Source organism: Crinia signifera, chromosome 7 (genome assembly GCF_055691185.1).
Source record: "Crinia signifera chromosome 7, ASM5569118v1, whole genome shotgun sequence".
NCBI classification, from domain to species: Eukaryota; Metazoa; Chordata; class Amphibia; order Anura; family Myobatrachidae; genus Crinia; species Crinia signifera.
The window spans coordinates 193,186,830-193,315,548 of NC_139223.1; the positions used below are offsets into that span (position 1 = coordinate 193,186,830).

The 128,719-nt window shown below is 44.3% G+C and overlaps 3 protein-coding genes across 6 annotated transcripts; 2 read left to right on the forward strand and 1 right to left on the reverse strand.

Moving 5' to 3' along the window:
• Positions 1-2,197: 2,197 nt before the first annotated feature.
• On the forward strand, positions 2,198-54,588 carry GPR155 (G protein-coupled receptor 155). Of its 3 annotated transcripts, XM_083154769.1 has the most exons (17): positions 2,198-2,446; positions 2,712-2,783; positions 18,233-18,743; positions 20,636-21,035; positions 24,525-24,690; positions 27,508-27,663; positions 29,514-29,597; positions 33,990-34,110; positions 36,067-36,151; positions 37,708-37,798; positions 40,354-40,552; positions 41,473-41,568; positions 41,910-42,043; positions 42,594-42,689; positions 43,889-43,953; positions 44,357-44,497; positions 50,364-54,588. In XM_083154769.1, exons 3-17 carry the CDS (start codon positions 18,293-18,295, stop codon positions 50,575-50,577), a joined length of 2,499 nt encoding a protein of 832 aa, XP_083010895.1. In that variant the 5' UTR covers positions 2,198-2,446; positions 2,712-2,783; positions 18,233-18,292; the 3' UTR covers positions 50,578-54,588. The 3 variants fall into 3 exon arrangements, with proteins under 3 accessions (XP_083010895.1, XP_083010894.1, XP_083010896.1); XM_083154768.1 differs by lacking the exon at positions 2,712-2,783 and having other exon boundaries at positions 2,199-2,446; XM_083154770.1 differs by lacking the exon at positions 2,712-2,783 and having other exon boundaries at positions 2,199-2,446; positions 50,311-50,503.
• SCRN3 (secernin 3) lies at positions 54,464-73,949 on the reverse strand. Of its 2 annotated transcripts, none has more exons than XM_083154774.1 (8): positions 73,794-73,949; positions 67,675-67,844; positions 66,260-66,441; positions 65,978-66,177; positions 64,429-64,641; positions 57,697-57,859; positions 56,698-56,887; positions 54,464-55,993 (listed from the first exon to the last, which is right to left on the reverse strand). In XM_083154774.1, the coding sequence occupies exons 1-8, from the start codon at positions 73,795-73,797 to the stop codon at positions 55,844-55,846; spliced, it is 1,272 nt and encodes a 423-aa protein (XP_083010900.1). In that variant the 5' UTR covers positions 73,798-73,949; the 3' UTR covers positions 54,464-55,843. The 2 variants fall into 2 exon arrangements, with proteins under 2 accessions (XP_083010900.1, XP_083010901.1); XM_083154775.1 differs by having other exon boundaries at positions 73,806-73,939.
• Positions 73,950-74,210: 261 nt separating this feature from the next.
• CIRSR (corepressor of RBPJ and splicing regulator) lies at positions 74,211-112,927 on the forward strand. The gene is made up of 10 exons (XM_083154773.1): positions 74,211-74,452; positions 78,349-78,443; positions 80,207-80,280; positions 85,458-85,468; positions 86,263-86,321; positions 87,753-87,801; positions 94,227-94,344; positions 104,317-104,423; positions 107,546-107,640; positions 112,208-112,927. The coding sequence occupies exons 1-10, from the start codon at positions 74,381-74,383 to the stop codon at positions 112,824-112,826; spliced, it is 1,299 nt and encodes a 432-aa protein (XP_083010899.1). The 5' UTR covers positions 74,211-74,380; the 3' UTR covers positions 112,827-112,927.
• Positions 112,928-128,719: the final 15,792 nt, after the last annotated feature.

Here is a 128,719-nt window from a genome sequence, read left to right on the forward strand (position 1 = left end):
ATAGAATAGTGTGGCGAGCGCAGCGAGCCACCGAGCCCGAAGCGTGGCGAGCGGACGCGGATACCTTCACAGGTAAACGTGTCCCTTCGCGGGCTTCACAGGTATCCGCGTGCGCTCGCCACGCTTCGGGCTCGGTGGCTCGCTGCGCTCGCCACACTATTCTATTCTCGACTCCACGCCGACGTGGATAGTGGGGGTATGAAAAGGTCGTAGGACTCGTACCGCCGCCCCTCGCGGGCTCGCTGCGCTCGCCACGCTTCGGGTTCACGTTTATAGTGGGGGGGGGGGGTGGCGTGGGGGTGCATTTAACATTGTAAGCACCCATTTGGGTGGAGAATAGAATAGTGCACAAGTTTCCCAGTTTGTGCACAAACTGAGGAAGCCGCTGATGACTGCTAAGAGGCGGAGAAACACGTTTTTTGGAGCTGTGTTTGATGCCAGGATATCGCAAAGTGACCCCTGTATACTGCTGCTAAAAATTGTCTGCAAAGTGGGTACACTGCTTTGGCTGCAGCTGCATCCCTCCTCAGCAATTGAGAATATCCAGCTGAGTAGAGGAAGGACTGAGCCCTGACCACACACATAGGGCCTTATTTTGGTTCATTCTTTCTGATAAAATCCTTCTTAGATGGACAAAACCATGTGCACTGCAGGGGGGACAGATGTAACATGTGCAGAGAGAATTAGATTTGGGTGAGTAATTTTGTTTCTGTGCAGGGAAAATACTGACTGCTTTATTTTTACACTGCAATATAGATCTCACTTTGAAGTAAAACCCCACCCAAATCTAATTCTCTCTGCACATGTTACATCTGCCCCACCTGCAGTGCACATGGTTTTGCCCATCTAAGAAGGATTTTGTCAGAAAGAATGAATCAAAATAAGGCCCATAGAGTGGGGACATTTCTGTGCAGCTTGAAGCTCTATCTAAAAAGCAGGACTGGTAACTATGCACACAAATCTGCCTTGTCAGTGTTGTATTGAGAAATAAGCATATTAGTTACCATATATGCCAAGCATCCGTTTGTCTTATGTTGTTTGTCCTGTCTGTCTGATCTATGTTTGAAGTGCACTTCTAATGAATTTTTATTCTATGTATAAATTGTTATATATTGTTTTTTAATAAATAATTCCATTAAGGAAAATTATTATTGTTATTTTTTTCTGAGTACAACTGCGCTCCTTGGGTATGCATGCAGCCTAGGCAGCGTGCAATTTCCTTGAATTGCTAGTGTGTACATGGCTTTAGAGAGGATGGAAGATTGGCCAGGTGTGTACACAGCTTTAAAAGCTGATTGGTTGGTACTTTGGCATATACTAAAGTAAAAAGGTGGTAAAAACCCTGTTATTAGGGGTTTTACAGCATTTTTGTATGAACTAAAACCCGATCACCGAATTACCGCAATGGGAGTGCTGGCGATACCCCATAGAAGTCTATGGACTCCTTATTGCAGCCGCCGCAATGCACCAATGTGTGCCTCCCTCTCCACATCACCTGTGCCCCATACTTTAACTTCCTGTTGCAGGGAGCAGGAGCCAGCGGAGTCCCTGGCCCTGCAGCAGCAGCAGGGCAGGAGGAGGGAGAAAAGCCGCCGTGGAACCGCAAGAGCTGTCCTTTGTGATAATAATTGCATGTTAGTGCATATGCGATTATTATTGATGCGGTAACTGGCAGATGTGCGGCGGAGAGAGGCTGCGGATGTTAGTGCATCCCGCCTTATATCTCTCTTCACTTTATCACTCTCCATGGCTTAGTACATTTATCCCTGTGAGTTACAGTGATAATGTCACTGATCCAGCAATTGTTGTAGGTTCAGTACATAATCCTTCTCTCTATATCACCTATATCACCCAGCTCAGCTGGCATTTGATTTACAATGGTTATAATGTTTTGGTGACCACACGTCATAAAAGACACATATATGTAATTAAAGGTAGCATGTGAACAGCATAACAACAACACGCCGAGGCGCTTATCAGGGCCATCTCAGAGCCCACGAACGTAAACAATCCGCAATACATTTTGACAAACAGCTGCTAAACAAATCATTACGTTCTGCTCTCGTCCATTGGTTACCACTGACGTCAATCACCCGCCTCAGCCTGTCATTGGTAAGATGTGTCCATTTTCCCAGGCAAGATCCTCCCCTTTCTGAGTCTCTTCAGATCATGTGACTGATTTACTCTCTTCTCATTGGCTACCCCCGCCGGAGTGTCGCAGGCACGAGTGACTGCATGTGAGCTGTTCTACTATTCGCTGCTGTGCCGTTTGATCCGCTGTGACGTCACGTATGGGTTCTCCCGTTGTATAATGGAATATTGCTTCGCAGTAGAAGTTACGCAACTGTAAAGGACATTGGGGAAGCTGTGCATGGACGGGACCGGCGGCATCGCGGCGCAGGAGGACCACGTGATGCCGGGGCTGACTGAGCTGCCGGGCAGACAGGTTGGTGCATGCAATGCAATTCTTACTAGACACTGCAATGTCATTGGGCAGCCGGTCTAGCCGCATATATGGCCATCATAACAGTGTGCACTTGTGTCTGTCATGGCAATGCATGCTGGTGACCATAAACTGTGTCCAAGCAGCATGCATACGACCATACAGTGATACATAATTCAGCTGAACTATACTCTAAGCCCAGATCAGCCCAACATTTACACATTTCATCTGATAATTACTGTAACATTCATTGGGCTTTTCATTGTAGGTTTGCTTGAACCCATTTTAGAAGAATTGGCACCAGTGCCTCACACAGCTCTCAGACAATGGGGAGAAAAAGGTACTAATGGCAAAGCTCAGCGTGTCAGTTATGCTTTCTGTGAAATTTTGCCATGGTCTATGCACATCCGTAAATCTTCAGTGGACTAATGCACAGTCCCACAGATGCTCTGGCATTCTATGTTTCTCTGCCATGCTTTCTGGTTTACATCTGTTATTGGCCAGTGCTCTGCTGGTTTGGGGACCTATTGCTGTCCCCTCCCCGCTTTCTTTACTCGCATGCTTCACTTATTATGATTACACAAGCTGGCAATGCAGCTGCAAGCTCTGACGCATGGAAACGCTGCCATAGAACTGAATACATTTGCAGTGTATTATATAGAATATTTAGCTGGCATTATATAGTGACAGACTGGGAAATATAGGGGGAGAATAAAGGGGAACAGCAGCTAAGCGCCCATTCACCTCCCATCCCCAAATCTATGCCTGAATTATCTTTACATGTTAATATTTTGGACTCCATATTTTGGACTCCCAACATCTTCCATTTCTGTACCCCACAACACCCGCCTCCATTCTCAGCATCTGTTTTCTCCTTTCACTGGGTCTCATCCCTTGGGCACTTTCCCCCTTCCACCGATTTACCTCTATTCCAACCCCAAAACCCTGCTATCCCCGTCCATCTCACTCCCCCTCCTTATCCATTTCTCTCATCTCTGTTAGCAATCTGTGGTAGGTGGGATTGGATGCGATGGTTGCTGGTGTTATATAAATGTAATATTTTTGGAAATGTGCAGGAAAAAATCTATTGGCATCAAAAGTTATGGGATTTCAAATGGATGTCTTTTATCATACACAGGTGTGTGTTTATATAGTTGGCTGGGAAAGTAATTATCCCACCTGCTTCAACAGAGATATTTTGAAAACATGACATGTTGAGATGGGCACACACTAGTAGATATATCTGCTGTTCAATTGATTTGCAGATATATCTGTAGATGGATCGGGAAGCGTGTTTTACATACACACTGCCCGATCCGTCGGGACTGACATCACAACTGGGCAGGTGCATTTAAATGCGCCCGCCCATTAAGCCATCAATCACTGGCAGCTCCCAAAAGCGGGTATACAGGCGGTTAGTGGATCGCCTGTACACACAGAACGGTGGGCCAGTATAATCTATAGATCTATTGGCCATCGGCTGTGTTGCACAGCCAACGCAATATATCTGTGAATGACACCGTTCACAGATATATCGCTCACACTGGCCGATGGTGCATTGAAATATCGACCGTTCAATCGGTCGAGATATCGGCCAGTTCTTATGAACCTTAAGAACCAGTGGTGCAAACTAAAGCCTTATATACACTAGATCAGACCTGGCCAACCTGTGGCTCTCCAGCTGTTGTGAAACTACACATCTCAGCATGCATTGCAACAGTTTTAGTGTTCTCTATTAGCAAAACTGTGGCAAGGCATGCTGGGACTTCTAGTTTCACAATGGCTGGAGAGCCACAGTTTGGCCAGGCCTGCACTAGATGATATCGTTTACGATTTCTCTTGAACTCCCAGGTGAACAATATAGTGCATACACACTGAACAATCTCTTTAACAATATTGTTCTGTGAGAAGCGCACATCGTTAATGGTATTGAGCATACACGCTGAGCATTCAAACAATCGCATAAATAAGCCAAAATGAGCGATATCATTTGTAATATCACTTAGTCTGACCTGTCGGAAACAGCAAAATTGTTTAAAATGTCATCCAGTGTGTACCCAGCTTCAGAGAGCCAACCAAAACAATTGGAATCTTTTTGGACAAACAAGTTATATAAATATTTTTTTATTATTATTATTACTTTGTAAAAGACGTAATGTGAGAAAATAAATATCTATGATGTACTAGTCAATACCGTCCACTAATCGTTTAATGAAATAGTTTATCTCCTTTTGTTACTAGCCATATGAGTACTGATAGAATAATAGTTATAAAACTTGACATTTGTTGGTCACGTTCCGTGTGGCAGTGTGCTTATATAAGCTTAGAGATGTCACGGGAGGATTCTAGTTACACAACTACATCAGACAAAGACTGAGGTTCCTGTACCACAGCATACTGACTATTGTATAACATCTTACCATACATAATGCTAAAGTTACTCCTTTGTTTGATGGTATACGGTCATTAGGTCGACACATGTCGACACAAGCATTAGGTTGACAATGGCTAAATTGACAGTCAAGGTCGACAGGAGTTTTTCACAGTTTTTTTTATTTTTTAGCCGAAATTTCTCGACAGGCGATATTTCATGCCCCGCCATCCACTAGGGCGTGGAGGGAGAATAGAATACTGCCCGAAGCATGGTGATGGCAGCGGTACACTTTAACAGTGTCGACATTTGGGTAAAAAAAAGTGAAAAACTCATGTCGATCTCTTGACTGTCAACCTAAGCCATGTTGACCTTCTGTGGTCGACCATCTATGAGTCCACATGCCTTTTGACCATGTTCAAAACGTAGAGTTAAGGACCGCTAAAGGATGTTTTGCAATGGTTTAGATGGGGTGATTAACCCTTCTTTGCATGATTTTTTTTTAATTTAATTTTTTTTATATTTTCATGTTTCTTGTGTACTGAACTGAAAAGGGGAAATGATGAAAAAAAATCACACTTGTGTAAAGGTACTTGTGTAATATCTGGGCGCCCGATTTTTTCATTGTATTGTATTGCATAGCATTACTTAAGGCATGCAATGCAATGTGATTTTTTCATTGTAAAGACCATATTTTTAATTGTATAGTCACCCATGGGTGATTTCATACCCCCACTATCCAACTACGCATGGAGTTGATGTTATATAGTGTGGCGAGTCCGAAGCGTGGTGAGTGGACGCAGAATACATGTAACGTAATCCGCGTCCTCTCGCGGGGCTCGGTGGCTCGCTGCGCTCCCCACGCTTCGGGCTCGGTGGCTCGCTGCCCTCGCCACACTATATAAAATCAACTCGATGCGTATTTGGATAGTGGGGGTATGAAATCACCCAAGGGTGAATATACAATTAAAAATATGGTCTTTACAATGAAAAATCGCATGCCTTAAGTAGTGGCATGCAATGAAAAGATCGGGCGCCCAGATAATATACAAGTAGAAAAAAAAATTATTTTGGGAAAAAAAAAATGCTCTATCAAATTTATTACACCATGTAATGGTATACCTATATTACCCTATGTCAGTGGTCAGGGAACTCGGTCCTCATTACCCCACGCAGTGCATGTTTTGCAGGTCTCCTCACAGAATCACAAGTGAAGTAATTAACTCCACCTTCGGACCTTATAAAATGTGTCTGAGTAATTATTACACCTGTGCACCTGCCGGGTTACCAGCAAAACATGCACTGTGTGGGGTCATGAGGACCGAGTTCCCTGACCACTGATCTATGTATGTGGGTATGTAGCAAATTTGCAACAGTATTCATTTATTAACAGTTTCTTATATAGCGCAGCATATTCCGTTGCAATTTACCAAAGGAGACTGTGATACAACGAACAGGGTATGTATAGACAGTCAAAAGGTAGGAAGGCCCTGCTAGCAAGCTTACAGTATGCAGCGAAGGGTTAAGGGGACTTGGATGAGATGTACTAAGCCTTGATAAAATGGAGAATGGTAAACCACCAACCAATCAGCTCCTAGCTGTCATTTTTCAAAGACAGCCTGTGACATGGCAGGTAGGAGCTGATTGGCTGATGGTTTATCACTCTCCATCTTATCACTTTTCAAGCTTAGTACATCGGCCCACTGTGAGATGCTAGAATGGCTAAAAAATACTGGGTTGGCAAGAAAGAGTAAATTAATTTGTGAGAGCTGACATGGGCCTGTGTACTGGAGTGGGACATGGTCATATCAGGGATGTATGGCCATGCCCCCGCAAAAAAATATATACATACACATACATACATACATACATTACGTGAGCTGCAAAACACTCATAGTCCCCTTTATTTGCCTCAATATAATTACTTATTTCTAAAAAGTTGGCAACTGCTACTGGTTGTGTAAGACTACTTTGTACCATCCGGCACAGTTGCAGAGCACTTGTGACCTTATTTCAGGTGTGTAAGGGGTTATTACATTACTGTTTGGAATCCAGGAATCAATACATTTACAGGCTTTGTTGATTCATTGTTTGCCTAATTTCAACACCTTTGTGTTCCAGATGTAACTGTTGTGTAAGTGTCAGAGTACTACATAGGAAATACAGGTATTGGGAAAACTCTATGCTGGCCACACATCAGACCAACCATCCAACTAGTTCCTTGGATGGAATAAAAATATGGCACTGTATGGGAGTAATTGTAATATTTACTTCAGAAATTTGCTCCCAGAATCTGGAAAAGGACAAAAAACTGTCGCTCAGACACGGTACTGTAGTTTAAACTGTTTGATTTAAATAATTGAACGGAATGTTTTTTGTCCATTTTCCTGGGTTTGTGAGCACATTTCTGATTGTCCTTTGCTACCATCCAGTACCATATTTTTATTCCATCCAATCAACTAGTTGGATGGTTGGAGGAAAGTTGGTCTGATGTGTGGCCAGCAGGCTATATACACACTGGTTTTAGATATTCATTTGACATACAGAATTTTAACACATGCCAAGTGCATGTTACCTGATAAAACAGGGCTCGACAAATACCGGGCGCCCTGACAACCAGATATTTTGCAAGGAGGTAGGAAGCAGAATCTGGTCGTCGGCCCAACCACCCATCTCCCCCATCCTGTCAGGCCAGTGGCAGCTCGGTCCCTGAGCCCCACCCCCTCTCCCGGTGTTCGCGGCAGCAGAACACATTTTTAAAATACATTTGGTCCTGACTCCTGCAGCAGCCTATAGAAGTCCCCAGCGCCGCTTCTGCCCCATCCAATCACTGCAGGGCGGCCTGAGGCTGAGACCTCTGACCTTCCTTCCCTGCAGTGCGTCATCCTGACGGATGCCGGGCACCGAGTCCCCACAGAGCTGCTGCGACAGCGGCTACTACCCACTAACAGGGGTCTTTCCCCCGGCCCCGCAGCCGCACCTCTACTGGCAGCCGCACCTCTGCTCTCCGGGGCACCGTGCGCTGAGCCCCCACCGCTTCTTGCTGTTGGACAAGCCCGGATTTCCTACATGCAACCCCAGGCAAAAGGGCATTTTACCCCTGGGCAAAAGGGCATGTTACCCGTAGCAATGAACGGGACTTATGTGACATAATATGTACTAAGCATTACAGCGTGTGGTATTATATGTAATGGGCATGCCGGTGTTTTGCAGAATGTGTAATTGGCATTACGGTGTGTGGCATAACGTGTCATGGGCATTATGGCATGTGGAATAATATGTAATGGGAGTGTGACATGTGTAATAGGCATTGCATTGTAAAAAATGCATTGTCTTTCACTGAGCCTTCCTGACACACATCACCCTCTATTTGCTCCTATGTTTCCCCCATTGACACCCCACCCACTCCAGCTTGTCCTAGTAATTTTCTTTCTCTTCTCTCAGTTCTTTCAGTGTCTCTTTGGGCCAGATGCACTAAGCTTCAGAAGCATACCCTCCAACATGTGAGGGTCAGAAATCGGTACCAAAAAAAATAAATAAAAACAAACAAACCGGGAGGGGCGTGGCTTCGGGGAAAGGGGCGTGGTCTTTCCGATAGTTTCAATACCCACCGTGTGTGAGTTGAACATAATAATTTACCTGCCCTGGTCCTCTCCTGCTGCGCTGCGCATCGATCAGGTCTCTGACAAACAGCATGCATAAGTGAAGTTCTTCTCCCGTCTATCCCCGAGCAGGAGGAAGCCGTGTCCTCCCTTGGTGCACCTTGGGAGTTGTAGTCTTGTTCGGCGGCTCCCCTTCAAGCTCCCTGGGGAATAGCCGGCAGTCTGAAACTACAACTCCAAGAGTCCCCCCGGCCTCCTCGGCTGAGACAGAGAAGTGCAGGAACTGGAAGGAGGCGACACGCTGCGGCTGAAGCCTGAAGGCTAGAAAACCGGTACAATCGGTACAGGGTAATTTAACCGGTACAGGCCGTTAGAAAACTGTACTGTACCGGGTAAATCGGTACAGTTGGAGGGTATGCAGAAGTGATAAAATAGAGAGCGATAAACAACCAAACAATCAGCTCCTGCCTGATCCTTTTTCAAACACAGTCTGTGACATGACAGGTAGGAGCTGATTGGCTGGCTGTTTATCACTCTCCATTTTATCACTTTTGAAGCTTAGTGCATCTGGCCCCTAGTGAGCAGAGATCCCCCTTTCTCTGTTCTCCCTCTGATTGCAGTCATGTGATCTTACTGTATCCAGCTCACACAGCCGACGCCTCAGACCAATGAATTAAATTAAAACTTCTGTAGGGCACTAAAAACTGTAAGGGCTCTTCTTTCCCCCCTTTTTAAATGTTTTACATCCCTGGCAGCCATTCACTGCTTGGACGTGTTCGTGCTGAAGTTTATAGGTTTATAGGTCAGCCATGACGTATTTTATTTGAGATAAACACTGTTTGAAAGTCCATCATTACACTGTCAGGCATCTAAATGTGTAGCTGGTTGTCTGTCTTCTGTCTTAAATAGGTATATAAATGGCAAAGACTCGCTCCTTGAGGGGCTGCAGTATAAATTAATGAAAGATTTCAATATGTCAACAGCTTCTATGGTAGTTTTTCCCTGGTCCAGCAAATGGGACATTTACAAGTTTCCATGGTGCATCTGATGGTAGTGTCTAAAGAGAGCAGTGGCAAACGCAGGATTTTCAGAAGGGGTTTCCAGAGAGGGGCGGAGCAAAGCACGGAGATGGACACTTAGGTGACCCAGTATATGCCGGGTCAGTTAAAGTATTATAGATAGACCAAATGTGTGTGTGTGTGTATATGTATATATATATATATATATATATATATATATATATATATATATATATATATATATAACAGCAGTGTAGACCCCTGGACATAGCAATGTATTGGGGCCCCTACCGATCTTCCAGCGGTAGGGGGTGCTATGAGCGGAAGGTTTGATGTCCCACAGGTGGTAGGGCAGTGATTTTCAACCTTATTACCTTGTGGCACACTAAATAAGATTTTAAAATTGCTAAGGCACACCATGAGATTCCCACAGGGCAAAACACACTTGCCCCCCACAGGAAAAATACAAACCTATTGGCTCCAATATAAAAAACACACTTGTCTTCACAGGTAACAAAAATAAAATACATTGGCCCTTTACATGAAAAGAAGAGACCAGTAAAAAACAGTTGAACTGGTGGTGGCTGTAAACTGGTTTGGGCATCGCTAGATCTGGGGACACACTTGAGACCAGCTCAAGGCACACTAGTGTGACAAGGCACAGTGGTTGAAAAACACTGTGGTAGGGGGGTATTATATCAACTGCTCAGCATGTAGGGCCTGGATCAATAATTTCCACTAATTACCCCTTTATTGCACAGATGGTGGGAGATGGGGTGGGAGAAGAGGGCATTGGGCTGAATGAAGGGGCCCTGATACATAACTTCCAGGGTGGTAGAGGATGTTTAATATGCAGAGGAGGGGTGTATAGTGGAGTGAGCATATTATTCAGAATTTTCTGGTGGGAGGACAGCTTGACTGCAGATATCTCCAGTTCCCGGAACTAGAATCCCACCTACCAAATGGTGTTGGGGACTAGGCGATCAGAGTTCAGGAGGCAGAGCAATCACAGTAACCAGCTGCTGGAAGGCTGATATCTCTGGTTCTGGGTACAGTAGAGACAAGATGCTAGTGTCCCTCAAAGGGGGAGAGTCCTAGCTTTTGGAATATACCCTCAGAAAAACTCTAAGTCAGAAAGAACCTGAAATATCTGACTGGGAAGAGCAATTAACAGGCTTGGATGAGGACCACTGCTTTGAATTTTTTTAAATTCTTGTATCCGTGGAAAGAGGGGACCCCCAGCTTTCAGATTTTAGATTCCTTGGGGGGGTTCTGGGTACTCAGAAACCCCCCCTGCATGCGCTACTGGAGAGACATATAATCCATCCCCTGTACTTGTACATTCTGCATGCTTGTACACCAGGGAGAGGGCTGACACCAGCATTTGCACCAAGTCATAGATTTTAAAAGACTCTAAAGCAGCCGCAGCAGCACATGACTCCGAATCAGCCCCATCAGCTCTGATTATTGCTAAATGTAAAATCGCTTAGGGGGTGACATTTATTATGGCAAAGATGTTCTAATGTATTCTGTTTTCTATAATAGAATCTGGAGGAACTAATCAGACTCGCCCACATGTGACCATGTAATTGCGTAGTTTTATTGATGTTCTTATTGAATTCTGCAGATAACGGTGTGAGTCAGGCGATAATAAGGAAAGTGAGTGGGACATGTTATCAGGAGCTTCCAGGTACCCTGTGCTGTGTTCTAACAGTCACGGCTGTAGAGAGACCGAGCCACATGGCGGGTTTCAGGGGTAGATGTATGATGCAGTGATAAGGGAGGAGAAGTGATAACGTGCCTGGTACTTTATCACCGGCCAATCAGCTCCTAACTGTCCATTTTTTAAACCCAGCTTGTAACGGAACAGTCAGGAGCCGATAGGCCGGTCATAAAGAACCAGGCACTTTATCACTCCCCCCTTAGCACTGCTTCATACATCTACCCCTCAGTTCCAAGGAGCTATTTTTGTGAACGTAAGCACATGGACGCAGGACCCTAACTAGCAATTGATATTAATAGTCACAAATGTCAATGGTCTTGTGCTCACGCCACTGTGGGTAGAACTGAACGTAAAGTTTCTCCGTGTGGAACACTTGCACAGGGCACAAGGATTCAGCCGGCTGCTCTCTGCACATATACTCTGTTTAGCATTAGGGGGAATTATGCCTCTTTGAAGATGACTTAGTAAATAGAGCACGGTCACATGGGTACCGGATCTTAGAGCAGCAGAGTTTTGCTTGCGACACAGAAGTAAAGTCATTAGGTAGAGAATGGTCCCATTATGCCCATCTGTTACCCCGTCTGAAGAATCCACAGCACCAAGAACCTTCTCTTGTTAGGTAAGCTTAGAATCTATCCTCTAACTAAGGAGATACCATTCAGCCGCAATAACCCTGCTCCCAGAGTGCTGACTTCTTCAACTCTGGACCCCGGCATCCTATTAAAATGTGGCAATCAGAACGGCTACCGGTACGCGAGCTCTGATTGGCTCACCAGCCGGTGCTGCATTTTAATTGGCCGCCGCATCCAGAGCTGAAGGAGTCTACGCTATGGGAGCAGGGCTTCGTTCAGCGCAGGCAGCACAGCGGAAGGGGGAATGGTGGAGCAAGAGCTTCACTAAGGGCTTTATTCTGATCTGAGCTCACTACAAATTTGTTCGGAAAATGGGCAAAACCATGTGCACTGCAGGTGGGGTAGATGTAACGTGTACAGAGAGAGTTAGATTTGGAGTTATTTTATTTCTGTGCAGGGTAAATACTGGCTGCATTATTTTTACACTGCAATTTAGATTTCAGTTTCACCACAACCCACAGCAGCATCGTTTGACCCATCTGACTACTGAATAGCTGTATGGTTACTGAGAATGTCCATCACAACTGAGACGCCAAGGCCAGAATCTGTGGCAGTGGATGCGGTTGCTTGCTGCCCCCCCCCCCCCCCTTAAATAAAATAGCCACTCCACATTAACTCCTGCAAACTGCCATTCACTGTCAATCAAACCGCACCTGGACCCACCCTGTGACTGCTACACCATGTGGCTCAGACACCTGCAACACAACATCTGTGTCGACATGCTGATTATCAACACAAAATGTGTAATGTTATATATCAGACCCATATTTATCAGTCAGGAACATTCGTCAGCTGAGCCAATTTTCAGATTGGTCATATATATCGGTGACCGGTGATATCATTAATGGGTGGGGTTTAGTTAATATTTTCAACATATTCCATTTGTTTCAAATTATTTGGGCAAAATAACCAGTGGCCAAAAAATATCAATCGTAAACTCTTAAACACATTTCCGATAGTAAGCGATTTAATAAACTGCTGTAAAGTGGATTGCTGCCAGAATCTGCATATTAAATTAGTTCCTTGGGGCATCTGTCAGTATTAAGATCTTCATCCTGATATACAGATGCACTTACACTCCAGAACCACTGTCTGTAATGGCCCCCACACACAGCACAATTTTCAGGCACTTTCTGAGCGATTTTACTAAATCGCTCAGAAAATGCCTGAAAATGCATGTAAATCGCTGTGTATATAGCCCACACAGCGATTTACATGCGCGCCCCCGCCGTTCTGAATCTGCACAAGATTCAGAATGGCCCGGTCAGTCAATTCATAACAGTCGCTCAGAAGCTCCTGCTCATCTCCCGCATGTGTGGCGCGGGGATGAGCAGGGCCATCTGAGCGACTGTCATGCCGGTGACTGTGACTGTCAAGCCCCGCTGCCACCGACCTGGAAGCCCCGCCGCCGCCGCCTGGAAGCCCCGCCGCCGCCTGGAAGCCCCGCCGCCGCCGCCGCCTGGAAGCCCCGCCGCCGCCGCCGCCTGGAAGCCCCGCCGCTGCCGCCGCCTGGAAGCCCCGCCGCCTGGAAGCCTCGCCGCCGGAGCCCAGCAGAGACGCTTCCTGGACCTGCCGGGTGCCGCGCCCGCCCTCTGCAGTCAGATGGAAGCTGCAGTGAGAGGACGCGACGCTGGAAGACAACGGAGTTGGTAAGTATATTCTTTTTTTTTTTTTTTACACTGTGCCACCAACGGTTGAGGGGAGAGGGGGATGCCACACTATACCACCAACGATTAAACTTTTTATATGGGGGACTAAAACTATTAAACTGTGAATGCATATATATATATACTGTGTGTATATATATATATATATATGTATATGTATATGTATGTATATGTATATATGTATATATATATATATATATATATATATATATATACACTATGTATATGTATGTATGTATATATATATATATATATATATATATATATGTATATGTATATATATGTATATGTATATATATATATATATATATATATATATATATACACTATGTATATGTATGTATGTATATATATATATATATATATATATATATATATATATATATATATATATATATACTGTGTGTGTGTGTATATATATATATATATATATATATATATATATATATATATATATATATATATATATATATATATATATATATATATATATATATATATATATATATATATATATATATATATATATATATATATATATATATATATATATATATATATATATATATATATATATATATATATATATATATATATATATATATATATATATATATATAGCGCAGTCTGGGCAGGCACATCCAGAGTAGCCAGCTGCACAATGTCCAGTCGTGACAGATTTGAGATCTCCCGTGCTGAATCTCCCAATTTGAATCTCTGACACAAATCTCTCTGTATGTGGCTCATTGTCTGAAATGAGCCAATTAGTGAAATCTCTTGTGCTGAATCTCCCGTTATGTATCTCTGGCACACATCTCTGCGTATGTAGGGCCCTTAAGCAGCTTGTTCCTGTTAGTAATTATATAGATTCAGCCAACTCTTGCCGGACCAGTTACATCTCACATGGGACATGTCGTGGCTAAACTTAATTATGCACCAAAATGCCTAAAAGCATACTATATTTTTTTAAATGGAGATTTAGTTTAATTATATTAGTTAAAACTGATTAGCTGCAACCGAGAAGACACAATTAGCCAGAGAACTGCAAACAGTTTGTATGGACGGGATGTCCCCGCCCATTAACCCATTGAGTGTTGGGTTTTGCTTGGGCAGGATAAACCTACCAGGGCAGGTTTGTCCTGCCCCAGCAAAACCCACCACAGGAATTTGGAAACCCCCCTCCCTCACCTCTGCTTCGGCGTTAGTACGCCGGAGCTTCCCTGCCGCCGCTGCCTTAGCCGGCCGCCTGTCACATTCAGCAGTGACGTCGGCGGCAGGCTGGGGGATGTTCGGGTGGCTCGGGAGGACTCTGGTGCCTGAGCGCTCCCGAGCCCCCCCGCGCCGACCATACCCGAGCCTGCCGCCGACGTCACTGTAAAATGAGTGACGGCGGGCGGGTCAGGGGAGCTCCGGCGTACCGATCGCCGGAGCAAAGGGGATGGGGGGACTGGAGGTTTGTGATGGGGGGTGGGCTCTAGAGGTGCTGCACCAGTGGTGCACCCCTGGACACCACTGGCATGCACCTATTGTATATTAGTGGTATGCCCGGAGATTTTCCGGGACAGCCCGCTGCGGCAGGACAGCTGAGCCCGGAAAATCTCCGGGCATACCACTCAAAGTTAATAATTGAAATGGTTAGAATGTATCTATATTAAGGTACACTGGCTAGCAGGGCTGGATTAAGCCTTCGGGGGGCCCGGGTCACTTTAGACAGGAGGGTCCCCTCCCATTTGTTATTACTGACCACAAAGTGCACGGGAGAATATTAGGTACTTGTGGAGTATCACGGCTCCCATCGTATGGCATCGTATGCCATATGTAGTGGCATACGATGGTATACAATGCGATTTTTACTGATTTTTGAGCATTTTTGGTCAAAAATCGTATGCGATCGCATCGGATGCCATACGATGCGATGGCATACGTTTTTAATCTTAAATGCATCCAAATGCATTCAAATTAGTATGAAACATGTTAATTGGCCCCCAAATGTCATTTTTCACTGTGTACCACCCCCAATATCAACGCCAACCCGAAGCGTGGCGAGCGCAGCGGTACGCGTCCTACGACCTTTTCATACCCCCACTATCCACGTCCACGTGGAGTTGAGAATAGAAAGTGTGGCGAGCGCAGCGAGCCACCGAGCCAGAAGCGTGGCGAGCGCAGCGGATACCTGTGAAGCCCGCGAGGGGACGCGTATAGCTGTGACGGTATCCGCATCCCCTCGCGGGGCTCGCTACGCTCGCCACGCTTCGGGCTCGCTGCACTCGCCACACTTTCTATTCTCAACTCCACGCCGACGTGGATAGTGGGGGTATGAAAAGGTCGTAGGACGCGTACCACCGCCCCTCGCCACGCTTCGGGTTGACGTTGATAGTGGGGGTGGTACACTATGAAAAATGGCATTTGGGGGCATTTCACACGTTTACTACACATTTCAATGCATTTTGATGCATTTCAGTGCAAAATCAGGTGCGATCGCATCACATGCGATTTGATCGTATGCGATGCAATTTTTTTAGCATACGATCAAGGTCGTGGGAGCCGTGATACTCCACAAGTACCGAATATTAACCTGTCAAAACAGAGTATAGGCATATATAATAGCAAAAAAAGACCGCACTCCATCCAACGAATAACTGCTAGTGTGACATCCAGAACTTGTGAGAGTCCATGTATAAAGAACAAAAAGGACGCACTCTCCAGTTTTATAAATGCAATTAAAATCAGCTGTGTATTTTGTACTTCAGACGCATCAAAGAATAAATGGTAATATACTCAACGTTTCCGTCCAATAAAGGACCGTCATCAGGAGACTATCAACAATTCCAACATTCCAAGATAAGGCGCAGCATAAACCACACAGCTGTAGGAGTTGCTGTATATATATAATGGCGGCCTGGTACTCTCCCTTGCGCGTCACTGAAAAAACTCACGGCACTCCAGGGAAACTTTTCAAAACAATGTAATCAAAGGAAAAACACACCAACGTTTCGGAGCACTGACGCTCCTTTGTCAATGGGAAATTGTTTTGAAAAGTTTCCCTGGAGTGCCGTGAGTTTTTTTTTTTTTTTTCGATCATGATCGTGGGCATCGTGAGGAAAAATCGGGGGCCATCGCATGCACTAAAAAATCGGGTACGATGGTACCGACGTGATGCCCCCGATTTCCCATAGGAAACAATGTTAAAAGGCTCAATTTACCCAAATCCTCATAGGGAACAATGGTAAATGGGCCAGAAACCCCCAAAAACACCCCTGAACAGTGAAATGTCCCCCCAAAAGTAGTTTACGCCACCCCACGATCAACGTGAACCCGAAGCGTGGCGAGCGCCGGCGGTACGCGTCCTCCGACCTTTTCATACCACCACTATACACGTCGGCGTGGAGTTGAGAATAGAATAGTGTGGCGAGCGCAGCAAGCGGACGCGGATACCTGTGAAGCCCGTGAAGGGACGCGTTTACCTGTGAAGGTATCCGCGTCCCCTCGCGGGGCTCACTGCGCTCGCCACACTATTCTATTCTCAACTCCACGCCGACGTGGATAGTGGGGGTATGAAAAGGTCGGAGGACGCGTACCGCCGCCCCTCGCGGGCTCGCCACGCTTCGGGTTTGCGTTGATCGTGGGGTGGCGTAAACTACTTTTGGGGGGACATTTCACTGTTCAGGGGTGTTTTTGGGGGTTTCTGGCCCATTTACCATTGTTTCCTATGATGATTTGGTGAAATTGAGGCATTTAACATTGTTTCCTATGGGAAATCGGGGGCATCGCGGGTAAATTGAGGCATTTAACATTGTTTCCTATGGGAAATCGGGGGCATCGCGTCTGGACTATTTAAGCCTTTTTTAGCCGCATACGACGCGACCGAGCAGCATTTCAATGGGAAAATCGGGGGCATCGCGTCGGTCGCGTCGCAGACCACTAAAAATTACACCCGATGCCCGCGATTGTGGCCGTGCTAGGAAACAAGTACCATATATATATATCTCTATCCACCTGAAAAGCCTGTGTTTTTTTTCTCTGTGCCTTACTCTGTAGGAGATTTCACAGGCTCAGCGCTGCGTCTGATTAAAAACCCTCCCATGATGAGGCTGCTGCTGTCCTTCATGGGCCTGAGAAGCATGTGATGAGCTCCACCAATCGGAGCTCAGCACTAGCCTCTCAGGCTCTGACCTCTTGTGCAAAGTCCCATGGAACTTGGTCAACTCCCAGTAACGCACTGAACACTTGTGCATTCAGTGTACCTTGGCTCCCGATACTTCATTAATCATTGTCACGTTGGCAGATAGATGAAGCTGCCAATGTGACAGGGGGCCCTAGCTAGAGGGGGGCCCGGGTTACTGACACCCCTGAGCGCCCCCCCCCCCCTTTCCCCCTTAATCTGGCCCTGCTGGCTAGTCTGCTTGCCCGATTAACGTTATTACTGCACTATAAGGAATACAATGTTGGAGATTGGTACATTGTATCAGATTGGTAATAGAAAAATGAGTTAGCTGTAAACCAAGTACATTTTTGTTTTCTTTGTGAAACTGGAGAATACTGAAATTATCTGTAGTGTATAGTTCGAAGCATTTTTAAGTACTTTTTTTTTTAAAGACCTTATTTCAACAAATATTTTGTGTGTTTTTTATCTAGCATTAATAACAATTTAAATGGTTGAAATTAAAATTTACGAAGTGAAAAAATACAACTTCTTGCTTTTAGGTGTTTGGGAATCTCATCAGCAACAAGTTGTTGCTCGGACACTTCTCAACTTTTTCTTTTCTATTTGTCAGGTCATCATGAATCTGCATTTTGGAAACTGACACAACTGAGGATACGAAAAAAGAGAAAAGATGGGTACCATCTCGGAGCTGATGTGGAAGAACATGTCTTCTGTCAATATGACTGACGCACTGGGCGAGCAAACCAACTCCACCAATGGGAGTCCCACCATGTCCATAAACCGGCTCTTCCCGTCCCTTTTGGAATGTTTTGGGATCATCCTATGTGGCTATATTGCCGGGAGAGCCAACGTGATTACTGCCACTCAGGCCAAAGGACTAGGCAACTACGTTTCCCGTTTTGCACTTCCTGCGCTGCTGTTCAAAAACATGGTGGTCCTGGATTTGTCTGACGTTAATTGGTCCTTCCTGTATAGCATCATGATTGCCAAAGCCTCCGTGTTCCTAATAGTATGCGTGTTAACTTTGTTAGTGGCAAGTCCGCAAACTAGATACAGCAAAGCCGGCCTTTTCCCTATATTTGCAACTCAGAGCAATGATTTTGCACTTGGCTATCCCATAGGTAAGCTATTTGGTGGCTTTATTAAGTTTAGCGAGAACGACCATTCATCTCCGGAGTCGTTGGAGAGGAGGACATGTGTCAGAGATGGGACCGATCTTCTGTAGATGCTTGTGCTGTGCTTTGCATTTGCTATTTTTGTCTAACATTTATTTTTTTATTTTATTTTTTCCTTATCTGAGCAGTTTGCTTTGCTTTGTATGTCTGTGGTTTCAGTAATGTTTCATGGGTACTTATGTAGTAACTGGGCTGCCGATTTTGAAATCGGGTCCATCGCATCGCATCGCACCCGACCAAATCGCATGCGATGCGATGCGATGCGATGGACCCGATTTTTCCATAGGATTCAATGTTAAAATGGACTGAGTCCATTTTAACATGGAATTCAATGGGAAAAAGGGGTCCTTTTCATACCCCTACTATCCAAGTGGGCATGGAGTTGGATATAAACCTGTGGCGAGCGTAGCGAGCCACCGAGCCCGAAGCGTGGCGAGCGGACACAGAATACCGTCCCCTCGCGGGGCTCGCTTCGCTCGCCACGCTTCGGGCTCGGTGGCTCGCTACGCTCGCCACAGGTTTATATCCAACTCCATGCCCACTTGGATAGTAGGGGTATGAAAAGGACCCCTTTTTCCCATTGAATTCCATGTTAAAATGGACTCAGTCCATTTTAACATTAAATCCTATGGAAAAATCGGGTCATCGCATCGTATGCGATGCGATATCGCATCGCATCTGATTGTATGCCTTAACTTAAGGCATACAATCAAAAAATCGGCAGCCCAGATACTACATAAGTACCGTTTCATGTAATAAGTCTTCATTGATTTTAGTTCCTTATTTAAAAAAACTGTTAAAAATCTGTTTAAAACACATTACGAACGAAGGGGTCAATCCCATTGTTTGCGAAGTGTTCCGGTCTCCTTTGCTACAGTGTTAAACCCTGACAATGACACCTGAACTTGCACCCCTCTTGAGCAGAAATCGGCCTCAATTAGCAAAAAATTGCTTGGCCCTTGAGCCCTATGGGTCACCATAAAGTGCAGCTGCTGCGGCGATAACTCGCATGTGAGTTCATCACATACAATTGGATTGACCCTGAAGTGCGAGCAGTAATCCTTTCTGTAAACCGCCTCACTGTATTTTACTTTGGGGAAAGAGTTTGTGGAGTATTCAGTTAAGTGCGCTAGTTTTTCAGTCATGAAATTGGCCTGTTTTCATGCGATAACATGGAGTCCAGGATAAGTATCTGGACACAGGTGTTATCGCGGCTTTGAGGGGTGGTTATTGGGGATTATGCTTTGTGCACCTGAGGTACTAGAAGCATAATTTCCAATAAATTTCAGTTATCAAATCTGTGATAGAAGCACTGGGAAAGTCCCAAGTTTCTGTCCTAAAACCCCCAGGATGATGTTTGTTGTTGGTCTGCTGAGAGCTTTTGGACTTTTTGTAAAAGCTGTATAAGGGGTTCCCGGGTTGTGGATGTGAGAGAAGGTCGGGCTCCGTCCAGAAGATCCATGTTTTTAGCCTACAGTCTTAAAACAGGCTTGGTCAGAGCTTGGCTCAGGGTCTCATTACCTGAGGAAACAGGCAACAGGTCTACTATGAGACGCTGTGGTCTACTGAGTGCAAGCCTGTGTTTGTGGTAGGGGCATTAGCTCCTATAATCCTGAAAGAGGGAATCTGTTCTGTTAGGCCTAGGATCCATTTTAGTTTAGTAAGTATTTATTAACCATATAACGTCAGAAATGTGATCTTCTTCGTACCCATAGACAGGAATATGGCCATTTATAGAATGACAACATTAATAACGCATTTGATAGTAGAATGTCCTTTTTTTTTATCTTGGGTTCCTACAGTCTGTGACTAATGTGCCTACCTGTGTTTTCTTCTAGTTGATGCCTTGTACCAGAGCACATATCCGAAATACCTCCAATACATATACTTGGTGGCACCTGTGTCTCTCATGATGTTGAACCCCTTAGGTTTCGTTTTCTGCGAGATCCAAAAATGGAGAGACAACCCGAACACGTCACAGGGCAAATTCAAGATCCTGGGATTTGCGCTCCTTCGTGTCTTCCAAAACCCCATTGTATTCATGGTATTCATTGGCATCGCCTTTAATTTTGCACTTGGCCAGAAGATTCCCATCTACTTGGAGAATTTTCTGGATGGTCTCGCCAGTTCCTTCTCTGGCTCGGCTTTATTTTATCTGGGTCTTACCATGGTTGGACAGACCAGGAAACTCGAGAAGTTTTCTTTTGTGGCGCTGCTGTTACTTATCACTGCAAAGCTGTGAGTATGATTTATGGGACTTCTGTTTGACAAAGGAAATGTGGCAGCTGGTTTTATTATTATTACTGTATTGTAAAGTGTTCCAACTGTGGGCCAAGGTAATCAGCCGTGTGGAATCGTGTTCGAGATAACGTCTGCAGATATTGAGTAACTGGGAAGGAATGTGCTGAATTGACTATCTTGATCCTGTAACGTTTAAGCCGTGTACACACGGGGCAATTCTTCCAGTCAATTTTGACTACATCATCAAAATCGCCCCCTGTGTACACAGCAGGCTATAGTGATGCGCATCTCCGCAGCACCGCTATCGCCCGGCTAAATAAACCGTGCAGGCTCTGTGTATTTGGCCACGGCTGGGGAAGGCAGGATGTAGTTAGCTGTCTAATCTCTGGCGGCTAACTACATCTTGGTTACACACAGGGTTCAGCTCAAATTGCCAGGACTGAGTCCTGTGTGTGCACCCTTTTAGTCTCACATGGGCCGGGATTCTCTAAACTAAAAATGTGGTTAAAAACCCCCGTTATCAGGTTTTTACCACATTTTGATACACAGGAAAACCCGCTCCGCAGGTTTTTCACTGCGGGGGGTATTCCCATGGGCTTCTTAACGCCGCCCCCCACTGACCCCCCCCCCCCCCCCTCACCTGTGTCTCACAGTGCTGTGCTGCCCGGACCAGTGACCTCCTCCTCCCTGCGCTGTAAATTCTCTTCCGAGTGCAGAGAGGAGGAAGAGAGCCCGCCCCGCAGCAGCATCACCCGTCCGGGTAAGGGAGGGAGGGAGGAGCCGCCAGGACCCGCTGCACATCGCCGGCCAGATCGCAAAGGTCTGCGGTAGCCAGCGATGTGCGGCCGTGGATGTTACAGAATCCCGCCCTTAAAGCGCTATCTCAGTTATCTAGTTTCTCACTTCAAGAAGTGTTTATCTTGTGTTAAAGTGAAACGGTACTTGTTTCACTTTTAGTGGTGCCTACATGCTAAATACATTTATGTACGTTATATACATGCTTAGTTTCCTTGTCCCTTCTGACGGATTAATAAACTGCACTAATCTCACTTAAAGAGGTCACAGCAGCAATTGCCTGTTATACAGGTGATTATTCCTAAATATCATTCCCGATTAAAGAGGTATTTTGGTGAAAGAATGCCAGGACCAAGAAAGGTGAGAAGGCTCCATGAATTGGTGTTTCTGCCGAAGGATTGGTTTATAAATTCCAATCTGGTCCCCTGTTACCTTTTTGATCTGAGGCATTTTGCACATTCCAACTGAACCTCTTCTGGGAAGCCGCATTTGTAGGCAAACTTGGGTTAATTTATTTATTATTTATTTACAGTTTCTTATATAGCGCAGCAGATTCCGTTGCAAGCTTACAATCTATAGGATTATAGGTTAATGACACTTCAGTCTAATTATTTTTTAAATACTAAAGATGGTGATCCGTTTGATATGTTTTTATTGTTTATGGGACAATAATTGTTTTAGAGAACCTGCCGACCTATAAAGCTACTGTATGTTTATATTGCTTTTATAGTGTTCCTAAAGGCCATTAAATTTCCACGTGCTTGGCGGACAGCTAGGTGCCCCTGTGCAGGCAGATAAGCATGGCAGGCCTATTGTTCTGGCGGTTTGTACATGCTCCTTACTCTGCGTTTCTGCGGTATTTTTATTTGGATATTTCAATGCCTGCTTCTCACGCACACACAAAAATAGTTTGTAGACTTTTTGCTTTTGTCCTGTTCTGCAGATTTTCTTCTATAGTCTGTTCTTTTTGTACATGTTGTTCCTGTTTTTTCTTGTTTAGCTTGTTGCAACCCCTGGCCTATATTATTGCCTTGCTGTAGTGCTCTAGTATTGCGATGAGACTTTGTAACAAACTCTAGTAAATTCTATATTCATGTTATGAAGCTTTCTGTCATTGTCAGCAGGGGTACCTACTTATAGAAGGCACAGTGGAAGGGAATGTTACATGGTTTGTAGGTGAGGGCTTTCAAGGACCATTGAAGTACTTTACAATCTTGACCTTAAACCTGGGGTAGCCAACCCTAGTGCTCGAGAGCTACCAACAGTGCATGTTTTGCAGGTCATAGAATTTACATAGAATTTGACGGCAGATAAGAACCATTTGGCCCATAGGCAAATGCAGGGGGGGGGGGGGGGGGGCGGGGGTTCTTGTTGCCCGAAAACCCCCCTCCTCTTGGCAAGTGCCACTGGTATATAATGTGATCAATAGAGCTGCCACCACATCATGCAGTGTAAGGGACAGAGGGGAGCTGCTGCACATGCCCAGTGTACCAGCTTCTACCACATTTACTGTATGTGTGGATCTGAGCCTTCAAACATCGCAATGGACCAGAGAGCAGCTGCCAGGAAGAAGAGACAGGAGCCTTAACATGACGTGGTGTGAGCTTAGAAAGTGCAGTACTGGTCCTGTTATGTTTGTGTATTTTAGTATAGTATATTGAAACCGCCTATACTATAGACCACATGTACTGTTAAATATTAATACTGTATTACATACAGTATCCAGTATATAAAAAGACCACTTTTCGGGACTGTTGCCACTCCCCCAGACTCCCGTACTTACTCCAATGCGCTGCAGAGGGAGAGTTTGGATTACATTTGGAAACCCACCTCTAAAAGTACTGCGTTTGCCACTGTACCTATCCTCATTTATAACTTAGAAGCAATGTAGCATTCACACAATGGATAAGTAATGATGGATGGGTGGTGGTTCTGTAGTAACTTTCTTGTCTGCCTTTGGGTTGCACCAGCCAGCTCGACACTGCGAAGGTTTTTTTTTGGTATGTGATGGTAGCCTGTAGGGGATTTTCTCGCTCTTCTGGGGGACTGGCAACACCAACTGATTTGCAGGAGCCTCCTGGACCATACAGGAGAGTAGTGAAGCAATCTTCCAGGTCCTGGACTTAATAACCCCCCCCAAAAAAAATACAACCTACTGCTAATACTACTAGTCACAACTACATAAATGTTCTGCCATCACCATTCAAATGCCTGACTTATTATGCAGCAGACCTGGTGAAGGACACTGCAAATTATATCAGATCTGTCAAGGTGGGGAACTTTTTACCTCGGTATTTGATGACATCCGTAGCTTTTTTTGATTATTTACTGAAGAATTATGCTGTGATCCATTCTTCGGAAGTTTGTTTTAATCCGCTTTTTCCATATGTATGCCCAAACCCTGTGCCACTTTTAGGCACATTTTGGAAACACACACAGAAGGCAGCAATTGTCTGGGCTGAACTATTTACTGTATTATGCTGGTGTCGCGTTCCTAGCACAGTGATATGCACGGAGTACTTGTGTAGACTTGTTCAGCTCATAAAGTGCATGTCTGCAGTATTTAGGTGACAGATGGGCTTTAAACCCATGGCTACCAATCAGCTGCTCTGGTTGCATTGGACAACTGGCTCCTTTTTCCTCCCTGCCTCATATTGTCTCATGACTATCTCCAACTGCTTCTTGTTGCAGGCTGGTACTACCGCTTATCTGCAGGGAGATGGTGGAACTGCTGGACAGGAGTGACTCTACGGTCAACCACACCAGCTTATCGAACTATGCATTTCTGTACGGTGTCTTCCCCGTGGCACCCGGAGTCGCTCTTTTCGCAAACCAGTTCAACATGGAAGTGGAGATTGTACGTGTTCCAAATGTAACCTTGTTTTGATTTTCATTCTGATTGCCTGGAAATTATTGCTGGGACAGGTATATATTATACTGGTGGTAATTTTCCCTGTGCCGCAATTGTTCTGCAGTTATCTAAACTAAAAATGCGGTAAAAACCCCTCTTAACGCAAGAGCTGTCCTTTGCCATAATTATCGCATATGTTAGAGCAATTGCAATAATTATTTATTTTATAATTTATTAACGGTTTCTTATATAGTGCATATATATTCCGCAGTGCTTTACAGAGTATAATTGAACATTCACATCAGTCCCTGCCCCAGTGGAGCTTACAATCTATAGAATGAATTACTTTTATTTTAAAAAATAATTATTTCAAATTTGATGACACTTTTTACATGCAAGAAGTCGGTACAGCAATGGGGACCAGGTTTGCACCCAGCTATGCCAATACATTCATGGCCAGGTGGGAGGATGACCATGTTTGGCAGGGGCATAGCTGGGGTGCAAACCTGGTCCGTTGGTGGAGGTATATCAACGATATACTGTTCGTATGGCAAGGGGAAGTGGAGGTATTACAGGACTTTTGCAACTACCTCAATAACAATGATCTAAACATTCATCTAACATTCAACATCAGCAAAACAGAAGTAAATTTTCTGGACTTAAAAATATACATTGAAAACTGCAAAATTGAGACTACTACATACAATAAACCATCTGATTCCAATACTTACATCGACCCAAAAAGCAACCATCTGAACAGCTGGTTAAGCAATGTCCCCAAAGGCCAATATATTCGGCTAAAAAGAAATTGCTCAAATGAGACCAATTTCAACACCAGTGCAGCACTAATGACATCCAAATTTATCAATAAAGGTTATCCATCAAAAACCTTAGACAAAGCTCTAAACGACACTAGAGAAATACCCAGAAACAGATTACTGGAAAAAAAGGAACGACATGATATGTCGACAAAACCATATCAAGTAACTTTTAACACTCGATATTCCAGTTATCACAAATCAATAGAGGGAGTATTCAAACGTAACTGGGATCTTTTGCTAAAAGACCCTGTTTTAGTCGATCTAATCCCAGACAGACCCAAATTTATTTACAGGCGTGCGCCCAATATCAAGGATAAATTGGTGTCAAGTGCATACATAGAGAAACCATTAGGGGGCACTATCCGCAATAAAGGATTTTATAGGTGCGGAGACTGCTTGATGTGCAGGGCATGCCCCTCAACCTGCAATAAATTTACAGATATCACATTAAATGGAAATAAAATCAAATTCAAACAATTCATAACCTGCAACTCCAGCTATGTAATCTATGTTCTCCGTTGTTCCTGAAACAAACTTTATGTGGGTAAGACCACGAGGAACCTGAAAGTGAGACTTGGAGAGCATACCAGAAATATTAAAAAAGGATTTGCAGACCACCCATTATCCCTACACTTCAAAACGACACACAATAGTTCTTGTGATGCCCTCACGGGATTTTGGGGAGTAGAGTGGATAAAAACCAATTGGAGACATAGGAACAGAGATACATTATTAGCAAAAACAGAAATGAGATGGATATACAACCTCCAATTCTCTAACTCCAAATGGTCTTAACCACGATTTTGAATTAAAATGGTTTTTAAACAAATTTAAGACAGTCCAATATAAATTCACGGTGACATAGGGGTCAAAATCTTCTTTTATTTAGGAATACCTATTTTATAGCAGAAAGTTCATAACTCCATGATATTAAAAACTGGCACTGCCACTTTAAGATAAGCCCCACAACAATTCACCAACACTAGACGATGCGCTTCAAAATCTCTAACTTCCTGTGAGTTCCACAGAGAGTGAGAATGGAACCCAGCTTCCGGGCATCGCGTCATCTGACGTCACTTCCGTGCGTTCCACATACAGGAAGTGGACGCACGGAAATATCTCTAAATACATTTAGAGATTATTTACATATTATTAGAGCCCCAGATGCACATCTATAGATAGCGCTTACCTATCCGGACTATACAAATGCTATAAGATAACGCCGGATTATATACAAAAACGGAGTATATTGCCAATCAGGAAGTTGACCCCTATGACCCGGAAATACTTACCTATGAAGGTATAAAGCCAGCTACAGGACCAGTCACTCTGTAGCCTTGATAAAGACAGCAGCTTGCTGTAGAAACGCGTTGGCAGAGGAGTAACTGTTCTTATTTCAACCTGGGTTGTGGCATTTCGCACTCCCAGCCACCACCCAGGTACTTTACTTGTTTTTAAAACTTTCCTGTTGTTTTTAAAAATTCACTGCATTCAATTAAATATTTTGTGTGACCCTAAAAACGGTCTTCACTTTATTTCTCTAAAAAACAATGCAAAATGTCATGAGAGAAACCTCGGAGCAAAATTGATGATTATCCCCATAAAAAAAGATACCTTGATGTGCTTTCTAACACCTGATTGGCTTTCTCACACGATCCATATCCACAAGCACAAGTGTAAATTTGATGTGATGGGACCAAAAGAAACCGTTATAAACGTATAAAGTTTATTATTCGAGTGAGTACGGTACGCAGTTCCCACCCTTCAAATCTCTATACCATACACATTGGGAGATCTTATAAAGAAACCTTTATACACGGGATCTCGCAAAAATCTTTGTGAGTTCGGTACGTGTAATGTGCTGAGTGAGAAGAAAATAATTATCACGTTGCAAAAAAAAAAGTTGCAAAAAATCCAATTCTGCAGGACTTTTATGTTGTCCGTCTTGTTGTAGTGTTGACTTTCAACTTTTTCATTAATTTATTTTTTTTTTTTCGCGCAGATCACTTCAGGTATGGTGATCAGCACCTTTGTATCTGCTCCGATCATGTACGTCTCAGCCTGGCTGCTGACTATCCCCATGATGGACCCAAAGCCCCTGATGTCGGCTCTGCAGAACGTCAGCTTCGATATCAGTATTGTGAGTCTGGTGGCCTTGGTGAGTTTATGAAAATGATAATGCTTATTACAAATACTGGCTAGGTAAAATGTATAGTCTTTTGTTTAATGCAGGGGTTCTTAAATAGCAAGCTCGCTGGCCCTGTACTCTGCATGGGTCATAAGTAAGCTAGCCCATTGACCACACTGCTCTCCCACGCTATAGTGTTCTGCAGGTGATGTCAGCTGTCAATGGAGAGAGCAGCTGTTTACTGTAGCTCTGAATGCGGCAGCGTGATGCCCTGGAGTGATCATAGAGGTAAAGATGGGATTAGTGTTGTTGCTATGTTTTTATGTGGTGCTGCAGTTCATAAAGGGGTTATCAATATAGTTCTACATCAGTACTTAGGATAACTATTAAGGCAATGTTACATCCAAATGCAGGGCAGAGGATATGAGGGAAGTAAAGGGTAAGTATATTGAGTCACTTACTTAAAATAAGTAATGATGATTCACAAGAGAGGAGGCGGAAATGTATAGGAAGTAAATCCACACTCACTCATCCTTTGGCCAACACGTGGGCTAGGTTGTTGGCACATACTGTATATGGTAATAGAGTATTTAGTTGTGGGTTTTTCTTTATGGCCTAGTGGCGCAGTGATATTCATCTTGTGACTGACAAGTCTCCCCCCATTTAGCCATTCATCTATGCCAGGGGTGGCCAAACCTGTCCTCGAGATCTACCAACGGTCCACGTTTTCCAAATCACCTAGCTGGTGCACAGCTGTAGTCATTACTAAGGGTCACAATTCCCAGACTCCCTAGCTGGTGCACAGCTGTAGTCATTACTAACTGTCACATTTCCCAGACTCCCTAACTGGTGCACAGCTGTAGTCATTACTAACTGTCACATTTCCCAGACTCCCTAGCTGGTGCACAGCTGTAGTCATTACTAACTGTCACATTTCCCAGACTCCCTAGCTGGTGCACAGCTGTAATCATTACTAACTCACATTTCCCAGACTCCCTAGCTGGAGCACAGCTGTAGTCATTACTAACTGTCACATTTCCCAGACTCCCTAGCTGGTGCACAGCTGTAGTCATTACTAACTGTCACATTTCCCAGACTCCCTAGCTGGTGCACAGCTGTAATCATTACTAACTCACATTTCCCAGACTCCCTAGCTGGTGAACAGCTGTAGTCATTACTAACAGTCACATTTCCCAGACTCCCTAGCTGGTGCACAGCTGTAGTCATTACTAACAGTCACATTTCCCAGACTCCCTAACTGGTGCACAGCTGTAATCATTACTAACTCACATTTCCCAGACTCCCTAGCGGGTGCACAGCTGTAGTCATTACTAACTGTCACCTTCCCCAAACTCCCTAGCTGGTGCACAGCTGTAGTCATTACTAACTGTCACATTTCCCAGACTCCCTAGCTGGTGCACAGCTGTAGTCATTACTAACTGTCACATTTCCCAGACTCCCTAGCTGGTGCACAGCTGTAGTCATTACTAACTGTCACATTTCCCAGACTCCCTAGCTGGTGCACAGCTGTAGTCATTACTAACTGTCACATTTCCCAGACTCCCTAGCTGGTGCACAGCTGTAGTCATTACTAACTCACATTTCCCAGACTCCCTAGCTGGTGCACAGCTGTAGTCATTACTAACTGTCACATTTTCACACCTGCTGTATTAATTCCTACTATAGATCCACAGGTTACCTGAGACACATAACCTTGGTGGTAGATCTTGAGGACAGGTTTGGTCAGCCCTGCTCTATGCACTTTGCACAGGGTGGTCCAGCAAATTTGGGCATATATGAGTTTGTACTTCTCTATGGCTTGGTTTATCATGTATTTTATATCTATGTTGTTTTTTGTTTTTATTTTGTTTATTTTACAGATCTGGTCTCTTACTGTTTTACTTCTGAGCAAAAAATACAAAAGACTTCCTCATGTACTTACTGCAAATCTACTTCTTGCTCAGGTCTGTATCGATTAGGTACAATCCCTCTATTATAGAGCGTACTAGTGGTCACACAGAATTGTACTAATCCCGCTGTTACAGAGCGTACTAGTAATCACACAGAATTGTACTAATCCCTCTGTTACAGAGTGTACAAGTGATCACACAGCAGTGTTCTAATCCCTCTGTTACAGAGTGTAATAGTGATCACACAGAATTGTACTAATCCCGCTGTTACAGAGCGTACTAGTGGTCACACAGAATTGTACTAATCCCGCTGTTACAGAGCGTACTAGTGGTCACACAGCAGTGTTCTAATCCCGCTGTTACAGAGCGTACTAGTAATCACACAGCAGTGTTCTAATCCCTCTGTTACAGAGTGTACTAGTGGTCACACAGAATTGTGCTAATCCCGCTGTTACAGAGCGTACTAGTGGTCACACAGAATTGTACTAATCCCGCTGTTACAGAGCGTACTAGTGGTCACACAGCAGTGTGCTAATCCCTCTGTTACAGAGCGTACTAGTGATCACACAGCAGTGTTCTAATCCCTCTGTTACAGAGCGTACTAGTGATCACACAGCAGTGTTCTAATCCCTCTGTTACAGAGCGTACTAGTGATCACACAGCAGTGTGTTAATCCCGCTGTTACAGAGCGTACTAGTGGTCACACAGCAGTGTGCTAATCCCGCTGTTACAGAGTGTACTAGTAATCAAACAGCAGTGTTCTAATCCCTCTGTTACAGAGCGTACTAGTGATCACACAGCAGTGTTCTAATCCCGCTGTTACAGAGCGTACTATTGATCACACAGCAGTGTGCTAATCCCGCTGTTACAGAGCGTACTAGTAATCAAACAGCAGTGTTCTAATCCCTCTGTTACAGAGCGTACTATTAATCACACAGCAGTGTTCTAATCCCGCTGTTACAGAGTGTACTAGTGGTCACACAGCAGTGTGCTAATCCCGCTGTTAGAGCATACTAGTAATCACACAGCAGTGTTCTAATCCCTCTGTTACAGAGCGTACTATTGATCACACAGCAGTGTGCTAATCCTGCTGTTACAGAGTGTACTAGTGATCACACAGCATTGTACTAATCCCTCTGTTACAGAGCGTACTAGTGATCACACAGCAGTGTGCTAATCCCGCTGTTACAGAGCGTACTAGTGATCACACAGCAGTGTTCTAATCCCGCTGTTACAGAGCGTACTATTGATCACACAGCAGTGTGCTAATCCTGCTGTTACAGAGTGTACTAGTGATCACACAGCATTGTACTAATCCCTCTGTTACAGAGCGTACTAGTGATCACACAGCAGTGTGCTAATCCCGCTGTTACAGAGCGTACTAGTGATCACACAGCAGTGTTCTAATCCCGCTGTTACAGAGCGTACTATTGATCACACAGCAGTGTGCTAATCCTGCTGTTACAGAGTGTACTAGTGATCACACAGCATTGTACTAATCCCTTTGTTACAGAGCGTACTAGTGATCACACAGCAGTGTTCTAATCCCGCTGTTACAGAGCGTACTATTGATCACACAGCAGTGTGCTAATCCTGCTGTTACAGAGTGTACTAGTAATCACACAGCAGTGTTCTAATCCCGCTGTTACAGAGCGTACTATTGATCACACAGCAGTGTGCTAATCCTGCTGTTACAGAGCGTACTATTGATCACACAGCAGTGTGCTAATCTCGTGGTTACAGAGTGTACTAGTAATCACACAGCAGTGTGCTAATCCCTCTGTTACAGAGCGTACTAGTGATCACACAGCAGTGTTCTAATCCCTCTGTTACAGAGCGTACTAGTGATCACCCAGCAGTGTGCTAATCCCGCTGTTACAGAGCGTACTAGTAATCACACAGAAGTGTTCTAATCCCGCTGTTACAGAGTGTACTAGTAATCACACAGCATTGTACTAATCCCTCTGTTACAGAGCGTACTAGTGATCACACAGCAGTGTGCTAATCCCGCTGTTACAGAGCGTACTATTGATCACACAGCAGTGTGCTAATCCTGCTGTTACAGAGTGTACTAGTAATCACACAGCAGTGTTCTAATCCCGCTGTTACAGAGCGTACTATTGATCACACAGCAGTGTGCTAATCCTGCTGTTACAGAGTGTACTAGTAATCACACAGCAGTGTGCTAATCTCGTGGTTACAGAGTGTACTAGTAATCACACAGCAGTGTGCTAATCCCGCTGTTACAGAGCGTACTAGTGATCACACAGCAGTGTTCTAATCCCGCTGTTACAGAGCGTACTATTGATCACACAGCAGTGTGCTAATCCTGCTGTTACAGAGCGTACTATTGATCACACAGCAGTGTGCTAATCTCGTGGTTACAGAGTGTACTAGTAATCACACAGCAGTGTGCTAATCCCTCTGTTACAGAGCGTACTAGTGATCACACAGCAGTGTTCTAATCCCTCTGTTACAGAGCGTACTAGTGATCACCCAGCAGTGTGCTAATCCCGCTGTTACAGAGCGTACTAGTAATCACACAGAAGTGTTCTAATCCCGCTGTTAGAGTGTACTAGTAATCACACAGCATTGTACTAATCCCTCTGTTACAGAGCGTACTAGTGATCACACAGCAGTGTGCTAATCCCGCTGTTACAGAGCGTACTATTGATCACACAGCAGTGTGCTAATCCTGCTGTTACAGAGTGTACTAGTAATCACACAGCAGTGTTCTAATCCCGCTGTTACAGAGCGTACTATTGATCACACAGCAGTGTGCTAATCCTGCTGTTACAGAGTGTACTAGTAATCACACAGCAGTGTGCTAATCTCGTGGTTACAGAGTGTACTAGTAATCACACAGCAGTGTGCTAATCCCGCTGTTACAGAGCGTACTAGTGATCACACAGCAGTGTTCTAATCCCTCTGTTACAGAGCGTACTAGTGATCAGCAGTGTGCTAATCCCTCTGTTACAGAGCGTACTAGTGATCACACAGCAGTGTGCTAATCCCGCTGTTACAGAGCATACTAGTGATCAAACAGCAGTGTGTGCTAATCCCGCTGTTACAGAGCCTACTATTGATCAAACAGCAGTGTTCTAATCCTGCTGTTACAGAGCGTACTAGTGATCAAACAGCAGTGTGTGCTAATCCCGCTGTTACAGAGCCTACTATTGATCAAACAGCAGTGTGCTAATCCCTCTGTTACAGAGCATACTAGTGATCAAGCAGCAGTGTGCTAATCCCGCTGTTACAGAGCGTACTAGTGATCAAACAGCAGTGTGTGCTAATCCCTCTGTTACAGAGCGTACTAGTGATCACACAGCAGTGTGCTAATCCCTCTGTTACAGAGCCTACTATTGATCACACAGCAGTGTGCTAATCCCGCTGTTACAGAGCGTACTAGTGATCAAACAGTAGTGTGTGCTAATCCCTCTGTTACAGAGCGTACTAGTGATCACACAGCAGTGTGCTAATCCCGCTGTTACAGAGCGTACTAGTGATCACACAGCAGTGTGTTAATCCCGCTGTTACAGAGCCTACTATTGATCACACAGCAGTGTGCTAATCCCGCTGTTACAGAGCGTACTAGTGATCAAACAGCAGTGTGTGCTAATCCCTCTGTTACAGAGCGTACTAGTGATCACACAGCAGTGTGCTAATCCCGCTGTTACAGAGCGTACTAGTGATCAAACAGCAGTGTGTGCTAATCCCGCTGTTACAGAGCCTACTATTGATCAAACAGCAGTGTTCTAATCCCGCTGTTACAGAGCGTGCTAGTGATCACACAGCAGTGTGCTAATCCCGCTGTTACAGAGCGTACTATGAATCACACAGCAGTGTTCTAATCCCGCTGTTACAGAGCGTACTAGTGATCAAACAGCAGTGTGCTAATCCCGCTGTTACAGAGCGTACTAGTGGTCACACAGCAGTGTTCTAATCCCTCTATTATAGAGCGTACTAGTAATCACACAGCAGTGTGCTAATCCCTCTGTTACAGAGCGTACTAGTGATCACACAGCAGTGTGCTAATCCCTCTGTTACAGAGCGTACTAGTGATCACACAGCAGTGTACTAATCCCGCTGTTACAGAGCGTACTAGTGATCACACAGCAGTGTGCTAATCCCTCTGTTACAGAGCGTACTAGTGATCACACAGCAGTGTACTAATCCCGCTGTTACAGAGCGTACTAGTGATCACACAGCAGTGTACTAATCCCGCTGTTACAGAGCGTACTAGTGATCACACAGCAGTGTGCTAATCCCGCTGTTACAGAGCGTACTAGGTTTTACATCCATATACTGCTGGTAACTCCTGGGTAGCTATTGTGACATGTCCTGTCTATATCAGGAGTCCTATAGCAGTGTTATGGTCCTCAGAAGTATACATTAGCCTCTTGGCAGTATGTTCTGAATGTGTTTGGTTTTTCCCCTTTTTTTCAGCTGATTGTCTGCATTGGCATGGTGCTGTGGAACTTCATAATACAAGAGAGGAACGTGGTGGGGCAGATCCTTGTGTTTGTCATCTTGTACAGTGCCCTCTACAGCACTTACATGTGGACAGGTAATCTCTAGAACAGTGGCAGCCTCTACACTTTGTACATTTTATGCTCGTTTAAACACTAGTAAGCCTGCTCAAAGCAAATGCTTCGAAGGCTAGTAAGGCAGCTAATTATACACGCTTGCCTCTATGTGAGAGAGAGAGATGACAATTCACTTGCTGCCAACAGATGGCATTGTTTTGGTGACACACAGACACTAGACATATATATAGATGATTGTTTCAAAATATATTAAATTAGTTGTTTTCTATCTAAATGTTTGCTTCAGTGTTTATCCTTTTGTAGGAAACTCTTCACATTTTTAGTAACCATTTTTGAGGAACCTGCCCACCATGGAATTGGTGCATCTGACAGAATTAGTTTCTGATGACTGAATAACTTGTCATCCCCTTAACCCCTTCATTTGCAGTTTTGCTATGTGTTGGTTAGATAGAGAATATTTGAACTGTTTTGTGTATAGTACTATTTATAAATTGTCTTTTATACTGGTAGCATTTTTTTTTTTTTAAATATCTTTGTTTTTTAAGTGGTGCAGTATATTGAAGAATAGAGTACGAATAAAGTGCAGATATACTTCTACTCAATTAGTACCACCTTAGATACTTGCCATAAAAATTAATGCTCTAGTAGTCCTTGCTATAGGGCAAGGGTGGGGAACCTTTAGGGGGCCAAGGGCCGTTTCCATTGGTTAAAAATGGCTCGGAGGCCATTTAAAAAAAAAAACTTACATATTGCCCTGTGGCAGCTGTCCCACGCTCCGGCGGCTGCCGCAGTTTGAGAGTCGCCGGGCTGTGTGGTCCGGCGGCTGTGCATGGAGTCTGATACAGGAGAAATCTCGCGAGAGGTCGGTAACTCTTGTGAGATTTCCCCTGTTCTTGACATCCCTTCACAGCCGCCGGGAGGGTGGGACGGCCACAAACACCGGCTGCAGGGGCCGTATACGGCCCGCGGGCCGGAGGTTCCCCACCGCTGCTATAGGGATACCAAATATTTATTTATTATTACCAGTTATTTATATAGCGCACACATATTCCGCAGCGCTCTACAGAGAATATTTGAACACTCACATCAGTCCCTGCCCCAGTGGAGCTTACAATCTGTATTCCCTACCACATGTACACATACACACTAGTATTTCTCCCTCCCCAGTTCATGGTCAGTGGTCTCCCTAACCTGTTGTGTGTTGTTGAAATGAAGTGTACAACACAAAATCCCTCTGACTGTATAGTGAGGTGTGGTGTTCTTGAATGGGAGACCTGCTGAAATTTATCAGCCATTAAAGCTGGTGTATGGTGATGTGATATAGTGGTGTGAAATGTTCAGTCTTGGACGGACAAACGTCAATCACCCACCCTATTGTCCGGACCTTGCTCCAAGTGATTTTCCCCTTTTCCCTAAGCTGAAAAAGTAACTGGGTGGGCAGCATTGTTGAAGTGATGAGTTGAAGCTTGCAGTCATCCACTGGTTAAATGGACTGAATGGAACCCAGGTCTACAATCCCTCCCTCTGCTCTGTCCACCGCCGCGCACTATGCGTGAATAGCAGCTCAGCCAAGTAGCATATGAAGGAGAGGATCCTGCCGCTGTAGCAGCCCCTCTAAAAGCCTGATGTGCTGCACTGCTATACAGGAAACACCAGCAAAGTGGACATAGTGGAAAGTGTCCCCAGGTGCCAACCCCCTGTGCTGTGCACTTGGAAAATAGTAATTTACACCTGCCCAGTATTGGCCATGCACCCCTCCCCCATGAGATACTCTCAATTTAAACACCTGTACACTGTCTGTGAACTTTCTGTTTCGCTACATTTGCAACCTAAAGTCAGGGATATTGGGTTTTACATAAATGCATAATAGTATGTGCAGTGAATATACGCTGTAAGTTTAAACATGTTGTGCAGACATGAATATTAGTATTTTTCCATTTCTGACTCCTTGCTCCCCCTCCCACTTGTCCTCACAGGCCTGATCTCATTATCCTTGCTTTTACTAAAGAGGAGAGAAGTTGGAAATATCCCTGTGATTATAATATCCTTAGTCGGTTGGGGGTAAGTACCGCATGCAATTACACACAAGGCCTCATTTACAGTGACTGCAGCTGGATGGTGCCGATTTGGACCTTAGTAAAACCACGTTGTGCTGTAAGAGATGCAAACGCCCGTTGTGTGCACAGATTTGGAGTTGGCAGAAGAATACTCTGTAGCTGGAATCTAAATGGCAGCATACAAATAAACTGTTCAGTGTGTTCCGCATGCAAAATGTCGTAGTATTTTCCCTGCATCCAAAAAGAGATTCCATTTTTAACGGTTTATATTGTAGTTTGCAAATGTACATATTTTATAGTTTGATTTGTTGCTAAATGATCACATAATGTATTTATTTTAATATTCTAAGCGCTGTGCGTAAAAGTAACTAACAATCTGTTAATGTGGAATTGAAATTTTTAGTTTATTTTTTTCCCTCTGGGAAGAAATGCACCTGCTACGCTGCAAATCTAAATCTGTGTGTTGCATAAATCACACACAGGATGGTGACAGAATGGGAAGTGTTATGGCGGAAGTGTTTGCTTCCATGCAATAGATGACTACAAAATTGAAAATCAGGAACCATTAAATACTTTCTCCAATTTAGAGTTGAGTAAGAGCTTTGAATGCTGAGCCTACAACAGGCGACTTCCTAGGGGTGTGGATCAGTTGGTCACCAGCAAATTGTTAGACAGTCATTAGGTCGACATGTGCCTAGGTCGATATGAGTCTAGGTCGACATGGGTTAGGTTGACAGGGTCATTAGGTCGACAGGGATTAGGTCAACATGGGGAAGGTCGACGGTGAAAAAGTTGACCTTTTTTTTAATTTATTTTTTTACCCTTATGTCAACACAGTCAACAAACACTAAAACGTACCGCCGCTTCCCCTCGCATGGCTCGTTACGCTCGGCCCACTATCCTGTTCTCCCACCATGCCCTAGTGGATGGTAGGGCATGAAATACCGACCTGTCGGCACATGTCATGTCGACATGGACACCGAAACGTACCACCACGTCCCCTCACATGGCTTGCTGCACTCGCCATTCTTGGGGCACGGTGCCTCACTATGCTCGCCACACTATTTTATTCTCCCACCACGCCCTAGTGGATGGTATCGCATGAAATACCGCCTGTCGGCACATGTCGGCTCAAAACACAGTCCCTTTCGACCTTACTGCATGTTGACCTAAACTCATGTCGACCTATCTGCATGTCGACCTAATGCTTGTCGACCTACTTGATGGTGAACCAATGACCGGATCCCCTTCCTAGTCGTATAGCTGGTATTTTATAGGTGGCGCAAAAATACAATTGAAGAAATATGTCCTGGAAAGTGGTTTGTGTGCGCTTTCATCTTCTGTACCCACTAATCTGTGATCTGGAAACAACCCATCCCGCTAACATACCCACCTGCGTGACAGAATTGCAGTGTGATCCTGTAATTTCACCTCAGGACCGCTCTGCGTGACTGTCCTACAGTATATTAGGCTGAGACACGGGAGCCAAAATGAATCCTATGCAATCTTTTCTGATGTCACACTGCAATTCAGATCGTTCTGTTTGTTTTCTCCATCCAGCGTTCCTGTATTAGTCGTGTGTGTTCTCCTGAGTGTCGGCGAACGTTGTGCGGACAACATTGACTCCGCTTTCTTTTACGGGAAGGCTCAGGTAAGGGTCTACCATTTCCCAAAGTTTTTTAGATTGTAAACTTCTAATACTGATTTTGTGAAGCTGCTATTTTTGCACAACCTCTGGTTCCATTTGTAGCACTCATTAATGAAACCTAAGAGCATATAAAATAAGTACAGATTATTAAAACCTTTTTTATACTTTGTTCTCTATTTTTGAGAGCATTAGAAGTATGTTTATTAATTCACACCAATGCTTCCCTGTTGCATAGTGCTTTAGTCAGGTTTTAATCATGGAACCCGTTGTATCCTTACAGCATGGGCGGCCAAAAACGGTCCTCGAGAGCTACCAACGGTCCACGTTTTTCCAAATCATTACTAACTGTCACAATTCCCAGACTCCCTAGCTAGTGCACAGCTGTAGTCATTACTAACGGTCACATTTCCCAGATCACCTAGCTGGTGCACAGCGGTAGTCATTACTAACTGTCACATTTCCCAGATCACCTAGCTGATGCACAGCTGTAGTCATTACTAACTGTCACATTTCCCAGATCACCTAGCTGGTGCACAGCGGTAGTCATTACTAACTGTCACATTTCCCAGATCACCTAGCTGATGCACAGCTGTAGTCATTACTAACTGTCACATTTCCCAGATCACCTAGCTGATGCACAGCTGTAGTCATTACTAACTGTCACATTTCCCAGATCACCTAGCTGGTGCACAGCTGTAGTCATTACTAACGGTCACATTTCCCAGACTCCCTAGCTGGTGCACAGCTGTAGTCATTACTAACTGTCACATTTCCCAGATCACCTAGCTGGTGCACAGGTGTAGTCATTACTAACTGTCACATTTCCCAGATCCACCTAGCTGGTGCACAGCTGTAGTCATTACTAACTGTCACATTTCCCAGATCACCTAGCTGGTGCACCGCTGTAGTCATTACTAACTGTCACATTTCCCAGATCAACTAGCTGCTGCACAGCTGTAGTCATTACTAACTGTCACATTTCCCAGACTCCCTAGCTGGTGCACAGCTGTAGTCATTACCAACAGTCACATTTTCAAACCTGCTGCATTCATTCCTACTATAGAGCCACGGGCTGCCTGAGACACGAGGGGCCAGATGCACTAAGCTTCAAAAGTGATAAAATCAAGAGTGATAAACCATCAGCCAATCAGTTCCTACCTGCCATGTAACAAACTATGTTTGAAAAATGTCAGGCAGGAGCTGATTGGTTGGTTGTTTATCACTGTCCTTTTTATCACTTTTGAAGCTTAGTGCATCTGGCCCATGGACTGTTGGTAGATCTTGGGGACAGGTTTGGCCACCCATGCTGTACAGTGCAGGGAAAAGAACAGTCAGGGTAAAGTGGTTGCTTGTAAGATGGGTGCAGCAGTCCATTCATTTGCCTTCATGTTGGAACTATCATCCTATTTAATAGCTGGATCTGAGCTGTATGCAACTTATGTGCGTCTCCACTAACAGCTGATTGGAGAATCAGGTTGGTCATGGTGCATTATTATGTAGACACATTTTAAGGAGGACATGTCTGCGGGATTACTGCTGGTAATGCAGAGTCGAGCATATGTGACTATTGGCCTTGTTCTAGTTCACTCTTTCTGACAAAATCCTTCTTAGCTGGACAAAACCATGTGCACTGCAGGTGGGGCAGATGTAACATGTGCAGAGAGAATTAGATTTGGGTGGGGTTTTACTTCAAAGTGAGATCTATATTGCAGTGTAAAAATAAAGCAGCCAGTATTTACTCTGCACAGAAACAAAATAACTCACGCAAATCTAATCCTCTCTGCACATGTTACATCTGCCCCCCTGCAGTGCACATGGTTTTGTCCATCTAAGAAGGTTTTTGTCAGAAAGAGTGAACTAGAATAAGGCCCTATATGCCCGTGTGTTAGATGGTTAAACTGCTAGCACAAGTGCACACTGATCGTGACAAACGGCTATGAATCAGATTGCATGGTTAGTGGCAATGTAGTAGTATAATGTGTGCACCACTGCAGCCTGGAGATTATCTGCATGCAATGCGTGCACCACTGCAGCCTGGAGATTATCTGCATGCAATGCGTGCACCACTGCAGCCTGGAGATTATCTGCATGCAATGCGTGCTTAATTATAGCCTACAATACTTGTATTCAGCTTTGCACGAGCCTCCATATGACTGCAGTTAATTATGTGTGAGGCCTTAATGGTTGTATAGTCTTGAACAAGTTGGGTATAATCCTGTATGTCAGCAATAATCATGTAGACATTGATGAAATGTGGTCATTTAATGTCTGGTGGCCCGGTGGCATCTTCTGGGTCCCGGTGGTCATGTGACCATCACTTTCAGTACAGACTCCTCTGGTCTCGTCTCGTTTCGTTAAGTATTTCTCTGCTATCCCCTAACCCTCTCTCGGATGCCTATCCCTCCCCCAGCAGCCTAATCCTAATTCTGACAATGTCGACATTTCTTCAACATTGTTCTGGTCAACCTTTTCACTACATTCTGATTGAACACTGAAGGGATGCGGGTGGGGGAACACTAGTGATTCTCTATTTCCATATTGCCTCTTGTTTAATGCAGATCATCAGCTCAGCAGTGATCCTGTCGGCCAATATTATGTTATCTGGCATTTCTCTTATGTGCATGAGTCGAACGGGGCAAGATGACACCTATCAGGTACTGAACCAGTCCTCCCAAAGCAGTATTAGCAGGACAGAAGACACTTTGGCAGAGGCCAAGCCAGAAAGTCCTGTGGGCACTCCATCCAATGCTAGAAGAGGTAAGCGCAGAGTTTCCTGGCTATACCGAGACGTTGTTGCCGTGGTCATGACGACAGTTGTGAAACCAAAAAAAGAAGTGCCTGTAATTACCACAGCATTGCGGAGTTAGGTTACAAAGCGCTGCAGCCGTGATACTGAAGGGTCGTAGTTCATGTGTAATTAGCCAGATTATTATTATTTTTATTCATCTTGCCTGTTTGGCTGTTTATTTTATTGTGAATATCTATTTATTGATTTTTTTGACCTTCCGTTTGCTTTTGGTGTCCTTTTCATAGTCTTTAACTCTTTATAACTTTTTTTAAGCCACATTTTGGCCTCTGTACTCCCAGATCTCTCCTCCAAAATACTTCCAAATGCCACTCAGATTCCTCACCTGCTCCAAAATTCCCCCAAGTCCTCACACCCTCACTTACTACACAATGACGCACCCCATGTGTCAGCAGATGATAGACTGACCTCGCCAAATGCCTCCACCCACCAGCTAATCTAGTAATCAAATTGGTCCAAAATTCCTAATTAAATGATTTATTTTGGATTATTTTATTAGTTTCCTTACAAAATTTGCTTAATATTCATAGACGGAAGGGAGGGCACTTGGTGCAGATTACAATACCCCCTTCCCCTAATTAGATGTGCTGCATGACCTTCCTGCTTTGTGCAGAAACCAAATGATGCAGAATCTGGAGCAGACCCTATAGCATACTTTTGGGGTTTTAAAGTGGGCATAATTCAAGAGACTGGATGCATTAATCTGACACCCGCTAGAGAGCGTCTGGCCACAAGTAAGATGATGACACTGCCAAGAAGAAGTAAATGAAATATCTGCTCTATAACCTTGTAGTGCATAAGGTGAAAGGACTGTGTCTGGCTAATGCTTTGGCTACTTGGCAGGAATAACACTGTGGTGTCTTCTGTGCAGAGATCTGTGCCTGTGGTCAGGAAAACGGTGACGCGTGTCAGCCTGTCAGGTCGCCAAGTGTCCTGAGTATAAACGAGGCTCCCAGCATTGAAGATGGTACAGTATACAGATTGTTCAGATCATACAGTGTGCTCTGTCATTATACAAATACCCAGTAAATACCTTACATTAGAGCTGCATAATCTTTGTATTTACTGTAGTGTAGCTACGAGAGGGACCACCAGGTATAAATGTCAGCACTGTGTGTGTGGATGAGTCACAATGGGGTCCATGCGGGTGGGCCGGGTGAATGTGACAGATGCTTGGTACTTCTGGCAGAGCACTAAGGGGGGAAACTAAGACCGTCTTGTGCAAGCTTAATGTAATGCTTGATTTGGGGGCTGGGAATTGGTGTATTTTATGCTGAGTGTCCTAATTCTGAATTTCCCCACAAACAGCCCATGAATGTTTAAGTCGATGCGATTCCCAGAGATGTCGCCTGTCCCAAGAAGAACAGCAGATGCACAGCGGAGACCGGCAAATAGCAAGGCATGTCCTGCTGTGCTTACTTCTCATTGTGGGGCTCTTTGCTGTAAGTAGCTTGGACAATATGCACTCTCCCTTTCTGCCCCCCCCCCTCTCTCTTCTTCTCCTCCCATCTCTCTCTCCCCCCCTATCTCTCTCTTCCCCCCCCCCCATCTCTCTCTCTTCCCCCCCCCCTATCTCTCTCTTCCCCCCCCCCCCCTATCTCTCTCTTCCCCCCCCCCCCTATCTCTCTTCCCCCCCCCCCTCTCTCTTCTCCCCCCTCTCTTCCCCCTCTCTTCCCCCTCTCTCTCTTCCCCCCCTCTCTCTTCCCCCCCCCTCTCTCTTCCCCCCCCTCTCTCTCTCTCTCTCCCCCCCCATCTCTCTCCCCCCCATCCCTCTCTCTCTCCCCCCCATCCCTCTCTCTCTCCCCCCCATCCCTCCCTCTCTCTCTCTCTCTCTCTCTCTCTCTCTCTCTCTCTCTCTCTCTCTCTCTCTCTCTCTCTCTCTCTCTCTCTCTCTCTCTCTCTCTCTCTCTCTCTCTCTCTCTATTTGTCTCTTTAATTCACTCAAAATAAAAACCACTAACCTAACTCTTGTGTGTCTTTTTATTTTATCAGAATGTATCCAGCTGCTTCTGGTGGTTGTTTAATATGGAACCAGGGAGACTTTATGTTGAACTTCAGTTCTTTTGTGCAGTATTTAACTTTGGTCAGGTACGTAGGGTTTCTAACTTGTTATTTTAGAACACCTACATGTGGCATGATGTCTTCAGTTTGCGCCACACAGCCAAGCCCTTATTGCACTTCTCTGATGGGTCTATGCGGTCTACCCTTGCTGGACCATTTCGTCTGCCTTTTGGCTTTTGCTTATTATAATCTGCATATGAAATTTCCGGTTACATTGTTTTCTAATAAAGCACGGTAATGTAGCATTGCGTATGCAGGTCCAGCTGCGGTCACACACAGAATATAGGCATGCTGCATATTAATTTGTAGGTATTATTGTATCGCTCTCTGGGCCAGATGCATGTGATGTGAGAGTGATAAACAGACAGCCAACCAGCACATACCTGCCATGTCAAAGGCTGGGTTTGAAAAATGTCAGGCAGGAGCTGATTGGCTGGCTGTTTATCACTCTCAATTTTATCACTTTTGAAGCTTAGTGCATCTGGCTCTAAACGTCCTGATACCTGACAAACTCCCGCAGCCTAACTCTACCACATGGACTGAGCCCTGGCACGTGATGTGTCTGGATTAAATCGGTGGTGTACCTGCAACATTAGAACCTGCCTTAATTACAGGTCCCAATTCATATTTGTAGGCAAAACATGGTTTGAGTACAAATACAATGGTTTTACGCAGGCACAGGACATGTACTGCGTATGTGCGGAATAGGTCTTACAATTTTGCTTGCAGCCCCGTCAGCCGCAGCATGATTGACACCCGGCACCATTCTTCAAATCAAGGCTGTGTAGCCACTGTTTTAAGGGCATAATGAGACCAATGTTGAATTCCTGGACCCCGGTGTCCGGATCTCAGTCGTCCTGCGTAAGCATCAGATTACTCAGGATGGCTGGTGCCTGTAACCATCGCAACACTCGGATCCTCACTAATGCTAACAGTAGGCCTCTATCTCCTACAGACGCCTCCTCCTGCATCCCAATTTAAATAGACAATTACACAGCCGCTTATTTGCATACAAATATGAATGGGGCCCACAGTCCAGATGAGTTTATTTTTATAACACTCTGAGGTTTATTACGAAATATGTTTTCATTGTGCTACTTAGGCCTGAGTATTTTATGGTTTGTTTCTTGCACCACAATGCACCTGTCATTCGTTGTACCGTAGTTCATCACATTCTGAACAGACTCTGTATAGTACATGTAATACCTGACACCTGTCATTTCCAGGGTTTCATCTCATTCGGCATATTTGGATTGGACAAACATTTGATCATTCTTCCGTGCAAGAAAAGGTATTGTGTTTCCATATTGATTGTATGAGCCCAGTATGAATTATTCTGATCAGGACACTCCGTAGAGTAAAGGTGGCCACACACACGCAGATTTATCTTCAGATCTGGCTGGTGGAACAAAAACATGTATGGATGAGAGCAAATGACAGTTGACCATTTGCTTGGAATTGCCGGAAAACTGACAAACTGTCACTCATCCATAACCATGTTTTTGTTCCAACCAGCCAGATCTGAAGATAAATCTTACTAGTGTATGGGCACCTTTACTGTTAGAGCCCTGTCCCGTTATAATGTAACTGAGGTTATATTTCTGCCAGTGCTGGTCTCCACCATCTTTTCCGTACTTCGTTGTGAGTACCGCCACAATATTCATACATCTGACCGAATGCTGTTTGTACCTCAGACTTGAATTTCTCTGGAATGGCCGGGAACCTAATGTGAGCACTGAGGAGACCAGGCTGCCAGAGGAAATCCGGATGACCTGTCACCAGTTCGTACACTACCACAAAGACCAGTGCGTCAGGAGCATAGTCAAGGAAAGAAGGTATCCTCATTGTACATTATAAAATGAAGCTAGAATATATCCATACAGATTATTATGTTATATAGGTCCTAGAAATAGAACTAGAGAAGTATGCGGTAATTATAGTTGTACTGGAGGTGTCCATGGCTGCAGTAGGTTAGGGAGAGATGACCACTTGGTGTCTTCAGTTAGAGGAGACTATTCCAAGCAACTGTTACAAGGAACATATGGCATGGTGCAGGCAACAACATACAGCACACCTCTACACACCTACAGCTATTATCTCCATTGTAACAACCAATAATGGGGTCATTTTAGTTAGGTGCAGTGGGGTGAGGCAAAGAAATGCTGGCAAGCTGCATTCACACTGGCCGATATATCGCCTAACCATCGGCCAGTGTGTATCAGTGAACTGCATTGTTCAATGACATATCGATATGGCAGTGCAACACAGCCAATTCCCAATATATCTAAAGATATATGGGCACATCATGCTCTGTGTACGGGCGATACCCCAAATGCCCATAAATTCGCACCAGAGCTGGCGATGATTGTGACAGTTGTGACGTCAATGCCGATAGATTGGGCAACGTGTATGGATAATATTGAAATTGACCAACGGATTGGGCAGTGTGTATGGAGAAACACATTAAAGTTGCCTGAAGGTATGGCCCATAAAAAAAACGTAAATGTGTTTCCATCAGTTGTGTGTAACCTGCATTGATACTGTACTGTGCACACGCTAAGCAGTGATGTCACTTGACCATTGTCCCCAGCGATGTCCGTTGTCACATGTCCACATTTATGTGCCAAGATTATGTCTTCATGTTTTGCTGATGTATTTGTGCATCTGTCCTCTGCTGTCATTCTCTTCCTTCTGACTTCTTCGCTCTCTGTACTCGCTTTGGTTTTCCCCCGCTCTAACATGCGTGTTGTCACCTGCGTTGTGTTCAGAAACCAGCTTTTGTCCTGTTTGACCCGCCAGCCATGCGAACCAAGGGACTATAAGTTATATATATATAAAAGATCCAGAAGAAGCTGCTGGCCACTAACGAGCAAACGCGGTCGCCTCTGTTTAGCTTTTACAACTTGTTAATATGATAATGGAAAAATATCTATTTGTGTTATTGGTCCTGGTGTATCTTTCTGCCTGTGAGGCGCACATGGTAGAAAGCCGTTGGCTAGCAGTATCGTCCTGAATCAGCCAGGGCGGGGCTGGCCAAACCGGTCCTCGAGATTTACCAAAGGTCCATGTTCTCCAAATCACCTAGCTGGTGCACAGCTGTAGTCATTACTAACTGTCACATTTCCCAGACTCCCTAGCTGGTGCACAGCTGTAGTCATTACGGTCACCTTCCCCAGATTCCCTAGCTGGTGCACAGCTGTAGTCATTACTCTCACCTTCCCCAGACTCCCTAGCTGGTGCACAGCTGTAGTCATTACTCTCACCTTCCCCAGACTCCCTAGCTGGTGCACAGCTGTAGTCATTACTAACTGTCACATTTCCCAGACTCCCTAGCTGGTGCACAGCTGTAGTCATTACGGTCACCTTCCCCAGATTCCCTAGCTGGTGCACAGCTGTAGTCATTACTCTCACCTTCCCCAGACTCCCTAGCTGGTGCACAGCTGTAGTCATTACTAACTGTCACATTTCCCAGACTCCCTAGCTGGTGCACAGCTGTAGTCATTACTCTCACCTTCCCCAGACTCCCTAGCTGGTGCACAGCTGTAGTCATTACTAACTGTCACATTTCCCAGACTCCCTAGCTGGTGCACAGCTGTAGTCATTACGGTCACCTTCCCCAGATTCCCTAGCTGGTGCACAGCTGTAGTCATTACTCTCACCTTCCCCAGACTCCCTAGCTGGTGCACAGCTGTAGTCATTACTCTCACCTTCCCCAGACTCCCTAGCTGGTGCACAGCTGTAGTCATTACTAACTGTCACATTTCCCAGACTCCCTAGCTGGTGCACAGCTGTAGTCATTACGGTCACCTTCCCCAGATTCCCTAGCTGGTGCACAGCTGTAGTCATTACTCTCACCTTCCCCAGACTCCCTAGCTGGTGCACAGCTGTAGTCATTACTCTCACCTTCCCCAGACTCCCTGGTGCACAGCTGTAGTCATTACTCTCACCTTCCCCAGACTCCACTAGCTGGTGCACAGCTGTAGTCATTACTAGCTGTCACATTTTCACACCTGCTGCAGTCATTCCTACTATAGAGCCGCAGGTTGCCGGAGCCACATGAACGGTTGGTAGATCTTGAGGACAGGTTTGGACACCCCTGAGCCAGGGACTATATTTGTTTTCCATCCGCTGGTGATCGGTGGCTTTACCAATGGGTACAAAGTGGCAAAAGAATTAAAAGCTAAACTGACAGATAGTAACTATATCATTGGGTATTTATGCTTTAGTAATAGCGTCAGGTATAAGGAGGAACAATTAATAATGACTGCTCTCCCAACGTTCCCCGGTGGCTTCCTGACTAGTAGAAGTGTAGGCCGTGTTCTTTCCCATAAGCATTGAGAGGAGGATCTGCAATAATGTTAATCGCATCCTTGGAATTAGTAAATTCCAAGTTGTCAGGGACCACACTGATGCAGTCCAATAGAGTAATGCTACTACTATTATTGCTTCTACTGGAAGCAATATATGAAAACTTATCAAGTATGTACTAAATCCCTTTTTTGAAGGTGTCTACCTCCTGGGATTTGTCCAGCCCTGTTACTAGGTAACCGACACACCTACAAACCCACCACTGAACGTGTAAGCTTAAAATGCTTACCCTCCTGGTGACAGTGGAGCTTCCCCTATTCTTTTAGATCTACAGTGTCTATGTCTACAATAAAAAGAATGTCCGGTCAAGAGGCCGACATTGAAACAGTCAACATGAGTTTTTCATGTGTTTTTTATTTTTTATTTCCAACATAAGTTTTTCATGTACCGCGTCCCCTCGGATGGCTCGCTATGCTCACCATGCTTCGGGCGTGGTGCCTCACTGTGCTCAGCACACTATTGTACTCTATGCCCACGTGGATGGACAAGTCTGCTTTTACCCCAAAACAATTATAAAAAACTCATGTTGACCTTTTTGACCATTTCAACCTTTTGACTGTCGACCAATAGTCTTTTTGATTGTCTCTCTAGACCCTTTAGCCCTAAAGCCGGGATACCTTCATAACCACACTAAACGGCAAAATAATTTTACATTTTTGATTCAATCGGCTTCCCTGTATAGTATAGTGTTTGTTTTATAGGACTGATGAGTTCTGTTTATTCAGCAGCTGGAGGAAGCAACAAGAACCATTTTTACAGACTATTACTCAGTGGTTCCCAACCCTGGTCCCAAAGGAATCACAAGTGACATAGTTAGCTCCACCTGTGATCTTGTAAAATGTGTCTGAATAATGAGTGCACCTGTGCACCTGCCGGGTGACCTGGAAAATGTGCACTGTTTAGGGTACTTGAGGACCAAGGTTGGGAACCATTGATCTAATGTGATTTGTGTGACTGATAAAAGTCCACCCACAATTTTTATCAGGTAGTTATTCTGAGTACAGCAATAATTTATTTTATTTTTTTTCCCTTAAAGCTTAACATTGTTATAGAGCCCAAGAACATAAATAGCTTTTAATTTCAAAGATATGTTTAGTTTGTTTTTGTGCTCCTAGTTATGTTCCCGCTATGTACCTGTGTGCTGTAGTGGTAGATAGGGCCACGAAACCTTCTAAATCTGAGGTATTTTTTTGCATTACAGGACTATACAGGGGCCCACATATGCAATGGCTGCCACCCTGGTCCTTAGTTAATGTGTAAGTTCTGTCCTTGTGGAGATCTTAATGGGGTTTCTCCTGTCATGAAATGACTGGGCCTGGAACCAGGGTATATCTGATTCCAGGTTTAGATTGGACATACAGTGGCCATTTCTCTATATTTAACCAAGCAGTGTCTGGACAAAGCACCACCTCACATTATGTAGAATGTTGGCTAGGAGAATGGAAGCTACTTCCTGTGAAATGGCATTGATGATATCAATTAGTGCTACAGGCATGTCGAAACTACGGCTCTCCAGCTGTTATGAAACTACACATCCCAACATGCTTTGCCAGAGTTTAAGCATTCCCCAATAGCAAAACTGTGGCAGTGCATGATGGGACTTGTAGTTTCACAACAGCTGGAGGGCCATAGTTTGGACATGCATGGCTTAAGAGAATTCGGGGGAAATTTACTAAAGGAAATTTGGGTACTTGTTTCCTAGCACGGCCACAACGATCATGATCGTGGGCATCGTGAGGAAAAATCGGGGGCATCGCGGCCATCGCAAGCACTAAAAAAAAATCGGGTGCGATGCCCGCGATTTCCCCATAGGGAACAATGTTAAATGCCTCAATTTAGCCGCGATGCCCCTGATTTCCCATAGGAAACAATGTTAAATGGGTCAATTTGCCCAAATCATCATAGGGAACAATGTTAAATGGGCCATAAACCCCCCAAAACACCCCTGAACAGTGAAATGTCCCCCCAAAAGTATTTTGCGCCACCCCACGATCAACGCAAACCCGAAGCGTGGCGAGCGGCGGCGGTACGCGTCCTCCGACCTTTTCATACCCCCACTATCCACGTCGGCGTAGAGTTGAGAATATAATAGTGTGGCGAGCGCAGCTCGCCACCGAGCCCGAAGCGTGGCGAGCGCAGCGGATACCTGTGAAGCCCACGAAGGGACGCGTTTACCTGTGAAGGTATCCGCGTCCCCTCGCTGCGCTCGCCACGCTTCGGGCTCGGTGGCTCGCTACGCTCGCCACACTATTCTATTCTCAACTCCACGCCGACATGGATAGTGGGGGTATGAAAAGGTCGGAGGACGCGTACCGCTGCGCTCGCCACGCTTCGGGTTCACGTTGATCGTGGGGTGGCGGAAAGTACTTTTGGGGGGACATTTCACTGTTCTGGGGTGTTTTGGGGGCTTTCTGGCCCATTTACCATTGTTCTCTATGATGATTTGGTGAAATTGAGGTATTTAACATTGTTCCCTATGAGAAATCGGGGGCATCGCGGGTACATTGAGCCATTTAACATTGTTTCCTATGGGGAAATCGTGGGCATCGCGTCTGGACCATTTAAGGGTTTTTTAGCCGCATACGACGCGACCGACGCGATTTTTACTATTTTCAATGCATTTCAATGGGAAAATCGGGGGCATCGCGTCGGTCGCGTCGTATACCACTAAAAATGACACACGATGCCCGCGATTGTGGCCGTGCTAGGAAACAAGTACCGAAATTTGTAAAAAAAAAATAGGTGTATTTTGTATTTAGAAATACACTTATTTTTTACATTTACTATCCCGAAAATACGGCAATTCGTATTCATATTGATAGCACATCAATACAAATACGAATTGCTGTAATTTTGGGATAGTAAATGTCAAAAATAAGTGTATTTCTAAATACAAAATACACCTATTTTTTTTTACAAATTTCCTTTAGTAAATTTCCCCCAATTCATCTCAAAGTTGCATATAACTATTTGTACCTAAAATAATGAAGTGTCATATACGCAGGAGAATCGGGCCTAGTCAGGTAATACAGGTGGTAAATATCTGCTGAATTCTTCTTCCCTGCCGTAGTAATCTCAGTCCAGTAACGCAGCCCCATTTATTTTCAGTCTATACAGAACCTATTATTTTAGGAAAAGGCTTCTGTCGCTTGGGTGGGGGAGGACCGAATCCATCACTCCACCAACTTATTATATTCCGTAACACTGTAATAGACTCTCCTAACCTATCACGCTGTCCTGTTTTTCTTCTGTTTTTCTTTACCTGCTGCCAAATACACAGCGCTGGTACAAGACTTACTGAACATAGCGGTGAATCCTTCCTTTGACATACAGGTGTGGTGCCAGGACTTCCGCAGGAATTTTCTGGGGCTCCGACTTGGTGAGCTGGCTTGTACAGGTGGGGCTGGCGCCAGAGCGTGGGGAAGCTGTAAATTATGGCGAGAGACTGCTGAAAGGAGGAGTCATCCAGCACATCACAGATGAATTCGAATTTCGCGATGAGAAGCTCTACTACCGTATGCTGAAAACGCCGAGCGACAACCCCTAGCGCAGATGAGATACTTGGAATCTTGCGTGGTGCTTCCCAGCAGTCAGATGATAAGATTCCCTCTTTCTTGCATGTATGGCGCCATCGTGGACACGGTGGTTCCCGAGGGTTGTGTATCTGCCTATGCAAAACCATTACATGGAAGATTCTTTTTTTTTTTTTTTTATGACTTTACAGGATGTTGTTTAATCTGATCACTGAGCTCCTAATATGGGACTTATTCTAACGTGTCAAATTATTATCCAGAAACCCATTTACTTACTGTTGCCTGTAGTAAGCCATATAAGCAATCTGTGCCATGCAGTAGAATTTACTTTTTTTACGTTTACTTTTTTTTTAGTTTTTCTTTGAGTATAAAATAACCACTCAGGCCTCGTGTTTTGTTGCTGTAGTCAAACACTGACAAAATGCCGCACGCTCGTTACCAGACTCCACGTTGTTTGCACTTTATGCATAATTTATGTTGGCTAGCATATATTTCTAGATGTGTTTTGGAGCTTACTGATTGACGTTGCGTGGAGTTTTACAGTAATCCAATGTGAATCGGACAGAAGGTTTTTGTAGATGCGCTGCCACGAGCAACTTTTTAAATGACGCAAATCATTTGTAGACCGAAGGCTGATCTCAAAGTTAGGTTTTGATGAAGCTTTTATCCGTATAATGTAATATATAAATGGTTTCCCGGCTGAAGCGCCCGCGTGTGTGTGTGACCGTACGTTCATTACACAGCAGAAATTTCTGAAGAATCCTTTATTAGTATTTTGTAGTACTTGTAGGAGGGGGTTCTGCCGCATTACTTGAATTTCTTTATGAATTTGCCCCTAAATAGATTTTTCTTTCTAGCTTCCTGCTTTAATTAACACTAATTACCAGCATGTAACTAACAGAGCTGCTGGGAGCACACCCGAGCAGGACTCAGGGGCAGAGTTATTAAGCTCGGTGAAGTGATAAAGTGTCTGGTTTTTATCACCGGCCATTATCACCGGCCAATCAGCTCCTAACTGTGAAGTTACAGGCTTGGTTTGAAAAATGACAGGTAGCAGCTGATTGGCCGGTGATAAAAACCAGACACAGTATCACTTCACCAAGCTTAATAAATCTACCCCTCAGTCGGCTGCCAACTAGTGACATATAGAGGTGAGGAGCAGTGTTTGGTTTTTATTACATATCATAATTTGGACAGAGTTGTTCTATATGTCTTGCCCTGGCTCTGAACACTGTCCTACTGTGTTCTCTCCATTGGTCATAGTTCAATAGACATTATGGAGTATATTCAATGGACGCATGATCCATTCCGAAATTCTTTTGACTGATTGGATCCGGCATCTATTATTCAGTGCAGTGGCCAAAGCCGGATGTCTGATCTGGCCGCTGATTCATGCTCTCACATGGCCAAGTTCGGAACATTGTTTTGCCGGGAAAAAAAACAAACTACCATTGAATAGATCGTAACTCATTTCAACCTATTCATGGTAAAGGCTGCTGTCTTTTCGGCAGTTTCGACATTAATTAAATATAATCCTATATCTCCTATCCTATCCCAAGACAGTGAACAAAAAAACCCGTCCTGTCTCATGAGATAAAGACATAGCGAAAAAACAGCATAACAAGCTAGAAAGTTAAAACCGTATCTCTGTAAAATTAAATGATAGGGTTCATGTCTTGTACAAGATGGCGTGTACAAGGTAATACAGCACACTGGTTCTGTATAGAATTCACCATTTCAGATACCCATGTCTGTTTTAAAGTTTTTTTTATTTTGGCACGTTGTGCCATACAGAGGAGAGTTGCCTCCCCGGATATATTTTGTGGTTTAATCAGCTATTTAGGCTTCGCCATTGTGCAGGTCCATTAGATGGATTCAGGTTAGTAATCCCATACTAGAAACCCGCTCTTCACCACAGAACACGTGCATAGGTTTGGATGCACCTAGAACTCAGCATGTTCTATCCTTGTATTCATTTCTTGTGAGTATGTATAACATTTACGGTCTCTGTGATAACGGGTAATCTAGCTAACCTTAGTATTGTACTGCAAATAAGCCTCTAGACTAGGTCTGACCAACCTGTGGCTCTCTAGTATGAGATCACCCTCTCACCGATCAGCTGGTAAAGCATGATAAGACAGCTGGAGAGCCGTTGGTTGGCCAGGACTGCTCTAGAGAACATCCCTAACACCTGCCAAATAGTAAGCAATAACCAGTTTCTCTTCACTCCTCCATATCCCTGCTGCTTCATTATGTTACCCCTCATACTACACCGTTGAATGGGCACACTTATTATTTTAGAATCACGAATAGTGCTGCTATACAAGCTTTTAGAAAGTATTCTTAAATGTCATGCTTGTGCAAAGCCAGTGATTCTAAAATGATGTTTTGAGCGAGCAATTAACTTGACTGTTTATTTAATTGTATAATATTTATTATGTTTTACCTTGAATTCTGGCTGTTAATGGCTGAAGTTGCACAGTATTTACATTTTCTTAATCTTATGTGGAAAACTACTTAATTGACATTTGGTAGAGCTACAGTTTTACAATGTTTCTCAGTGTAGATTGTTAACCATGGCTCGCTTAGCTGACGGAATAAGACGCGTGGCTCGCTTAGCTCACGGAATAAGACGCGTGGCCCGCTTAGCTCACGGAATAAGACGCGTGGCTCGCTTAGCTCACGGAATAAGACGCGTGGCCCGCTTAGCTGGTATTCTGTTAGCTGACGGCATAAGAAGCGTGGCCCACTTAGCTGGTATTCTGTAAGCTGACTGAATAAGACGCGTGGCCCGCTTAGCTGGTATTCTGTAAGCTGACTGAATAAGACGCGTGGCCCGCTTAGCTGGTATTCTGTAAGCTGACGGAATAAGACGCGTGGCCCGCTTAGCTGGTATTCTGTAAGCTGACGGAATAAGACGCGTGGCCCGCTTAGCTGGTATTCTGTAAGCTGACGGAATAAGACGTGTGGCTCGCTTAGCTGGCGTTCTGCTAGCTGAAGGAATAAGATGCGCGCTTAGCTGACGTATGGTTCATTGAGCAGACGTTCTACTAGCAGGAAATACAGGACCTGTGGTTCGCTTAGCTGGCGTATTGCTAGCTGAAGGGCTAAGACCCGCGCTTAGCTGACGCATAGTTCACTGAGCTGACTATCTGCTAGCAGGGTGAATAAGACACATGGCTTGCTCAGCTGACGCATGTCTCACTTAGGTGATGCTTAGCTGACGTTTTCCTACCAGAAGGAATAAGCATGGCTCGCTGATCTGACGTTCTGCCAGCATGACATGTGGCTCGCTTAGATGACTCTGCTAGCAGGAGGAATAAGACGAGTGGTTCGCTTAGATGACTCTGCTAGCAGGAGGAATAAGACGAGTGGTTCGCTTAGATGACTCTGCTAGCAGGAGGAATAAGACGAGTGGCTCGCTTAGTTGACTCTGCTAGCAGGAGGATTAAGACGAGTGGCTCGCTTAGATGACTGCTAGCAGGAGGAATAAGACGAGTGGCTCGCTTAGATGACTCTGCTAGCAGGAGGAATAAGACGAGTGGCTCGCTTAGATAACTCTGCTAGCAGGAGGATTAAGACGAGTGGCTCACTTAGATGACTGCTAGCAGGAGGAATAAGACGAGTGGCTCGCTTAGATGACTCTGCTAGCAGGAGGAATAAGACGAGTGGCTTGCTTAGATAACTTGCTTAGATAACTCTGCTAGCAGGAGGAATAAGACGAGTGGTTCGCTTAGTTGACGCATGGTTCGCTTAGCTGAATCTCTGCTGAAGGAATCATCTATTCAGAGATGATGAATGAAAATATTATCCCAATAATTTGATAAGAGCGCAGCATCTATTTCTTTGTATGGAAGATAGTTCAACTGGGGGGAAAAAAAACAACAACTGACAAGACAATTACAATGTTCACATTTATTATATGACACAAAATGACATTTAGCTTGTGGGTCCGTCTTTCTTACATTGATGTACAATTGGATTTTATTTGCATTTTCTTTGAAATAAATTAGCAGATAATTTAATTACTGCCTCACCATTTTTATTCATTTATTTTCAATTTGTGTAATTGAGGTCTTATGGTCAAATGATATATTTGGTAAATTGCAATCATATACACCAGAACTGCCAAATAATTGGCAGGATAAAGAACTAGGTTTTACAGAGTAATGATATTAGCAGGGACACACAGTAGCCAATTGGAGCAGTGAGCTGGAACAAGACTAGAACAACCTGTAACCACTTGGTGCAGTGTTCTAGAGCAATACTAGAACACACTGTAACCACTTGGAGCAGTGATCTAGAGCAAGACTAGAACAGACTGTAACCACTTGGAGCAGTGTTCTAGAGCAAGACTAGAACAGACTGTAACCACTTGGAGCAGTGTTCTAGAGCAAGACTAGAACAGACTGTAACCACTTGGAGCAGTGATCTAGAGCAAGACTAGAACAGACTAACCACTTGGAGCAGTGATCTAGAGCAAGACTAGAACAGACTGTAACCACTTGGAGCAGTGTTCTAGAGCAAGACTAGAACAGACTGTAACCACTTGGAGCAGTGATCTAGAGCAAGACTAGAACAGACTGTAACCACTTGGAGCAGTGATCTAGATCAAGACTAGAACAGACTGTAACCACTTGGAGCAGTGTTCTAGAGCAAGACTAGAACAACCTGTAACCACTTGGAGCAGTGATCTAGAGCAAGACTAGAACACACTGTAACCACTTGGAGCAGTGATCTAGAGCAAGACTAGAACAGACTGTAACCACTTGGAGCAGTGATCTAGAGCAAGACTAGAACAGACTGTAACCACTTGGAGCAGTGAGCTGGAAACAGTTAGGAGTTTCCCGCTTCAGGTAATGGTCATAGGAGAACCTATTTGTTGTACAACGCTGCACTAGCTGAGAACTACTTTAAACAGCAACATTTAACCTGAAGTAATACCCGCATGGCCGTGGTAGAAGCCAAACTGTACTCATCCTAAACATTAACCACAGTAATCACGTAAGGCTGCTATTAAACTGGGGATGGAGGATTGTGGGCAGTGTATCTCTATATGAAACTAAAACCATACTCTCCTATGTAGGCAAGAATTAAATATCCCACTGCTACCTCCCTTAGATTCTGTTCCACTGGGTGGCAGGTGATGATGAAATGTCCTAAGGGGGGATTGCTGATAGCACTTAATGCAGTTATAGTCTGCAAAAGCCAGTTTCATGCCATCCTAGGAACATGTTTCACGGCAAACCAAGGCTGGTAATGTAACACGTGGCGACTAAGTTACTCGTACAGTGTTAGTTCTTCTTCCACACAATTTGGGAACAGTGCGGTCAGTGCAGAGCTGTCATTATTTCCAGCCTTTAAGATGGATTCCATCTCTTCAAGCTTCCGCTTTTCCAAATTCTTCATCTGCTTCAGCAGCTCAGTGCCCTGTAATAAAGTGCATATGTCTAAGTGTAGATCAGTAATTCCCAAACCTGGTCCTCAAGTACCCCCAACAGTTCATGTTTTCTGGGTCACCCGGCAGGTACACTCATTACTCGCTGACACATTTTAAAACACATTTTAAAACCCTGTATATAATTACATTTTAAAACAGGCATGTCCAAACTGTGGCCCTCCAGCTGTTGTGAAACTACAAGTCCCATCATGCTTTGCCACAGTTTTGCCATCTGTCTCTAAAGTCCCATACACATGGGGTGATTTTAGCCTATATCGCCTGGGATATGGTTGCTGAGCAACCATATCCTTCAGTAACTATTTTCATCAGCGACCATTGCTGGTCGTTGACGGAAAGGGAACACTCAGTGATTTGGTCGCTGAGCGTTATTCAGTCAAAATCACTCAGCGATCAAATTGATCTGTGTGTATGGAGCTTAAGGTTCAGTGAAAAAATACCCATAAGTGGCTCCCATTGGTCAGGTTACAGAAAGGGTTTGAAAGAAGTTAGTAGCTGATTGGTTGGTCGTTAATCTCTCCACTTGATCTCCAAGCTTTGATTAAAAAAAAAAAAACCTTAGTTATTTTCTCTTCTCCATAAAAGGGTAAGAACAAATTTTTTCAGATCAAACAATTCAAATTATTTTATTTTTTTCGCAGCAAAGCCTCAGACACATTCTAGTAGTTATTTTTACCTGTGATGATGATGAGGATTCTATGACCCTCAGAGCCTTTTCATGTTTGGTGTACAGCTCGTGCCTCCTGTCAGGCTTTGTTTGAAATCTTGGCTGGAGTTTGACAGGATCATCGGAGCCAAACGAGGGGGAGGCGGTTCTTACAAACGGCTGAATCTGGGGCATAAAGACGAACGGCTTAAACACAGATCTAGGAAGAAAACAATATTGTAAAGAAAAGACACTTTTTTTTTTTTTTTAAAGAGCTTTAACATAGTTTGCATTAAAAGAATGGGATATCCCCCCCACTTAAATAACCAAATGCATCAAACCCCTATCACCTGATGTCCTATGCTGGTTATGAATAAGGGAACACTAATCCATAATGTTGCTAAGTACTAGAATAGGCTTTTATAGAACAAACCAACAGCCACGTCATACAGTATAATCATGGTGTTCTATGGGGTTATGTGCAGTATGACTGGCAAGCTGGTATTGTGTAAATGATCCTAGTATATATGAGTACCAATCAGGGCCACCAATAGGGGGTGCTGTGGGTACATCTGTCCTGGGCAGCTCATTTTGCCCACCGCCAACCCCCCCGACTGGCTCCACTCAGCGCGCTGAACAAAGCAAATCCCGGAGTGCAGGCTTATTCAACCCAGGACACCGGTGGCCAATTAAAATGCTGCACCGGCTTTTGAGCCAATCAGAGCTTGTGTACCGGCAGTCAATCAGAGCAGCTGCCGGTACGTGAGCTTTGATTGGCTCACCAGCCAGTGCTGCATTTTATCTGGCCGCCGGCATCCTGAGTTAAAGAATCCTGCATTCCGGGACCTCCGGGCTGCAGCTCAGCGGAAGGGGAGGTGGGGGGGAGCAGGAGGTTACGGTAAGTCAAGTGAGGGAGGGGCCTGGGGCCCGGACTGTAAATGAGTCCAGACCCCAAAATTCCTGATGGCAGCCCTGGGACGATAGTAGTTTCCCAAAGGCTAAGTTCCAGTCCATGTCCTGCAGGCCTACCTGGAGGGGTCAGGTGTTCCAGTGAAGAAGTGGCAGCGTGGCAGGTTAGGATCCTGTGGCAGAATGGACACCATGCTTCCAGTCGTCATAAACCCTCCTTCCATGTTAATCCCACTTTTCTTGTCGGAGAGGATTTCCATCATACTTTCAGCTGTTAAGTCTCCTAAAACAAATGTTAATATAGATCAGGGCTCGACAAAACCCGGTCGCCATGGCGACCAGAATTTGCATCCTGGCGACCAGTTTTGCAGTACTTTCAGGGCAGAGGGACTTGAATTAATGACAGTAGCGGGCCCCATGGAGGATTATATACTGTTAGCTATAACATCCGGCGCAGCAGCAGCCGGCAGAGCGGTGCACAACTCACCCCGCTGCTGCTGTATCAGAGCAGGTCTGCAGCGCGGCTATTTAAAACTTGAGCATGGAGCTACAGTGGTAGTTTCTGATTGGCTCGGGAGCCGTCTTGACTTTTCAAATATTCGTGCTGCGGACCGGCTGTGTGTGTGCTCTCTCTGATACAGCAGCAGCCGGGTGAGTTGTGCGCGGCTCTGCTGGCTAGTGGCTACTGCGGCGCTGGATGTTATAGCTAACAGTATAACCACGGGGCCGCTGCTTACATGTCCGATGACAGGGGCACCAGAGGCTGCTGCAAATTCTCCTGGAGTGCTGATATGATAACCCCCACCACGGGGACCCGATGCTTACGTGTCTGATAGCAAAGACACCAGAGGCTGCTGCCAGCGCTCATGACAGAATAAACTCTGCCAGGACTCTCCTCCTCCTGTCACACAGACCAGTGCCTGACCCCTGTCTCCCCCCTCCCCCCTCCTGTTATACCAGCCGGTCTGACCGCAGTGTCTGACCCCCGCCTTCCCCTCCCGTTCAGCGCAGCGGCAGCGCGGTGCTCGACCCCCGCCTCCCCCTGCTGTCACACCAGCGGCAGCATGGCCAGGTAGTCTCCCTCTTCAGTTACACCTGATCCCCGACTCCTCCTGCGCAGCGCAGTGGCAGCGCGGTGCCCGACCCCCACCTCCCCCGCCTTTCACACCAGCGGTAGCGTGGCCGGGCACAGTGTCGCCCTCCTGTCACACCAGCCGCCCGCAGCACCTGACCCCCGCCTCCCCCTCCTATCAGAGGAGCGGCAGCGTGGACGGTCAAAGCCTCCCCCTCCTATAAAACCAGCCGCCCGCAGTTCCTGACCCGCTCCTCCCTCTATTGTCAGAGCAGCGGCAGCGCGGTGCCTGACCCCTGCCTCCCCCTCCTGTCAGACCAGTGACTACCTACTTCAAGTTCTCATGCAGGGGCTCCACCAACTACCAAAAGTCCCCCATCGGCATGCAGGTCTTTCCTTGCTTCTTGCCGAAGCAACCCCTTGATGCAACCACTGGCATCAAGGATCAAACCCCATAGCAATGAGCATGTAGGGTAAGTTCCACTTATGTGGGATAATATGTAATAACCAACCATGACTGCGTGTGGTATTATATGTAATTGTCAGTCCAGTGTTTGGTAGAACGTGTAAAGGCATTATTGCACATGCAAATTGTGTGTGCACCTTCACCGCTCACTGTCCCTCTTATTAGTTTATCTGGCTCCTAAATTTTCCTTATGGCTCCTGGATTTTAACCCCTTCCCGACATTGGACGTACATTTACGTCATGGTCGGGAAGTACTTCCCGACACATGGCATAAATGTACGTCATGGGTTAAAACTGTCACCGCGTCTATAGACGCGGTGACAGTTTGGAGATGTCTGCTGTCCCTGACAGCAGACATCCCCCCTCGCCGCCCGGGGGGGGCAGGGATGCCCCCGCCGGTCGGCGATCGCTGTGATTGGCTGTTCAAATGTGAACAGCCAATCACAGCTATTTCTGTGTTACCGGCGGCTATGCCGCTCGGTAACATAGAAAACGGTGGTGATCGGTACAGCACCGATCACCACCGATCCGCGGACACCCCCTCCCTCCCACCCGGCAGCACTATGTGCTTACCCGGCACCCGGCAGCCGCTCTCCTCCCTCTGCTATGCGCCGCAGCGCTGCCTCCCCCCTCCCTCCCTCCCCCCGCCAGCAGCAGCAGCACTAGGGACTGTAAAAATGTAAAAAAATGAAATGATTATATATATATATATATATATATATATATATATATATATATATATATATATATATATATGTGTGTATATACACACACACACATATATATATATATATATATATATATATATATATGTGTGTGTGTATATACACACACACATATATATATATATATGTGTGTATATACACATATATATACACACATATATATATATATATATACACAGATAGATATTCCCGCCCGAAGACGTATATATACGTCATGGTCGGGAGGTACTTCCCGACCGAAGACGTATATATACGTCATGGTTTTAAACTGTCACCGCGTCCATAGACGCGGTGACAGTTTGGAGATGTCTGCTGTCCCTGAGCCCCGGTCGGCGATCGCTGCGATTGGCTGTTCAAATGTGAACAGCCAATTGCAGCGTTTTCTGTGTTACCGGCGGCTAAGCCGCTCGGTAACACAGTGATCGGTGGTGATCGGTGCTGTTAAGTACAGCACCGATCACCACCGATCGCCAGCCCCCCCATCCCACCCGGCAGCCCCCCCTCCCTCCCACCCACCCGGCTGCCGCAGCGCCAGCACCCCTCCCAACCCCCCACCAGCCGCAGCGCCAGCCCCCCTCCCAAAGCTGTGGACCAAAATGGGGTCACTTGTGGGGGGGGTTCCACTGTATTGGTGCTTCGGGGGTCTTGCTAATGCGACATAGCACCCACCATTCATTCCACCACCAAAAATCACTCCTTCCCTTCTGAGTCCTGCCATGCACCCAACTGGTATTTTTTGGTCACATGTGAGGCATTGCCGTACTCGGGAGAAATTGGGGCACAGATTTTGGGGTGCTTTGTATCCTTCATTCCTTGTGAAAATGAAAAATTTTGAGCCAGAACTGCATTTTTCTGTAAAAAATTACATTTTTTTACACAAAAATGCAGATCTGGCTCAAAATTTTTCATTTTCACAAGGAATGAAGGATACAAAGCACCCCAAAATCTGTGCCCCAATTTCTCCCGAGTACGGCAATGCCTCACATGTGACCAAAAAATACCAGTTGGGTGCATGGCAGGACTCAGAAGGGAAGGAGTGATTTTTGGATTTTGCAGCACAGATTCTGGTTGAATGACCCCTGAAGCACCTATACAGTGGAACCCCCCCACAAGAGACCCCATTTTGCAAACTACACCCTTCAGGGAATTCATCAGGGGGTAAAGTGTACATTTCAAACCCCCAGGGGTTTCACCAACTTTGATACAACTGGGCAGTGAAAATGAAAAATTACATTTTTTTACACAAAAATGCAGTTCTGGCTCCAAATTTTTCATTTTCATAAGGTACGAAGGAGAAAAAGCACCCCAAAATCTGTGCCCCAATTTCTCCCGAGTACGGCAATGCTTCATGTGTGACCAAAAAATGGCAGGACTCAGAAGGGAAGAAGTGATATTTGGATTTTGCAGCTCGGATTCTGGTGGAATTTTGGTGGGTGCTATGTCGCTTTAGCAAGACCCCCGAAGCACCAATACAGTGGAACCCCCCCACAAGTGACCCCATTTTGCAAACTACACCCCTCAGGGAATTCATCTAGGGGTATAGCGTACATTTAAAACCCCCAGGGGTTTCACCAATTGTGGTACAACTGGGCTGTGAAAATGAAAAATTACATTTTTTTACACAAAAATGCAGTTCTGGCTCAAAATTTTTCATTTTCACAAGGAATGAAGGAGACAAAGCACCCCAAAATCTGTGCCCCAATTTCTCCCGAGTACGGCAATGCCTCACATGTGACCAAAAAATACCATTTGGGTGCATGGCAGGACTCAGCAGGGAAGGAGCGATATTTGGATTTTGCAGCACAGATTCTGGTGGAATGAATGGTGGGTGCTATGTCGCATTAGCAAGACCCCCGAAGCACCAATACAGTGGAACCCCCCCACAAGTCACCCCATTTTGCAAACTACACCCCTCAGGGAATTCATCTAGGGGTATAGCGTACATTTAAAACCCCCAGGGGTTTCACCAATTTTGATACAACTGGGCTGTGCAAATGAAAAATTACATTTTTTACACAAAAATGCAGATCTGGCTCAAAATTTTTCATTTTCACAAGGAATGAAGGAGACAAAGCACCCCAAAATCTGTGCCACAATTTCTCCCGAGTACGGCAATGCCTCACATGTGACCAAAAAATACCAGTTGGGTGCATGGCAGGACTCAGAAGGGAAGGAGTGATTTTTGGATTTTGCAGCACAGATTCTGGTTGAATGACCCCTGAAGCACCTATACAGTGGAACCCCCCCCACAAGTGACCCCATTTTGCAAACTACACCCTTCAGGGAATTCATCAGGGGGTATAGTGTACATTTCAAACCCCCAGGGGTTTAACCAATTTTGATACAACTGAGCTGTGAAAATGAAAAATAAATTTTTTTCATTTTCACAGCCCAGTTGTATCAAAATTGGTGAAACCCCTGGGGGTTTGAAATGTACACTATACCCCTAGATGAATTCCCTGAGGGGTGTAGTTTGCAAAATGGGGTCACTTGTGGGGGGGTTCCTAACTTTTAGCATCTTATGGTGCCTAGAAACCTACATGGTGCCTAAAAAATAATCTCATAAAAAGGAGGCTCCAAAATCAAGTAGGTGCTCCTTCTATTATGAAGCCTGTGGTTTGGTCACCGTGCACACTAGGGCCACATATAGGATATTTATGAAAACAAAAGAATTGGGGGAATCAATTTTTAGTCACATTTCTCTAGTAAAATCTACTGTATTCGTTAGAAAAATGTATTAAAATTGAAACTCTGCAAAAAAAAAGAAATTTTGAAATTTCACCTACACTTTGTTTTAATTCCTGTGAAACAGCTAAAGGGTTAACAAACTTCCAAAATGCTGTTTTGAATACTGTGAGGGGTGCAGTTTTTGAAATGGCATCATTTATGGGGGTGTCTCACATACAAGTCCCTCAAAGTCACATCAGAACTGAACTGGTCCCTAAAAAAATCAGTGTTTGAAATTTTCTTGAAAATTTGAGAATTTGCTATTCATATTGTAAGCCTCCTAGTGTCCCAAAAAATTAAAAGGAAGTTGAAATAATGATGTCAACATAAAGTAGACATATGGTCTATGTTAGTTATTCACTATTTTGAGTGGTAAGATTATTTGTCTCACAAGCAGAAAATTTAACATTTTGCAAATCGCAAAATTTTCCATTTTTTTCCGACATTTTGGTATTTTTCACAAAAAACCACAGACTGTATCGACGAAAATTTACCACTAACTTGAAGTACAACGTGTCACGAGAAAACAATCTCAAAATCACTGGGATAAGTAAAAGCAAAAAAAAGTTATCCCCACTTAAGTGAGACATGTCAGATTTGAAAAAAAGGGCTCTGTCAGGAACGCAAAAACTGGCTCTGTCAGGAAGGGGTTAAATAAATTTGTCGAGCCCTGATATAGATGCCTCGGCTACTTCATTTACACACTTTACAAATGTGATGCTAATGTGTAAGAGTCATTAAAGAAAAACACATGACCCTGTGGATATACCTTAAAAACAAAGTGCACGTTAGAGTGTGCAGGAGATGTTTTCCAAGCAGTTTTTGACCTAAAAATTTAAGTTTACATTAATAAGGAGATGCAAAGTCAGGTACGTTTTGCAATTATTATTGGTGCAGCTATACATTTTAAGGTCCAAGCTACTGCTTTGTAAATATATCTTAAAAAAAACAGTTTAAAGTAGGGATGACTATCAATGATTTGAAATCAGTTTCCCTCCTTCGATTTAAAGCATAAACAAATAGTTATATTTTTCTTTTTTTTTCTAAGGACCAGCATAGCTCCACCCGTCAAGCCCCATCCCTGTGTTTTGATTGGCCCAGAGGCCAATCAGTCAAAGAAAATGGATGACCATCAATAGGTAAAAACATTGATGGTCATCCATTGCATAGTATGCCACCATCAATGGCCGGTTGCATTATTGCCATCGATGACAATGACCATCCCTCATTTACAGTCCAAACTACTGTACTTCTACATTAAGACTACACTATTCATTAATTGTTCCTCCTAAAGCTGGGTTCACATTGAACAACATTTTAAACGATTTTGCCAACTCCGACAGGTCACAACAACCAAATCTAACTGTCGGCCAGAGACCATGTTGCTGATGATGCACACTCCAGCTCCAGCATTAGCACGTGCCAATGACTGCCAGGTCCCACCATGCAAGATATACACGTGTGTGCTACAGATGTGCCAGTAAGGGGACAAAGAGAGGGAACAGCAGGGTCCCTCTCCCAAAAACAAAAATCTTAAATACAGTAGCCCATAGGCTAATACATTTCTCTAATCACTTATCTGAAGGAGAACTTTGGTTGTGGATCACATGGACAAGCAAACTAAAGACTTTTTCATGGTAATTGGAAGAAAGTCCCTATATTGCACAGGACAACTGGGATAAGCTCATGATAAGGGATATATATGTCTAGTGTCTGTGTGTAAACGAAACACTGCCATCTGCAGGCAGTGTGTGAAACTACAAATGTCTCTCACACAAACACAGAGGTAGGTAGCAGACTAGATTTCAAAGCTATATATTAAAATAAAACTAAAGAATGTTAAAAATTAATACAAAACCCACCTTTACGTTTGCTGAGCAGTTTATATCCTTCACAAAACCTGTCTCCAGAAGATGAAGATCTAGAAGGGTTGAAATAGGAATATGCAGCCGCAAAATTAAATTCTTTTTTGCCATCCCACCAGCCTTTAGTTTCAGCATAGTCCCTCATTCCTGGGTGTTCTCGGTCAATCCTGGTGGTGACAGACAGGTTGTTGGATATGTTCTTTATGCCTTCTGTTAGGAGAGACATCCAGTTACTATTTCAGCTCACGGTTTTCCGGATGTTGCTACACCTCTATGCTTTAGTGACATTTCAAATTGTACACATCAGTTTACATGAGAGGCAGTGTTACCACCATACAGCAGTGGCGGCCATTTTGTGGATATGGAATGATTATGGCAATGCCGCCTACTCTATTACTTGTAACCAGCGACAGCGGTAAGATACTGTTGGTAGCTCCCGAGGACTGGAGTTGGCCACCCCTGGTCTACACTTATGACTGGGGAAGTGGAATGGTCGTCCTCAAATAGGCAAATCTCAGGAGGGGTACGTACATGCGAATAGGTCTTATTCCGATCAGCACACTGTATTCACCTGACGTGAGGCATATCTTTAGCACTTTGGCCCTTATTCAGATCTGATCGCAGTACAAATGCTCATAATGGGCAAAAACCATGTGCACTGCAGGTGGGGCAGATGTAACATCTGCAGAGAGAGTTAAATTTGGGTGAAGTGTGTTGAAACTGAAATCTAAATTGCAGTGTAAAAATAATGCAGCCAGTATTTACTTTGCACAGAAACAAAATGACTCACCCAAATCTAACTCTTTCTATACATGTTACATCTGCCCCACCTGCAGTGCGCATGGTTTTGCCCAATTAGAGAACAAATTTGTACTGCGATCAGATCTGAATAAGGGCCAGTGTGTAGGGATGCTGCAAATACCCACTCAAGTTGATGGCTGGTACAGGTCTGAATATGTGGGAACATACTTTCTAGGCTGGTTTCTCTTCAGTAACACGCTCACAATGGGCCTCATTCAGACCTGTCCGCCAGGCTGCAAATGTGCGAACAGGAAAGCACCCCATTGCACAAATCCCTGCATTTGCATGTGAGGGGATGCATACGTCTACACATCCTCTTGCATGCAGCTGCACAGGTCAAAAAGCATTTGATGGTCGCTGACCATTGAATTATCTTTTTTTTTCTTTTAGAAAAAAAAAAAAAAATCAGTCTATATTGACTTTCATTTCTGACAGAAAACGGGGCGGGTACTGAAGTCACATGACGTCAGCCGTCCAACCCAACCAGACAGGAGAACGCCCATAAAACACTGGGCGTGTCTCCGCTGCCACCCCCAGACCTCCCTGTCCAGATCGAATGGCTCGGCATGCGCAAACCACCCACCATCGGTCATGAGGTGGAATTCAGACCTGAACTAACAGGTCTGAATCGGACCCAAAATATTTTCAACTGCGTCAGGCCCACTGCCTCCTGGTAAAAGAACGGAAGAGCTACAAAGCCCTGAGGTAACCCTACAGTCGTTAAGGGTCGATGGGGTAAAATTACCATCGACTTTCTCAGCAGCCCAGTACTGGCCCGCCGTCTCCAGTATCCACGCTTCCTTCCTGTCTGCTATGAGGAAACTGTTGTGGTACGTAAATGACATCGGGCTCTCCATGCAGTTTCCCCCCTGTCCATATTGTTCTAGCAAGCTCACAATGACGTCCACCGCTCCCTCAGCTGTCTCTGCTCTCTCCAAACCGAGCCTACAGGAAACACGCATGAAATCACCAGGATCCAACATTTATTGCTTGGGGTTTATAGATCAAACCATACCAGCTTCACAACCTTACAAGGTCCATTCCCAGGAGGGCTTCATCCTCGTCTATGTCCTCCTTTCCCCACACGGCTTCGTTCCCAATGCACACACCCGAGTCATTGGCTCCCATCTCAGCGCCCCATAACCAGGAGGGGCGACTTAGGATCACTGGGTGTGTCTTCTCGGCCTGGTCAATCTCAATGTAGGTGCACTACACAGAAAGTGACATAAATGTCAGCCAGCGAGGCTTACTGAGGTAACAGAAGAAAGCGGTGATCGCGTTAACGTGGTGTTTCTGGAATTATTCATTTATAACGTACAGGACCTGATTCAGAGCTTTACGTGAAATGGGCAAAATTACATCAACGGTGAAAAATGGGGGCCGATTCATACTTGTACGCTGAACAGATATACTTATAGTTTGCAGATACAGGACCTGAATCAGTTTTGTAAGTAAAGCAAAAAAAAACAAAAACATGTAGCTTTATACTTATTACCACAGCCTATCCATGCAGACTTGTGATTGGCTGTCCTAGTTATAACTCCTCCCCACAGCAGAGAAGCAAGGACAAATTGAAACTGGACCGGGATATCTCGGCTGCACATGGTACAAGTCAGAATTTATTTGAAATGTTTTTATAGGAGGTGTTCAATCCCTCCCGATATTTCCGACGGGAAATAGCAGCAGTTAAGGTATTCAGGGGTAGATGTATGAAGCAGTGATAAGGGCGGAGAAGTGATAAAGTGCCTGATAATTTATCACCGGCCAATCAGCTCCTGACTGGCGAGTCACAGGCTGGGTTTAAAAAGGGACAGTTAGAAAATGATTGGCCGGTGATCAGCCACTTTATCACTTCTCCTCCCTTATCACTGCTTCGTACATCTACCCCTCAATCCCGGCCCGGACTCATCTGCCCTAGACCTGTCTCCCTGTGGAGGCGAGCCTGTATTGTCAGAAACGGCCGTGGATTGTCGTATCGTTTTCGCCAATCCTCCGACGCTTGACAGCCGGAACATTGAATTTCAGCTGTCGATTTACAGTCTGAAGACACGAAGACGGCCCGGGATTCCAACAGTCGGGACGTTCCGTCAGTTGGAACACCGGATGAATGCACTCCATAGTGAGTGGCAGTTATACATTCCTTTGAGTATATTGTTTAAAGAGAATAACCCAGGTGTATATTATGTAAGTATAAGCAAGTATGGGATATTGTACAAACTAGTAGGGGTGATTTATGTAACTGCTGCATTATACATCATCTCGGATCTGGCTAAAAGACGCTTACCTCTATAGAGGACTGCCATCCAATACACAAGTTAAAGGGAACAACAGAAGCAAAATGTGCAGAGAATCATATTTAAATGAGAGTTTGTCATTTTTAACCATAAAACTTCCCCTGGCCAGATCAGTTTAATGCTTGTGTATGATGCTTTACACGTCTACCTGAAGTTTGGATCCTGGCTGATAAGTCTGTCCTGGGAAGTACACAATCTCCTGCACTTCATCACTGGGCCGGTCGGAGTTCTTCCCGAATATAACTCTGTTACCAACTGTTGCAGGAGGTAGAGCAACGAAGGTGTCACACGAGCAGGGTTCCATACTGACACCGCAACCTGCAAATAAGATTACGTCAGTAGCGGTTTCATGTATAGGTAGAAAACAAGCAAGTTTCTATAAGAAGTGTCATCCTATTGTACATGACTGAAGACTTATACACAATAAAATAGGTAATTTCACTAATGAAGCACTAATATAAAGTGAGATATCACCTACTGTATAAATATTTTTAAAGGGGTTAAAATTGCTAAATAATCATAGATTTTGCAAATGTATCCTGTATACTATCTGTAACCATTTGCAGCATATCTGTAGTGCATAGCTGCCTACCCTCCTGCATTCTGCAGGAGACTCCCTGTCATAGCAGCAATTTCCTCTCTCCCTCATTAGTCTAGCAATCTCCCTCATGTCACCTAGCCCACATTACACTGTCACATCATAGTTACCTACCCTCCTGCATTCTGCAGGAGACTCCCTGACATAGCAGCAATCTCCCTCATGTCACCTAGCCCACATTACACTGTTACATCATAGTTACCTCCCCTCCTGCATTCTGCAGGAGACTCCCTGACATAGCAGCAATCTCCCTCTCTCCCTCATTAGTCTACCAATCCCCCCCATGTCACCTAGCCCACATTACACTGTTACATCATAGTTACCTACCCTCCTGCATTCTGCAGGAGACTCCCTGACATAGCAGCAATCTCCCTCATTAGTCTAGCAATCTCCCTCATTTCACCTAGCCCACATTACACTGTTACATCATAGTTACCTCCCCTCCGGCATTCTGCAGGAGACTCCCTGACATAGCAGCAATCTCCCTCTCTCCCTCATTTCCCTCATTAGTCTAGTAATCTCCCTCATGTCACCTAGCCCACATTACACTGTTACATCATAGTTACCTCCCCTCCTGCATTCTGCAGGAGACTCCCTGACATAGCAGCAATCTCCCTCTCACCCTCATTAGTCTAGTAATCTCCCTCATGTCACCTAGCCCACATTACACTGTTACATCATAGTTACCTCCCCTCCTGCATTCTGCAGGAGACTCCCTGACATAGCAGCAATCTCTCTCTCTCCCTCATTAGTCTAGCAATCTCCCTCATGTCACCTAGCCCACATTACACTGTTACATCATAGTTACCTCCCCTCCTGCATTCTGCATGAGACTCCCTGACATAGCAGCAATCTCCCTCTCTCCCACATTAGTCTAGCAATCTCCCTCATGTCACCTAGCGCACATTACACTGTTACATCATAGTTATCTCCCCTCCTGCATTCTGCAGGAGACTCCCTGACATAGCAGCAATCTCTCTCTCTCCCTCATTAGTCTAGCAATCTCCCTCATGTCACCTAGCCCACATTACACTGTTACATCATAGTTACCTCCCCTCCTGCATTCTGCAGGAGACTCCCTGACATAGCAGCAATCTCCCTCTCACCCTCATTAGTCTAGTAATCTCCCTCCTGTCACCTAGCCCACATTACACTGTTACATCATAGTTACCTCCCCTCCTGCATTCTGCAGGAGACTCCCTGACATAGCAGCAATCTCTCTCTCTCCCTCATTAGTCTAGAAATCTCCCTCATGTCACCTAGCCCACATTACACTGTCACATCATAGTTACCTCCCCTCCTGCATTCTGCAGGAGACTCCCTGACATAGCAGCAATTTCCCTCATGTCACCTAGCCCATATTACACTGTTACATCATAGTTACCTCCCCTCCTGCATTCTGCAGGAGACTCCCTGACATAGCAGCAATCTCCCTCTCTCCCTCATTACTCTAGCAATCTCCCTCATGTCACCTAGCACACATTACACTGTTACATCATAGTTACCTCCCCTCCTGCATTCTGCAGGAGACTCCCTGACATAGCAGCAATCTCCCTCTCTCCCTCATTACTCTAGCAATCTCCCTCATGTCACCTAGCCCACATTACACTGTTACATCATAGTTACCTCTCTTCCTGCATTCTGCATGAGACTCCCTGACATACCAGCAATCTCCCTCTCTCCCTCATTAGTCTAGCAATATCCCTCATGTCACCTAGCACACATTACACTGTTATATTTTTGGGAAAAAAGGAATAAGAGATAGATACATTTACATTGAATCATCAGCACCATTTCCCAGCACTGTAGCAAGTGCTTTGGGGCTCATCTACATTTGGATAGAAGTCATTTTAAAAGATTCCTCTCAGATGTAGAAGTACCAGGGCTGCCAATAGGGGGGTGCTGTGGATACAGCTGTCCCGGGCCCTGGCAGCTCATTTTGCCCCCCGAAATCCCCGACTGCCTTCACTGGTTTGCGCTCAGTGTGCTGAACAAAGCAGGTCCCATAGCACAGGCTCATTCAACCCAGGACACCGGCAGCCAATTAAAAGGCTACACTGGCTTTTGAGCCAATCAGAGCTTGTGTACCAGCAGACAATCAGAGCGGCTGCTGGTATGCTGATTGGCTCACCAGCTGTTGCTGCATTTTAATTGGCTGCCAGCATCCTTAATTGAAGAAGCATGCGCTCCGGGACCTCCGGGCTACAGCTCAGCTGAAGAGGAGATGGGGAGCAGGAGCCGGGTTGCGGTAATTCAAGTGAGGAGGGGGCTCGGATTGGAAATTAGTTCCGGGACCCAAAATTCCTGCCCTGAGCAATACACACCCATGATTCTAGGGGCCCCGTTCACAATCTCTTGATATTTGGAACTAGCCACACCCTTTGGGAGGAGCATTGCACGCCCCGTCAATGGGGTGCATTGCAAAATTCTAATACCAACTATAATCTCCCTGAAACTAATTTTCAAAAGAAGGCAAATATGCTGTAGTGCAGTTACAGTACCGTAGCTGTACCATCTGCCCCATCTCCCACACTCCTGTCTGTGGCCGGCTCCTGTTACTGCACCAACTTCACTGGTTTGATAACTGTCCTATCAAATCCAATGATGTTGGGAATTTGGACTGGAGTACAAAATGTAAAAGGAATTCTGATTATTTCTTTGGTTACACTACTTTTTATATGGTTACAGTACCCTTTTATACAGTCCTGTATATCGGTTTAGAGAAATGTACCCCAATATTTTTTTCAATTCAGTGCAGCTCTAAGCTCAGGACTTCCCAACAAGCCACCCACATCAATAGATGCCAGTCTACTGTGCTGTCCCATTCAGCTGTATAAATGTAATGTCAGCAATTCCTTAGACTTATGTCACTGTATAAAAAAAGGACTAGGCTTAGCAAAGAAGCTTTTCATAAACCCATCTTCACCCACCCATTCTTCAGCCAATTTACAGGTCAGATTTCTGGGTTACATCGTGTGGAAGATATTTTTTCATCAGAATTGTCACATACTTTAGACAATGTAACACACTGTGCACCTGAATCACAGTCAGTCAATAAGAACTACAGCAGTATTGGAAACTCACATGAAATTTGTGTTCTCTGCCACCTGGTGGCGAAGTATGGCACTGCATAACAATAGAGGCTGTATCTAATCAAAATCAATTGAATTGTAATCAGTGCGCCAATATTTATTTATTTAGTTTCTTATATAGTGCAGCAGATTCTGTTGCGCTTTACAATAGCATAATATTACTATGTATCAAAGGGACAACTAATGTGTTTAGGTGTTTAATACATCGAAAATAGAGTGTAATTGTGAAATAAATTTTAGACAAAAGCAAATTGATGAGCGTCAGTAAACATCTATTTAAATCTGAAGTGTTCCGTAATATCAGATGTCCGTATACTACACAGGTTTGTATTGTTCTATCTGCGCCTTGTAACAAATGGATATTCACTATTATGTTTAATGAGACCACCTGGATGGTATAACTAGACACAGTGCCCACAATTGTTGCATTAACCCCTTCCCGACATTTGACGTACATTTACGTCATGGTCGGGATGTACTTCCCGACACATGGCATAAATGTACGTCATGACTTGTAACTGTCACCGCGTCTAGAGACGCGGTGACAGAGGGACGATGTCTGCTGCCCCTGACAGCAGACATCTTCCCTCATTGCCCAGGGGGGGGGCAGCGATGCCCCCCGCCATGGGCGATCGCTGCGATTGGCTGTTCAAACGTGAACAGCCAAAAGCAGCGTTTACTGTGTTGTGTAAAATTTAGACTCTGCTGCCCCCTAGCGTCCAAAAAAAATAAAAGAAAGTTGAAATAATGATGTAATAATAAAGTTTAGATATGGTCTTTGTTAGTTATTAACTATTTTGAGTGGTATGATTATTTGTCTCACAAGCAGAAAATGTAACATTTTGCAAATTGCAAAATGTTCATTTTTTTTACGACATTTTGGTATTTTTCACGCAAAAAAAAAAAACTGTATCGACCAAAATTTATCACTAACTTAAAGTACAATGTGTCACGGGAAAACAATCTCAAAATCACTGGGATAAGTAAAAGCAAAAAAAAGTTATCCCCACTTAAGTGATACCTGTCAGATTTGAAAAAAAGGCCTCTGTCAGGAAGGCAAAAACATGCTGCGTCGGTAAGGGGTTAATGAAAACACAATGGGAACATTTATACCCCTTTCACATTGCAGCTTTAACATGGTATATTGCCAGGTTTTTTTTACCGTTTTAAAACCGGGACAGCTGCAATGTGAAAGCTCCATTGTCAATTTACCGGTTACAGAATACCGGTATTTTGAAATGTGTTAAAAGCCGAATCCTACACGTTTAAAAAAAGTGATGGTAAAAAACGGCAATGAAACGGTAATACCCCTTTCAGACGCACTTAAACGGGTAATATACAGTTTAAGCTATGCGGTGTGAAAGGGGTTAAGGCTGTCTGACCCATTTTTTAAAAAAGTTTCAAATTACCGGGTCAATGCCGTTTATGCAGCTTTATTAAAAGCTGAAAAGTAAATAAATATTGGTACTTGGAATTGCTATATTATTCTAAATAAATGAGCAGAATATCTAATAAAAGCCAATGGCTTGTTAGCTCAAACTTTAACAAGTGGCCACTTAAATGTGCTCACCACTCCTTTTGTATGTGGGAATACGGTCATTAAGTCGACATGACGACACGACCATTACACCATTGAAGGTCGACATGGCTTAGATTGCCACATGAAATAAGCAAACAGGGCTGGAGATTCGACACAAGCATTAGGTTGACAATGGCAAGGTCGACAGTAAAAAGGTCTCCAATTGGTTGCTATGGGCTATCTTCAACAGAACTCACATCTTGGTAAATTCACCCCCTAGAATCTAGTGCTGGGGTAGCCAACCCTAGTCCTCGAGAGCTACCAACAGTGCATGTTTTGAAGGTCTCCTCACAGAATCACAAGTGAGCTAATTAGCTCCATCTGTGTATCTTTTAAAATGTGTCAGTGATTAATGAGTGCAGCAGCTAGGTTGTCTGGAAAATGTGAACTGTTGGTAGCTCTCGAGGGCTAGGGTTGGCTACCACTGATCTAGTGCTATGGACAACTCCACCTGTAATCCTTTAGAATGTTTGATACATCTCTAAGGTACTGGACAGATAGTCTCACCGATGTCACTGGTTGTTGTGGGGGGGAGATATAGCAAATCTTGGAGAAAGTGGGAGAATTCCTAAGAGCAACCGCTGGAAGCTCTATCTGTATACATTTCCAGCACAGCCTGTAAAATGACAGAAGCTGATTGGTTGGTTCAGGAAACTTCTCCACGTCATACATTAGGTCTCCAAAACTTGACACATCAATTTATTAGCATTCACAGCATACAGTAATACTGTCCACTGCGCAACAGTATGTCTGCCAAGGTTTAAAATTAATTTCAATAGACACTTTGCTGATTATCCAATGCGTTTAAACTTGGGAACTTCCCTGGATATTTGATATAGCAACTACGCAGGTGATGCACACACACACATATATATATATATATATATATATATATATATATATATATATATATATATATATCACCACGACCTGAACAACCTTCAATTCCCTAAAATATTAAGCTTTCAATTGAACATGAACAATACAGAGATTCTCACTCATTGGAAGACCTGCACAGAAGAGCCTGCGTCACTGACTGACTGGAGTTATCCTCCTTTCCAAGTTCCAACTAGGTATTGGGAGCAGAACAGAACTCTGGGTAATAGACGCTTATGTCAGTATCACCATATTGTGACTGTCAGAAGAACAGCTGCCAACCAGTAGCGTCTTATTGACTGCTATGCAACACGTATAAACCAGTCGCGTTTGTTAAACTGGGCTTCTGCAATTAAAAAAATTAAAAGGTCTCCGAAATTCCTCCCTCAGGAAGTGCAGTAGCGCCATGTTTCTGGAGCATACGTTTCACTGAGAATGACGGAAAGACCGCACATAAAATGGCAGCCGCACCGGAGACATATTGCGAAGTTTGCACCTCTAGTGAAGGTAGAGTGGCGATTGCTTAGTAAAATGACTGACGCTCCTCCGACGCGTTTCCGGGGAAGCAGCAACAGGAAGTGTCTGTGTTGTCAAGAAGAGATTGATGGGCTGTTATTGCTGGTGATATATCCCCCTCTTTCCCGGTACCTGTCCGGGGACCGGGCGTGTTGTATATATTACTACTCTATAGGGACCAGCCGCCGCCGCCATGGGGAAGTCGTTCGCTAATTTCATGTGCAAGAAGGACTTCCACCCCGCCTCCAAATCCAACATCAAGAAGGTGAGAGAGAGGCACCTGAGGGCTATATGCCATGCAGGTTACTGGGCAGTAAAGCCAGGGACTTGGTGATCCTGATGGTGCTACACTGTATTTACACAACTAGTGATCTCTGATTTCCAAATTCTAGAATGCTGATGGTTCCAGGAATGCTGTAGAACTGCATAAACATAACTATTATATAGGGTTTTAATGCACCGAGATTTGACACCATGCTGTACGTTGATGAAATCATAAGACACAAATGTTATGTGTCTGCCCCAAATTATCCTACAACCTATGGCCCTAATTCTGGTTGACTCGCTTAGGCGCGAATCTGTACCCTTGCGAGTTAACCAAAACCCGCCCTGAATGGTGGTACGCCCGCCCCCCTTCGCATGCCGGGTTGCGAATGGATGTCTTACATAAATATCTATTTGCAATGGTTGCCGACCATCAAATGATGCTGAAAGCGCACGCATGTTTAAGGGTGGTCCAGACCACTCATACATTTGCATGTAGATTTCCAGGGAATTGGGCGGGCAGCTGACGTCCGGTTATGCGTCCCAAATGCATTAGCATGCGTACGCTCAGCGTTTCCATGGGAACGCCCATGAGACGCTGGGTGTTCACATATGCTAATGGCACTGCCCACCCGTCCCCCCTTCCCCGCTCGAAAGGCTGGAAACGTGCACCCAGTGAGCCAAGTTCACACGCACCCAGCGTATACACATGCACAGAAATTCTGCTGCGCAAAACATTGGTCCCCTGAGCGAATTTCTGCCCGAGCGAGTCAACCAGAACAAGGGCCTATGTGTAATCCGCTATGTTAATGCGTGCCCAATTGTTGCAGCTGCTATTGAGAGTTTGTGAGGCTACTCAATACCAACTTCTTCAGCCTCTTATCCACGCTCCCTGTCTATCCCTTCTCTCATTTTCTGACTTTTAGTACACAGTATTGTTTTAATACTGCATTTGGGTCCTGATTCAGACCCGCTCGCTTAGCGAGCGGGTAAACGCGACCTGCTGAGGGAGTGAGCACCAACTCCACTGTGCGGATGTCCCGCAGTTTTATGGGCAGACCATAAAACAATGGACATTCCTCTGCCCGCCCCGTACCTGTACCCACACCGCTCTGTGCAAACGCACTGGCGATCGTGGCACTGCAGAAGGCGTTTGCACAGCGGGTCTGCACATGCATATATTCACCCAATGCGCAGACCCACAACACCGGTCACCCGGACCCAATTCTCTATATACAGAATGAAGCTGAATCACCCCCTTGGTTCCAAGTGTAAAGCACCACAAATAATGATGGTGCTATATAACCTAATGTTCAGGATAATGAAACCCACCTTATAGAACACGTTATGAAGAAGACCTGTCATAATTGGTTTGACAATTGCTGGTAAAAGCTAAATTCATGTGCAACTCCTACTGTTGGGCAGTTTAGCTGGCAGCCTCACAGGGCTGAGCAGGATAATGGACAATGTTAGGCTGCCACCTGTTTAGGAGATATACACACTGCATGTCACCCATACCTTTCACTGGAAAATGCAGTGTTCCATTAAACTAAACTGATCCCTTATTGTCATCTGTTCCCTTACCTATAGTTTTTACATTTTTCAGCGTAATGTCCAGTTTAGTCCATTCTAGCACCATGCACGTGTCATTACCCAAACCGTTCCTATTTCCTGCCTGGGGTGTCACACTCTGCTCGGGGTGCTTCTAGCACACTCCAGTCTGTTTTTCAGCACTGGGATGCAGTCTAGAGCAATGGTTCTCAAACTCGACCCTCAGGATCCCACACAGTTCACGTTTTCTAGGTCACCCGACAGGTGCACTCATTACTCACTGATACATTTTTAAAGATCCACGGGTAGAGCTAATTATTTCACTTGATTCTGTGAGGAGACCTGCAAATATGCACTGTGTGGGGTCCTGAGCACCGACTTTGTGAACCTGTGGTCTAGACTTTAGAGCAGTGGTAGCCAACTCCAGTCCTTGGGAGCTCCCAACAGTTCACCTTTTCCAGACAACTGCACAGGTGCACTCATTACTCACTGACACATTTTGAAAGATCCACAGGTGGAGCTAATTACTTCACTTGATTCTGGGGCAGATTTATTAAGCTCGGTGAAGTGATAAGGTGTCACCGGCCAATCAGCTCCTAACTGTGAAGTTACAGGCTTGGTTTGAAAAATGACAGGTGGGAGCTGATTGGCCGGTGATAAAAACCAGACACTTTATCACTTCACCGAGCTTAATAAATTTACCCCTCTGTGAGGAGATCTGGAAAACATTAACTGTTGGTAGCTCTTGGGGACTGGAGTTGGCTACCCCAGGTCTAGAGTGTACTAGAAGCAGCAAAAAGGAGCTGCACAGGCTGTTACAGGTGCAGGGTGCTAGATTAAACACTATGGGCCTGATTCAGACTTGCTCGCTAGGCTGCAAATATTGGCGAGCAGGTTAACACTGCCCTGGCGAATGCACGCCACTCCCCCCACCCACCCTGCCACCTGAATCCCCCCGCTACCCTGCGAGCAGATGTGTACGCTTACACACCAGCTCAGAAGGACCCACATAGAGGAACAATCCTTTGATGGTTAATTTCCTCTGCTCACAGACAAAAGGAAGCCCAGGACTTACTTTTTTGGCAGCACGGTTTTCTGCGAATTGGGGTCAGACCCTGATGTCATGTGACGTCAGCCGCCTGCCCCAAGCAGGCAGGGGAACACCAGCGTGTCTATGGGCGCGCCCACTGTTTTTGTGGGCACACCAAAGTAACACCGGGTGTCCCCACCGGAATGCACCCTGCCTGTCAATCAGACAGTGAGCTCCCCGGCGGATTAATATTTTGCTGATTGGCTCGCTGCGGGGGGGTATGCAAATGAGCATAAGCAGACCCTCCCCCCCCCCCACCACCACCATTCAGACAGAGGGTCCGAATTCACAGCTCAACACCATTAGATAGTGATCAAGTGGTCTTGAAAAAGTTTCTAGTTACCTTGGAAACGAAACTCGTTGACTCCGTCACTTCCGGTTTATGACATCACGTCCACGATCTCCGTGATCCCAGCTGCCGCTCAATCAGCCTGTGAGACGCAGTCGTCTGCCCGTCCCCGCTATTACATCCAACAAGCCTGGCTGTCCACCAGCTCTGCAATCACGCCAGCAGACAGACAAACCGAGCGTGCCACCAAGCCTCCGGCCGCAGTGACTAATTACTTTGGTAATGGCTCAAATGAACCTCTCAAATGGCTCGTTTTGAGCCATTGCCAAAGTAACTGGTGGACATTTCTATGGACATACTGCACTGATCCAAAAGAAAAACACCTCTTTATTGGGAATACAAATCTATCTCCTTTAATACAAGTGTATCCGGAGGCTGATCCGAGGCGACCTAAGAACGGCTTGTTTATCCAGGTTTACCACCAAACAAACATCTTAAGTTGGGAACGTGGACAATACCATCTACCACTTCTCCACTGACAACCCATCTGAAAACTGTTGGCTACCTGGTCAATCATCTGTTGCTTTACATCTAAAGGAGACATATCCCAAATATCCCAAAAAGCACCTTAAGTGGTAATATGCTCTATAACCTGATTTTAATATAATATACTTGTAACAATGGAATTCCATATGTATTTTTGGATTAAATTGATATTATATATTTTTTATACTGAGTTTATTCATTCACTATTAACAGCCGGCGCTGGTACACTTGCATTTTCTTTTAGTATTTGTATCAGGGCTGACAACCCCTGTACCAGCTGCCAGTTAGAGGCGCGCTCCTCCCAACCCTCTTTCCAGGTTCTTTATTATTTTGGTATAGGCCGATTGGTTTATTGATCTACTGTTTGTGTATATCATATTCTCTATATAAAACGGAATTGATGTGCGTATTGTAATTCCAGGTATGGATGGCAGAGCAGAAAATATCATATGATAAGAAAAAACAAGAAGACTTAATGCAACAGTACGTAAAAGAACAAGATTCTTACAACAACCGGTGAGTTCATATATAAGGGAGCGTGAAATATCTATGTATCCCATTTCCGCCACACTGATTGGCCTTCCTCTACGCTACTTATTTTTTATTTTTTTTTAATGAATTTTTCATGTCCTACAATGTACACTGCTGTAGTTTGTGAAAGTACTTTGTCTTGTAACCTGAATAAAAGGTATACGGTTATTCGGAACGCACTTCAGGTCAACATGCATTGTGTCGACATGGCTTAGGTCGACAAAAGGTCGGCAAGATTTTTTTTCACTTTTTTTTCTTTTTAGAGCCGACATGTGCCGGCAGGCTTGAGCTGTTCTCAAGTGTGCCCCCCAGATCTAGAGATACCCAAACCAGTTTACAGCCACCATCAGTTCAACTGTTATTTACTGGTCTCTACTTTTCATGTAAATGGTCAATGTATCTTGTTTTTGTTACCTGTGGGGACCAGTGTGATTATTTATTTATTTTTTTCCCTGTGGGGGCCAACGTGTTTTGCCCTGTGGGGATCTCATGGTGTGCCTTGGCAATTTTAAAGTCTAATGGTGTGTACACACGGTCAGATGTGCCTTCAGATACTATCCACGATCATATCGGATCGTGGATAGTATCTGAAGGCACATCTGATTTGCATACAGTCTTGACTATATAGTGCAGATCTGCACTATATAGTCAAGGCAGACAAGACTTTCTGCCTTGCGATACGTGAACGCGCATCGGAATCGGATCGGGATCTGAAGGGTTAAAACCCTTGCGATCTGCATCCGATTCCAATCCGATGTTGACTATATCGTCAACATCGGAAGGCAAAAAGTACAGTGTGTACACACTATTAGTGTGAAGCAAGGTAAAAAGGTTGAAAATCACTGCCTAAATAAAAGAATTGAAAAAAAAAGTAAAAGATGTTCAAATATTTATTTATGTGCTTATTGATCATCTTCTGTGATGATCTGTGTTATGTTTTATTATTATTATTATTATTATTATTATTATTATTATTATTATAATAAAACAAGCCAGGTGTAACATTTTTGTTTAGTTATCTGAGATATGGGGGGAAATTTCATTGGATGAGAGATTTGGTAAGAAATCACCAGGTTTTTTTAAGCGGCAATCATTTACAGTGCAAAACAAGTTTGATGTTGAAGTGTAAATGATTGCCGCTTTAAAAAAGCTGGCGATTTCTTACCAAGTATCTCACTTTCTGAATGTCTCTTCCTATTAAATTTCACCCATTATCTTTGTATGTACAGACGCACATGTCGTCCTGTGTTAGCATACATTATTCTCCCTGGACTAGACTGCTGAAAGATATCTCATTGGGTAGAACACACTGTTGTACATTTGTCGCATGCTGGAAGCCCCCATTACCATTACACATCTGTGTATTAGGGTATTTTGACACTGCCTGAGAAAATGGTACTGAGAAACACGTGGCAAGTACCATCATAAGGTAGAATTTAGTTTATTCATGTCTTTCAAAAAAAGAAAAAAATTATTTGTGAAATTCTGTCTCTCTAGATAATAATTTTCTTGGTGTAAAAATAAATAAATAACAATTTGAGTGGAATATGTGCCCACTTTCTTTGTTATTCTCTGTTACATGTATGTATGTACTGTACTATGACATTGACCATAAATGATTTTACTTGTTCCTGGCCCACAGAACAATGGCACCCCTGCATGTGCCCTGCAGATTTTGCATGCTATACATGTATCATATGGGAGCTCTGTAAAATAACTGAACCCTGTTTGTCTTTTCATATAATCAGATTGCTTCTGGGTGATGAACGTGTGAAAAATGGGCTCAATTTCATGTATGAAGCGCCTCCAGGAGCTGAGAAAGGTACATTGCTGATGTCATAACAGAGCAGAACCAATTTGTTCATAACCTTGGTAATTGCATGCAAAACACAAAATGGGTGTGGATCATTAGGTCGACATGCAGAAAGGTCGATATGAGTCTAGGTCGACGTGGTCGGCAGCCAAAAGGTCGACATGGGGTTTTTCACATATAATTTTGTCCCGAATGTCTACATGGACACTGAAACATAGCACCGTGTCCCCTTGCATGGCTCGCTGCTTTCGGCACACTATTTATTCTCCCACCATGCCTTAGTGGATGGTAGGGCATGAAATACCGCTTTTCGGCTCAAAAAAAAAAAAAAAGTAAAAAAACCCATTTCAACCTTTTGACTGTCGACCTAGATTCATGTCGACCAACATTCTGTTGACCGTATCCCCACAAAATGATGCTCGTATTTCATATAGACCTTCTTTCCAGAAATCCCTGATCAGTGCCAGTTTGCACATGCAGCTGCTGGATAGTTATTGTTAGTCACCTGCCCATATCTAGGAACTATTCGCACCACTCTAGTAGTAACACGTATCCAGCTCTTCCCTGCAATGTTCCATCTCTGGAATCTTGTTTGTGCCAGTGACTACAGTGCTTTTACTCTCCATGTCAAGGCTTTCATGAGTGGAATACAATTGCTGTACCAGAAACATAAACTATGTTTCTTAATGCATTAATGTCCATGTTGCGGACTTCTCTTTTTTCATAACCAAGCCTAATTGATACAAAGCCTCAGTTTTATAAATCCGTGTCCAGGCCTGACATGCTGGTTGAAGTGGTGCTGTCTACCAAAGTGCGTCTAAGTACACATGAACCTAGAAACTCTTAGGGGGATATTTAATCCCCGCCGCTATTTCCAATGGGGGAAATAGCGGCGGGCACCTATTCAATGCTGTATTTCTCAATGGTATTGAAGAGGCAGACCAACAGAACAGGCCCGACTGCATTCTCGCAATCACGGCCGCATCTCAACAATCAACGCCTGTTAGTGCGGATACGCCCCCTTTTCACCGATCAACAGGAGGGACATTAAATCCCATCTTGGCGGGCAAATGCAAACGGGTCATGGCTGTCGGGACGTACCAACAGTCATGAGCCGGGATTGAGTAACCCCCTTAGGCCCCCTTATGGAACAATCTTGTCCCATAAACGAAAGAAAAAATTGTTTTCAGATTTCACATGGGATCCCATGGTTTATTGCAGATCTAAGGGCTGCTGATTGGGGATTATGCCATACCTGCCTGAAGCACCCATTACAAAATTCCCAATAACTGCCGGCATGGCAGCGAATTAGGGAGTCCCCGGCAAATCTGTTATTTATGGTATAGCCCCTTACTATTAAATCAACAAGAACACTTTGGATTCATATTCACTTTGGGACGATCCTTTCTATTTCTCCAAAAAAAAAAAGAGGTTCCCAAAATGGACCTAATGTTAATATGATGTTAGATTTAGAAAAGCTCACAGCTTATTTTGTAGGGTATACCAGAATACAGGACAGATGATTTTAAAGGATAATCAATTTTTAAATAGATGATAAAACTAAATCCATAGAAGTGTTTTCATCACAGTCATGTCCTATGTAAGTATGTCAGTGCCCTTACAGGACCTACACACATCACAGTCATGTCTTATGTTATACCCCTTTCACACCGCACTTGTTAAACAGTATATTGCCATTTTTTTTCCATTTTAAAACGTTTAAGGCTGCAGTGGGAAAGCGCCAGAGTTGATTTACCGGTTAAAGATAACCGGTATTTCAAAGCGTTTAAAAAGCAGAGTCCTACACGTTTCAGAGACGTTTTTTATGCAGTGAGAATGGCTCTGAAATGGTTCTTAGTAAAAAACAACAGATTACAGACCTGTGATAGGCTGGCTGCCTTGAAACGTGTTCAGGGGATTAAACGGATTGACTGATGTGAATGGTATTTAAACGGTATTTAAAACGGTAATCTACTGCAAGGTGAAGGCTCAGACCCGTTTTAAATACCGTTTCAAAATACCGGTTTTTAAAACGTTTAGCCAGTGTGAAAGCGGTATAAGTAAGTCAGTGCCCTTACAGGACCTACACACATCAGTCATGTAAGTAAGTCAGTGCCCTTACAGCACCTACACACATCAGTCATGTAAGTAAGTCAGTGCCCTTGCAGATCCTATTTTTATTTGTATGTAATCTGGATAGATCGAATTTCATTATATTGCCCGCTGTACTTTTCTGTTCTTGGTCCAATCATTTCTGCAATTGTTGCTGACTTATTAAAGACATTCTGGGTTACATAGAAAGAACGTGTACCTTAATACCACCATTTGTGGCATGTCACAGAAACCTTTGAATATATTTGTTTTGTGAATTGTTTTTAGTAGATATATAGAGTATGCACACTTCTTGTAACTTGTTTTAGTAGATACAGTTGCAAGAAAAAGTATGTGCACCCTTTGGAATGACCTGGATTTCTGCATATGTTGGTCATAAAATGTGTTCTGATCTTTATCTAAGTCACAACAATAGACGAACAGAGTCTGCTTAAACTAATACCACACAAACAATGATATGTTCTCATTTTTTTTATTGAACGCACCATGTGAACATTCACAGTGCAGGGTGGACAAAGTATGTGAACCCCAAGGCTAATGACTTCTCCAAGAGCTAATTGGAGTCAGTCAACCTGTAGTCCAATCAATGAGACGAGATTGGAGGTGTTGGTTAAAGCTGCCCTATAACACATTAGTTTTGAGCTATTCTCAAGAAGCATTGCCTGATGTGAACCATGCCTCGCACAAAAGAGCTCTCAGAAGACCTACAATTAAGAATTGTTGACTTGTATAAAGCTGGAAAGGGTTACAAAGGTATCTCTAAAAGCCTTGATGTCCATCAGCCCTCAGTAAGACGCATTGTCTATAAATGGAGAAAGTTCAGCACTGTTGCCACTCTCACTAGGAATGGCCGTCCTGTAAAGATGACTGCACAGCGCAGAATACTCAATGAGGTGAAGAAGAATCCTAGAGTGTCAGCTAAAGACTTACCGAAATCTCTGGCACATGCTAACATCTCGGTGGATGAATCTACGATATGTAAAACACTAAAGACGAATGGAGTTCATGGGAGGCCACCACAGAGTAAGACACCACTGTCCACAAATAACATTGCTGCACGTTTGAAGTTTGCAAAAGAGCACCGGGATGTTCCACAGCACTACTGGCAAAATCTTCTGTGGACAGATGAAACCAAAGTTGAGTTGTTTGGAAGGAACACAGAACACTACGGGGGTTATTCTGGTTGAGTCGGATGGCTCCGAATGCGGACGGACGGCTGATGGTTGGTGTTTGCGCATGTGCAGAGGTGTATCTGCGCATGTGCGAACACCGCGCACGTCCGAATACGGCATGAATTCTGTACAGAAAACGATCGGTCGGAGCAATCCGAACAGGGGGTGGAGAGGGGCGTGAAGGGCTGTTTGGGCTCATTACCATATGCGTACGCCCTATGTTTCATGGGCGTTCCCATGAAAATGCTGGGCGTACGTATGGTAATGCGGCCGTGACGCACGTGGGGATAGCCCACATAGCCGGATCTCAGGCATATGACATAGCCGGATCTCAGCTGCCCGCCCATATTCCTTCTTTTGCACAGAGAAATGCCTGAGTGGTCTTGAGCACTCGGTTCTGCCTGATCACTCGGTCCAGCATTCGATGGTCGGCGACCATCGAATGATGGGTGAGGTTCCCAGAGATGGAGGAGGTTTTCAAATGAAAAAATCCACTCGCGGTCCGTTCGGTCATCGTCTTACCGCATTCAGACGGTGTGAGCGATCCGTATGGAAGGCGGGGCTAAGAACACTCGGTTCCTGTCTGACCATACGCATCCGACCGATTCAACCAAAATAAGGCCCTGTGTGTGTGGAGAAAAAAGGCACCGCAATTAAAACCTAATCCCAACTTTGAAGTATGGTGGGGGGGACATCATGGTTTGGGGCTTCTTTGCTGCCTTGGGCCTGGACAGGTTGCTATCATCGACGGAAAAATAAATTCCCAAGTTTATTAAGACATTTTGAAGGAGAACTTAAGGTCCACCAATTGAAGCTCAACAGAAGATGGGTGGTGCAGCAGGACAACGACCCAAAGAAGAAAATACGCCTTCTGGAGTGGCCCAGTCAGAGTCATGACCTCAAACCGATTAAAATGCTATGGCATGACCTCAAGTGAGCGATTCACACCAGATATCCCAAGAATATTGCTGAACTGAAACCGTTTTGTAAAGAGGAATGGTCCAAAATTCGACCTCAACGTAGTGCAGGTCTTGTATGCAACTATAGGAAACGTTTTGGTTGATGTTATTGCTGCCAAAAAAGTTAATAAATCCAGGTATTAAGTTCCTGGTCCAATGTGAAACGGATTCACGTTGGACCAGTGACCTGCCCAGTCTCCGCTTTTTGGAGCCTAGCAGGGTGCATGCTTATTCCAGAGGTGCTCTGCATATATTCCACCTGTGGCTCCATCTCTAGGCCTGGGTAAGGGACACCCCTGTATTTTTAATACATTCAGTTCATTGGATAATCTTTTGATGATCTGTTTGTGAGTAACCAGCGCGCCTGTGGTTCTTACTTCATCCGTTTTTTTACAATTTCCTTTTTGTGTAAGGGACACCGGGGCAACTCAGCCAAGTGGAGCGCTCAAGTGGAGGTGTCTGAAACCAACAATACATTTTATGACCAATTTATGCAGAAATCCAGGTGATTCCAAAGGGTTCGCATACTTTTTCTTGCAAGTGTATATAGACTATACACACTTCTTGTGAATTGTTTTAGAAAGGTAGATGTGTGTGTGTGTGTGTGTGTGTGTGTATGTGTGTGTATATATGTATATATAATATATATATATATATATATATATATATATATATATATATATATATATATATATATATATATATATATATATATATATATATATATATATATATATATATATATATATATATATATATATATATATATATATATATACACACCTTTTTATTTTAGGAGTTAACCAGGCCCAGAATCCGTAAGTGACCAAATATATTACTGTTCTTATGAACTATTTGTGGATAGAAAGTTGTAATTGTTCCCTGCGGTTCTAAATAACCCCTTTTTTTACTTTTTCTCCAAATTGTGACTCTTCAATCAAAGAAACGAAGGAGGTAATTATGATGCCAGAAGACCCTGGTATTCCTTGTTGTATGTGTGTGTTCTGGGCTTACATCTTATTGTTCTAATTATATTGATGAACATAACATCATAGCATGTAACTAAGGGGCCGATTCAGGATCACTCGCAGTGATCCGGATCAGTCCCCTGCCCCAATGGTTGGGGGTGCGCCTCCGCATTTCTGCGCATATGCAAATCCCAACGGTGAACGGCCGCGGCGAGTCACACACTCGCTGGGGTGCGGGCGGTGGTGGCACTAGACCATGGGAACACCCAGCATTTTATGGGCGTCCCTATGAAATCGCAGGGTATTCCCATGGGCACAGGAATGGGCCGATGCCTGCCGTGGGAGGGCAGATGATGTCACAGGATGTCTGTGCCCGCCGCCTCTTTGGCAGTTAGCGACCATTGAATGATTTCTCCTGATAGTGGACACATGAAAAGGTATATGTGAGCAAACACATCCCCTCGCATGGTGCCGAGCGGAGGTGGGGGAGGGGGTTGGCGGCGGGTGTTCGGTGGGGCGGCGGTTCAGTGCTCGTAAGCAGCGATTTTTGCTGAGACAACATGAATTGCCCCCTATGTGGGGATATTATCTGTACCAAACCCATATCACTTATTATATGTACAAGTTGAATAAAAGTACGCTGGGAAAGGTCTTTCTACCTTCTATATTGAACCGCCCTTGTTTCAGAAAGGACGCTGCTTTTACACAGGCTGTTTCCATTTATTATTGTGTTCGGAAATGATGTCGCTGTTGAAATAACCTATTTTTTTATCTCTGTAGCAAGAGGGAGAGACGACGGAATATAAATTTGAATGGCAGAAGATGGCACCTAGAGAAAAGTAAGAGATGTTATTCTAATTTGGATCCCTTATAACATGTCCTGCAGATCATTAGTAGCTTCATCATTTGCAGTTTCAGGGGGAGAGTCAGTTCCCCACAGTGCGATGCCAAGATCGACTAGGTCACATTGTCTATCATTGGACATGAATGTCCACAATGTAACGGACCTCAAATTCTCTTTTTGAGAGGATCCCTGTATGTATGGAAAGATGTATTTAGTAACGTAAGTTATAGAGGGGGTATTCAATCTCCCACCACTATTCCCGACGGGGGAAATAGCGTCTGGGCCCTATTGAATGCTGTATTTCCCGACATTGAACAGAGATCTTGGCAGAACGGGCCCACATGCGATTTATCCCATGTAATTCCTGGGGACTGCAGGGGGGCAGGAGGTCCAGGCTGCATGAAGCGCCCGCGGGCTGTGGTTGTAGTGTCGTGGGCAGTCCGCAGTGCCCGGAAAGCGGCTGAGCAGACACTGCGGACAGCGGCGGCAGAATGTGAAAAAAAAAACAGACCTGCCGCTGATTGACTGAGAGACCTCTCTCTCAGCCAATTAGCAGCGGGACCGCTGATGGGCTAAGGGAGAGCATTCTCAGCCAATCAGCGCAGGCCTATCTTTTGAATAATTTTTTCACGTTATGCTGTCCGCAGTATCCGCTCAGCGCTTCCCGGACAATGCGGACTGCCCGCCCTGTGTGACTCTGCACAGGCAGCCCGGACCCCATTCTGCCTGCCCCCTTCACATGGGTGTGTGCCAGCTGTGCATCACCGCTGGCATACACCTCCGGATTGGTGGACTGCTGAAATGCACCCGCGATGTGCCTCTGATGGGTCTGATCCGACAGATTGAACCTGCTGCAGGTTCAATCTGTAGGGTCCGACATGAAGCGCAGGGGACTGTGTATCGGGTCGGATGGGGTGTTTATCCAACACAAATCGGATAAAAGTGCCTTTCCTCTGAGATCACAAAGTACAGTTTTCATGGATGCGGCTTTAGTAGATGCAGGAGGTATCTCTGGTACCCTTTAATCCCTGCACTAAATTAATCTGCCTCTTTGTTCTCACGGATGCTGAGATGCGGCATGGCTGCTGTCCGTGGAAGTCACAGCATCATTAAATAAATAGAGACCTAGAGCCAGCTTGGAGTGTATCTAGTGTGTGTGTGTGTGTGTGTGTGTGCGCGCGCACACGCGTGTGTGACTATATTCCCGTTTTTGGACTTATTTAGTTCTAAGGGAAGACTTAAGTATATATTCCTAGCTTTATAGTAGTGAAATATGGTGCTCTTGCTGTAGAAAAATTGGTCCATAGCCAGAACAAGTGGCTTCATGTATTGAAGTGGGGGGGATTTAAAGGGGATGATATTTTACCTGTCCTTTGGGTATAATTCTGTATAACATGATGGACGTTTTTGTTTTTCTAACTTGTAGGTATGCTAAGGATGACATGAATATCCGGGATCAGCCCTTTGGTATACAGGTAAGTCTGTTTGTCTCACTGGGGCAGATTTATTCAGCTTGGAGAAGAGATAAACTGGAGATAAAGTGGAGAAAAGGTAAAAGGAGATAAAGCACCAGCCAATCAACTCCCAACTGTCTTTTTCAAACACAGCTGATTGGCTGTGCTTTATCTCCTTTTACCTTTTCTCTGCTTTATCTCCAGTTTATCTCTTCTCCAAGCTTAATACATCTGCCCCACTGTTACTTATTGCACTTTATGATCAGTAAAGGCCCCCATACACTATGCGATTTTCAGCCGATTTCGGCCCCTTGGGCCGATAAATCGGTTTAAATCGGCCGAAAATCGCATGTGTTTGACATCTGATCTGATCTGATGCGCGGTCCCGTGCGCATCAGACCGGATCAGGGCGTCGGACCTGCTGAACATCAGATATATCTGAATCTGACCCATCATGGGCACATTGTGGGTGCTTTTTAGCACCCACGATGTTTCAGATCCGATATATCTCCTGGTACCTCCTTCCTGCGCCGCTGTGGACCTCCTCCAACCCCCGGTGTAGAAACAGCAGCAGCAGCCGAAACTTATGTCACAGGAAGTGACAGGCACCACGCCGGGACTCGAGTCAGGAGAGAAGAGGGCGGCAGTCAGTGAGAGTCTTCCCTGCTGCTCGTCCTAGATGTCAGCACACACAGCAGAGCCCCCAGACTTTCCTCTGCTGCTATATGACACCTGAACGGGCAGCAAAGCCCGGACAACATCCCCCTCCCCTCTCCCGTGCTGCTGATTGTCAGCTTGTTCAGAAGAGCACGGACTCTCCCTCTCCCCTGCTTCTGGATGACAGCATGGGCAGACTCCCCCTCTCTCTCTCCCCTGTGTGTGCCTGAATAAATGACTATTGTTCTCTTTAGTGTAGCAAGCAGCAGTGACTATGTACTGCTGGTTATAATGGGAAGTGTCCAAATACCTCTTTAACCTCTATTAATACTGTTATGCAAACGGTCTCTGGTGGAACTGCCTGGGCTGGTCCTATCTCCCTGACTCTCCCTCTTGGCCACTGGTTTATGTTCAGGATAATTGGATACTAGTGACAAACTTCTATTCCTGCTAGTTACTTTCCTAAGACGTAACTGATATTGCATTTCTTTGGATACTTTGGATCTTATATAGCGCAGCAGATTCCGTTATAGTGTCTTATATAGCGCAGCAGATTCCGTTACAGCGTCTTATATAGCGCAGCAGATTCCGTTACAGTGTCTTATATAGCGCAGCAGATTCCGTTACAGTGTCTTATATAGCGCAGCAGATTCCATTACAGTGTCTTATATAGAGCAGCAGATTCCATTACAGTGTCTTATATAGCGCAGCAGATTCCGTTACAGCGTCTTATATAGCGCAGCAGATTCCATTACAGTGTCTTATATAGCGCAGCAGATTCCGTTACAGTGTCTTATACAGTGCAGCAGATTCCGTTAGTGTCTTATATAGCGCAGCAGATTCCGTTACAGCGTGTTATATAGTGCAGCAGATTCCGTTACAGCGTCTTATATAGCGCAGCAGATTCCGTTACAGTGTCTTAAATAGCGCAGCAGATTCCGTTACGGTGTCTTATATAGCGCAGCAGATTCCGTTAGTGTCTTATATAGCGCAGCAGATTCAGTTATATACTATATATACATATACCGCCATTCTCATTTTCTCAGAACAGTAATACCTGCAAGGTCTAGCACTGTTCAGGCCACTCCCTAGAGCCATCCCATCAGATAAATATCATGGCACATCCAATTTGCGTCAGATAAATCATGTGATTAATCACATGTGATAAATCACATGTGATTTATCTGATGCAAATTGGATGTAAAAAATGGCACATCAAGTGTCAAATTGTATGTAGGCCTCCTGGGAAGCTGCCAGGGAAGTTCAGGGGAAATCAGATGCAATTTTCCAGGTCAGACAAATCTCATAGTGTATGGGGGCCTTAAGCCTCTATGTTCTGGATGACACACCAGAGCCACATGACTAAAGGCCCCCATACATTAGGCCGACTTGTCCTAGGGACAAGTCGGACCCAATTTACCTGCGAGCCGCCCGGCAGCTCCCCGGGAGGCTCACATACAATTTGGCACTTGATGTGCCATTTTTTACATGGGATAAATCGCATGAGATTTATCCCATGTAAAAAAAAACCCCGGGGAGCTGCAGGGCGGTGAGGAGTAGTGGGGGCGGGCAGCGGCGGCGGTGGTGAGGGCGGGCAGCGGCGGCGGGTGCGGTGAGCGCTGCTGCCCTGGCCGGGCAGTGTACTTACACATAGCAGCAGTGGGGACGGGACGCGTAGTGGCGGCTATTAGATTTTTAAAATATTTGTCAAATGACCGGACGCTCTCTGATTGGCCGGAGAGCTCTCAGCCAATCAGAGAGCGGCCGGTCATTTGACAAGTATTTTAAAAATATAATAGCCGCCACTGCGCTGCCCGTCCCCGCTGCTGCTATGTATGAATGGACAGCCTGTGATTGGCTGAGCGCTCTCTCAGCCAATTGCTGACTGGCTGAGAGAGCGCTCAGCCAATCACAGGCCGCCCATTCATTGTATGGGCTTTTTTTTTTTTATTCCGTACTACTGACAGCTCCCGCCGGCTCTATGCCGCCTGTGTCCCCGCAGCGTCCCCAGCCCCCCCTGCTCCCTCTACCGCCGCGCCGCCCCACTAGGTCCCAAGTCGGGTGGTCGGACGTGCAGCAGGTCCGACCACCCGACGCAGATCCGATGCGCACGGGACCGCGCATCGGATCTGAGGGGACATCAAAACTAGCCGATTTTGGTCCGATTTCGGCCAGATCCGACTGATCTGGCTGAAATCTGACCAAAATCGGCTAGTGTATGGGGGCCTTAAAACTTATTCTACGTAACAGTAGAACCGGTGGTGGTAGGCACAACCATCCTATTTCCTTCAGGGGTAACTGATTGTGGCACTAATAAAGGAAAACTATTATTTGTGCTGCTGAGATCAGTGTCTGTACGATCTGTCCCTGAATAAGACGTCGCTGAGTGTGAAGGTGTTTCTGTGATAGTGCATCCTACGTCTTTAGTCATTGACTTTAACTATGGAATTTACAGGCTGATAATAAGGGTATAGATCAGGGCTCGACAAACACTGGGCGTCAGGTTGCCTCGGCGACCAGATTCTGCTTCCCGGCGACCAGATTTTTTAGGTGAGGAAGCGGAACCTGGTTGCGGCTGGGTGCGCTTGCGGGAAGGAACAGCCGGGCAGAGCGGTCGTCAACTCTCACCCCTGACTGTACAAGAGCAGGTACAGCTCCACCTCGGTGCCGCTATTCCAAACCAGCTCCAGCCGGCATTGCGAACCAATCAGAGTTTGCAGTTTGGGAGCCAATCAGGAGTGGCAGTGGTAGCTCGGCTCCTGATTGGCTGTTGGACTGAGCTCCGAATGACTCGCGATCTGGCACGAGTTTTGAAATAGCCGTGTTGCGGTGCGAGAGTTCTCTCTTGTATAAGGGAAACTCCCCTCCGTAACAGAAATCTGCATGGTCAACATGTCGACTTCACTTCCATATCGACACTCGGAACATGTTGACATTCTGAATGTTGGAAACCACGCTGCAGTAGGTATATGTATATATTATACTGTTCTTTTATTTTAAATTGCCTGTTTGAAATTTCTCGGCAATTAACAGCGTTCCATTATTATATAAATTACTCTCGGCATATGAGTGACATCACCTCCCACCTTTATAGAGCTTATCATTAAAGATCTGTCAGTGCCTCAGTGGTGTAAACTAATGTTAGCCAATATAAACAAGCTAATCACTTCTCACATGTATAAATATGTTCTCAAGCAGGGTTTTAATACAAGAGTTCTTTTTGTTCTTTACTTCCCTTGAAATTGCCCTCCTCCCATTACGTTACACAAAAGACAAACCATTACAACTTCACCGTGAGATTTATATACAAAGTGGAAACCAGTCATTGATCTTTTTACAACAATAAGGCAGAAAAGACCTTGAGTACGTGCGCAATAAAGGTGAGAGTGCAGATAAACTTCTAGTGCATCAGTATTATTACATTTTATTTATAAGGCGCCACAAGTGGTTCACCGCGCCATACACAGGGCACACATTAGGACAATACAGGGTACACACAGGGCTAAATGTAACTGAAGAACTAAAGCAGAGCACAGGAAGCAATTAGCAGCACAATTCTTAGCACACAATACAGCCGACTGCGTGCTATCGGGGGCAGGTTGTCACTGGTAGAGATGAATGAACACCGGTAAGAAGAGACGCAGATATAGGGGGGTATTCAATCCCGGACGCTATTTGCGACAGGGGAAATAGCGGTGGGCGCCTAGTCAATGCTGTCTTTCCCGACAGCATTGAAGAAGCAGATCGACATCACGGGCCCGACTTTAAAAGCAGTCGAGTCCGTTTTGTCGGTTATGGCCATGAACTGTCGTAATTGCGGCCGAATATCAACAATCCACGGTCGTTTATAGACATGCCCCTTTTAACCGATCGGCAGCCAGGACATTGAATCTGCCTGGCGATCTGCGGTCGAACAAAACGAAAACGGGCCAAGGTCACGGCTGTGAGGAAGGATTCTATTAACCAATACTGTACTGTAAGTGCAATAAGTTATTAAGGCCCATACACACTAGGTGACTTTTTACATGAAAGCTGCCCAGTGTGTACGGCCTGGCGATGAGCATTGATGCATGCTCCCGCATCATCGCCAGGAAAGCTGGTCATGTGCTGGTATTTGTGGACAGCTTTCCATAGCGCTGTGCTATGGAAAGCCCCCCCGCCCCTCCACCTCCGTTTCTCCAGTGAAAACATATTCAGCCTGGTTAACCTATCTTTGTATTCTAGTGATTCAAGACCTTTTACTAGCTTAGCCGCCCTTCTCTACCTGTTCCAATTCATTTATGTCCTTTTAAAGTCATCACTTAACCCTTTACTGCAGGGGTTAGGGTGTCGAAGTGCACACCTGAAATTCTCCACTTAATAATTGTCACTGGGATTTAGGGGAGGGGCTGTCCCCAGCACTATTTGATAGTGCCCGGGATTGTAATTACATTAAGCACCACAAAAGCTGGAAACATACATATATATGTGCTGTATAATGCCCCTGACTATAGCCGGTAAGTGTTTGCCCACCTGCTACGCAGTGCCAGTAATATTTGAGAAGATGGCACATACCCATAAGACAAAGTGCCAGTCTTTTTGACCATGCAGTGCCATCTCTCAAAAGATATTATTGGAAATATGGCACGATATACACCACTTAGGAATGTGATTGGTGTAGGGTCTGTAGTGCAGGGGTCCTCTATACCAAGAGGCCTGTGCGCACCCATTATTGATGCACCTACGGTTCCGAGTGCTGGCACTCTTACTTTTCTTAGACACTAAAATAAAAAATTCTATAGGCTGAAGTTCCTTTCTCAAAGCACTCTGTACAAAGCAAGAGAATGTAAGAGGCGTATGCACGGTGTGTGGTTTTGGCTGAACTTTCCTTATGATTTTGACTATATAGTCAAAATTGTAAGGAAAGTTAGCCAAAATCTCAGTGTTAAGGGACTTGCGGTACTGATGAGAGGTCACTATCGCAAGCAAAAATAGACTGTGCATCATGTGGGGATCGCACCATGTCTGTCCCTTTAGTGCACAGCTTGATTAAACCACCTGTGAGATCCGGTGGAAAACGTAAATAGATTTACTGTGCAGGAATCGCTGGACATTACTGTTAGCGATACTTAAGGATCTCATTTGAGAAAATCCTATCTAGCAAAGGGAGTTATTGATAACTCACTGATGGTATTTTATATTAAATATGTTTTGTTTTCTTGTCATGTGGGTAAAGTTATTCTCTCCAACTACTGTTTTTAGGTTTTTTGCTTTACATTTATTATTCTCTGGAGAGCAGAGTTTGAAGTCTAAAGGTCCATACACACCGGGCGATTATGCCCAGCGTGTATGGACAGCAATGACTGAGGGGAAAGCCGCTCAGTGCACACACTGAGCGGCTTTCCCCCCTGCCCGATGCTGTCAGTGGGGGGCAGGCGGCTTTACATACTGCAGTGCTATGCAAAGCCGTCCTCAAAGCCGCTCATCTGCCAGTATTACCAGCAGATGAGCGGCTTTCCCAGCGATGATGCGGGAGCGCGCAGCAGCGCTCACCGCCAGGCCATACACACTGGGCGGCTTGGTGTTTTGAGTGGCTTTCTGCCCAGTGTGTATGGGCCTCAACAATTCTTTCAAAATATGCAGAAGTTAAAATTGTGATTTTCATCAGACTAAACCGTTGCACGGTAAAGAAGCTTCATTCTATAATTCATTATTTAACCACTGCAGATATTTAATAGTTTAACAATGGAGTCATTTAAAAAGTTCACTTTGTGCTCTAAATTTAGCATTTTCTCATACAATGCCTACAGGTTCGCAACGTGAGATGTATTAAATGCCACAAATGGGGTCACGTGAACACAGACAGAGAATGCCCATTGTTTGGTCTCTCTGGGATCAACGCAAGCTCAGTCACTGCAGATGGAGCAGGTAGGAACTAAAGACCTCATTCACCTTTGCACCTGTCCTTGCTTCTAGTTATAAACCAAACTCCTCTGCCGGCCTCTGATTTGTCCAAGCACTTAAGATCCTGTTTGCCAGCCTCGCTCCCCCAGCACACGATCTAGCTTTTAAGGGTAGCCAGTTAGTGTGATGTTGCCATCTGTGCTCAAACATGGATCCTTTTAAAAATTGAGTTGTTTTTCTGCCTTGAGGACTTCAGTTGGGAAATGCTGACTTAAAAGGACTCATTATTATTTTGGGAACTACAATGATTTTGCTATTTGCTATTACTTTTTTTATACTGATGGCCTAAAGTAATTGCTTATGGTTCCTAAACCCATACTGATTAGATTTATATTATTGTAAAATCCGCCTGTAAAGTAAAAATAAAGTATCCCTACAGCTTATCTCAACCCTCTTCCTATGACCTATACCGTGGTTATATCTCAAATGTGAAAAATTAATTGCTGAAATCTTTCTTCTTTTTTTTTTTTTCTTCAAAAGAAATGTTTTACGCTAGGAAACATTTTGGACCGACTCACATTTCTCCAACACAGAAAAGCGTACATGTATTGTCTTTAACACCGCTGCATTATTCTATTTCCCTAGTAAACGTTTCCGCAGCCTTTTTGATGCATCTTTTAAAAAAATAAAAAATGTTTGGGCATCCTGAGGATAAATGACTAAGAGCAGTTCATGCACAGAACATCTCTACGGCATACCAAGTGCATTTATGACATTTATATAAAATAGTTATAATGGCTTCACTAAAGGCCAAGTTGACTTGATTATCACAGCAGTAATGCTTCTCCTGTCAGTTACCGTAAGCGATTTCAGAACTACTCTGACCCTTTCTGCAGTAAAGCAAGATTCATTACAGATGCATTAAAGGGAGAACGGCGCTTAAAATGCTCATCTGGTGAACAAGCTTAATGACCTCCTATTTCTCTACCCCTATAGAAACACACACACATTAATCCCATGCAAGTATCTATCTATCTATCTATCTATCTATCTATCTATCTATCTATCTATCTATCTATCTAGGCCTTTTATTACTCCTTTATATTGTTGGCATTTAATTTAGAGATTTTTGTAAGCTATATCCTGGGTACACACCAGAACGATTTGGCCTCATTCAATTCCCCCCAATTTCGATACAATCTCAAGCGATTGTATGTAATTTGGGCATGTTTTGGGTCCGATTCCAATCCGATGCGTGTCCCTGCCGGTCGTTTGGTCATTTTGCCGATCCTACCTGCTGCAGTCAGGATTTGAAAACAATGGGTACAGATCGTGATCAGATCGTATGCAGATTGTGTGCTCTAACAGATCGTGCGACCATCATATGATCATCTCACTCATGTTCTGGTGTATACTCTACATTCGACCAAGACGATCAGTTGATTGCACCAACTATATTGTTTTTGTAAACAAAACCCACCACAGGAAGTTGGAAGCCCCCCCCCCCACCCCCCCTCACCTCTGCTCTGGCGTTAGTACGCCGGAGCTTCCCTGTCGCCGCTGTCCCCACTGCCTTAGCCGCCTGTCACATTCAGCAGTGACGTCGGCAGCAGGCTGGGGGATGTTCGCGGTGGCTCGGGAGGACTCGGGTGCCTGAGCGCTCCCGAGCCCCCCCGATCTGCGCTAACCATACCCGAGCCTGCCGCCGACGTCACTATAAAATGATTGATGGCTGGCTGGTGGGTCAGCAGGAGCTCCGGCGCACCGATCGCCGGAGCAAAGGTGATTGGGGGGGTGGACTGGGTTGACTGGAAGGGTGTGATGGGGGGGGCTCTAGAGGTGCTGCGCCAGTGGTGCGCACCTATTCTATATTAGTGGTGTGGCCGGAAAGCGCAGCTGAGCCCGAAAAATTTCCGGGCATACCACCCAATGGGGTTAATAAGATGCTGAACACTAACGTGATTATTGCCTATAGATTGCTGATAGGAGCATTGGGGAAGATTTATTAAGCATGGTAAAGTAGTAAAAGGGAAGGTGATAATGCATCAGCCAATCAGCTGTGTTTGAAAAATGACAGTTGCGAGTTGATTGGCTGGTATGCTATCACCATCCACTTTACCAGGCTTAATACATCTGCCCCATTGTTCAATACTAAAGGCCCAGTTCAGACCCACTTGTAAGGGGCCGATGATGGGGGGGGAGGTCTCCGCATATGTGTATTTGCGCAAGTGCAGACCCCCTTAGGCGTTCACGCAAGGAGGGAGGGGGGGTGGGCAGGGGTGCGGCTGCTGGGGAACGACCAGCATTTTATGGGCGTTCCCCTGACGTCACATGACACCAGCAACCCTGCCTCCTTTTTGTCAGATAGCGGCTGTAGTAAAAAGTCAGTTTAGACTTATTACAGATTGCAGGATAAATCATTTGATGGTGAGCGACCATTGAAGGATTAGAAAACACAGGTGGATAGGCGTTCGTTGGGGCGGCACTTACCCGCTCGTTAGGCATTGTGCGTACACTCCTTAGCAAACAAGTCTGAATCGGGCACTAATTGCTGTATTAGAAGTCCCAGCGAGCTGGCTATGCCGGGATATATAACGGCACAGATTGGCCAAGTCCATTAATCTAATGGGCACAAACATATCGCAAGTTGTTTAGTTTCCTGTGCCCTTCTCAGCAATACCCTGTGAGGGCCTGTCCTATATAGTGGTATGCTAGGACAGTCCGGGGCTACACCGCCCCGCAACATAATCTACTACCATGTTTGCCATGTCACCAGTATTAGACAAAACTGGGGAGAGAAAGAAGACTCTGTTTTTGGGGCACTCTTGTGATATGGTAATTATATAATAAAACTTTAGCTTTTATTAGGTATTTTTAAAATAGGGGGCTATAACTCTCGGATAAGATAGCCGTTAACTTAGATCCGTCTCCTAACTGGCAGTGAGCTTTTGTTTTATATACGCTATGCACTGGAGATAATTGAAAAAAGTAGAAAGAATTAGAAAAAATTCAGAAATACATTTTTTGGAAAAAATTCTTCCAGATTGGTACTCAAATTGGACCAATTTGGATTGATGATGTGTTGCCTAGTGGGCCTTACGGCAAATGCTGACTAGGGCTCGTTAGAGGCAAATTATAAGATTGAAAGGGATTAATTCCCTCTAGATATGGAGACTGCTCGCACAATGAGCGTGAATCCTATTTGTACTAGGGTAAGTAGTACCAATATTGACACCGCAGTGGTTTATTGTGTGGGTAAATTCCCTATTTTGGGTGTTGCAACATCTGGATATTTGCACAGATTGATTGTGATTGTGGTGCACAGTTTCAGAGTCTGTGCTGTCAGTACGGGCCTGACTGCTATATACGCTAAGTTATGCGCTGCGCCCAACTATCTCAGCACTATAGGTTTGATATAGTACAATGACCAGAGCAGCATGTGGTACAGCTACTGATATAGTGGATTAGTAATTTACTGTGCAAGAAACCACAACAGGTCATATTATAGGTGTAACACGCAGTGTGCCCACATACACCTATCTTCATATCATGCCAAATATCCTTGATAGAGGTGTCATGAATGCCGTTCCGTGCTGCTGCTTTGCCCAATAATTTAATCGGTTTGTTTTGGTTACACACCACGGGGCTCGATGGCTTGCTGCGCTCGCTACACTATCTAAAATCAACTCCACGCCGACATGGATAGTGGGGGTATGAAAAGGTCGGAGGACGAGGTACCGCCGCCCCTCACGGGCTCGCTGCGCTCGCCACGCTTCAGGTTGGCGTTGATAGTGGGGGTGGCGTTGACAATGGGGGTGCATTTAACATTGTAAGCACCCATCAGGGTGCTTGTACAATTAAAAATCGCATTGCATGCCGCTATATTGCATGCGATGCTCTGCGATGGAAATTGGGGCGCCGTGCTAGAAAACAAGTACCCATGCTACTAATGTTTTATAAAAAAGGGGCAGACTAGATGGGCCACTTCTTATCTGCCGTCAAATTCTATGTTTCTATGTAAAAGAACAAGGTATACATGCCATATACACTGCTAGTGGACAAGCATACTGTCGCTGTTTGACCAATGACTGAGACAGACTCTGCATTGTCACACTGACTACGAGACAAATCCCCCAGTTCACTACTAGTCTATTGGTGTGCGGCTGCAGTGTGAAAAAGATTCTAAAATGCAAATATCCAAAACTAGGTATCCGTGGTATGGCATTAAAGTCACCATAAGGTGCAATAATATTAGGTGTCTGCTGAAACAGCTGTACTTTTAATTCATTTTGATACACTGCCTTGATTTAGGGGCATAGTTAGTTACCCTAGAAAAATCTTGTGCCGAAAAAAAAAAAAATTTTTTTTTTTTTTTTACTTGTAATTATTGAGCAATTCAGTTGTGGCCTGTTTTTTTTTCCCAAACAATAACCTGTTTTTAGGTTGAAAACACATGAGATGCGGGATAAGTTTCCCATGGGTTCCTGCATAAGCCACAACTGTGAAAATGGGTCATTTGATGGGGATTTTTATTTTCCTGCTTTGGGCAAGGGAAAAAAAAATCCCAAGAGACTGCCAGCTTTCGGAGCTAATTGTATAGCCCCCGGGGGTAAATTAGCCATAGTAAATTACTTTGGCTAATTGAATACCCCCAATAATGTTGTAATAATGAAATAGATTATATTGTCTCTAAAGATATATATATTTAGGTATTTTTTTTTCTAGATTTAAATCTCATTTCCCTCCATTGATTTTACTAATGCCCCATTGTAATACGTGTAGTGTATTTTGGAGTGAAGCTTAATCCCTCAATAAAATAACCTATACATGACCCGATACACTTGTCCATTCTGCCTAATGTGGAAATGTGCCAGGCTTCTATCCATAGTCTTCTTAAACCGCCCTGCTGACTGCAACATTTCTTCAAGCCAAATGGATCATTTTGATTGCATATCAGAGCACAGAAAGCACACGCTAGGGTAGGTCTAAAAATACTCACGGCTATGGTGAAGGTCGTAACCCTACAGCATGTGGAGTCTCTTCTGATGAAGCCCAACCTGGATGCTACAAGATTTAGAAATCAGAGACATGGGATGATGAAAAGACCTGAGAGTTAGCGCCACATGGTGGCTCGTCCTTGGGAAAGTTCAGATGTATCCTAAAGCTTTAGTTTACATTCTTCTCGGAGAGCTGATTCATATACCCGTCTGATATTCCTTCCTGCACTGTAGATGTCTGGTTGACCCTATTGACAGAGAGGCGACAATGGTTATGAAAGGAAAGACAGAACTAAGACAAAATCTCCAGGCAACAGTCGTAAGGCAAATGGGAAAAAGTCTGGGGGTAAAAAGATCATCGAGACACAACTTTTAAACAAGCACCGTCCCTACCCCTGACTGGTGCTCCCTGCTCTTGGTGCCTTATTCTGGCAGGCAAATTTGACTTATTACTGTACAAAAATGTAGTTGCTGTCAGCAAATGGCTAGGTTTTGTTTGACCGAAAAGTTTTTCCGGAGTTCATGCTATATGGATCGTAAAACTTTTTGTAGTATTTTGCCATATAAAAGTTGTCTGATGCTGATAAAATGCTTAATGCATGAAACTAGTTGAAACCCTATATAGATATTACTTTTAAGGTGTGAACCTTTAGTTTTGGCTAAAATTTAAATTTTTAAGTATAGATGTTTTTTCCGATCTCATCATTCATATTATTTTTGAATGAGCTCTTGAGTAGTTTTTGAAGTGGTTATTGTTTTTGTGTTTTTTACAGTTGACTGTAAAAGCTATTGGTTGCCTAAAATGTCATCTTGGCTTGAAATCCAGGCTTCTTAAACACAATAGAAAATACTTAACTTTGACATTTTTTGGAAAGGCATAAAAAGTTTGACAGTCACCTGTAAAGTAAAGCCGCCTAGCCACTTTTATAAAATACTTGTGTTGTCGTAATAGTAACTGAGAAGAGTGATTTGTTCCCCTAACGGTGTATAGCCATTTTCTTTTACGGACTACTTTATACTGACAAAGAAATAAAAACTTGCAAGTATCTCAATCATTCGAAATAAATTTAAATCCGTTCTTGGTTGCTGAGATTTTTTTATGACTTGAAATTAAAGCAGATACCCACTGAGCTTACATGCCGGATATGTATAATAAATGTACACTTTATTTAAAAAAACGTCGGTCTATTTCCGTTGTTACTTTCTTTTAGTAAGCACGGTTTGTTTTATCTTCACGGCTTCGGGCCTATTTCAACAAAGCACATTTTTTTTCTCAAATGGACAAAACCGTGTGCACTGTAGGTGGGGCAAATGTAACCTGTGCAAAGAGTTAGACTTGCAAAAACAAGTAACTACCTTGACAAACCATGTTGCAATGAACTGGGTGCACAGATCTACCCTTCACCACAGTTTATTTTTTGCAGAGTATTCTGATCACAGCGCTGTCCCTTACGAACAGTGACCTACTCCCTAGTCACCGGCCACTGTCTGGCATCGGTCTAAATATCAAATGGCCTGCAGCGGCCTTAAATACACCAGGTTCCTTCTCCATCTTCCATATTGACAGGCCAACCACAGCCCCTCCTTGTCTTTTAAAAGAAAGGCCTTCATAGGAGTTCTGATTTGGTTGATCAGGTTGCCAAACTGCATGGAGGCATATTGAAAATCACCTGCAGGTAGGGATACCAATCCCGGTTCCTTTGGTAGCACACTGCACCTTTTTAACACCTATCCCTCCTAGCATTGTCAATACATGTGTCATGAACCTCATGAGGGGCGCAAATGATCGGCACAGGGCATCTGTATTTTGGTGTAGGGTCCCAGGTCTATGCTCCACTGTAAGAAAAAAAGAAGAAAAAAAAAGGTTGTAATACCAGGAACCACCTGGTAACCTTGGCATTCGCCTCTCTGTTTCTCTGCATCCATTGTAATGGATCATGGTCCGTGATTAAGAAAAACTCTTTCCCCAACAAACAGTACTAAAGCACTTCTATGGTATACATTATAGACCGGAACTTCTTAATGTGGCTTAATTTTGTTCCTGTGGCAGCAACCTTCTGCTCAAGTACAATACAGCATGATATATATATATATAGCCCCTTGTGTCTGTCTATAGGAAAACCCTAAAGATTGCGGGCGAGATTCTCTATTACAGAAATGCGGTAAAAACCCCGTTATCGGGGTTTTTACCGCATTTCTGTATTCTCTAACCTCCCTCCGCAGTGTCACCGCTGCGGAGGGAATCGCCAGCAAAAGCTGGCGGTTCCCTGCAGAAGCCTATGGGCTTCTTACCGCAGCGGTGTGTGAGGGATCCGTCACGGATCCCTCCCAGCAAGCCCTGCGGCCGGCGCGTCAGTCTGCGCATGCGCAGACGGACTCCCGGGTCATAGACCCGGAAGTCCAGCAACGGCGCCGCATCGCAAGGGACAGCTCTTACCGCAAGAGCTGTCCCTTGCGTTAATGACCGCATATTTTAGAGAATATGCGGTCATTAGAAATGCGGTGGCCGGCAAAGAGGGCTGCAGATTTTAGAGAATCCCGCCCTGTGTGACTGCAATGCCAGAGCTAAAAAAAAATGGCCAGCCAGAGATCTGCACATGATGTCTCAGCAAGACTGGCCCACTCCAGCAACTCAGGACAGTGTTGCTTAAGTTAGTCTGTCAATGAAACTGCTCCAGTTGCAAAGTGGTTGATAAACCACCAATAGTAATGTACCAAGCTCAGAAAGGTTCAAGGTCCATTTCAATTTGCTCTACTCTCCAAGCTTCCGGCTCCTGGTTACTAAAGACAATAGATGGAAACGTGGATAGTGACGGATCTAGGCCACCTAGCTTGCTCTTCCTCCTGGCATTGCGTGAATTATGGAGTGCAAATTTGATCGTTAAGCCAAAACAAATCTACCAATGATAGTGATTGCCATTATTTGTTGTGCGTTCTATTAATGGAGGTATCCATTCCTAACCTTCAACTACGAATCCTCTATTTTGCTACATAATTACATAGTAGTTAAAGCTGAATAAAGACATGCGTCCATCAAGTTCAACCTTCGTTATTCTGCTATCTCTATTATAACTGTCAAATATATTACGTTAAAGTTCAAATTGTAGTTTGAGGTCATAGTAAACTATATTAACTGTGACCGAAGGGATCGTTAACAATGTATGTGCTCAACGAAATTCTACATACACACTACACCATTTGTTAAAAGATATCACTCAGAAGTGGCTATGTGGTGTCTATGGCAGGGCTTTAGATCTAAAGATGTGTAGTTGTTTTTAATTAAATATTCTAAAGGCGACAGTTGGGGATGTCTCAATTTTCATATTCTGCCTTTTGGATAAGTCATGTGATGCTTCCTGACCTGCGCTTCTGGCACTTAAACCTTTGCCAAATCTTAAATTATTAAATTGCTTTCTCTAGGCATGTTCTAAAGTTAGGGCATTTTGGCTCAAAGTCCGCAGGTATGCCCTAGATAATCTGGTAAATTATGTCCCCTTTAATTCAAAATGGGTGATGCTAGGTATTTTACCCCAGGTACAACGTGTGAAGAGGATGCTGAAAATTATTCTTGATATTAAGTTGCTAAAAAAATATTCTTGATATTCAGCTGCTAAAATGACCATTCTGCAAGTTTGGAGCCATTCAGAAATACCCCCATTTTCTCTATTTAAGGAAAAGCTATATTTCCTGTTTAGAATGGAATGGATTGAAGCATCTCTGACAAAAAGAATAAAAAGTGGCAGGTTTTTTTTGAGCTATGGGAGAAATATAGTTTGATCCTTCCCACTCCTACAAAAAAAATAGTTAATTAAATGTTTTTCAAACACTTCCTGGTGTCTTACAAGATTAGTGGCCAATGACCCACCAATGGTCCCATTTTTTATTTTATTTTCTTTTGGGAGCTGACGCGCGGTGCTTCCTACAAATATATGAATATGGATGTGAAGTCGATTCATATAGGTGAATAAGTACGCTTCTATATCCTGACACAGATTGCTTATGGTCTTAGGCTATGGTTTATGATTGATTAAATAAAGCTTTTATATAATGTATATTCCTCAAACTTGAAAATTACTGTATGTATAAAGCTACTAAAGCACCAATAAAAATATAATTTAAAAAAGTTTAACGATAAAGAGGAACGATAAAAATTCAGTCTCCATTGGTTAATGCCAAGTTTGGTTGGTTCTCTGGAAAAGTGACTGAATGGCAGGAACGCTGTTTGGTTGATGTAGATTTTGACTGACTGCCTTTTTTTAATGAACTAGAAAGAGCTTTCGATCTTCTCTTGTGTGTCACTGTCCTTATTCTACAATTCCTTCTGTCCAGCATCAAAACAAGGCCAACATTTAAACTTAATGGAGTTATTTCAGTTAGTAAAACCTGTTTCCTGTCCATTTATAATGTCCATTTCAGCCAGAATAACAAGAATGAAGTGAGCATTTAAAGTCTGTTTTTGTGTGGCACAGATTTCCGCAATAAAACTAAGCCAGCCGTCGCCTACATCCTTGTGAGTGGAAGAATGATTACGCTAAGTAGCTAAATTATAAGTATAAGCAATTCTTCACCGCTGCACTGTGAACATGAAAGTTTCTAGCTGTCAGCTAGTGTCGCATATTTTTCTTGTATGGCTGCTTTGTGGTGGGCAGGGAGAGCGTCTCCGCATAATCTAGGTAACACCAGGATCCTTCGCAGCTTTCTCCTGTAATGAGAAATGCCCTAACCGACAATACCCTGGGCACGTTCTCCTCGATAATAGTAAGTTACATAAGAGGAGAATCTGGCTCCTCACTTAAACACAAATGCAATTATTTTGTATTCCGAATCTCCTGGCCGCTATTTTGGAAAATCATATCCGATGCTTTTCCCAGCAGAAGATTATTGAGTTGATTTAGCTGTGATTTCACTTAACAAAGCTTCAAACGCATTCCTACAGCGGAGTCAGAATAAAGGTAGCGAGATATCAATGATTCATTGAAACCAAAATTCCTCTTCTCAGGGCCATCAATGCACCCCTCAGAGTTAATGGCGGAGATGAGAAACAGTGGGTTTGCGCTGAAACAAAATGTGCTGGGAAGAAACCTGACCGTACATGATCCATCGCAGGTAATGATCTCCTCATTCCTTTTATCAGTAAGCTGAAAATATCTATAAATTTCCATGTGATTGCTTTCAAATTGCTGCTTCGCATTCGGGCAATATGCATATCCATAGGGTAGCGAGCGAGAGACCATTAAAATTGCTCATGCTAGCGTTTTATGTTTATTTCCGTCCCCTATATAGTGGAAGTTTCATAGTAAAAGAATATAATTTTTTTTGCTAGTTGCTTTTTTTTTTTTTTTTTATAGCTTTATAACTTGTTATTTTTTTTTATCTTTTTTGTTTTTATTACTTGTTCTATTACTTATTTGTAATTAATTTTTGTTATATTTTTGTAATTTTTTTATATATATATTTTGTTTATTACTTTTATGTCTTTTTTTTATCTTTTTTTTTTTTTTTTTTTGGTGGGATTTTGCATAAACTGTACAGCTCCCCTTCCCCCGAGGCTGCAGACTGTGAACCTGAGTAATAGCCATCATCCCCCCCTATCACATTGTTTTATTCTGCGCTACCTGCTGGCTAAACCCAAAGAGCCTTTGAAAAAGCAGAATAGAAAGGAATTTAGTTCTAGATGGACACAATCATGGATGGCGGCACTCCACAGTGACTTGATAGCGCTGGGATAAAAACTGGGTGCATTAGACTTGTATCCTGGCACGCAGAGATTGCTGTAATTGAATATTCATAATAAAAGGCAGACATCTCCACAGCAACAACACACCTAAGTGTAATGCCGGCACTGCCTGATGGCCACTCCATAAAGCTTTCTCTCCGAGCAATCTGTTTCACAGGCACTTTTAGTGATGGATTTGTCAAGAGCTTTTGAATCCAGACAAAGCCGTGTATGGACACAAACGGAAACGCATTAGAACAGTTTGTGAGGGATGGGGGATATTTAAACTTGGTTCGGCTTCTGTTATATTCATGTATTATGTCCTTTCTCTTCTGGTTGGTCTTTGTTTTTCTGCACGCGACATTGTCAGTGCATTGTACAGTATTGCTTTTATAGTTGACTTTTTTTCTTACAGCTGATCTTCTAAACAAGGAGAAATCTTGTTCTCTTATCTATGCTGGAAAAATGCACAAAATTATTATGGATTTACTTAAGTTGTCAACCATAGAAGCTGTGGGTGGTGGGAAAGTACGGGGTTCCAACACTGAGGTTTTTATTTAACAAATGGTTTGAGGTTTCTTTTACTGGCTGCACCTGTGGGATTTGGAACTTGGTGTCGGTGTAGTGTTTTTAGCGCTAGTATGTTTGCTGTCCCTATAATACCCTCACATGGAACCACTTGCTTCTAGGTGGCTTATGGAACTGCCGCAGTCTCTCTTTGATGGTTGTTATAGCTAGCTCTACCTTACCGCTTGTTTTTGTTAAGGAAAGGTGGCGATGGATTACTGTGCTGGATCTTCTATCTAGCTCATTGGAACATGGCCGGTTAAGACATCTGCCAAGATCTTTAGTAATGGTGATGTTTCTTCTTCAAAGGTGGTTTTTTAAATAAAATAAAAAACGATAACACAGAACGCCAACTGGAAGGTAGTGAGATGTGAAGGTCAACATACGTTGGGTCAACAGGCGTAGGTTGACATGACGTAGGTCGTCCTGACTAAGATCGACCTTTTGACTGTCAAGCTTCCAATTGTCGACCTAATGCTTGGGTCGACCTTCCGTCCCTTTTGACCTTGGCCATGTTGGCCTATTTCAGGAGTCGACCTTCAGTGGTCGACCCAATGAGCTATACCCTGAAATGTTTATTCTGGCTTTCCCAGTACTTGGCCTTTATATACACTCTAGTCTGCACACATACTCTTAGGGATTTACTGTTCCTCCATCTTCATTCCTTTTATCTCTCATGGACAATCCATTTGGAACATTACACTGAGTGGCATTGAAGGCTGTTCTCCAGGTATCTGTATGCCAATATAATACACAGTGCGCAGTGACGGGGTTATGGTGCAGATAAAAGGTAGCACTACCCTAATATACTTTCAATCTAAGATGCTTGATTCATAAGGTGAAGGACTTACCATCATAGCTGCTGTAAGGAATTGGCATGACCTGTCACTTATACAGCAGCCATTGGTGACTGGCATTTCTGTGCATCTGGGGTGTAGACGAAGCGCAAGGTGGAAAGATGAACTAGTCATTGTAGCGCTTGCTGTAGAAGACCATGATTCTATTGGTTACAAGTGCAGATTGGGTAGTCTTCCATGCACTGCAGTTTCCCTAGAGAACAACCTAACCATCCTTACAAGAAAGGCCCCAAAACATCTGTCTGAACTAGCTAATCTTGAATACCGCTGGATGAATATTTGTGCAGTTTCTCAGTTATGTAGTGCAGTTCTTGAGCAATGTTTAGGTATATTAACCATCAGCCTATCCCAGTGGTAGCCAACCCTAGCCCTCGAGAGCTACCAACAGTTCACATTTTCCAGGCAACCTAGCTGCTGCACAGCTGCAATCATTAATCACTGACACATTTTAAAAGATACACAGATGGAGCTAATTAGCTCACATGTGATTCTGTGAGGAGACCTGCAAAACATGCACTGTTGGTAGCTCTCGAGGACTAGGGTTGGCTACCCCAGGCCTATCCCATATGGGAGCCGAGCAATTACTATTTTAGTGAATCAAGTTGATCATTATTGCATGCCGCGCGCTCGCGCGACAGTGTATAAAGCTAGGAGGAAGGCGGTACATGGCCATGAACCCCTGCGAAACAGGGCCGGGTTGCTAGTATATTTATTATATCCTCACAATTCCTTTTTTTGACCTCTCACACAGCTAACTTACATGTGTAGTGTGCACTTAATTGTTGTGTACGCTTTAAAACATCTGAACCTTGTCTATTTTTATTCTGCATTTGGAACACTATTTTGCAATGGGGGGGGGGGGTTGTTAAGGGGGGGGTAATGTAATTGTCTTGTGTTCATGTCCACTTTTTTAGAAGACCTGATCTGTGTAGAATTTATATGTAACTCAACATTGCAATGTGTAACTGGTTACAGAGTCATGTGAACGGAAACCAGGTTTTTCTCGGATGACCAGTTTCAAGCAATTTATTATAGTTGATTCTCTTCAGTTGATTACACATTATACTGATTCTGACTATTTTCTCCAGGTGTATGTGGTCAGTGAAGCAGAGGAAGAAGAGGATGATCCAGAAGTGGAGTTTCTAAAATCCTTGTCTACAAAACAAAAACAAAAACTTCTCAGGTATGTATAGTAATGAATATCTTTAGTCCTGTTTAAATGATCTGGAGGCCAGGAGTGGCATATAATACATCACCATTCATGGCTAATTTGTTCGTGTGGCACTAGCTGTCATGGCTGAGCATATGTGTGGCACTAGAGTGGAAGTTTTCTTGAGGGGGACAATGTAATAGCAGATAATATTCTATATAAAAAGATCTTAATATGTATACTTTGGAGCAGAGAAGGGAAAGGGGGGACATGATAGAAACTTTCAAATATATCAATATACCTTTTAACAAGGTACAGGTGGGAGACATTAGTCACAGGAAGAGGAGCAGCAGAACACGAGGACATGCACTGAAACTAGAGGGAGGAAGATTCAGGGGAAATGTGAGGAAGAATTACTTCACAGATATAGTAGTAGATAAGTGGAATAGCCTCCCATCAGAGGTGGTAGAGGCAAATACAGTAGTACAATTTAAACATGCTTGGGATAGGCATATTGATATCCTTACAAACAAATAAGGATCAAATATGGTTTGAGGTAACATGTTTAAAAAAAGGGGCAGACTAGATGGGCCAAGTGGTTCTTATCTGCCGTCACATTCTATGTTTAGCATAGAGTGTGTGGCACTAGCTGTCATGGCGGAGCATATGTGTGTGGCACTAGCTGTCATGGCGGAGCGTATGTGTGTGGCACTAGCTGTCATGGCAGAGCGTATGTGTGTGGCACTAGCGGTCATGGCGGAGCGTATGTGTGTGGCACTAGCTTTCATGGCAGAGCGTGTATGTGTGGCACTAGCTGTCATGGCGAAGCGTATATGTGTGTGGCACTAGCTGTCATGGCCGAGCGTATATGTGTGGCACTAGCTGTCATGGTGGAACGTATGTGTGTGGCACTAGCTGTCATGGCGGAGTGTAAATGTGTAGCACTAGCTTTGGTGGCTGAGAGTATGTGTGGCATCACCATGCTTGATGCTGTAAGATCTTCTTCAGTGATCCAACCCAGTGATCGCTCCTCTGTACCCTCAGGAGCTGCCTCCACATAACGGCAGCAGAAAATCTGAAGATGGACACTGTGTACCATTATAAACTGAAATCTTTTCTTGTGGTAATGCGGAGAGCCCTCCATTGTGCACATACATCTGCTGCCGGACACAGTAGGACTATACAGGTTCCCTCTATCCTCCCAAATCTAATTCCAATTACTCACCTTCACTGTCCCCCAGCCTTAAATGCTTCCTGAAAGCACATTGAGTCCACCCACCAATATTACACTGGTGCACCCTTACTACTCTCCCAGACTCCAGTCTGAGCAGTACCATTCTGGTTTCAGTGTAGCCCTTACCCCCGAGATTGCAAGTATTTACATTAGCATGGCTTTCTTTTCCTTTGTCCTCATGCATTTATTTCTTTTACGTGCCGTAGTTTTCCTCAGTGGCCAAAGCTGTGGAGAGCAATGTAATGGCTTAGAATTGGTGTCTGTTACTTGCAAGCTGCTAATTAGTATTTTAAAGATCTACTAATGAAGAATGATACTGGAGTGCTGGCTTGTATGTTATCGTGCAAACAAAACCATGCCTTATAAGTGATTTGTTGTTTTTAATAGCGTCCCAGATCAGAAGGCATCCCACACCTCCAGCAATCTCTGATGCTACAACGTTTCCCTGCTGAAGAGAGAAGCAACCAATAAGCTTCAGTCCTTTAACTAGCGCCATCTTTGAAATGGCAGTAAAGGCTGATTGGTTGTTTTAGGATGTGATTTCACTTTAGATCTCTCTCCAAGTCTTGATACAACTCAAAAGTCTTTAAGCTACTTATTCAAGGTTTGGTGTTGCTCTTGAAGATCCGGATGACGCCCAAAACCTCGAGTGTATGTGCTATGCTGTTACCTATAAGTACTCTTTCTAGTGACCCACTCCTTGCCCCATATTGGTGATTAAAGTAAAAAAAAAATCATGATAATGGTTAATCCAGATTCACACCAGTATAATAGAATAGGAGCACTACTGTGACTGTGCGGGTGACTATGGTTTAATGTACTCTTAATTCTACTTCTTTATGTCATTTTATTTCTTTTTAACAATGTCTAATTCATTCTACTGCCCTTTAAATTGAATCTGTAAAAGGCTAATATGATGATTTTCTTTCCCATGCGACGTTGAAAAATTCCTGGAGCGAATCAATCGTATGAGTAAGAGGGGAAAAAGTTACTAGTTACTGCCGTCACATATAATTTGCTTTGTTATACCGTAAATCACATATTCAGTCCTCTGTTGTCTAAAACTAGACGTACATCTTATCAAATTGACCCGTTCCACATGGGTGTCCTTATTAAATGGTTTCATGTCCCCGTTCTTTATTGCTGCGAGCAAATATGAAGTCTGATTTAGCAGCATGATCCTTGCGTTTGTAAAGTGGCAATGTATATTGTAATTGGCTCGTCCATTGAGGAAAACATTCAGCTGTGCATAGAGCAAAGGGAATTATAGGATTTAGAGCTGGAGTTGTTTGAATAGTTTCTCTACTGGTTAACTTTGCCGGAACAGCAGGGATGCTGGGATTACACAAAGCAATGGTGGGCGTTACATAAATTACACATACATAGTTTTACAGTTTTTAAACAAAAATAAAAAAATTCTCACAAACATCGGCAGCTTTTGTGCATTTTGGACCTTATTCTGGTCCGTACGCAGCTAGTCTGTGTTCGCACGGGGACTGATGGCTTTTTTACTGCGCATGCGCAGAGTGCGTGCACCCACGGCGAACATTCTGCTTGCTGGGTTCATGCACCCAACATAGGGGGTGGAGAGGGGCGTGGGGCACCGGGCAGCCCCATTACCAAACACTGGGTGTTCTCATGGTAATGAGGCCGTGATGCGGGTGCGGGGGGCGGGCAGATGACATCACTGGATGTCAGCTGCCCCTCCATTTCCGTCCCATCGTGCACGCATATGTATTTATATGCGTGCACCTTCCACATCTTTCGATGGTTGGCGACCATCGAAAGATGTGGCTGTTCCACGCAGCATGCGAATAGATGTTTGTTAACCATCCATTTGCAGCCTGTGCATGGGAACACACGCTGCGATGGGGAAGGGGGAATAACCCCCTTTGTTTGGACAGAGTAGAAAAAAGTAGTAATGGTCCTTTTCCTATAATGTGGGCCAAAACTGAAATCTTTTCTCTTAGGATTTAGTTGCTTCTATTTCTGGATCAGATAACAGATATGTTAAAGAGTAAACATGAGGAACAGAATTGGATGCTGAAGCTATTCTGTGCTAATAAGATATACTAATAAAGGACTTCATGAAAAACAAAAAAGGACTTGCAGGTCTTTTTACCTTCTGTGGACCAGGTAGAAAAATTTAACATAGTGAACCACGTGGTTTATCTCATACCCCATCTGTACTTCACCATAAGTACAGTGTACTAATTTAGTACAGTAGTAAATCTCACTGTCCTAAGATCTATTCTTCAGCTCTTATAGCAGGGGTGGCCAAACCGGTCCTCGAGATCTACCAACGGTCCACGTTTTCCAGGTTACCTAGCTGGTGCACAGCTGTAGTCATTATTGTCACCTTCCCCAGGCTCTCTAGCTGGTGCACAGCTGTAGTCATTACGAACGGTCACATTTTCAAACATGCTGCATTCATTCCTACTATAGATCTACAGGTTGCCTGGAAAACATGCACCGTTGGTAGATCTTGAGGACCGGTTTGGCCACCCCTGTCTCCAAATGCACTGAACCCACATCTGCGTTCTAGACTAATGTATCTTTGCCTCTGTTTGAGTTAAAATTTATAATATAATGAAAAATACCTCCCATTCAAAGGAAATGTAATGTCTTCAACTTCACTTTCTTGCAAAAGTGCTTCATATGTCTAATCTCGAAGTTGAGAAATCATTTCAAAGTCTATCTAAAACGGTAAAAATAACAAAATGTCTCAAAGTAATAATACCAAAATATTGTGCGTTGACTGTTCAATACTGCCATTTCCGACCAAACAGATCCAACTTTAAAACAAGTTGGATCTGTTTTGTTAGAAACAGCCATGTCCATTTTTCGACAACCCACGGCCGTTTTCGACAATCCTTGGACTTTCCGAAACTCGGCTGTCAGTACTTTGAATACCAACGGTCGCATTGCAGTTGTGAGAAGCGATAACAGTCTGGGATTCAGACTGTCGGGGCGTTCTGACGGTTGGAATCCTGGAGTTAATAACCCCGTTGTATTTTCATTCTATGTCAAACCAAACTGTTGTTGTTATTGTATATGGTTTAATCAAAATGTTACCAGTGACAGAACTTTTCTAGCTGGGTAATAGATGGTTCAAGTTCGCCGTGTTCAGGCCGCTTGAGCATATTATATTTTTCGTCTTTCTAACTTTGCTCAACTTATGAAAAGGATCAGCTACTTGTATTTACAAAGAGTAAGACTGTTGTGTCCAAGGGTAATTTATAATAAAAATGTACTTATTAAATGTAAGATGTAAAAGGTCAAATTATGCTTGGAGAGTTCAATTCTAGACTGTCATTGTCCAGTGTGTATTTTATCTAAAAAAATTCTGGTTTGTTCCCAATCTAGAAAGCTGGATCACCTTGAGAAGAAGAAAAAGAAACAAAAGAAAAAGAAGCTGCAGAAAAAGAAAAGCAAAAATAAGCACAAAAAGCGAAAGCAGAGTAGCCACAGTAGCAGTTCCTCCAGCGACTCTTCCAGCAGTAGTGACAGTGAGTCGGACACCAAGGACGAGAAGAAACATAGGAAGAAGTCCAAGAAAGCCAAGCTTACTAAAGAGTCTGATGACAGCAGTGGCGGTGAAGACAAAGCTGTGTCACAGAAAATAAAAAGGACCGATGAACCTTCAGCTAGCTGTAGGAAAAGTGAAGGTGCTCCGAAGGACAGTAGCACCAGTAATAGGTGCGACAGGCCTCTGGATGAAAAGAAGGAACATCACAGAATGGAGGATTACACCAGAGCCCAACAACGAGATGAGCGGTTAGACAAAAGGCCTGAGAAAGTGAGTGAGAAAAGTGACAGATCTAGAAACCATCGACATAGAAGCACAAGTCCAAGCAGAAGTAATCACAGAGATGGGAAGGAGTATGAGTCTACAAAGCTGAAAGACAAGGGGAAGCACAGAGATCACAGAGGTGGAGACAGGGACAGAAGTAGGAGCAGAGAAAGGGATCACAAAAGGAGGTAGTCTACTTGTACATTGTGTAACAAGCCTGGTCTTCAGTGTCTTCACATCGGTTTTTAAACATTTGCTGTCCTCTTTACAATAAACTTATTACTCCTTCCTAATATAGTGCATTTTTTAGAAGTGTTACACAGGTTTTTTAAGTTGCACAACTTTTTGGTTATCGATACAAGGTTGATGGTGCTCTAATTTTTTAATGAAACATTTCATAAAAACTGCAACACACTATTGGTGGATAATGCCCCTCACCAGAAGCCCGCAATACCACAAGCACACTGTTGTATTTACTGGACCCCACACACCGTTCACATTTTTCAGTAGTACAGGTATCTTTACTACTCACTGAGATATGAGACCTGAATTGCTTGAAGTGCAGGACAGGAGTTTAAATACCTACATTCTAGAGCAGGGTTGTTAGGCTCACCTTCAAAGATCTAACACCTGACCAGCTTGTCCAGCATCAGGAGCCATTTTTCTTGTCTTTGAAAGCATTTTAAAACCAACTGAAAGGTGTCTGTATTTAAGCTTGTTTTAGACTTAAACACACCTAATACCTTGTCTAGATTCAATGTAACCACACCCTGCTATTCTATGTCCCTGCCAGGTATGTTTCTGCTGACCTTGTCTTGCTAGTCAGAAATAGAGAGAACCGTTTTTCACCAGAATTGTATAAATCCAATAGCAAGCTACAAAACTCACCTGGCCAGTAATGTATTATCCATGACTTGACTGCTGGAACCGAACAGCGTGCTCTACTGTTCAATGGGAAGTCTAAAAACATTCCGGCACATAACCAGAGGCAGATTTAGATTTGAAAGTGGCCATATTTTCAAATTTTAAGTAGGTGGGGCCAAATCCATACAAGACAGGACACAAGCATGGGTGCTGCCATAGAGCCCGTAGTAGGAGTAACTAGCACACTGGATGTAGCTATTTATTTAGACTGTGTTAGGCCGTCCTCCAAATCCTTTCGCCCTCCAGTGTAATGCATAGGCTATAATGGCTAATGTCATCTTGTTAATTTTTTGGGAAAATATTGTAACTAGTTTTAATAAAATTAACTCCACGCCGACGTGGATAGTGGGGTTATGAAAAGGTTGTAGGAAGTGTACCACTGCGCTCGCCACGCTTCGGGTTGGCGATGATAGTGGGGGTGCCGTTGGGGGTGCTTTTAACATAGTAAGCACCCAACACGTTTTATTAACTTATAGGGGCCACTTTTAATATGGGAAAACCCTTTAGGGTGCTTACAGGGCCGGTGCTAGGGTGTCCGGCGCCCTCCTGCAAACCATACATTTTGCGCCCTTTCACATTGCCATTACAACAAGCTGCAGCCCGATTCTGGGAGCGTATGCAACATGCAATCCTATTTAGGATCTCGGGTGCATGTACATGTATGCATACACCATCATAGTGCTGTGTCCGCAAAATGTTGCAGGCACTAAAGGTGCCCATACACGCTGCGAGAATCGCAGATGTTATGGGCTAGATCGCATCGCACTGCATGCATGCAATGTGTGTGCGATGCGATCCGAAAGCAGTACAAAAAGTATGTGCAGCACATACTTTTTGTACTGTGCGATGCCCGCAGGAGCGCGCATCGCACGCTGCTATTGCAGCGTGTATGGCCACCTTTAGGGACATAACCCAGCCCATTATTTAAAAAGTGTCTAAATTAATATAAAAAAAATCTACAATTATTAAAAAATTGGTTATAAACATGCATAATAAAAGACTCCCTGTTCTTTTGCTGTTTAACTCTTGTGCAGTCCCTTCTCTTCTATCTGCGTAGGCAGGATGCTGAGGACGCCATTACACCCCTCTCGTGACTGAGGGGGAAAGGAGGTGAGAGAAGGAGGAGATGGAAGAATAGGGGAGGAGATAGAGGGGGCGGAGTATTGAGGACTGGCACTGGCACTGCACACTGAGAAGATGGAAGGAAGAGCGGCGCTGCTGCCTGTTCGTCATTTGACAGGCGCAGGGAGCAATGGGTAGGGGAAGGACCCGGACATGACATGTCATCCAGGCATTCACAGACAGCGCTACATGCCTCAGCACAAGTGTCCGTGAGGAAGAGGGGGCAGGTCACAGGAGGCGGACAGTGTGTGCGCGGTGCAGGGAGCTGCTCAGCCTCTCCATACTGCCGTCCGCTGTCAGACAGGCACTGCGGGCAGCTTGCAGGCTGTGTGCACTCGCAGTGCAGGGAGCAGCTCTTTATACTGCCATCCGCCCACTGTCAGACAGGCGCTGCAGGAGGCAGTGACAGTGAGAGCTAAGGCAGCTTTAGCAGAGCAGGGAGGGAGACAGCGCCTTTTCAGCATGGCGCCTCCCTGCTTTGCAGGAGCTGCTGAGTGGGTAGCGCCGGCCCTGGGTGCTTATACAATTTTAAATCGCATACCATTGTATATGCGATAGAATGGCATACAATTCGATGGTATACAATTTAAAATTGTATAACATCGGCTGCCATTGCGTAACATCGCATACCATCGCATGCCTTATGGTGTGCGATGCGATGAGGGCCGTGCTAGTACACAAGTACCGTATTTTCCTCTTGGCTGGAGTATTCCAGGTTCAGCAGCAAATGGTAATGGTCAGTATAATGTTGCCAAATATCCACAACGTCTGAAATTCAACAGATTAACAGCGATATGACATTAAAAAAATTCCTGACTTATTTGTAGCCAATTTGGCAAAAATATCGATAAAGAGCTAAATAGAATGTAACGGCAGTAGTGAGGTCTCACCTTCAACCAGAAATGGGGAACCTTTGGCCCTCCAGTTGTTGAAGTGCACATCCCAGCATGCCCTGCTACAGTTTTGTTATTTGGCCATGCTAAAGCTGTTGCATGGCATGCTGGAATGTGTAGTTCAACAGCAGCTGGAGGGCCTATAGCCGAAGCCTTATTATGGGTACACACCAGAATGATTTGGGCTCAATTCTCACAATTTTGACACATCTTACGACTGTAAAAATAGCAGAATTGTGCATGTTTTCAATGCAATTCCGATCCCCGTCGGTCGTTGGGTCGCTTTTGGAGATTTTACCTGCTGCAATAAAGATTTGTCATCTACATTGGATTGGGTACAGATCGTGTGCATGTACTCCAATCCATCATCTGACCGTGTGCATGTACTCCAATCCATCATCTGACCGTGTGCATGTACTCCAATCCATCATCTGACCGTGTGCATGTACTCCAATCCATCATCTGACCGTCATATGATTTAAGGAAATTGTTTCATGATCGTCCCACGATCATGGTCCTTCTGGTGTGTACCCTTCATTATAGTGTTCCCAGGATACAGGGAAAGTGGTCAGGTGAAGATTCGAATTGTAGTACAGCCATTGCCACATGAGAATAACACCTAGAACCTTCACTATGTGGAAAAATGATCTTCCATACTGTTACACCGACACCGTAAAATATGCCTAATTTCAGACTTAACTGGTAGAGAATTTGCAAATCGAGCTATTATTGAGGGGAGTATGCATGAGGGTAATAGTGACAGAAAGCAACTATCCTTTCCCAGTTTGACTGACAGGAAGCTGGAATTTAGTGGTGGTAACCTGACATTTTTATGGGAATGGTTGAAAAAAATAGAGGCACGGCCATAAGGTTGTGAGGAGGGTTTGTGATGGCCACATCCAGCCTGTCTCAGTCGTCGAGTAATGTAAGCCTCAGACCTGTTCAAACAGATGGCTAAAGTTGTTTGAGGGTTTGGGATTTGTGAAAGGATGGGGATTCATGATCCAGTAGCAAATTCTCTCAGAATTTAACAAAGGGTGTTTTTTCTTTTTCTGTCTGGCCCTTGGCTTTCTGCATGCATTCCATTGCAAATTCTCACATTAGCGGTCAAGTCTAAATTAGGTACCACTGTATATTCATAATGGTGAAGACTAGAAAGACCCAGGGGAGACTTGAGCACAGCAAAGCTGATCACTTCTGCTGTCCTGGCCATCCCATTCCCCACACGTACACATGGATGAGGCTAGTGCTCATCTCCGTAACACTATTCAGGAGCTGTAGTGCAGAGTCGATTGCACTAACTTCCTGGTTCTCCCTGGTGTCCCAGCCACCAACCAAAATTTCACTTCCATGTGATCCATCTATCACCACAATTTCCTAGCGCTGGAGATTGCGCTTACTTTCAATCTGTCCTCCACAGTTGGTCTCTCTCAATATATCAAATTAACGCCAGATGCCTGGAGGTAATCGCCTTCCTTACTTCCGGTCATCTAATTGCTGCACAAGGTACAGTACATAAATATGTGGCAATACCTTTTAAACACAAGTGGAAATACAATGACCTTTGCATATCAATATCGACAAATGGGACTGCAGATCATTGGAGCGGTAAATCTACTCTTATATAGATGTACTTATCAAGGGATGCAGCTACCATAGGTGCAGGAAGTGCAGATGCTATGGGGCCCAGAGATGAGAGGGTCCCACTTTTCCTGTCACAGTTGCATATGTTATATACATTCCTCAATACTGGATGCCTGACAAACATTTGCGTTATGGCCTACTACATTTCTAGGTATTTACCGACCTGCTCATTGTTGTACACAAAGGACTGGAAGGTGTTATTATGTGGCATGATATGAATGTGGGGCACTGTAATGTGGGGTACTTTGAACTGAGAATACTGCATTATGGCATAATTAAAACTGGTAACACTGTAGGCCTGATTCTGATTTGGGAATAAGGAAAGTAAGCTTAAGTAACTGTGGACCTGGACGCACCAGGGTATATTCAATGCTCTTTAGCGAGCTGTGCTGATTGCTTACAGTCACAGCTTGCGGGTCATTGTTCAACTGAAACCCAAACCCCCCCTGCACCTGCCGTTTCCACCTCGCTGGGTTTTTACAGCAAGGTGGGAATGGTGTGTGCGGACGCCAAAATGGCGAGGCTCGCGGCTCAATGCAGTGGGCTCCCTGCATTAGCCGTGAGCCTTGCCAATTGGGGGAATCCTCACCGTCCTCTGACAGCGAGGTTTTCCCCAGAACGTTGACTAGGGTGAGCGGCCAGCGTGGTGGTTAAACGGGGAGGATGGCTTCTTTTCCCCAATCCTCCCATAAGAACCCCCTCGTCGCCCACATTGAATACGCCCCACCATGGTGCACTATTAAGGGAAGAGGGGCTATTGCGTTTCATGAACTTAGGTAATACTATAGTTTATATAAAATAAACTAGGGCACTACTATGGGTCATAACATTAACTGACCACTGTGGTTACAAAATGGTTATGGTATGCTAGGTCGACCATGTCTAGGTTGACAGTCAGTAGGTCGACCATGGGATGGCCAACAGTCAAAAGGTTGACACAAGTGGTTTTTTTTTTTTTTTTTTTTTTTAATTGTCCCAAATATGGGCATGGACACTAAACAAAAGTGCACTGTGTCCCCTTGCATGGCTCGCTCTGCTCCCGTGCCTCAGCACACTATGTTATTCTCCCACCACGCTCTAGTGGATGGTAGGGCATGAAATACCACCATGTCGGCTAGGAAAAAAAAAGTTGACCTTTAGACCCTGTCGACCATAAGTATGTCTACCATTCAATGGTGTTGACCTACTGAGTGTCGACCTAGGTTCCGGATACCTTACATAATGAGCTAAGGATCTGTTAAGGAGCATAGAATTACCCGCTGCAGAGGGGTCTCAGTACCGTTTCCTATCCCCCTATACTTAAGGGGTTATTCTAGTTGATTCGCTCTGATGCAAATTTGCATCCTTGCGAGTCATCCAGATCCCACCATGCGAATGTTACGCCGGGCCACCATTCGCAAGGCGCATACGTTCGCACTGGCTGCCAATGGATGTTTTACATTAACATCCATTCGCAGCCTGTGGGTTAACACCCACATCGTTCGATGGCCGCTGACAATCAAATGATGTGGAACGAGCATGCAGATCTAGATCTGAGGTTGCTCAGAACAGGTTGCCTGCATACCCCCATCATCAGACCAGTAGCATGAGCTGGGCTAGTCCCGCCAAACCGCCCCCGCCCTCCGTTGGCAAGGATGGGTGTGTTTGTTTGCAGTGGCTGCACGCACCCTGCGCATGCACATATGCAGAAATACGCAATGTGATAACATCGCCCCGTGTGAACAGACCATAAAAGACTAAGAATGGACGTTGTAATGCTTGTGAATACTGTAAGTAATGAAATTACAATGCAATAGAGAAAATATACACCGTATCCTTTTTTCATTTTTTTAGAAGCTTTATTACATTTTCCCCTAAGATGGAATTGCAGTGAAGTCTCCACGTTTCTATATCGAGCTGAAGAGATGTTAGACACCTTCGATCTCATAGAGTGAGTTCTTCAAGAAGAGTTAAGTAGAGTGGACCATATCCGATATAATGATCTTCATAAAAAGAAAACAATTGAGTTGGAATAAAACATACAATAAAAAAACATTTAAAAAAAACACAATCTACAAGTATACAATAAGGTAATGCATTAAAATCAGAACTAGCATAAAGACAAAAATGGTAGTGGCATGGCCCCTAAACGGCCACCATCACACGGCAAGTGGCCATTGCTCACAGGCATTCGGAGCCTGCGAACGCACAGTGGGCTCACCACTGCGGACCGTGAACATGTGCGGTGCTCCAATGATCACCAGGGATGTGAATTTACAGCCCTGTGGTCAGGGCTAAATTGTACCCATAGTCATTTGCAATCATCTGATTTCAGTAACGCACACAATCTGATACAAATGTATGACATAGAAAAATATTCTAATGGATATAATACATATAATATAAACCACTAAATATACTTTTAAAACGGGATCTATCTCCAACAATTTAATTTGTCAGAATCACCTGATCACTAAATACTACCTAATCCTGCACTGTGTTATTCCTTGTATTAGTGCAGCTAACAGTAATCGTTATTCAGAAATACAAGAGGTCAGTACACACATTACACCAGTGATAGCCAACCCTAGCCCTCGAGAGCTACCAACAGTTCACATTTTCCAGACAACCTAGCTGCTGCACAGCTGCACTCATTAATCACTGACACATTTTAAAATATCCACAGATGGAGCTAATTAGCTCACTTGTGATTCTGTGAGGAGACCGGCAAAACATGCACTGTTGGTAGCTCTCGAGGACTAGGGTTGGCTACCCCAGCCTTACACCATGGAAAGCCAACTGATGGATGCTTTCTGAATGCTGGGTCTTCACTAGTCGATATCTTGAACAATTGTACCGAGTCCAAAGAGACGGTGTGACAAAACGTTCAAATCATGTGTAGACGCCATGTCACTGATGATGCCAATATTTTGGTTAACATAAGGGTTTATTTAAGTTAAGGTTGGGTGAGTTACATCAAGGTAGGGCACAAACTTGGCAATTATATAAAACCCATAAGATACACAACAAAAAAGTGCAAAAGAAAAATAAAACCAGCCACATGTTAAAAAATCCTGTAATTTTATTTTTAGATTTTTTTTTTCCCTCCTATGTTGTTGGAAATTTCTTGTAAATTTAGAAAATCTTATATTTAACCAATTCGGTGGGTAGGAGCGGGCTCTCCCAGGACATTTCCGAGCATGCCACTGAGCAGGTGTGCACCAGTGGTGCCTCACCGTTTGGCAACATCAGCACCACCCCTTGCCCTCACTCATCTAGGCATTTTTTACGCAAGAGCCCCCCTCCCCACCACAGAATCGCCCCATCGTCACTCAGGGAAGTTCGGGGGCCGCGGCTGCAGCTTCAGTGGTGAGTGTTTTTGTTAGGTTTGTCCTGCCCCAGGAAACTCCACCACTCAAGGGGTTAATGCATCACCATAGCAAATTTATTGTTACTGTGTCTGTTACTTAAAGCAGTGGCTCCTACCTTTGTGGAGGAGGGGGGGGGGCTGCTTCTGGCCTTGCTGTATGGTCCGGTCGGGAATCAGCATCTGCGTCATGGACCTGAGAGGCACCAGGACATGTGCACGGCCGCCGAGGTGTGTGTGGGGGGGGGGGTGAAGGGGTGGAGCGGGTACTAATTGCCCAGGCCCAGGCTTGCTGAAGGTCAGACCCCCTCCCACCCTGTGACAGCAGCAATGTGTTACAGTGTGATAACTGATATGCTCATGCACTGATATGCTCTCCCCACCTGCCCTGAACTGTTTAGACAGATTTCACTTTTTACCTGCTATGGGGCCATGGCCCCCAAAATTTCTCAGCGGGCCTGGACATGTGCATTGGCACAAACAGCAGCTTGACTGCGCGTATGCAAACCCCTGTCTTCTATGGACTGAATTGGCTGACTAGAGCTGATGATCAGGTAGGGAATGGCTTCCTACAGGAAGTCAGTTCTCTGCTGATCACAGCCCGGTCTGGCACTCCCGGAGGGAGGAAATATCACCCAATGCACCAATCCGACTGCTTGCCCTGCAGGTGACTGACAGGTAGGACTTCTAATAGGAAGAGTCTGTCAGTCATAGTGTAACCAGTGAAGAAACAGACTGCAACTTGTTCACTGCACTAGTGGATTCTACTGGGGGTGGCTTGCAGTCCTGAAGGCTATCCGCCACTGGTCTGTTAGCATTGCTTTACACAAAACCTATAATATTATCTTTACATGGACCTCTAGTACTGGAATAACTGGATTTTCTGCAAGAACTACTAAACCTGTCGGCTAAAACTCACATTCTTCTAATAGTCGCTGGTGACTGTAGGGATCGGAGCAAAGCTGTGAACCTGTTCATTATGTTGTCATAGAGCCAATTAACACCGAGCAGAAATAGCAACATATTTAAAGCCTCAACCTTCTTTTCCGCAGTCTAGAAAACATATATAATTTTACAAATTGCTTTTTACTTTTTATCCTGATCACAAGCTTTGTTCAAAGCCCCTGGATGTCACTTCTATTCAGCAGGGGAAAAAAATGATATAAAATATTTTCCGGACTCATTAACAATGTAACTGTTTGCGTTCCAGCATCCATATAAAGGGAATATTGCATGAGATGTTCTGGGATCTTTTCATTAAAAGCAGCAAATCATATACCGTTAACAATACGCTAATAAATTGGTGCGGATTAAATAACCCCCCCCCCCCCCTAATGTGCTGATTTTAATGTCAGTTTCCTTAGATTTAATATGGGGTCCAGCACAGCCCAATGTAATTGGTATTGCGTTTTGTCTTATAATTACCCCATTTATCTGTAAATCTCACAATATCTTAGGGTTTCCGGAAATATTATTGTAAAAACCATTTAAACCATATTGTCAATTAACTATTTTTTTTCCAACCATGCTGATGCCAGCTTCTGGATTTTATATGTAGGTGTACAACAAAACCAGTCTTTGTTTGTGACAGGTGATTTAATTGACTGTAATTTGCGTTTAATGTAAAGTGAGATTGATCTGATAAATGTCATGTATTTATCATTCTTTACCTAATAATTGCAGGTATAATTCTAATCAGTGGTGATTTTTACCTATGGTCTGGAGTCTCCCCAGGTAAAACCCGCCACTGTGTGAAGCCAGGTCTGTGAGACTGCTTTGGCTTCACTGTGACTGGCAGTGACTTCCTATTGGAAGTCTGACCTGCCAGTCCCGTTGGGAGGTGTTCCCTCCCTCTGGGATGCCTCAATGTGCTGCTGAGGCAGCAGCCTATAAAAACAGGGGTACTTCTTTACTTTCACGGCGCCAGCATGGCGCCGCGCGTCAGAGTCCCCTTGCGGGGCTCGCTTCGCTCGCCCACGCTGCGGGCACGGTGGCTCGCTACGCTCGCCACGCTAATTAAAATCAACTCCATGCCAACATGGATAGTGGAGGTATGAACTATCCATGTTGGCATGGCGTTAACTTAGTTTATTTTACTTAATTGGTGGCGAGCGTAACCCGGAAGTACGCGCGGCGCCATGCTGGCGCCGTGAAAGTAAAGAAGTACCAAAACAGGTTCTGTGCATGCGCAGTACCCGGGACTTTGAATATGCTTCTGTGGACTGCTGCCACGAAGCAGCCCATAGAGGCTGGGGGCCAGCACATGAGCCGTACCAAAGAAGCTGCTGCGCATGTGCTACTCCTATGCAAGGATCAGGACTAGGGATGGCCATCGTTGCCATTGACATTGATGGTTGACATTGATGGTTGCCATCTATGGCAATTCGGCAACTGGCCATCGATAGTGCTTAACTATGCAATGGGTGACCATCGATATTTTTACATATCGATGGTCATCCATTGTATTTGATTGATTGACCTGCGTGCCAATCAAAACACAGGGGGCGGGGCTTCGCGGGTGTCGGGGGCGGAGCTATGCTCCGTGTCCCGACACTAAAAAAAAAAAAAAAAAAAAGCAAAACATCGTTTTGCTATTCCATCGATGGAGGGAAACCATCTGGTTCTCCCCCATCGATGGCAAAAGTATTCGACATCGGCCATTAACCACCGATGATTTAGAATCATCGATGGTCGATGGCCATCCCTAATCAGGACCGGCAGCAGGAACCATTGGTGGGGATCAGCAGCGGCATGGAGGGGGGGGGGGGGAACGAGGTGAGAGCGACCACTGATTATAGCGAAAACTATAAATCCTATATGCCTACACAAATATTCTACTCTTATTAGCTATTGTATGTTATTTATATTATTAGATATTATTTAGAAGTGCCAGTGTAAGAAGTAATATATTGTAACTTTATATAGTAATATTGTTATTTCTATAGCACTGTTTCTTCAGTAGGACTCAAGGTGTGAATCTACATATTCCTATGACATTTCCAAAATCAAAGAGAGATATTAAGGTTTGCATATTACTAGACCAGGGTTTTTGTTTTTTTTACCAGGGGTACCTTTAGGGCCATGTCAATGTAGGGGTACACTGGACAGTTGGCCACGGCCCCACAACACTAGAATCCTTCGAGCAGGGAAGGGCTGTTTTGGTTCCTCCATGGCGTCTTGGGAAGCAGGTAGAGGAGGCTCTGATTATGATTACACACAATTACTGCCGCCACCAGGCTGCATTCTCCACCTGCCTCAATGACTGCAGCCAGACACTGATTGGCAGCATGTTGGTTGGTTGGTTGATTGATTGATTGATTGGTTGATGGATGTCTGTGATATCCGCCATCACTACAGATTGCTTACAGCTATACACAGTATGAAAGCATGTGGAGAGACATAGAAACATAGAAACATAGAATTTGACGGCAGATAAGAACCATTTGGCCCATCCAGTCTGCCCCTTTTTTACCCTTCAGGTAAACTCAACCCTTTTTAATCCTTATTTCTTTGTAAGGATATTCATATGCCTATCCCAAGCATGTTTAAATTGTTCTACTGTCTTAGCCTCTACCACCTCTGATGGGAGGCTATTCCACTTATCCACTACCCTTTCTGTGAAGTAATTCTTTCTAACATTTCCCCTGAACCTACCTCCCTCCAGTTTCAGTGCATGTCCTCGTGTTTTATTACTTGTTTTCCTTTGAAGAAAATTTCCCACCTGTACTATGTTAAAACCCTTGATATATTTGAAGATTTCTATCATGTCCCCCCTTTCCCTTCTCTGCTCCAAACTATACATGTTAAGATCTTTTAGTCTATCCAGGTAAGTTTTGTGATGTAGGCCATGAACCATTTTAGTTGCCCTTCTTTGTACACTCTCCAATGTATTTATATCCTTCTGAAGATATGGCCTCCAGAACTGGACACAGTATTCCAGATGAGGTCGTACCAATGACCTATAAAGTGGCATTATTACGTCTTTTTTTCTGCTACTGATTCCTCTCCCTATGCAACCAAGCATCTGACTTGCCTTCCTCATTGCTTTGTTACATTGCCTACCTGCCTTTAAGTCACTTGAAATAGTGACACCTAGATCCCTCTCTTCCTCAGTAGTTTCCATTATAGTGCCATTTATACTATATTGAGCCTTTGGGTTTTTGAGTCCCAAGTGCATAATTTTGCATTTTTTAGCATTAAACTGTAGTTGCCATTCTCTTGACCAATTCTCAAGTTTACTTAGATCATCAGTCAAGAGACAGCATAGGACTGAAGGAGAGATAAGTTATGATATATATGTGTGTGTACAGAGTGATGCGGCTCTCCGTGTAAGAAGCTGACGCACTGCGTGCCCGCACTGCAGGGATATGTAACAACAGCATGGGAAAGGTGCAGCACTTCAGGCGGCTTGGTAAGTAAATTCATAGGACCAACATTTGGTAAGCAACGTTTCAATGCCCTTTTGTGGCATTTTCATCAGGCTAAAAGACATATAATCCCTTCTTACCTTATGTAGAACAACCAGTGGGGGCGCCGGGGGCGGGTCTGCTAGGCCGGACTGGTGGTGCAAGTTGATGACCTCACAGGACAGAGTGTCATCATGTGTTTTCTCATCACCATGGATACACATACACACTGTTGGGAATCAACAATTCTATTTAAATATCTTAATCATCTATATGTCTAGTGTCCGTTTGTGTGTCTCCGAGACACTGCCATCTGTTGGTAGCGAGTGAAACTACTTCTCTTTCTCTCTCACACATGCACAAACACAGAGGCAATCACAAGGTAGCAGACAGTGATATAAGAACATATGTCCAGATCTTGCCAATTTTACAGCTATATTACGGAAGTCGATGCCTAATTACAAAATACTCTATACCAGTGGTTCCCAAACTTTTTCAAATCACGGCACCCTAAAGCATCAGAATTTCTTTCATGGCCCCCCTAGGTCAAAAGTTTCTTATTCAGAAATTTTGCAAAAAATTAAGTAAATTGTTTTATATGTCATACAAAGGTTTAATTATGGGTGAGGGACAGGATTAGCTTCTGTTTGTCCACATATTTTATTATTGGCAGCCACCATCCCTGGTTTTTCCTTTTACATTGACCATAAATAATTTGAATTGGTCCTGGTCCACCAATCCAAGGCACCCCTGCAAGTGTTCCGAGGCACCCCAGGGAGCCACGGCACACAGTTTGGGAACCACTGCTCTATACAATTAAAAACTGAATCTTCTCACAACTAATAATAAACCATATACAGTCCTATATAAAGGAGCCCAGACCCAGGTGTTCATTAAGACCTCGGGGTGCCATCGGGCCAAGGTGGAAAATCCACCTTGTTTCCAATTTATTGGATCAATCGTCACCTCTAATTGATGGAGGTAGGTGATCGATCATATGATACCTTAAAGATGGCAAAGGATGGGGATGTTTACAAAAGTGGTGTGCAACCGGTTGTGCACTATCCCTTCTTGATAAACCAATACTGATAGTTGATCTGTGAGCCGTCATCCGCTCCTTGAATTGGCTTTCAGTCTTGCCAATGTATGACGAGCCGAACGGACACAGAATTTGGTAAATTACATATTTAGAAGTACAAGTTAAACAGTGACTGATATACATAATTTTACCAGATAAAGGGTTTGGGAATGTATTACCAGGGAGCATGAACTGGCAGGTAGTACATATACATATTATGCAACCTTTAAGTCAGGGGTGTGGAAACTTTTTTGTGCCAAGGGCCGTTTGTATGGGGAAAAAATCATTCAGGGGCCATATGTAAAAATTTATCTTACAAATTGTCCTGCTGCAGTGTCCCACGCTCCGGCGGCTGCCGCTGAATAGGACTGACAGTCTCCGGCTGCTGTTAATTAAGAGGAATATCGCGAGAACTACCGACCTCTCTCAAGAATTCCCCTGTACTTGACTCAAACCGGCTACGGGGGCCACATACGGCCCCCGGGCCTGAGGTTTCCCACCCCTGCTTCCATGTTCTGATATATCCGTTTTTACTGCGACCTCTGGTGTAGCATGATAATAGTCTGGTGTTATTTAAATTCAAATCCTGTTCTCCCTGGATGATGGGCCATAATTCTTTGGAAATTCTATTCTCACCTTTATGAGTTGAAGTACCACCACTGACCACTAGAAGCCACTAGCAGAAGCTGTGAAAAAAATAAAAATCTTTCTCATGATCGGTGCTCCAGTGAGGCTTGCTGGTCTACAGGTGCTGCTCCTGGGCCCCTCCCCCAATGCAGTAAAGTGATAAAGCAAAGCGGCAGCTAACTTTACCAGCAGGGGGTCATCATGAGGGAGGGGGTTGCCGGTGGTAATGTTGGCGTCATGTACCGCTTATAGGGTATTTTCGTGAAAAATACCCCGGTACTTGTTTCCTAGCACGGCGCCACCGATTTTGATTGTATCCATCGGGTCGGAAAAATCGCGTCGATCGCATCGCATGCCAACCAAATTGCATGCGATGCGATCGACCCGATTTTTACATTGGAATCAATGTAAAATGGTCCCTGAGACCCGATTTTACATTGATTTCAATGTTGAAAGGCACAAAACCCTCCATTTTAATACCAAACCCCCCCTCATGTTTGAAATGCCCCCCCCCATTGTTAACGCCACCCCCCTATTGACGCCAACCCGAAGCGTGGCGAGCGCAGCGGTACGCGTCCTCTGACCTTTTCATACCCCTACTATCCACGTCGGCGTGGAGTTGACTCTATAAAGTGTGGCGAGCCACCGAGCCCGAAGCGTGGCGAGCGCATGTGCATAACTTTACAGGTATATGCGTACGCTCGCCACGCTTCAGGCTCGGTGGCTCGCTGCGCTCGCCACACTTTATAAAATCAACTCCACGCCGACGTGGATAGTAGGGGTATGAAAAGGTCGGAGGACATGTACCGCCACCGCTCGCCACGCTTCGGGTTGGCGTCAATAATGGGGTGGCGTTAACAATGGGGGGGCATAAAACATACTTTTTAACCATTTTCAATGTGAAATGGGCCATATTGGCCCATTTCACATTGTCACCTATGTAAAATCGGGTTGATCGCATAGCGGGTTATTATAATGGCCCATGATGATTTTCACTTTAAAAATAATTTAACATTAAAGTCTATGGAAAAATCGCGATGGATGCGATTAACGCGATTTTCTCTTTCACCGGCAAATTAGCTGGTGATTGACAGAAAATCGGGTCCATCGCGTTGATTGTATGCCTTAAGTACCTTAAAGTTAAGGCATACAATCAACGAGATGGGCGCTGTGCTAGGAAACAAGTACCAATACCCCAATTTGTCTGTGGAGTGTCATCACAAGGCCGAACTTTCTTGCATGTGTCAAGCAATAATTGATGCATTTATGCAATTTTGTCAACTACTGCATTGCGGATTGGGCCGATATTATCACTGCACATGTGCAACCTGGTGATAAATTATCCCCATATTATTAATTTGTAGATTTATAACGTTCAATGCACTCTCAGCCTAAGAGAGTAATTAATACATATAGGGCCTTATTCAGATCTGAGCGCAGGACAAATTTACTCTCAAAATGGGCAAAACCATGTGCACTGCAGGTGGGGCAGATGTAACGTGTTTAGAGAGAGTTAGATTTGGCTGAGTTATTTTGTTTCTGTGCAGGGTAAATACTGGCTGCATTATTTTTACACTGCACTTTAGGGTACTTGTGAGTTATCTGGGCGTCCGATTTGGGTACTTACGATTTGCATGCGATTTGCATGCGATATCGCATGCGATTTACGATTTGCATGCGATTTAGCATGCGATTTGCATAAGATTTGCTATTCATTTCATTACCCCACTATCCCCAAAGTGTGTCTATCAACGTGAACCCGAAGCGTGGCGAGCGCAGCGAGCCCGCGAGGGGCGGCGGTACGCGTCCTCCGACCTTTTCATGCCCTACTATCCACTAGGGCGTGGAGTGAGAATAGAATAGTGTGGCGAGCGCAGCGAGCCACCGAGCCCGAAGCGTGGCGAGGGGACGCGGACACCTGTGAAGCCCGCAAGGGCATGCGGATACCTGTGAAGGTGTCCGCGTCCCCTCGCGGGGCTCGCTGCGCTCGCCACGCTTCGGGCTCGGTGGCTCGCTGCGCTCGCCACACTATTCTATTCTCACTC

What these genes read in the sequence shown, in the direction of transcription:
- GPR155 (XM_083154769.1), top strand. Translation starts at nt 18,293, where the DNA reads ATGGGTACCATCTCGGAGCTGATGTGGAAGAACATGTCTTCTGTCAAT. An exon ending in TCCATCCAATGCTAGAAGAG is followed by an intron (nt 40,553 to 41,472) that starts GTAAGCGCAGAG and finishes TCTTCTGTGCAG; the next exon opens with AGATCTGTGCCTGTGGTCAG. An exon ending in CAGTATTTAACTTTGGTCAG is followed by an intron (nt 42,690 to 43,888) that starts GTACGTAGGGTT and finishes TGTCATTTCCAG; the next exon opens with GGTTTCATCTCATTCGGCAT.
- CIRSR (XM_083154773.1), top strand. Translation starts at nt 74,381, where the DNA reads ATGGGGAAGTCGTTCGCTAATTTCATGTGCAAGAAGGACTTCCACCCC. An exon ending in AAGATGGCACCTAGAGAAAA is followed by an intron (nt 86,322 to 87,752) that starts GTAAGAGATGTT and finishes TCTAACTTGTAG; the next exon opens with GTATGCTAAGGATGACATGA. An exon ending in AGTCACTGCAGATGGAGCAG is followed by an intron (nt 94,345 to 104,316) that starts GTAGGAACTAAA and finishes TCCTCTTCTCAG; the next exon opens with GGCCATCAATGCACCCCTCA.
- SCRN3 (XM_083154774.1), bottom strand. An exon ending in AGCCAGGATCCAAACTTCAG is followed by an intron (nt 66,442 to 67,674) that starts GTAGACGTGTAA and finishes CTTTCTGTGTAG; the next exon opens with TGCACCTACATTGAGATTGA. An exon ending in GGAACACCTGACCCCTCCAG is followed by an intron (nt 56,888 to 57,696) that starts GTAGGCCTGCAG and finishes TTTTCTTCCTAG; the next exon opens with ATCTGTGTTTAAGCCGTTCG.